This window comes from Rissa tridactyla, chromosome 1 (genome assembly GCF_028500815.1).
Source record: "Rissa tridactyla isolate bRisTri1 chromosome 1, bRisTri1.patW.cur.20221130, whole genome shotgun sequence".
NCBI lineage: Eukaryota > Metazoa > Chordata > Aves > Charadriiformes > Laridae > Rissa > Rissa tridactyla.
In genome coordinates, this window is record NC_071466.1 from 136,636,699 (window position 1) to 136,759,799 (window position 123,101).

Genomic DNA, 123,101 nt, shown 5'->3' on the forward strand with positions numbered 1-123,101 from the left:
TTTGAGACTTACTCTTTTATTCTCTTTCCATCTAATTAAGTCCATTTTTACATGTAATGCATTCAAGATGCAGAGTATTCCCTTTCTTCCTATAAAAAATACATTACAAACTTGTCTAGAAGAACTCTCCTACGGTCAAAGGTGGTATCTCTTGAAAACTGAGATGAATCTTAATTTATTTTGTTAGGCAATATATAAACCTCCAAAAATTCTTAATTAATGGAAAATAAAAATGACTGTAATTAAAGGGCAACTATTTCCTACCTCAGAAGTAACCCAGTTATAGTAATGACGTGAAATAAAGTGAAATAAATCTCCTAAGTAAAACCAGAATCAGATCCTGTATTACGAGAGAATAAATTCTGAATATTAAAGTTTAAAGCCTGAAGAATAATATCTATACTAGTATAAATTCTACTTTTGTAACTCTTCCAACAACTCTTTCCAACAGGGAAATGGCTGGAAAAGAGATGACATTGGTTTAGATGCTACTGTTCTCAGGAAATCTGAAAATTATTCTTGTTCAGAATGTGCAATTTAAAGGAAGCACTAAATGATTCAGTCTCATGCCTCCATGTCACGGAACATGCCTTTTGAACTGCTGCTGCATTATCCGTGTAACTTCTGCTTTCTGCCTTACAGTTACCCAATAATGATTTGAATTCACCAACGAGTCATTAGTGGATCATTTGTCATGGCTTGTTCAGTTAGTTCATGTTTATTTTTAAAAAGTTACTCTCAGTTTTTCATGGACAAGGCTTTGCCAGGCTTTGTGTTTGCCAGGCTTCATTTTCCTTCCTTGCTTCTTCCTGCCTTTCCCTTAGATGAAAGTAAGAGATTAGAGTACCTCGTCTTTTCTTTCTGCAGGGGCTCTTATGTACTGTATCCAAGTTCTCTGTTCATGCATTATTTTTGGATAAACTGAAATCTTTGTCATAAAAAAATTATGTAATTTTGCACAGATGTCATTTCTTCTAGTGATCTTCATCATGTTGTCTTCACATTTTAGTAAAAATATCTCCCAATTTCCACTCACAAAGAATGACATGAGTAATTTTTATCTCAGCATCCCAATGGCAGTTTTCTCAGTTCGTTCCTCCTTGTGATTTTTCAGTCCTTCTCAGAGTGACTGATTAGAAGCTTAGTGTTTCCCTGTCCATAAAGAAGGTTTACCTTCCTTGTCCAGATGCGTCATATTTGCATCTGGCTATGCACTTTACTAGGCTCTCAGGGTCAGTTTATGTTGCTTTACCTCTACCATTATACACCTTTTTTGCCAATTTTAATGTCAGCTGCAATTTTATCATCAGTGTCCATTCCCTGTCACAAATGACAGTTTTCTGCTACTTTCATTTTTGCTACTGTCAGCAGTACTTAGGTGCCACTGGGGAAGAAATTCTTATGTGCAAAAGAAATTACAGAATTGTTATATACTTCTTGATAATAACTGCCTACACATAACCGGAATGCGCCTATATATAGGATGTCCTTGGTGTGCCTCAAAGATACATTAAGTTCTTATCTTACAGACCTTTTTTGGAAGCTGAATATGTTCTAGGATGTTTTTGTATGTAGCAGCAACTCAACCATAAGTATTGAGTATGGAAATCTTTAGCTTTAAAAGGCCTTGGAACTGCAAAGTATGAAAACACCTATTAATTTTCTGACCTCAGCTAATAAATTCTCTTGGTTTTAAGATGCTATTCCAGAAAGTCTATACTCCAAAAATAAATGTGTAGTTTCTTGGAGGAAAATGATCTTTTAATTCTACCAACTTTTCTAATCAGCAGTTCTTTTGCAATTTATAAATTAAGGACCTCTGCAGCCAAACCTTTCCCCTCCAAATATACAGTTAAATCAATGTTTGCTGTTTCCAAGGGCTGATTATTTCTGCTTCTGGGATTTTCAGGTGTTTCACTCCTGTAATTTATTGCTTCATTTAGTATTAAATCGAACAAGAGACGTTTATTTGAGGCATTACCTTGTTGAGATCTTTCTTTTGTTTATCAGATTACTAATGTGTAAAATGCAGTGTCTCTCAAATAATCTCCTAGGGCCTGATGCAAATCAATAAGGTTTCTATTTACAACAGCAATGTTGTCAAACTATGATGAGTCTATTAAGTCTTATTTTACTACGGAGCAGAAATGCAGGGTTTTTTACTTACCCAGTACTCCACATTGCCCTTGAGGGCAATATTCCCTTGAGGGAGGGCCAGCCAGGTGGCAACAAAGACACAGAGAAATCAACCAAGCTCTGTTTTAGTGCAGAGGGGTGAATGTTATATATCAGATACTATGATACTCTCTATCTGTTGACAAGTTCTATGATGTCTCTGTCATGTTGCCACATTTTTAATAATAAAATCAGACTCACAATGCAAAGCATAAAGACCAGGGGCATTCTCAGTGTAGAGCAGTTGAGGCACATGACAATTAAGTGACTTGCCAAAGTCACAGAAAAAGCTAAAAGATATTAAGGAATTGGAGTTTCCAAGGCCCAATTTAGCATCTTAGTCAGACGTTCTCCTTGTATCACCCCTTTTATGATGTTTCAGGGGCCAGGACAGGGGCCAGAATTAGAACCAATCAGAAGAGAATTTAATTTCTACTGCCAAAACTTATGGCAGCAACTGAAGGAGATATTTACTTCCCAAACACAACATGGAGAAGGTATCTTGCTCATAGTAAGGGATAGTGGGAGGGAAGCAGCATGAAAACCAAGATTTGCGAGGACAGGGGGAATAGAAGCAGAAAGGAAGAAGAAAGAAGCCAAAATAAGCAAGGGGCAGGGGCTGATGAGGGAGAGGCTTCTTGTTGCAGTGGAAGAATAAGAAGCAACAACATATCCTACTGTAATTGTGAGGTACCAGGCAACCAATCTGGACTTAGAGGAACATGAGTAGGAATTTATGAGCTGGGAGCTTATGAGAGCTTTCCTGAGTTTGCCTGTGTTTGGCCATATAGCAGAATATCAGTCCCGAAAATGTGCTAGAAAAGGCTCTCTTCACTCCTTCCCTGCAACGGTTATATTTTCTGGGCTTCCCTTTTATTTTCTTTTTGCCTCAGAAAACAAAATAACCAAAAATCTCAAATGAGGAAAACAAACAACAACCAAACACCACCACCACCCCAATTCCAAATGCAGAGCAGGTGTGAAATCACCTTTGAATTCACTAGGTGGCAACACAGAGTAAGAAATCGGCCGTAGAGTCTTCAACCGGAACATCTGGTTGGACCTTCACAGCCCCCCCGCCCCTTCTTCCCCACCAAAGAAACTCAAATGACCACCTTCTAAACACTAAATAAAATACTCTCCCTGCACATGTATAAATCTTGTCTCAGTTGGCCAGTACTCACGCTGACTGACTATCACCGCATTTATCTGGTTTCACTCATAGCCACCTTTGTGTGGCTTTGATGTGGCATTGAGGCTACCAGCTTTGACGTAAGCCTTGGATCTGTAACTCTCTTTGCCTCCTGAAAGCAGAGCAATTACTTTCCAGTCAAGCAGCTTAGGAGTGGCGAGGAAAAAAATAATTCATTTTCTTGAAGTATAAATCAATTACATGTGTTGAAATGTTCCCACTTTACTGAATATGGGTTTCCAAAGGAGACATGGGCTTTCTCTTCCCTTGTTCTCCTAGAGTAATGGCAGCTTTAAGCCAGTAAACAAAGTGGCACACAATTAAAATATATAATTTTTCTTTCAGTTAACATGTATGGGTTTTCTCTTCTGCTATGTAAACCTCTAAAGTAAGCCTGCTTTTTCATTTCCTTGTAAGTGGAGGCAACTCTACTGAGGTGTCAAAGCCCCGAGGGCACCTGGGGCCAAGCGGTCTATTTAAGCCCAGCCTTATGCTATGGCCTCTGCCTGAGTGGCGTGGGTAGGAGTGCTGATCTTTAGCCTAGCTGTAGCTGTGCCCTTGTCAATTATGGACCCTGTTGATCTGGGCCTGGGGGCTGATGTTCTGGCCTGACCTTGAGCCTGTCTTTTCGTCATGGGTCTGCCTGGTGGTCACTGGGATCTGTCTGACCCTGGTTACCATCACCGGACCTGATCCTGACTTGTGGATCGATTTCCTGTCCTGGTGCTGGACCTGCTTCATCACTACAACCTTGCCCAATGGCCTGGGCCCTGGCTGCTTCCCCTGCTCCCACAGGCCTGCCATGCTCACCAGGGGCTATGAGATGGGCCCTGCCCGATGAGGACCCTGCCTTGCTGGCTGTGGCACCCCTTTGGCTTCTGACCCAAGGGAGCAGGTGGCCTGTGCTGTGCCCTGGTGTGAGGTCTGGAGTTAGAGACAGCGCAAAGTTTGCTTCTGTGAAAGCAAGTGAGAAAAGGTAGTTGGGTGTGGGAGTACCCACAGCCTCTATGCAAGTTGCAACTCATCCTGCCCCTATTGAGCAGGCAGAGATGAGGGGCAGAAGTCCCTTTGAAATCTGCTGCTGATGGCAGTCTGCTCCAAACATCAGCTCTCTCATGGACCTTACAGCCTTCTCTCCAGCTGTCTCAGTTATGCAGATTCAAACCAGGAAAGGGTGCCACCTTTCTGGTGAAGGGCTTGGGATCCTCTGGCCTCAATGCCAAACTTGGTACATGGGTGACTTTTGGATGTCACAACGTGTACATTGCAGGCCTAGAACCAGGTACCTGCGATGTCTTGAAAGAGGTACCAGTGCAAGTCAGTGGGTGCGACCTCCTGCTTCCCCTTGAGTTTCCAACTCTGCTGAAGTTACTGCCTGCTACAGAGGCAAGCTGTCATCTCTCATCCGCACAGCTTGGGAGCATCTCAGAGCCCCTCTGGGCTTCTCGCAGCATGCCAGCCACTTATCCAAGGCAGAAAGATACACTCTGGCATGTCACCCTCACCAAGCTGTCAGCCTTCTCAACGCACAACTGATGAAGGATGGAAGAGAGTCGTGTTCAGTTCCTGTGCCATCCCCCTCCTTCCTGTTCATCCCATACACCTGTCAACTTACTTTGCTCCAGCTCTACAGCTGTAAAATGGGAACAGCACTTCTCAGCCTCAGACAGCTGGGGTACAAACCCACTCCTGGCTCTGGGAATTCCAGGCAATATTGTCTGCGGACTGTGTAGCTGAGTGCATCAGCAGCTGGGTTCTTTCCATGAGTGATACTGGAAACTGTGTGCCAAAATCTCCTTTTCAGATGTGGATCTGTACGCAATGTTTATTTAGCCAACTATTCCTAACCCCACTGTAAAATGTCAGCTTCCTTTACCATGGACTCAGCAATGGCATTGCAATTTAGAAGTGCAAATACAGTACAGGTAGGCATCCCATGCTAGATTAAATCTAAGCCAGAGAAAGATGGGTTCATTCTTGGGTAGTAACAGTGCTCCTTATCTATATTTCTTCTTTATCTTCACTAGATAAATTTTTAGTCCTCCCTTTCTAGAATTGCTAGTGCCATTATTGTTACGGACATCCTGCTCACAAAGTGCTTATAATGTCAGTAAACATTTTATTGGTTGCACTCCCAGCTCTCTGACCTGGTGAGTGAGCATGTGCTGCATTTCTCACTTCCCTTCAACCATAAGTAAGTTCAATGGCTTTTTTTTTTTTTCCCTGTACGGTATCTTGAAAGATATTTACATAGGCCAAATCAATCAGCCATGGAAAAATTACACATTGACTTCAGTGGGCATAAATCATATAATACAAAATATTGCACAGATATAACAGTAGTTACAGCAGAATAATAATTAGTAAGATAGTACTATATCAGGACTTACATTTAGTTAGAGACAGAACTATAAGACATTTAAGAGCAGTGATCAGGCAATGCTGAAACATCCCTGGTTGTTAGGATCTTCTGATTTATGTTTTTTAGCACCCCACTTTCTAGCTTTTAAATAGATATTCATTATCTGAAGACAATTCCCCTTCCACGTTTTTGCTCCAGATCTCAAATGTATTATGTCTGGAACTCTGTAAGGAACACTAAGAAGCTTGAAGTGCTTTCTTTCCACAACTGCAACTTTAACAAGCAGACCATTCATTAGCTGTGACCGCATAGTCACTGTGTATGGCTTTAAGTACGCACCTGTGGACTGAAAGGACACTACTGACAGAAAAATGACAATTTAGAAACACCTGTTCTCAGAATCCTGGCACCGTAATTAATCTCCTCTGCTGCTTGTTTTTTATCTTGGCAATAACAGCAATTGCAAGTACTACCTTTTAAGCTTGATCTTTGCCATATGCAAGGTTTATTCAGAAGGACAGGAGAGATGGGTCCTCAGGAAGAGAGAGATTAATAAGGTCAGGCCTAAAATTGGAGGTTGGATCAAGAAAATAGCTTTCTTGTGCGTAAAAAGGAGATTATGAACCCTGCATGTTTCTCTCCATGCATGGTGTAAAGCCATTCTTTGCTAATCCGAGTAACTCATAAGCTTGAGCTGGAGTGAAAGCATTTCCAGGGAAAAGGAGAAAATACCTTGTCTTCCCATGGAGCATAATGCAGTTGGACTGCATGAAAGGAGAAGCATGCTGCTTGCATAGTTCTCCCACAGACACAGAACATACTACTATGGGGAAGGAGGAGCATGGGGTCAAACTGTTCAGAAATCAGTATATAACGCAAATTATAAATTTGAGGGGTCATCTGGAAAACAAATTTCATATTGTGACATCCAGGGCTTTTCTGGTAATGTCATTAATAGGACAGCGGTATTTAAAAGAATGACATTCTTGTTGGTAGCAACTACACTCTGTGCATGTCCCTCTCCTTCCTCACTTACCTGTTTATACTGCAAGATTTTCAAGGTAGAGGCTGTTCTTCTGTCTTTGCATAGAGACTTGCACAGTGAAGACAGCATCTCTCCTGGGATTTCTATGTCCATCTGAAATAGAATAGAAAGGTAAATATACACAGTGGAGAAGTGCACGCAGTTTATTTTATTCAATGTGTGGGTTTTGCCTCCACATTACTTGGGGGGTATGTGTGTTCTGTGCCATATGTCTATATCACAAACACTATTTCATTCCAGGAAGACTTTAATCCTAAAATTCAAGGCTTGTCTGACTCTCATTCAAAGTCCAAAATAGAATTCTAGTAAAGACAGGTTAAAAATTCTCTGGCTTAGATAACTAAGCCTTATATGTGAAGTGAATTATTTTACCCGTTTAAGTCACGGTGCAAACATTATAATTATATTTCATTTAAATAGTGTAAATACAGATTTAGAAGCCCAGGTTTCAATGACTTTAGGTCTCAGTCAAAGAGCTGGAAGATTGAAAGGAGCTAGACAGCCACCCAGTAGAAATCTGTTCTTGCAGGTCAGGTTGAATTATAAGAGCAAATAAGTGTGTGTACACCTGATCACACAAAAATATGCACTTAAATTAGGACTGACAGTCATTGTAACCTTGACCACTTTCACGAGCTCTGAACTAGCTTGTAAAGCAAACTGGCTTTAGTGCCCAGTTTCATCTGGATGAGAAAGTGCTCTATAAAGGTGAGAGATTGCTATCACTAAGCCCTGTGTCTTCAGGCCTCAACTATCACTTAATCTATCATCCACTATTTTGGTGCAAGGGGGGAAAAAGAACATTAAATGTTAATGGAGATGTTAACTTCACTCATAAATATTTCAGTAGATGAAAAAATGTTTAAAGAAGGGTCAGTGCAGCTAAAATGCTCTATAAAAACAAAAAATATATGCTTCCTTGGACTATTTTTTTCTTTAGATGAGGCTTTTTGTAATGCTGGTAAAATGAATTACAGTTCACCTTTTAGAGTACACTTTTTCAAATCATTATAGACTTTAATCTCTTTAAAGATGCATGACTCTTCATTTTAGCAGGCTTTGGATCAGATGTCACTACTTCAACCAAAAAAAAGACTTTTGGAAGAAAATATGTGATTTTTCCTGGGAGATGCTATCCTACTCTGCAGCTACAGTGAAACGCTTCATTAGTTTTATATCCCTTGATGCCTGTAAGACAGAAGAGTATCAAACAAGGGCCATTTCTCAGCAGACTGCGATGCGTAAGCAAAAGGTCAAATTCTGATATATACTTTCTCAAAATGTATGTTTACATTCCTGACAATGTTGAATTCACCCTTACACTGATGAAACTGTAAGTACAAACTGCCTTAAAATGATATTCTTTGGTTATCAGCTAAATAATGTCAAAGAGATTCTCTCTAAATCCTGACTTTCAGACTGCTGCTCAGATCACTGGACCCCAGAGCTCGGTACATTCATGTACAAATGTCAGCGAAGAACACCAATACAATGTCACAAAGACATATAATGCAAGACTCTTTGGGGAACTGTTAGGGAAACTAGGCAAACTAAGCTATACATAAAAACTAGACTTCAGAAGACATTCTGATGACCTGTGGATTTCTGCGGGTTCATTTCAAAAGATGATGAATTTAAGAGCTACAAACCAATACCCTATTTCAGATAACTTGTAGTTCTTAAACACATGCATCTAACCCAGCATTCCCAAACAGCTATAAAAGCAAGGGGGGTGGGGATGGCTGGAGAGGAAATAATTTTATAAAGAAATTCAAAGCCAGTTGAATTCTGTTTACAGATAATGTAATGCAACTCATTAGAGTAATATTGCTAGACGCTTTTTCTTGACATTTAAGTGATCTCTAATGTAATGAAATAATTTGTATAGCACTCATTATTCCATGAAATTATTTAGGTGTTGGAATAAAAATTTAAATTATTGCACACTGCCTAAGGATTTAATATTACTTCGAATATGTTTTATTAGCACATCTTAATGTCTCTATGCGTATTGTGTGGAATAAGGGAAGCGTTGCTTAACAGATGGACAACACAACAGAGCCCTCCATTCTTCCTTAGCTTTTGCTCAAAAAAATGTCTCCCTGAAGTCAACTGTAGTTTAGCTTGTGGTAAGATTAAGTTGGGGGGAAAAAAGGTCTGGATCTATAATAGTAACGATAAATAGCACCTACAAAGCACTTACTCGTCATTAGCAAACTATTCTATTAAGCATTGTGTGGTATCACTTCTCAACTATTAACAACATAGTTTGAATTCCCTATCGTTACATATTCATTGTAACATCGTTTGCAGCCAGCAGAAAAGACTGTTCCATTCCCTCCTGTCACCATTACAGGATGCTGCCACCATTTGTACTTAAGACAGAGATCAGTGCTTTTTTAACCCATTTTAACCCTAGATTTTTCTCTGGAAAATTGATTACTTGTTTCACAAATTACTCCACTTAAAATGAACTAAAGCCAATCTGAAAGCTGAGGACTTGGCAAGAAGCATGGGCATTGTCCTTGCCCTACCTCCAGTGCATTCCTACTGAAGCCTTTGGACACACCTGAGCTTCAGACTTGTAGTGCCAGCTGATGGGTAGATGCCGAGATGCTGTGAGGACAGGCAGATGGCTGAGGGGATAACCGTGAGGCACCTAGAAGTCATCTCTGAACTGTGTGGCAGATGGAGGGGGCAGGCAATGTCTCTGGATGACGTACAACATTTGGGAACACTGCACAGAGAATAAAATTCCCAACAACTTTTAAGATTTTTGTTTCCATTCTATTACTGATGGTGCTTTCAAGCTAAAAGTTTATGCAATTCCAAACTGTTGTCCTTGGCTACGAATGCACTTGCAACTTGCTTTGCTGTGAGATGGAATATTTTCTATAACTCGGTACTTCTGTGTGGATTACCACTCTGACTTTCTCCTGGTTTTTTTTTTTCTTTTTCAAGAAAGCCCTTTCTCCTTTACGATCTTACCAGCTTGTAAGTTTGAAATGCTTCCTACAGCAGCACTGTTTTTATTTAACACCACCCGAGATGTGTCACGTTCCCACAGCCTGGCTAAAGGCTCAGCAGTGCTCTAGCGTTACCCGCTCTCTGATCCCTGACAGTAGAAAGGGACACGGGGGAACAGGCATGTGGCTCAGGAGGTCTCTGCTGCTCTTCTGTTTTCTACTTGTTGCTTCAGGAGAAAGTCCCTGTGTTTGGGGTGTGTAAGGTACTTTGCTGAAAAATCGGTAGAGAAAAACTGTTTGACTTGGTATGTGCTGGCTTTCTTTTCATGTTGGTCATGGAGAGCTTTGTCTCTCTTTTGCTTTTAACATCATGGAGCTTTTTGCTTTGGGTCTCAGCTTTGTGTTTTCAAAATCTTTGTTCGATCCAGTTCTCTTCAGCAACTCTCCTCTCCTATTCAACAGCCCTTTTTAAAGAATTCCTGAGAGCTCAAGGAATACGTGCAGCATCTGGCATGTGCAGTTCACTCACTTTTTCACCCTTTCCCCAAGGAAAGGTTTGTGCATGCAGAGTAAAGCTTTATTTCAGGAGGCTTTGCTTGCATTTCATATATTATGATGCTATATATGCTGTGTTCTTGGATGCAAGGAGGTTCATTTTCTGACAATCGTTAGTTTTCATAGAATTCTATTATGCAGGCTGAGAAATCTGTCTCCCTCATGTGCTGTATCATGTCTTCCATCAAGCCTTTCTCCTTAGAGGAAATACAGCTTTGCCTTCCCCTTCCCTGTGTCTTTCCCTCTCATTGTTTGCAGAACACTTAAGAGAGACTACAATTAAGAGGGATTACTGCTTGGAGGAGACTACAGATATAATACTTGGTATAAATCTATGTAGCTCCATTGGGTTCAGCTCATTTTGGCTTTGTAAGTGAAATTTGCATAAATGATGTTGGATTTATGATGCTATCCTCCTGGATGATAGATGTGTATTGCTGTGTGATAGTGCAGCTGGGATGGTGGCAATGACTTGTTATAAAAATAGATAGATTATACACTTTAAAATGTATTTTTGCTGCCCTGATTAGTGAGGTACTTTACTATTTAATGTAGAAAGCCACGCATGATAACGTTAGGCCTGTGTTACAAATGTTCTCCAAATTCCGGCATGTCAGTGTCAATATCGCTAGTCAGCTTTTAGCAGAAAAATTGCTTTGACCAAGCAAGACTATGGCTGTAATGCAGCTGTAAATACCTGAGCTGCTGGGTGGTTCTCATTAAATATCTATATTGTGTCCCATACATCCATTGTATTTAGGGGAACTGATTCTAAAGAGGAGACTTTAGGCCTACGGGAGCTGTAAATGCACTTACAGAAAACTTGATGGAATAAAGATCTATAATAAGCAATCTTCCTTGGCATGTACAATTCTTTGTTAACAGAACTATTGAGATTAATGGAATGTAGAGCAAAAAATGTGTAAATAACAGCAGCCAAAATGCAGCCCTCTAGTAGGTGAGCAAATAAAAGGATTGCCATGTGAGATAAGCATCAGGACATAAATTAAGCTTTGCCTGATCGAGATCTGAGTACAAGTTTGGAGCTTTTCTTCGTTTTTTTTGTAGCTGCCTAAGTCTTGCCACTACTAGACAGGGCACTGAAATATTGATAGGAAGTTGTCAGGTTGGATGAGTGCTAAACTAAATGTAATCCTTTTTTAAGCTAGAAGAACTAGGAAATGAACTAAGTTTGCTCAAACTTTTTACTTCAGGCAACCTGTGGGATTGATGTGTGATACATATGTATAGATAGTTGCAAATGATCAAATTTCCCCATTTTAATGCTCTACTATTCATCAAATAATACACAGTATTTGGCAGTGTAATGTGCTCTTACACTGCTGCAGCTGTGTAATGAAACATGACAGGTTAAGTGGTTTAAGTTAACTCATTTTACTCCACAATTGCAAAGGCCTTGGAGATCACATACATCCAGCTAACATGGCTCAGCTGACAAGCTGGAAGCTGGTAAATCACAGAAACTTACCGGTTGGGTCTATTTCATTCCCGGTTTTAAGAATATTTGAGGCTGGAATACCACATCATTCCTTAATGTTTATAATGACCTGGGATGCTGGACGTCTAGAATTACCTCTGCTGAAATTTAGTAATTCCACCAAACAGGAATGTCCTCTTGTACCTGTGCTTTTCTCTTGAATGTTTAACAACAGACAGGGGAAAATATCTTAAAAATGTAAAACGCAGAAGACAGCAATGAACCATTCTGGCCTGTCTGGTAGAACAAGAATTACAGCTAGACTGAAAGAGGGTGAAAAGCTCTTCTGTGTTTGACAAAGTCTATTTAATACCTTTTCATTCTCTTTTTCAGGACTTTTGCACCAATTATATGCTTTAGCAGGCACTGCGTTTGCATGTTTGCTGTTAATCACAAAACCAGCATAGCAAATGAGGTGCAGAATTCATCTGCTTTTGTTTTATCACCAAAAGGATCACAAAGAATCTGCCTTCATTCTTGTCTTCGCAGGAGGGACAAAGAGGAGCAAAGATGTATTCTCAAATAAAATTGTCCATGCTCTATTGATGATTTTATGAATCAGGTAGTCTGCTTGGTCTCTGGTCTAGATTACAGCAGTTTTTGGCCCACATAGCTTCACATTGGTATTTTCTAATCAGCCTTGTTTGATTATCCTGACTGCAGTATACTTAAAAATAAATTCACATCATGCTGCATTGTAGCCTTCCTGACAAAGCATTTCTAAATCATTTGAATGACTTTTACGGAAAGCCTTTTCTTCTTAATTAGTTTATACTGCTTAATTAATTTATACTGCTAATGGGCATCCCTTTATACAGAGTCCAGTAACTCCATTTGGTCCTGTTTTTCCGTGTGCTTCTTTCTTTGGCTACCTTCTTGTTACAGGCTCCCTCCCATCAGGTATTTACATGCATTGATTAGGTCCCCTCTGAACTTTCCCTTTTCAAGGCTAAAAACCCCACTGCTTTATTATGTCAGGTGCTCCAATCCTTTATTCATCTTAGTTGCCCTTCCCTGAAGCGGTGCCAGTAGGTCCATCTCTCTCCTATACTGGGGACCCCAGAACTGAACACAGCACTCCAATTGTGGTCTCACCAGGGCTGAACAGAGGGGATGAATCACCTTCCTTGACCTGCTGGCAATGATCTTCATGCAGCCCTGTGTCCTGTTGGCTGCCTTTGCCGCAAGGGCACATTGTTGGCTCCTGGTTAACATTTTGTTCACCAGGAGCCCAACTCCTCTTCTGTAAAGCTGCTTTCCAGCCAGCTGGCCCCATTGTGTACTGGTCTGTAAGTTTATTCCTTCCTAGGTGCAGGACTTTGCATTTACCTTTGTTCAACTTCATCAGATTCTGGTTGGTCCATTCTCCACCGTGCCCAGGTCCCTCTGAATGGCAGCACAAGTCTCTGGTGTATCAGCCATGCCTCCCAGTTTTTTATCATCTGCAAAATTCCTTAGGGTGCACTCTGGTCCACCACCTAGGTCATTAACGCAGATGTTAGACAGTATTGATCCTAGTATTGGCTCCTGGGGTACCCCATTACTGACTGGCCTCCAGCTGGACTTGGTGCTGCCGATCACAAATCTCTCAGCCCAGCTATTCAGTCCACCTTGCTGTCTACTTATCTGGTCTGGTCCTCATCAGCTTGACTATGAGGATGTGCATATCCATATACACATAGCTTAAACTTTGAGTTTCAGAGTTTAAGCCCTTGGAATGTGCTGATACTGAAAACAAATTGCTCAAGAATCAAGCCCTGTCATGCAACAAAATGCTGTGTGTATGATAAAACACACAGCTGGGTCTCAGCTCCTGAGCAGGAATATCTGTTTAGACTGTGTTCATATGAAATTCACTCTTGGAAGCCAAATGTATTTAAATCATTTCAACAGCTTGTACATATGGCAAGCTCTATAGTGAGGACTTTCTTTCCAGAGGTTCTGTGCATGAATGCTTGGAAATTGAAAGTGAGTTTGAGGGTTGTATTCTATGTCTGCCCAAAATTGACCAGTGAATTGTATTACACAATTCTTCTTTTAAAGGCTAAAATAACCAATACACCTATGTAGTTAATAAAGAATAATCTTTCCCCAAACACACATAGTCTGAATAGAAAACACCAAAAGCTGAATAATTTTTATTCCTATTTTACAAGCGGGCAGCTGAAAAACAGCGATTAAATAGGTTGCTTTCAGAGGAAGCCACTAACTATGCATAATCTTTTGGATCATCGTCCGAGGTCCTAATCACAAAACAACTCTTCCTTAAGCAAGTAACTAACAACCGAGAGCAGAGCCAAGTGCACTGCAGTGGTAGGCAGGCTGGAGACAAGGATAAGATCGGAACTGAAGCTGCTTAGAAAACAGATTTCAACAAAATATCTCTCACTGAGTCCCAGTAAAAGTGTATTGAGAGGAGAAAGAGAAGGTTTAAATAGCTTTATATAAGAACAAACAAGTTTCTGCCTACCAGGTTAAGTAAAAATATCTATTCATGAAGTCCCCTGAAATAAGTTTACAATAGAGTCAGCTCAGTCCGTTAGATGCTGGACTAGGTGTCATGAGAGTTGAGATGTGGGCTTTCTTTACTACCGTAACACTCCAGTCAAGTCATTGCACTTTACCAGGCGTCAGTTTCCCCATTTAGACATTGTCACAGCAATGCTTACTTTTTTCATATGATCTTTTTATGATAAATATAATTGCATTTACTCGTTGCATTTTTATCTCCCTTTACAGGGCTGTAGGTTTAAATCTATTGACTGCAGAGAAACTTGTACCAGCATAGCTGAAATTCTAATATTACCTATTGCATCCCTCTCCCAGCAGCTATTTACACTGAATCCTGCCTGTTTATTATTAATTATTAATAATTATAGACTTATATTTGCCACTAATATCAGCTGAAAGCTTAGAACATCAGAAGCACATGAGTTAGGAGAAACATTGTCTTCCTTTTCTTCTTGTTTCTTGAGTGGTTGTTTCACTTTTCAATGTAAAAAAAATTATTCTGGGATGTAGTTTTGCAAATGCCTTCTACAGCATCAGATTGACTTTTCTTCCACCTTCAATCTGATCAAAACTATTTATTGCCAAGCATATCCACCATGCACATGATCTCAAAGAACGTGCAGAAAAACATTGAAGCATCTCAGTCTATTGTAAACTGAAACTATAAATGTCATGTTAAACTACAAACCATACAAACATAGCTGGGTCAAGTGTTTCTCTCCCTTTTCTAGAGCAATTGTGAATCAGTGGTTTACTACAGCAGGATCCTTTTTTCCCCAGTCTCTTGTTCTAGTCATATTCCAACATGAGCAGTTGCTGTATATCACGTTATCAAACCATGAGAATGAACTCCTTAAAAAAGCAATCTTTTGGTGCTGCTCATTGACTTACAGAGATAACTCCACACAGGGCTGGCAGCATTCCTGCCTGACATGTTCTCATGGCTTCCATTCAACTCAGAGTTGAACAAGAAGTCACTACTCAGAAGCACATTTTGTATAATACAGTCCTTTGAATGCTGAAGAGGAACAGAGATGAAACCGAGCTGCCTAAACTTTATCAGTAGGAACCTATATTCAAATTCTATAGAGGACTACATTGTCAAACAGCAAACAAAAATGAGTATAAGTAACTAGAAATATGGATGTTGTTTAGAACATAAATTTTGACTAGCAGCAGAGGGGCATTCAGTACCTAAGCTTATAGATTTCTCCATCTTCCTGCATAGTCTGCACTGGAATCATGGATATGGATATCCAGACCTGTGTATCTGAATTGTTTCACGAAGTCCTTTTACACCTCTTGGAAGGCAAATTAATGGGGCATTTCTGTGACATTGTCTGAAGAATGAGGATCCAGACTAAGCAACATCTGATTCATAGGCCTCTTTTTAGAGGGTAGTTCTGGTTTAGGGTTTTTTACCTGGTTGTTAACTTCAAACAGCATCTATCAGAATTCAGGGTAAAGCACTTCAGCTGCAACATAAAGACTGTAGTCAAAACCAGCGTATACTTTTTGTCCTTCTGGGAATGATGAAATAGCTAGTGGGTTACAATTCAGTGAGTAAAGGAAGTCCTAACAGAAAGCTTGTTCCATTTTTAATTACAACGTTATGGACCTAATTTATCATTTTGTTAGAAAACTTTCACCCAGGCCTGACTGCAGTGGAATTTGGCACACTGATCAGTACAGGAGCCTGGTTGTGTTGTACTTCACATTCATATAAAACCACAGCTATTGCACCAAAGTTCAGCCAAGTCTCAAGGGTATTAAACTGGCTCCATGAAGTGGTATTTCAGGACTCTGGATTTAGAGAGGTATTCCAAGCCCTAATAAAATCTTTGTGAGGAAAGAGCCTACTCTTCAGCCATTACAGAGAGATCCTTCTCAGACCTCAAATATTAATCAAGTTGCGTGCCATTAACATTCACTCCTGCTTGCAAACCCAGAAAGCTAAATTTTATTTACCTGGTAAAACTAAATTAAAAGGGCTCCAATATAGAAATAATCAAGAGCAACCCGAGGACAAAGGCGAGGGATTACATCCACTGCTTAGGGAGGCCTGGGTCCTCACATCAGCCAGGGAAAGCGTCACTGCACTGACCCATGCCATGCCAAACACAGTCAAGTTACTTTTGCAAGAAGCCAGTTAACAGAAACGGCAGCTTAGGAAATGTAGCCAGTTCACAGGCCAGGAAGATTAACTCCATCCCCTGTCATCTTTGCTTAGTTTTTCACCAAAATCCATGTTACTTTGGTCATAGATATAACACCCAACCACTCTGAAGTAACAAAGATAGTTTATCTTCTTCCTCTTTTACACCAGTGTGACTCCTCATTATAACTGATCTTTAGAACAAGCTCTTCAATCAACAGTGGATTCAGTGAAGTAGGAAAATATCATTTTCTAAGCGAAGAAATGTGGGACCATCCTACATTGACCCACCTGGCACAAGTGATCCTTCACGAGGGGCAGTTCTGAGAAGGCTGCAGCAAATGGTTCTTGCTTTCATTAGGTACATCTACACTATCACGTAAGCCCAGAACTTCCATAAAACAAAGTACTTAGTGGTTCTTAACAGTATGAGATGAATGTTCAAGTGGATAACTGTAGATAGTAAGACATTTCCTCAGCAAAGAAAACAGTAACTTCTGTGTAACAAAGTGGTCTTTCATTTTAACCCCTGGCTCCTCCAAGCTGCAGATGTTTCAGTGTTCTTCAACTGTTCGGGGTTTACTGCAGTGATAAGATCTTATACATGATTTCTGAGGGGAATGCAAGAAGGACCAGTTCTTCTGTTCATAAGAAATTTACCTCAATGAAGCCATGCTAATTTATATTACACAATGGTGTGGCCCTGATTTCTTATGTAGAAAGTTATTTTTCCCTTCCTGATGTTTCCACTGCTTGACCTTTCAGGTTTGCACAAAATTAATTGTCAACAGATGATAAAATAAGTTCCAAGTTCTCGTCTTTCTAACTGAGCCTTCATATTTTCTTATGGACACATGAAAGATTTCTAATTTAAGGAGATCAATGGCTCAGTGAGTCATGCTACTCTGATCTGTGCACAGATGGGACCCCAACTCAGCACATAAGTCTGTTCCTGTGCTAAGTGAATGTAGGATGGGGCTTATCTCTATCACACCGGTCCCTTTTTAACAAAGCAGTTTGCAGAGCTCTTCTGGAGATTCCTAATCTGTACATACAAAGGGACTTGATTAGGAAAGAAGGAAGAGGGACCCTGAAAATAAATCCTGAGTCCATGTTAATAAGTGCGTCAATTTTATGACCGGAAGCGAATGTCCATTGTGGCAGCAACAATGGACAGAAATACTTCTCCAGGAAGCCAAAGACATATCAAAGAGATTTCAGAACTGCACAACAGTACCAGGCATCCATGTGGCCTTTGTGCAGCAGGTCTTGTGAGATGTGAATCTCCTACGGCGTTGAAGTATTCTGAGAAGACTTCAAGAGAGAGAAATGTCATAAGAGGCATTTCACCTCCTACATTACTGAGGAGTTTTCTCCCTGAATAAATGGGAAATTTCTCCCTTTTATCTACAGCCTTATGATACAAATACAGTGCAGTAGTGACTGAAAGTTATTTACCTTTAGATGAAACCTGCTGCTGCCAGGATGGCTTGTATTTCCAGACACTGCCCATGACAATCTGTTACTAATACCAGCCCCCATAACAACCACTTCTGAAGTCTGTAGTAGCTGACCAGTAACCTCTTTGAATAGATTTTTTGGTTTCAATGCCACTCTCAAATGGGCAGATGTTCTTATCATACCAACAGTATGACAGCTGCTTCCCTTGCGGCTAACCTCTGCAGACCAGATGATGCATAAAATAGAGCAATAAAAGTGGTTAAAGTTCCTGCCAGATCATGTCTGATGAACAGTGACTGGACAGAAGGAAAAACTTTTCCATTGTTTCTCCTTCTAACTTGTCCTCACTTTCACAATATTTTATAGTGCTGCATCTCTGTACTTCTCCATTTTAAACAGTGTCAGCTCTCCGCCACTCTCCCAAACCTTGATCACCTGTTTTATCAACTTTTTTTTAACCATCTTTGCATTCTCTTCCAGATCTTCCATATTCATGGAATGCTTTTAAAAAATTAATTCACAAAGGCTTTACTCCTCTCCTCTTTCAGCTCATCCCTCAAGGTCTACACCCACCAGGATATCTGCAGGAAATTACAAGCTAGCAATAGCTATGCAGAAAAGTTGTGAAGATCGTCAAAGTACTTTAAAATGAATTCTATGTTTTATGTGTCTTTCTCACCCATTGGATTAGATTATCTCTTGACAGGTAGATGTCAACACCATGTTTTTTAATCTCTTTATTAAACTCCGTAATGTCTCTACACGGAGCTAGGCTTGCAAGTTGCCCATAAATTGTAGACCATGCAGTGGACCAGAGAGGTGGAGCACAGCAGAGTATGGAGAGTTTTCTCTACTACTCCCACGGCCAAGAATGTAAAGAAGGCTTGGACTTCAGATCCTGGAGGGTTCCATGCATTTCATGGCCTTTCAGGATTTCAGGTCCCATCCTCTCCAAACATGAGTTTCACAGAGCCCTGGAAAGCCAGGGCTACAGGAAAGGTTTGTTCTCACGGAGCCATCAATCCAAACTAATTCTAGGCTTCTATGAATTACTCCAGAATTGCCCACAAGGTAACATGGAGCAAGAAAATTGGCATTGTTGCTTAAACAAAGACATAGGAATTTACATTGATGTATTCTCTTGTGCTTTCTTTAGGAAATTCTGTAATTATACTGAGGTTAAGTTTGTTCACAGTAACATCCTTTAAATCCAGACCAGCTCCCCTGACTTCAGTGGAGTTAATATAGATTTACACAAGTGTAAGCAAGGATAGGATCTGGTCCTAATTTAGGGCACATCTGCCAGCACAGATGGAGCTGAAAGAGTTTATTGTCATGTTAATTTTCTACTTTTGCTTGAGATTTTTCTGAGCATGAGACAAACCCAACAATTTTAAAATCTTGTAACAGAGGCAATGTTATCCCCCCTTATTGTGTCTGGTGAATTCCACTAGAGCATAAGATGGCCTTGCACTCAACTAAATCATGATAGCTTAGAAAAATAGCCTCATTAAAAATAATGTCTAAAATTGTCATCCTGTAACCACTTTGAAAGGTGATTAACTTTCTGCGATGAACAGCTCTATGGACATACTCTTGGCTCTTGTAAAACTAATCACCCAAGCAATAGTTTGCATGGCTGTAGCCCAAGGAGCAGTTTGCCACACTCTTCATCCAGACAAGACTCCAAGAAGGTCATGCAGACTTTTGCCTGAGTACTAAGTGCTGAATTTATAGCTTGATGGCTGTGAATCTAAAAAAAAAATAATTGCTACCTTTAAATCAAAAATTTTGCTGTGATTCTGAGCCTTAATCTGTTGATTATTAAAATCAATAGTTTTTTCTGTTGTCTATTTTGATGCTTTAGAAAGCAAATGAGGGAGCAGCACTTGGAAGAGTATTTTGTAGCACATGCAATTGGCCTGCATGCGACAAAGTAGAATATTTCTTTTTCTCTGCCATCCAATGTGTCCTGGTGTCTATTTAATTTTTTTAACTGGACAAATAATGTGTCTATTTTCTGTCTTAAGAAAAAAAAAGGCACTGCTGATTGCTCTGGAGGGTTTAAGTGTCTAAAGAATTCAAGATCTGATTTTACAGGAATCACTGTTCGGAGAAAGTATTGATTTTATGATGGAGAAAGAGATCTTGTTGTTCTTAAGTTCTGCTTTTACCGTGGAGTCAGAAACCTTACAGGTTTTGTGCGTTATTATATTGCTTTAAGGGACAAAAACACTCTTGAGCAGATCAGTACCAAGGTTGTACACCTAAAAATCAGATTCCTAGGAATAAAAGACAGAAGGGTAAGATCTTTTCTGGCTTAATCTGATTTACCTGAGTATTTATGCCAGAACAAGCTTAGAGTGCATTGTAGAGTGAGAAGGAATAATACAACTCATTCTATAGCAGTGCAAATGTAGGGTAACTCCTGTATTCAATATTCTCCTTCAAAAGCAGTGTGAGAAAAAAGTCAAACCAAACACGCTGAAGATGACATACAGAGTTTGAAACAAAATGGGACACATATGGGGAGGAAATTGCATTATAATCATTTGATTACATATTTCGAACAGATTTCTGGGGCCCATGGCATATCCATAAAGGAGATGGATTTGGTAATCTAACAGTAGCGATATTAGTGTGAATCTGGAGTTGCTGCAGTGACATCATGTTAGCCCCATTAATTTTGCAAATTCTTGCTGATACATATTTTTTCCCCTTAGCCTATTTTAAGTGGGTAACTAATAATTTTGTAATCTCAGCTCTTTTGTAATAGACCATTTGTAATAGCAATTACTTATCAAGACTATTTTCAGTTGAACAGTTCGGTACAACAGGTCAGATTCAGCTTTGCCAGTAGTTTGCTCTTTGTGTAGTTGCCCTAATTCACATTAGGGTTAACGAGAAGCAGAAGGCTTATGTTTTTCAGGATGTAAGCCAGGAAACACAATTCAGAAGGCAACTGTAACCTCTGTTAAAGCTTCCCAAATTCAGAGCTCTGAATCAGAACTGTCCATGATGCAGACTGGATGCAAGGTTCAGATATTCAGTTCCAAATTTTCCCTACCTGAGAGATTCCAAAAGTTTTTAGACAGAAGAAGGTAAAGAACAAAACCACCTATCAATGACACAGATCGGGGGAAAAACTCTCTTTCCACCCCTAGCACTGCTGAGAGCTACACTAGCACCCAATATCAGGTGGAAATCAAACCTGCAACACCCTTCCTCACCTGGAAGCAGATAATAACTGGGGGCGGTGGGTGACACCTGACCAGGAGGGGCAATAAGCATACAGGGAGGTGCTGGGGGAAGGGTCAGCTCCTAACTACGGGGGCCTTGTGAAAAGGAGCAGGTGTGGTTGACTTCAGGGAAGGAGTAGATGGGGGAGCTCTTCAGTAGGGGCTGCCTCCCAGCACTGTTTTTCCCTTTGTGGCAGGTTTCTGGAGGGCTCAAGTATGTGCAGCCGTTGGGTTGTATTAGCCTTTTACTGCTTGGGACAGCTGTGTGCAGGTAAAGAGGCATCTATATGCAGCTTCTTCTCCTATTTTGTTGCTCCTCTGTTTTTATCTTTTCCCTTTCTGTTTTTCTTATGGTTTTTTTTTTTTGTTTTGTCATGGGTATCAACTCTCTGCTCTAGAACCTGTGTTGGGAGGGTTTACAGCTTCAAACATGTATTCTGCTGGAAGATTGTTAAAGTGTGTCTACAGCTAGGCTGGGAAGCAGGAGGAGCTGCTGAACCTCTCTCTTTGTTTTTAGTTAATCTTTCTCCAGAGACTGGAGATGAGCTTGTGTGGGGAGGGAGGAAGTGTCTGATATGAACTTTATTCTAATACCACTTGCTCTCTCCAGTGCCCCTCCCAGACAGTTTTCCTTTCTGTAAGGCTCTGCTAAATCTCTCACTGCATATGCTAACAAGTGTGGTCTTAAAAACCTTATTAAGACTCCTTGCTGGTAAAGGATTCGAGAACTGACTACAGCTTCTGCTGCTGCCACTGCAGGGGGAAGGCTGTACGTGGGACCCTAAAAACAGAGGTTCAAGTCTCTCCTTTAATGAGGCTTTGCATTTGTCCTTTTGAGGTGATGTGACCAGCATGTTGTAGGAGTAACACCCCTTACTGCCCTCCCCAAATCCCTGGGTTCCCCATTTTGCATTAAATCAAAACCACTAACTCTCAAACTTTCACAGGACAGGTAGGCTGTTTCCTGCTCAGCTGCAGTTCACATCCCCCTTTTATGCTAGTGTTTGTTAGCACTGCCAGGTCCTCCCTTCATGAGTCAGAGCTTGCAGAGGGAGAGGAGAAAGACTTTTTTTTTTTTTTTGGTACACTTTTTTTCCTAATTTCTCTTCTAGGTCAAAGCCTGAAACCTCAGATTGCAGCCCCTGAGCTTGCTACAAACAATCCCACTCTTACTACAGTTGCTCTAGAAAAACCTTTCTGTATGTTTGACAGCTCGCTGTATCCAAATAAATCTTATGTCATCTACTTGTACACAATGAAGGAATCGGGTGAGTATCCAGCATTACGCCTCTCTGGTAGATAACTGCACGATGTGGTCATTGCACACAATTCTTCACAGTTTGATGGGTCAGAATGGGGGAAAAGGGGAAAAGAGGAAAATCTGCAGCTGTAAGTTATGTGCAAGCTGAGCCTCTGGTCTCAGTTTTCTCTGGGGTATAATTATAAAATATAATATAAATAACCGCAGTATTTCAATAAGGCTGATTAATGACAGTGTTAGTACTGTGTTAGCTGACCCCAGTAGGTGTGGAGCAGCACTATCAGCTATAAACATTTGCCCAAATCTTGCTAATGAAACGAAGTGATCCACAGTCCGAAACCTTATCTTTGTCTAAACATGAATACCTTGTATAAAAGCCTGAATTCACCTAATTAAACCTGCTGAGAGAAACTGGGTAACTGCTGCTGTTTGCTTCATAGTTAGGGTAACCAGCCCTTGCAAGGACTACATTGTTTTTTTGTAGACATAGACAAGTCATGCTAGACTTGTGGTCAAAGATGCCTGGCCCATGGGTTCATTCATAAAATGAATTTCATAACTGCTTGGCAATGAAACATTTCTGGCAGTGATGAAGAGCTGCCTTCTCTGTTCCCTGCTGTTCTGGCAGACTGTTTTGAATGCCAGCTAGAGCTACTCCATAAACTGACAGAATTAAATTACTTCCTTATATCAAACCTCCTTCCCTGAAAGCTGTATGCAGCTTCCTTTTCTGAGTGGCACAGAGAAGAGATCTTGAGGGGGGCGGTAGAGAAATTGGGCAACAGCCAAAACAGTCTAAAATTTCCACTGCTGATTGCTGCCACTTTGGACAGGTGGAAGGAAGAGGCCTTAGACAGGTAGAAACCATAACCAGAGACGCCATCCCATATAGCTAGCATAGACAATTGTGAATGCATGGCCTCCTGAGACACGTCCCAAGACTGAAGTGCGCATCTTTGTGCATATTAAACAGACTACAAGTGCATTATAATTCTATAAAAGGCTACACTGACCTGATAGCCTAGTTACAACTGCAAATGTGCAAATCTATTTGTTGTTTTCTGTTAGAAACTACATCAGCCACCCTATCTTCTGCAGATTCTGTGGTAAAAGCTTCCTACTCAGATGGGTGAACCTCTACGAAAGAGGTCATGTACAGAGAAATCTTTGCTGCTGCTTTTAAGGCAAGCAGATGCAAACTTGTTACTTGGCAGACTGGGAGGAATTTTGTTTGGATTTGTCTCTGGTCTGCAGAGAAGCAAATTGGCTCACCCTTGGATGCCTCCTGGAGCAGGGAGAAGAGAAATTTAAGAGAATTTAATTTTCTTTACACCTTATGTTCAGCTCTGCTGGTAAGGAAATGTGTCAGCATACTACACAGCTGATGGTCTAGTAAATGTCTGAAGAAGTAATGTAACTTTTAGCTTTGTTCTTGTTAATGTTGCTATCAGACTTGATCTACCTAGTAAAGTTTAAACAAAAAAACAAAACCCAACAAAAAAACCCAACCCTTCCAAAACCCAAATGATAGTAATAATTTAAAAAACCAACACCAAATCAAACTTGCTTAGGCATTAGCTCTTACTTGCTCATCACAACTAGGCTAAGAGTTATTGACATGGAGACTGGGAGACCAGGAAGGCCTAGCTGTGAGAAATATTATAAGTTGGGAAGGCAAGCCTAAGAATAGAGCATGTCTTAGCTAGTATTTGCTTTCATGTTATTGGCTCTCATTTAAGAGAGGGGTGTCAGGGCTCAACTAAATTGAGCACTGACCCTCAAGTTGTATTTCTAACCTGTGCTAGAAACTTTTCTCTTTCAAAACAGGTATAATTTTGCATTGTATCATTGCTAAAAACTTCTCATGACCAAGCAGTTGCAAGAACTCTGCTCTGCCTAGAGCATGGCAGAACACTTCCAAACTGAAGTAGTTCCCAATGTACTGCAGCTTTGGAAAAAATGGCATTCCTTTGCTGCTGACAGCACTGAACAGCTGGAGGGGGCTCCCAAAAAAAATTTAAGCCACAATTGCAGAACTTGGTAACATCTCTTGGGGACTTGTGCCTTGGCTTTGCAGCAGGAAAGGTCTGAGAGCTGCAACTGAGCTTCTAAACTATGCTGTAGGGCTGGGTGCAGACCCACACTTTGCTTGAAGCTGTAAGGACTTTCAGACTTTCCGTGGCACACTGTCTGGAAGCACTGGCATGGCTGGCAGGCCAAAAATGTAGATACCACATCTGTTCATGCAGCCCCTACGCACTTGTCTGCATACTGTGTGGTTCTGGGAGGTCCAGCTGTTGGGTGACCAGAGGTCTGAGGGTTTGTGCTTGAGGAGATGGGAGAGTTGTGGCTCTAGAGGTACTCTGCCTTGGCTATAGTATCAAATCTGAAATGGCAGGACTTACTGGATGCTTACTGGAGCATTGTGGGGTATGGGAGAGGAGCAGGCTTTGGGGGAGTCCCCTCCCCACTGCATCAGGTTTTCCTTGGAAAAGAGGAATTTTGTGAGGGTGGCTACTAAAAAGTATTGCTCTGAGGTATGCTTTGGATCCTTTACAGTTTCTGGTGGATGAGCGTCAAGAGCTTCATCAATAAATAAGGAGGAAGGGGTAGGATCACTACACAGCCAAACTGGTAGCTGATTTTTGGTTTCTCTTTCGGGTGTTTTGGGGTAGAGTAGCAAGTTGACGAGTAAATACAAGGTGAATAGAAAGGGCTGAACTAGTTCTAACAGCCTTGTTAAAAAACATCTCTCCTGCAGCAAGTGCAATAAGCTCCCTAGTGACCACCACCAACAGCAAACCACTCAACAGCACGTTCCAGCAAACAAGCGGGGGAAAACTTGGACCTTACAAGGCTGCCATGTTCAATGTACCCAACTGTGCTTCGCCTCCCAAGTTCACTGATGTAGGAGATGTCAACAAAGTTTCTGATGTCCTGAAACAATACCTCTTCAGAGTTGGGGATGATGGGAGCTGTTTATATGACCCAAACTTCCTAGCTGTCTGTAACCCACCTCTTACACCAGATACAACATACAGGTATAACTTTCATTTCTTACAAGGCGATTACTGCTTTTAAACACAAGAAACAAAACTGAGACTGTGATGTTCCTTTATAATGGTACAGTGTGAATTGAAATGGTCTAATGCAAGGGTAGTTATGCAGATAGCTTGGCTTTGGACTAGCATCCCACAGATGGCGCTCTAGCAATGGTGAGCTCTGTTAAATTAAATTCAAGGATTAATAGGAAAATTCACGTGTGAACTCCTGGATCTATACCTGTGTTGGAGTAGGTAATCCTGTGACAACATCTGATTAGAAACTGCTGGTAGGAAAGGACTGGAAAATGATGTTGAGACTATTCACCATGTATTTTGTGTTAGATGATTCTGCCAAATTGCAGACATGGATCTGGCTCTGCTTACTTTGTTTTGATGGGAATCTGGGGAGCCAAAGTTCTCCTTGGTCTCCAGCTCCAAGAAGCTCCTAATGTGACTGCAGACTTCCCAGTGAGGGCCAGGTGGCTTGCAGACTTGTCTGACCCCTGTTGTCTGTGGAAGCTGACCATCTGGGGAATATGGGCACCCTGACAGCTGTTATTCAAAACACTTTCTTTGCTGTTGCCAGCTGTTTAAAAGCCATAGTAAAAACGGCAGTCGTGTGGACCCATATCTGCTGCAGAGACCTAATGTGCTTCTGAAATAAAATACTATGGGCTCTTAGTTTGGCAAAAAATGTCTTGCCTCCTCTGTCCCTTCAGGACATTTCTAAAAACTCAGACTATTGTGGAATGGAAACTTAATTTCTTTGCCAAATCTGATGTTGGTCTGTCTCTTCAGTGCTCTCTTCTAACAGGGAAAGTGCCAGAGATCTCTATTGTTGGACAAAACTTTTGACTTCCACATGGAAATCAAAACCACTTGCTGTCTTAAATAATGAGGCTTTTCACAACAGGGAATAGCAAGCTGGGAAAAACTGTTGTTGGAAAGCTCACAAGAACAAAGTGCAAACTGTGCATGACATAGCACAGAATGCTTTTCCATAATTAATTCTATTTGCTTTTTATACAGTCTCTGGAAATAGTCAGTTACCTTTGACTATCTCCATCTAATTCTTTGACAAAACCTGAAGTCTGAACAGCTAATCCAGTATCTTAAATGTTCTAGTAAGGAAGTTCAAATTTGAAATACCTAATTTAACACTTTTTCCCCACAGGTTTAAATATGTGTTGGTAGATAGCACTGAAGGTATCATGAAAGACCAAACTCTTTGGTCTGATCCAATCAAAACCAGAAGAGGTAAGTCTGTGGCTTTGTTCAGGTCTTTTGAGTAGCTGTGCTTGCCTTAAAACGCTACTGGTCTATGAGTAATACCTAGTCCTTTCCTAAAGTTTTAGCAATTTTATCAGCCTTTCAATATTGGAGTAGCAGACTTAAATATGGAATAATTCCCTACTTCTTTTGTATACTTCAAGTAAAGATAAATTTGTACATAGGGTTTCAGATTTTATCCATGTCATGGTATCTGGTGCTGTTGACATTTCTCAGTAATACATATATTTGTCATACTGGCTAACCTGCTGAGTAAAGCTTAAACTCTAAATGCTGACACTGAGTCTTAAACCCATTTCCCGTAAATTATCTAAGAGTTCAGGTATAGACATAACCAGTTTGCCTCTCTTAAATCATCAACTTTCTCCTATTTGGTGGGGGTGTTCATGGTCAAAAATAGATTGCAGGAGCATTCTTTCCATGTTTTTCTAGCTAAACTTCCCTTGAAAATTGATACCTGGCCTGGTCGAAGGAGTGGAGGCATGATTGTCATTACATCAATTCTCAGTGTTCTTGTGTTCCTTCTGCTTGCTGGCCTTCTTGCTTCTGTGTCCTCTGCTGTCATGTAAGTACTGCTACACTTTTGCAACTTCCAGTAAGAGTGCCTAAACCCTTAGTCATCAGCATTCTTCCCTATGGCTCCAAGCTACTGTTGCTTGTCTGAGATGACAGACCAGATTGTTACCTCCAAATTTTGAAGTTCATAACAGGAAAAGGCTATCATAATGTTCCCTAAGATCAGCAGCTCTTTTAACTATTACACAGCCTTAAGCTTACTAGCTGCCAGATTTTAGTAAGGACAACTAGAAAAAAACCAACAAACAATAGTAGAGTTGCACATACTTAAAGCCTGTATATTCTTTCTTACATTTGCAGCTTTCCATCTATTCAAGAGTTTGGAAACTGTCTTGAGGAGTGCAGGCATTTGTAGAGATTACATAATATCCTAATTAATGCCCTGATTTTTAATTTATTTTCCACCTCCCCAGGAGAAATAAGTCACCCCTTTGAATTAATAAGTGAGGCTTTGCTGGAGCTGTATAACTGAACTAGTGTATGCATGTTCCCTAGTCTTCTATGCCCCCTGCCCTGGGAAATCAACAAGGCCTGACTGATTCAAACTGAACTTCTGGAGCAAATGAACTAAATTTTAGAAATGGTGGGCATCAGGGCTGCTAACACTCACTTCTTTTGTTCACTTGAAAATGATACGAGTGCTCTGTATTCAGCCAGCTCTGCCAGGCTCTCCTGGATCGAAGACGTGGAAAGCAAAAACTTCATTGCAAATTATTATTAAAAAAAAAAATATCTATGGGCTTCTATGATGCTAAATGATATAAGTAGCAATCAGCCTTTGCAAAACATTGTGACAGTAAGCTCTACTCAGTCTCTGCTGGAGCTTAATAAGCCTTTCATTTGCCCACCAGGGGATCAGAAGCAGCTTCTGCAGAGATAAAGCACGTGTCTCAGACCATTCAACAAAGTGAACCGAGACCACAGTTAAGCTCTGAGTGAACAACCTGATTCAAGTGAAGGGTGGAAATGCAACTGAATCACTACAAGTGCAAGACTTACAGAACTGTCTGTCCTACTTAACACTAGTCCAAAACAAGCTACTGTACGTAACCAGGCAACTGAAGATGAACGTCATAGATGAAATAAGGACAACTTTTTTGAAGTCTTGCAGTATATGATATCCTGTCTTCTCCTAATGAGATTTGGTTTAGTTAATTGCCTTGTATAGCACAAATCAAATGCCTGGACTGAAGAAAGAATCTTCACAAGATCCTTCAGCTTCAGTGGTGAGATCAGAGGTTGTGTAATGTATACATCTCATCTGCAGTAAGCATTACTGCAGATCTCTGATCTGCTTCTCATGATCAGATGAACATGATGTAGCCATTTGTGTCTCAACCTTTCTGTATAGTAATCGATGAGGAATTAAAGTAAACCAGGCTGCTTTAGAAAAAGATGTTCTTTGAGAAAACTAGGGATTAAAAGGTAGACAACACAGAGCTACTGCTGCTTCCTGAGGATTTAGTCACTATTTGTGTCATAAGAATTCCCCTTTTTCCTCTCCTTCCCTAAAAGAAAGCAAGCAAGTTCCAATTGCCCTGTATGTAGCAGAGTAATTCTGATCGTGAATACTTAAATGCCCTCAAACAGCTTTGCAAGAATGAAAGCTAACAAAATTGCTTCAAGGAAGGTGTGTTCTTTCTGAGCGCTGTAGAATTTGTTGGTGGGATAGTAAAGAGGAGATACTGCTTTAATGGGAAACATGAGTATATTCATTGTTGCCAGGCTTAGCCTCACTTCTGACCTTTACCTCAGGCAGCAGCAAGCCAGCACTTTTCATGTCTTAATATCTAGGTTGGTGATGCTTTTCTGAGCTAATTCTCTTCATTTCATGAACTCAGTTGATGATGAGAAATAAATTCTGAATTCTAAATTCCAGTTGATGATTAGGAAAAAATCTTTGCTTCAGGTTTGAGTTATGTACTGCTTTTTTCCACTGATGGCAGCTTCCCTCTCTACAACATCCAGTCTCTACAAAAGACTTGAGGAAGACCCAACTTCAAAGCCCTATCTTATACCTCTTGAGTATGTATAGCAACTGTCCTATTGTCCGTATTTTTGTTCAGATATGACTTTCACAGTCAGCCTGCCACACTGAACAAAGGAATATGTATGGATAAACCAAAAAGTTCTCAAACCTTATGTGTATTTACATTAAAAGCATCAACAGAAGTGAGACAAAACTGAACAGTGATATTTGCTAGGTGTTTTCTAGGTATTGTACATCTATTCCTAGTTGCTGTTTTGGGCACTGAGTGATAGTCATCATTCCTTCAGTGACTCTGCAAAATGTATTGAAAATGATGAGTGCAAGTGCCACTATGTGGTAGAAAATAAAGATAAAAATCACATCTATGGAGAGAGTCTAGGAGCCACTATTGAGGTCCTGCTTACATCTAAGACTTCAAGGTTGTGCTTAGGTTTTATCAATGTTACGTGTGATAATTATGAACAAGTTGAAATTAAGATCTCTTTTCAAGAGAAGCTCTAAGAAGACTTTGACCCATGCCTGCTGGTCTGCGCTGAGATGAATATAACCCTAATAGTGTTAAGTTGTTAAGAGTATAGTTGTATACTCCATTTCTGGTACCTTTTACTTGGGTCCTGGTATTTCTCTAGGCAGAAAGTAATAAATGATACAAACTGTGCTGTGGAAAAACTAGTGCTAGAATGAAGTTATTGGTCATATTTTCACCTGTGGTCTAGGTTGAGATGCAAATGCCCAGCCTCCAGGACTGAAAGACAAATCATATTAAATTCTCTTTGCATCACTCATTCAGCTGGCAGAAATGCTGCTTTAGCCCTGTTTAGCAGATGGACTGACCACACTAAGATTCGCTACAGTTGAAAGCTGAAGTTGTCCACTTCCTACTATGTGACCCAACCTATCTGTGGAGCTGCCCGAGCTTGGTTGCAGAAGGAAAGCGGGAAAGAGCTAGACAAGATTTGTGTGGTTTCAAGCACTCCTTTGCTTGTGTGCTGTCTTGGGTTGGCTAAAAGAGTCCTTTCTGTGTCAATTGTAATAACCTTTGTGAAGCATTTATATGCATATTGTTAAGCTGTAGCACACCAAATAAAAACAACTTTTTAGTGGGAGATAAACGAGCACAAAGATAGTAGACATGAATATGGAGAGATGTTATGTTGCATTTCTTGGACCCAGTGTGTTCATGAAGACAATACCCTCTGCACCTTCAAACAAGTCTTTTCTGTTCTACTTTCACCAGGAGAAATGTGTAATTAATCAGAATAAATATATGGGCAGGGTGAAGGAAGAGGTAATTGCCTTCAGACCTGCTTGTCTTTGTTCAGTAAGTGATTCTGCAGTTTATTTGACTGATTGGTCATTAGTAACATCAGATACTTTTTAAAAATCCCTTCTTAGATAAAAAAGAAAGCAGCTTGTCTGATTGTAAAAGGTTATGTTTTGGGGGCAGGGTACACAAAATCTGCAGTCTCAAAGCTGCTGGTAAGAAACTCTGTATTATACTCTCAGTTGTGTGCTATTAAGCTACTATGAGAACCAGGCCAGGAACCTGGCAGAGCAATATTTAATGCTCTCTTTCAGTTAAGTTGGGGTACGTGGCATGAGGTTATTTGAGAGGCTGAAAGAACCATGACCAGTTTAATGAATTAGCTTTCCTCTTGTTTAGCTTGGGTATAAATGCAGATAACTTTCTAGGCATATTTGGAACTGGGGAATGAACCTGAGGACAAGGATGCTAGTGAGACCCATGCTGTAAAAGAGTCACAGGATTTTTGGATCAGTATTCCTGGTAATCTGCTCAGTTCTGATCAGGCAACCTACCTCAAAATCAGGACCAAATCGTGAAAGGCATTTATCAGTGCCTAATCGTACGGAGCATCAGTGCAGTGATGGATGCTTTACTAATGAACGAAGTTTACCTGGCATGTAAACCAGAAAGGGTTTCCAAGTTTGTTGAGGGAACAAAAAAACCCAAACAGAGTACAAGTTTGCCTGTGGGAGGAAAACTTGCTCTGGAAATTAGGTATTCAAAAATCAGAAGCATGATTTTTGAAGCAGACTGAACACTCAGCAGCTCATATTTCCTTAAGCTTTGTATCAGTAAAATGTAAAAACCTCTCTGGAAAAAAAATAATTGTGTACGGTACTTCCTCAGAAAAGTACCAACTCCCAAGTGTAGCTCTGCCACTCTGGTCATTACATTACCTTCATGGCTTAGACTGCTCTTTGCATATATTTTCCTGCTTCTACTGCCTTGTCCATGGCCATGTCACTACAGCCAATGTAGTAACACATAAACAGCGTTAACATCTATCATTCACTGGTGAAGTGAACTCATGTTTTGACCTGATTTACCCTCTAATGCTTCGAAACAGTACTAAGGTGGAAGACACTGGTCTCAGCAATATATACAGTTTTATTACTAAATTTCTGTTCTTGGAATTTATTTAAAGCGTTTTTATTGTTTTTTCAAATTTTGGAAATTATTTCAAAATTCTGGCTGTAACTGAATATATTGCCTATTGTTTCAGAGAGATTCTGGTGTATTTTTAGTCTACTTAGAAGCATGGGTGAACCTCTGGAAAAAAAATGTAAGTGCTTTTGCAATATAAACTATAACAGTGTGCTACTGAACTGCTGGTGCTTGATTTTCTACTTCGTTACAGTTTAGTTCAGTGTTTGTAAGGTCACAGCCAAATGAGAGATCAAAGCATCTAGCAACTACAGAGAAAGTGTAATAGTATGGCATCAACGTCCCCCCCAAACCTAAATTCTATTCAGCTATAGGAATGAGCTCTTGGCCCTAAGTAAGCAGCTGTCTTTTCACTCCCCTCCCTTCCTGCACCTTGTCCTTTCTTACATCTGCCTGGGTAAGCTTCATGTTTAGTTGTCCTGAAGAGAAAAGTATGCTGGATATTATCCAACTGAAAAATAGTAACAGCCTAGCAATTCTTTTATGTACAGATCATGTATAGCTGAAGCTGATTGTAACCAAAAATTATTATAATCATCTGGCTGCTTTTTTAGGAGACAAGTTTGAGTTTCCAGCCATTCCCATTAGAACCAGTGTGCATATACTATACATCCTCTCCTGTAATTAATATCATCTGTCACTTTCACTGGCAAAAGTCTCAGCAGAATGACCAACTTTCAAATCATTTTAAATGGCCTTTCAAGCCTTGTTTGGCTACACTTGGTAAAATGCACTGGACTCCATATACGATTTATTGACAGCTCTAGCCCTGACAAAGTCAAGTATGATAACTTTCAATCCTAATATTGACAGTGTTCCTTGAAGAAATCCTCTGACCTTTTACATAGTTGCCTGAAGGGGCTACGTGCCTGTCTGACCAAAATAATTGGACTGAAGAGTGATCATGACTCATGTATGTGGTTGTCTCTCACAGAATGATTCAGCTTTCACAGTAGGTGAGTCGATGTATAAAGAGCTTTTGCAATTGTTTGGATTAAAAAATAATAGTTTGGTGTATTCTGAATCCCAGGTAGAATTTTCCCCCCTTCATATATTATATAAATTCATGGATAGGCCTCTGGTTAAATTGACTCTGTTCTGATTCCTTGTTCTAAAGGGAAGTTTGTAGCAAGCACCTCTATACTAAGACAGTTAAGATTTAATGACAGAAAAAAAAGATGGCAGTATCAACACACTGAGATCACGATTACTGTAAATGTCCTTTGATCTGACATCATAAGTGTGATTTTAAGCCATGGTCTCATGTCTTGAAGTTAAAATGTATGAACAAACTATATTCCATATAAGGTAAAGGAAACTGAAAGAATACAACTCTGATCAGAGGGTAATGTGGTGTTCTCTGATATCTAGTTGATAAGGACCTCATTATATTAGTTATTTTGCAATAATCCTGGTTCTTTCCAGGGTAAGATTCCCAATATCTTATTTATATAAACAGTGCACAGTATTTGGAAAGAGAAAAAGAATGTTGTACTTCTAGGAAAATATTATAGTTGTTTCCTACAAATTGTACAAACGCAGCTCAAGTTTCCCCCAGTCAAAAAGTAGTAACCAGGGAACTGCAGAATCTTTTACCTCTATTTGCCTTGTCTTGTGTTTTCTTTTCCATAAATGCATTTCCTGGTGAGATTTTTGACTTGAGAATTTTGGATTGTCCTATTCTTGAAATCAGATGTGACATCTTAAAAGCAAATGCTTTCTGTCAGACAGGATTTGTTTCATTTTAAAAAGAAAAAGGATTCTGGCTTCTGCTACAACATGGATCTGTTATCTAAGTATTGTTTACTGTGAATTATTGAACAAAATTTTACTAATTTCCGATTAAGTCTTTAGCATCTATTATCAAAACTGAGGTTTTTATTAAAGGCTTGCATTTGATAAGTATTTTCTTAAAGAGTACATGCATCAGCCTTTTCTCTTTCCCTCTTTTTCTAAGTTCCTTTTCTTCTATTTACCGTATGCAAATCTGTCCCTCTCCCCTGTGATGCCAACTTAACAGCCCCAAAACTACCTCTCAATTGATGGACTAGCTGGGCTACCTCCCCCACTGTGCCTTGCAATAGGAAGGGCTGTTCAGTTTAGACAATGTCTGTACGTGTCCTTTTGTCATCTCAGCAGTAAAAAAATAACATTTGCATTTTATACAATAACATACACCAAACTACTGTTCAGGAGTTTGTTAAAGAATATGTTGTAACTGGGTAATTGAAATCTAGAGGACAAGGAAATGGCAATACTTAGTTTTATATTCTGTAGCAATACTTAGATACCTAGTTCTGTGTGTGTCTATAGTTGTATAGACAGCCGTATTAGAAACTATAATTTATTTCCATTTAAAATAATTATTTGTAAGACGTATTTCTATACATTACAGACTTCACATAAAACCAAATTCTATTAATCTGAAGTATTTCGACTGATGTCAAATTAACTAGCAAGCTGGAGAAGAAATTCTAGCATATATTTAAAAAGTAACTTGTACAATCATTTTTATGGTTTCTTCTGAAGGTATTAAAAATATTAATAATATTAATTACAGATACATCCAGTGATAAGGCGTGTTGATCTTTCATTATGCTGATTGCATAATAACAGCATACCCATTGAAGAACACAAAAGGACTGAGATGCCATCATATGTGACTAAAAGGAAATAATAAAAAAAAAATCTTGTACTTTCCTAATAACTATATTAATTTGGCCTGAATACAGGAAATTCTTTCTTAGCTTGCAAGAGTAAGATTGGGAAAAGCATGTGCTGCTGTATAACCATTTTCCCCAGTCCAAGCAGAATTCACCAGTAGAGATCTGAAGGTTTAAAAGTACTGGGAGTAGTTTTCCCATGATGAAAGAAGGCAAAAAGGAAAGTTGTTTACAATCCCTAGTTCTACATCAACAGGTTGAAGACTAAAAGTAGGTACAGAGGTATATGGGTGTAGCATGTAGATCTGCTATTTCTATTCACCTGAATTAATTTACCTGCTTAGTTTTATTTGTGATTTTAATATGAGAGACAGAGATGGTATTATATTCTAGGCATCTGATATTTTTGAGGGTAATGCTTTGTTTCCTCATTTAGACTGAAGCTAGTACTCGTAAACTGTAAAATGAATCACCAGCTGAATTCAGTTAGTCTCTCCATTGACGATTTTTTTTTTTCATAGCTCTTATATCATGACTTTGGAGAAAGATATGTGTTTTCTTCAAAACATTGTAAATTATTTCTGGATGAAAGGAGTTATTTAAATACAATGGATTGTCATTTCTTTAATGGCATGAGTAAATTTGGGATAGATTCTGTTCCACACTTGAGAGTGTAATCCAAGCCAAATCCACTGAAGCCTGTTTTCTCTGCATTTACTTAGCAGCAGAATGTATTCAGGACTGCAGCCCTTTCTCAGGAAACATCCCCACTGAGATTTGCCTAAGGTTTGAAAGATTACGCACCGTTGGAATCAGTTTATCAGTACACAATTTCTCCCACAACTCCTCCCACCCCCTGGCATCAGCACAACTGGCCAGAGCGCAGCTAGAGCACACAAGGACTAGTCCCGTACAAGAACATCACTCTGCAGTCTTTCTGAAATGGTGGATCTGCTCTTGGCAGCCGTAGGAGAACCCTAAGGTTTATCTCAAATTTGGCTCAGGGAAAGGAAATCTCAGCTTAAGTGTCAGTGAATATTCATGCATTACTGATAGCATACGAGGCAATTACAAGATAATATGATGGGACTAACTCTACGCATTTTTGTATCACTTTTAAACTCCAGTTTAATTAAGAGTTTCAGCCTGAACCTAGTTTTAAGCTTGTGAATATTGGAAAAAGACTTTTCAATACACAGAATTCTAGGAAAGATATTGTTTTCATCAGAAATGTGTTTTCAGAAGGGAAAAAAAGAACCCAAACAGTGTCAATGAACATCAAAACACTTTGTTCAAGTTTGGGTTGTTGTTTTGTTTTTTTTTTTGGGGGGGGGGGGCGCGGGGCAGAAACATTTCCTGACCAGCTGAAGTAGAGATTTATACTCATCTTTTACTAGATTTCTGCCTGTCACACATTTGTGTGGAAAAAAAAATATGCTCTAATCTTGTTTCATTTCCAATGTTGCCTTTGTGCCCACTTATGAACAAAATTATAGCAACAAGAATGGTTATTTGTTCTGTTGGTCATGTTCCCCAAAGTACTCCCTCTTCTCAGTTTATACCCAATCATCAAGGCAGCAGTAGCTGTTCTTGCAGATTCAATTGCTGTACCAAATATTTCATGTTTGCCCTGTTTATTTTTGGATTCGCAGGTGGTTTTGAACTTATTGGAGCATTACCAATTAGAAACATGGGAAAGTATTGCCACCTTACAAACATGTTTCTGATCTTCACTGAAAGTCAAGGCAATGAAAGTCTATTCCTCATCTATGACCTCTAGCAGATTGCTTCTATGTGGAAAAGGTTAGTTCCATGTTCACGTCACAGAATGGTAGGGGTTGGAAGGGACCTCTGGAGATCATCTAATCCAACCCCCTGCCAGAGCAGGGTCACCTAGAGCAGGTTGCACAGGAATGCGTCCAGGCAGGTTTTGAATGTCTCCAGAGATGGAGACTCCACTACCTCTCCGGGCAGCCTGTTCCAGTGCTCTGCCACCCTCAGGGTAGAGAAGTTCCTCCTCATGTTTAGGTGTAACTTCCTATGTTCAAGTTTGTGCCCTTTACCTCTTGTCCTGTCGCCAGGCACCACTGAAAAGAGCCTGGCCCCATCCTCCTGACACCCATGCTTTTAAGTATTTATAAGCATTGATAAGATCCCCCCTCGCTGTTCTTTTTTCCAGACTGAAGAGACCCAAATCCTTCAGCCTTTCTTCAGTGTCCATCACACCTTGCTGCTCCAAAGGATTTAAGAATTAGTTATAATTTGACAGTTTTCTTGCATACAGCTCACAGTCTTTTCGTTTTCTAAATGAAAACCATTTAGATCATTTCAGATGTCAATGTGTCCTACCTGTTTCCCAGTAGTAGTCCCAGGCAAGCTTTAATCAAGAACATGCCCACAACAGTCTACAGACACCTCCAGTGTACTACTCTGAGGTATCTACTGCTGAAATCATCACTGTGTAGGAAAACCATGGGATCATGCCAAAAGCAATGCTAATCATTTACTGGTGCAACACCAGTTGTTCTCATGTTCAATCCAGTCCTTTTTAATACATTGGTCACCAGTCACCTCACCTTGCATCCTGGGAGCAGAGTAAGTCTGTCTATTCTTTATTTTTATCAATAAAATGCACAGTTAAACTAAGTTAACACCCCGTAGTCTTTCACAAAAACAAAACCAAAACCCCAGATGGATACTGTCAGAGGAATAGTAACTGTATGTCTCAGCCTGTTGGAGATGCAAGCAGATGACTAGATCACTGATTAGTCCCTGGCCTAAGGCTAAGCTCACTCAGGATGTGAAAAACTACTGAACATGACATGAGAAATTGGATGTGACAGATAATGACATGAGAAGCTGACAAAAGTTACAGATAGTGCTGTGAGGAGTGCCTGGACTTCACATGTGGTTAATGGGGGACTTGTATGAGAAATGGACAAACTTCATGGCCTATTGGAGGGCAGTGCTGGGGACCTTTAGGGGAGCAGAACCTTGCAAGAACAATTGCACTCACTTGGCCATCTCAGTAACATCATAAGGCTAAGATAACCTAGGCAATCATATCAGAAATTACATATTTGGGCATGTGTGTAGCAAAACTAGGACCAGTAGGGAAAAGTCAGGTTATTTATTTAGGAGGGGGCTGAGCTGAAGAAAGGGATAGTTAAGAAACACAAAAAGGTCAACAAGGTATGCAGATACTGTAACTGCGGCTGTCCATAGCTCACAGGCAGCGCTATGTTTGATCATTGTAGCTTGGAGCAGGACAATAAACCAAACCTGTTCTGATGTTGCCACACTTGTCAAGCCTGCTTCTGCAGTTAGGAGTGCCGCAGTGCTTACCCTTGCCAGCAAGCAAACACCCAGAGCGGATGGATGCCTGTTATCACCAGGTAGGAGCCCTTTCCAGGCCTGACAGCATCCACACCATCCTAACAGAGTCACTGTTCGGATTATGCTTTTTGTGACAGCTATCTTTAGCTGGCTTCCCTCCTTGTGCCAGCCCTCAGCCAGCTGCTCTTTGTGTCTTGGAGCGGGGGGCGGGGCGGGGAGAAGTTTTGCAAGGGACACTGCTTCCCCTCGTACTTTGACACTCTCAATGCCTACACAAAGGATCCCTTCCTATAGCTGCCTTTTCCTGCTTCACTTTACTACAATTTATATTACATCCCAAGCTAACGTTTTCATAGTATACTATAAATGTTTTGTTGTGCTCCTCCAATTGCATAGCTAACACTTTTTTTTCCCTGCTATTCTTTGCAAGCTGTGATAGACATGCATCAGATCACATCTGTGCATAATTTCTCTACTATATAAATATACTTTGTGGTAGAATTACAGTGTCTTGTGTTATAGCAGCTAGGGATGTTTTTTTAAAATTGACACTGATGAGAACTATAAAATGATGACTGCTCTAAGCTATCAGGTAGGGCTCTTCCACAATCAAGTCCTGAAGTCAACATCACTTTAATTGTACTGCATCAGGCCAAATGAAAGAACATTGTTGTTTCATTTAACTTCTTTAGAAGCTTTTACCTCTTAAAAAAATATCCCTCACATTAGAACTGATGATAGGAAAGGTACAAGGTTTTGTGGTGGACTGGGGTTATCTATCTGCCTATAGCTCAAACATCTTTCCTGATTGCATTCAATTCTTTCGTAGAACTAGAAGTACCAGAGAACTACAGGAACAGCTAGTCCACAGTCAGGAACTTTAAAAATCTACAGCAGAACTGATAGTAACAGGGCCAGTTCATTCTTAAAATCAGAGAGATGTTTTCTTGCTCATTGGTATCTGAACACTCATTGCTCATGTATTACTATGTGCCTAGGATATGTGCTGTTTTTCATGTTGTACTGCATCAGCTTCACAAACCTGTCCCTTTTGCAAATATCACAAGTAACAGTTTCCAACTTCAAGTGCGTGAGATCTATAGCCTAATTCCAAACACACTAATGTCTTTAGGAGTCTTTCTTAAGATGTATGGCTTTAGACCAGACTCCTGAAGTGTCTTGCCAGTAGAGTGATGAAAGGACTCCTTTTAAATGGATAATGTAAAAATGGATTGTGTGAATATATCTAGGATAAACTCAGAAGCACAGGTACAGATTTAGGGTACATTTGAAAGTAAAAATAAACATTTCTTAACAGGATAAGAAATAGTGACATATCTAACACAAATTCTGTTTCCAAAACTCCTTATGAACAATGGTAAATTGAATCCTGTGGAAGGCTTTGATTTAGATTCTTCAAATGACTAATATCACATGGTCCTATCATTTTCAGTCTTCTTCTATTAAAACAATATTTATTATTGTTTCGACTGGAGTGACATAATATATGAAAAAACCCACAATGCAGAGCTAATGAATAAAACAAATAAATTATGCTCATTTCATAGGACTCTATTAAGGGGACTTGGTACCCTCTTAGGTCTTTCCAAGGGTTAATTTCTCTACTTTGGATGAAAGAGCTATAATAAGAGCTCACACCGATTGGCCAGTCTTTAAACGACAATGTAATCCCTCAGCTGCACTCAATACTCTTTAGTTGCTTTCATCTTGCACTAAACAGAGAGTACTGAAACCCTTCTCTAAACAATAATCTTGCAAAATTTCTACCACTCTATTACACTTCACTTTGCATAACTGTTTACATGTCTATTATATTGAAATGGCATGTTTATTTTGCAGAGTCAGATCCCTGGCTACACCCACACTGGTAAATGAAATGGATCACAGCCCTTTTTTTGGCTTTGGGGAGGAAGTAACACAGCACAGCTCACTTCCATGTGGCTAAAAACTTTCCTTTCAAAATAGAGAAGCCCTGTCCATGCTGCTGTTGGGAATGACACCTGGCTAGTAGTGTCCTCCAGACTCTGTCTGGACATCGACTTGAGAGTGCTAGTTGTCTTAAGCCAAAACTCTGCCAGCAACTAGCCGAACAGTAGGACAGCATGGACAACCATGGGGAAAAGCTCAGGTCCGTAACTTGATTCTGCTTATTAGTAAGGTCGTAGCTGGTGGCTATGACTGCATTGATATCCAGCATTGATTCCTGCCCACTCAAGTTAGTTTGAGCTAAACCAACATCTTATAGTCTTCATCACAGCTCCTACTCCAGCTTAGATCAAATGCAGAGGCCTCTTAGGGGTCAGCCTTCTCTCTTCTGGCTGCCTTTGTTCACAAGCAATAGTCTCTATATCTAAATTGTAAGGCCCAACTACATCCTAGCTCTGAACCTGTAAACGGTATGTCTTATTTTCCAGCTAATTCACAGCCCTAGAACCAGATACGGCTGGTGGCAGGCCAGCTCAGAGTATGCTTGCAAGTAAAAATCTTGACTACGCTTCTTCTTGCAGATGTACCCTAACATCATGCTAGTATAAGTTTCTATACTACCTACATAATAACGGAGGGCAATATACTTTATTTCAAGCAGATGGGCTGGTTTTAACCCCAGCAAAGACGAGTGAAGGCACCGTAGCATTTCTTAGGCTTCAAGAAACTCTGATGATAGTTCCAAATATTGCCTTGGAGTCTTGTTAGCTTGTTTCTCTAGTACTTTTAGGTGTTAACTACTTAGACCATTTTGAAATAAATGATATGCAAAGTCTACCGGTGTATTGTTAATTAGTACCTGATCCTGGAGAGTAAAGAATTTCTCCAGAGAAATCTAAAAGGTTCTCAATTAATAAGGAAATCTGCAGATATGACTATATCGACTCAAGGTTAAATTAAACAGGACTAAACTGTGTAGAAGAATCTGTGCCATGCATAAAAAGCCACATTAGAAGCCAGTTAATTATTTAAATTTCATATAAGTGTTTTTAATAAGAGCTAGCTGGGATTTTTAAAGGTATAATAACTGGCAAGATCTCCATTAGCTTCCATGAATTTAAGATTGCACTGTTTTTTTTACCTCCGGATTTTCTTTCCTGTTTTTGATAATTCATGGTGAATTTTATCTTTGTTGATGATTGGAAGGTTTTTCTACTATACAAAGTGAGAGAAGAGCACCTACCCTTCTTATAATTGAGAATCTTGATACAGGGTATATTTCAATAGCTTCATCACAGCAAGCTGCCAATAAATTACATGAGACCATCAGACTCTAAGTATGTATTAATAATCTGGATGATAGGATGCAGTACACTCTCAGGAAGTTTACGGATTACGCCAAATTTGAATTAGCAATCAATATACCAAGGGAAAGAAGTATTATTCAGAGGGACCTTGACAGGCTGGAAGAAGCGGCTGACAGGAATCTCATGAAGTTCAGCAGAGGCAAATGCCAGGTCTTGTGCCTGAGATGGAATAACCCCATGCAACAGTCCAGTCTAGATGATCTCCAGAGGTCCCTTCCAACCTAAATTTTATGATATTATACTGTTTACATGCTCATATATATACACCAGGAACAAAGTGTGTATTGGTTTTGGAATACAGAAATAAACTACCCACAAATGCACAATTATACAGTTAAAAATAAATACGATATGAACAGAGTACATAAGCTATACAGTACAGTTGCCACAAAAATAAACTATAATACAAAGTGCATCATCCAAACAATTATTATCACAACGCATGATAGGTTTTACTTTTCTCTGAAGACCATCTGACAGATGCCTCCACTGCTGGGCATTATGCCAAGATATGCTTAAAATGTCTTAGAAGTCATAAATCACTTTGCACAGAGTCCTTCTCTAAAGGGAATTATTTCTGCTTGAGTACACAGTTATGGTTCCTAGGAACTACTAAGATACACAAGGCATCGAGAGTTGAACTACTTGTGTATATACTGTTGCCCTTATTTGCATTGTGCAACTTTTAAGAGATCCTCCCTTGTAAAAACATGAGTTCATTGGGCTATATGTTCTGCAGAGAGCAAACCTGGCACACACTGTAGGATGTCCCAGTGCTGCTTTGTTTGGTACCACAGAATCTATTCCATGCAATAGAGAAAAGCTCCAGATCCCACACCTGAAAAAGACTGATTTTTGCAAACGGCTATACTTTTATACACCAGGTTATTAGTATGGAATTAAATAACATAAATGGAACCCAGGATTCCCCTTATATTATTCAAGATACTTCACCCTAGCATGAAAAAGATATTTGCTTGAAGGTAAACATTTATATCATACATTTTATTACTTCAAGAGCATATACTCCTCTTTTCATTCTTCCGCTGTGTTTGAAACCTGGGGTATTGCATATGTCTGGCATGTTCCCAATGTTATGCACCATTTTCTAAGAAATGGAATATTTACATCATTATTTCCAAAGACTTATCTACACTCAGAACTGAATCATCTGTAGCTGAACCAGCGTATATTGTTTCAGTTACAATGCCCCCTGGGCACTCATCCCACAAGTCCTGGATTTGCTCCTAGAGAAGCAATGGGTTCTGGGAGAATTCTAAAACCACTTTTGAGCTGTTGGAAAACAGACAACCCAGTAAAATTTTAAAATGCATTTAGTTAACAAGAAAAAACTCTGGGAGATGTTTAAAATTTTTTACTGGTAGTGTTCTAGTTTGATTTGGTAAGCTATACCCTGCATCGGCTTTGTGCATTACCTACAGCAGGCTTGCTCACGTACAGCAGAAACACACGTATTTCCAGTACATGCTATGTATTATTACTGATCATCTGCAAATACGAATCCAGTACAGTATCTCACTGTTTCTTTCTGGCAGAAGTTCCTTCAGAAGTAATCTGGAATTTCTACCCTGTCTCTATTCTGTGGCCTATCTTTTTTATAATAGCATTGATAATAACATATACGCTAACTTTTCCCACCACTTTCCATTAAAGGACCCAGTCTTTAGCGATTTTATGATCTTCCCAATCTGACCATTCTGGCTGAGGTTTTGCAATAGGCTAAAAAATACTCCAGAAATTAGGTTTAAATGCACTTTCCAAGATCAAGGCTGAGGAAAATAGTTTGTTTTGTCCCTGTTTTTTCCCCTTGAGTGCTGGTAGCACTCCAGTGTTTTCTGCCAGCAGTTTGAAATTTCACGTGAGAGAGAAAGAGAGGAGAAAAAGCATAGCATATGTGCAGAGTAGAAATAACCTCACCTTATTCTCCTCTTAAAAGCAAACCATAAGAAGCTAAAACATATTTAAATACATTTCTATGTGGGGCAGGCTAAGCAAGCCCCCAGTAAGACCTAGCAATCTCCCACCCTGCCATCCGACTGCTCTCACCTTTCAAGTGCCCCCTCTCCAAAACAGGGAAAGGAGAGCCAGCTGGAGACACCAGAGGGACAGCAACTGCTGCTGGTGGCAGGGGCAGTGTGGCTGTCACCTACAGCGCTGGGCCCGACAAATCTGGCAGCCCAGGGGCTGAAGGCGAGGTGGCTCTGCTGTGGGCCTTTGTGCTTGGCTGCTGCACAACCAGCTTCCACTTGTGGGGGAGAGCAGGGCGCGGAAGTACTCTTTTTCTGGTATTTAGGATAAAATAGAAATGCAAATACAGATATCTCTTGGAGAAGTGGGGGTGAGGCAGAGCTCGGGGACCGCAGGGGAGGCTGGCAGGGACCCTGGTTCCCAGGCATGAAGGGACGGCTGAGGCAAGATGGCGGTGCTGTGGGGGATAGATGGCTCCTCGGGACTGCCACCACCCTGGCAGCAGGCTGGGGTGTGGGTGCTGGTTCTCCAGCAGATGAGTACAGAAACAGTGAGAAACGGAAACTAATCTCATAAAATGCAGTTTTCCCCATTGAGGGGAAAAAAAAAAAAAAACAACAAAAAAACCAGTCCCACGTACTTACCGTTCTCTAGCTTGCTGAGGCGGCTGAGCCCATCCTGACAGGAGAAGGGTTGAGTTTCCCTGAGCGCAGGCAGGAGAACCAGACAGGCCAACCCAGGCCCCAACAGGCAGGTACCAGCTGTGGCTGGTAGCCACCAGACAGGGCAGGCGAGGTCCGAACAGGCAAATCTCCCAGGGCCCAGCTCTGTGACCGGGCCCTGGCAGTGCCCCAGAGGGGCTGCCTGGCTGCTGGGGAGGGGGGCAGCTCAGGGCCACCATGCCCACCCCTGCCTACAGCCGGGGGCCAATGGCCACCATAGCTGAAAACACACCACAAAACAGCTGAGCCCCACTGGGGTGAGGGGTCTCTGCCAGTCTCTGGGCCAGGATCTTAAGCCTACTGTTATTTTTCAGCTTGATCACCTAGGGAAATAGGGCGCATACCATCACGCCAGCTCCTCCAACAGCTCTTGAACCCACTGGGTACCTCCAGCCAAATTTGAGTGAAGTGTGGTGACCTCAAAGATAATTACGACTCCACTTAATTATCAGCCATGCCAGCAGCTGGGCACAGGAGGTAAGTGCCCTCCTGCAGGGAAGGCAGGCAGAAACTGTTGCCTCTCCCTTGGCAGCCGAAGCAACATGAATCTGGCCTTAAACCAGTGGCTGCACTGGTATAACTAGTCTTTGGAAAGACAGCAATGTACAGGAGAGCAGGTTTGTTAGTTCTGCTGATGAAGAAGTAATTTATCGCAGTTTATTTCCATTTGGCGACTGGAAAAGTCTCTCCCCAGTGTTTCACTGCCCTGTGAGCTGCAGTGGCAGCTGCTGTTCATTTGCCGTTGCTCCCTGTGCTATGGACCAGGATTTGCTGGTAGGTGGTTGCATAAGGGTTTGGATGGGTCATGAGATGTTTCCCACAGGGCCTGCCTGATTCCCTGGCTGAGGCCGTGGTGGTGGCAGTGGCCTTGGTGGCCCAGGTGTGGGTGCACGATGCCCTGTTAGACTGGGAGATTGTTTGCGGCTGTGAAAGCCCATCTCCTTCCTGCAGCAGGTGTCTGTGGGCCTTGTCCTGTTCCTCACCCTGGGTGGGCTGTGAGGGGAGCCAGCAGGGGTGCCTCACCTCAGGAATACAACTTGGAGGCTGCCCTTCCCTGCAATGGTTGCCCAAGGGCTGAGGTTACGCCTGGCAAGATCTCCTAGGGGTGATCTTTTCTCAGTAGCTACACGACTGCAAAGGAGGGAGGAAACCACTTGGTTTAAAAGTCTCAAGGGGAAAAGTGCATAATGGGAGAGGAAGGAAGAGATGAGGTCAATACAATCCAGTAAAAGTGGGATCGATTGGTAAAACTATGCTGAAGGGTAGGAGGGAGAGTGATTGTGAATGGGATTTGCAGAGCAAACAGACAAGAATTAAGCAACGGGAAGAATGGGAGGCTGAAACATTTCGTGTGGGGTAACTAAGATGGGAAGAAACCATGGATTGGGGTGATAGCAGGGGAAAAGAAGGAGAGGAGACAGCCAGATCTATTTGTCTGTATGTAAAACAGAAGGAGGGACTCTGGGAGTTGAGCCTGGGGAAGAAATTACATGTCTGACAGGGAGCCAAGATGCTCAAGGAAAAGAAGGTTGTTTGGCACAAAGAGCCAGAAAAGGGACAAAGTAGGCCTGCACATCATTGTGCAAAGGAAGGACAAGAACAGGGCCAGTGCTGAGGTATAAGGGAGGAAACTAAATGTGACCTGGCAAAAAAACTTTATTGAATGTACTGAGAATTAATGAATCTTTCTCAAAATGAGAGTGTGACTGGATGGATAAAGAAATCAAGATTGGAACAGGAAGAATGAGGAACATAGAAGGAACTAGGGACAAAGGATCAACTTGGGACGGAGGCAAGGCTGTCTAACAGACTGGCAGGAACAGAAGAGAGGTGGTGCTGCATGCATAAAATTGGAGATACAGAATATAAAATGCTTCCCTGCAAACCTGAACAGGAACCCAGGGTCCCTGAATCTCACCATTCCTCTGCTATTCCTGTTATCTATGAAACATGGAGGGAAAGAGCTCCACCCATCACAAGTATCTGTGTATTTAGAGCTTGTTAACTTTTCTCCTCTTATCAGTTCCTTTCTTCACTTAGGTGACAAAGGTCCTTGAATTGCTTCTAAAGTCTCTGATGCTAAAAACACATAATGGAATTTCACCTGTTTGTCTTTCACTAACCTTACACTCATAACAGTGTTAAAAGAATGCTGTGGATGCAAAGTCAAGTTAGTTAAGAGTGGAAATCTGTATTATGGATATTTCTGCAATGTTAATTTAGCATCTTACTTAAAGGTGTTATGGTACTGTCTTGAATTACACAGTCACAGATTATTTCTTCTGCATGTTCCTGTGTCTGTGAATGAATAAGGTCTGTATGACAGATAACACCACTGCTTTGCATCAAACAAGGAATGAAAAGAAAATTACAATCTCAAAGTTCAGGCAGTCCATGCCTGCTCAGGAGGTAGATTTAGTTTCTTCAGCTATCATAGAGCTCTTGTGCTAATCTGGACAAAACACCTCAACAAAATTTTTTAGTGTGATCAGTAGTACTTGGTTCTTTGTTATCTGAGTACAAAGTTTGAGGATCCAGATCTGATTTGGACAAATACTTAACACTCCCAGCTACACTGTAGTCCGTGGAAACCATGCTTTGAATATTTAAGGTACTATAAAATGCAAAGTAGTAGAACAAAACAGATTCTAGTAATCTAAAAATAGGCAACCAAATTAATAAATACAATTTTACTTTAATTTCTACATGCGTCGTTTTTTTCTCCCATCGGTCAAATAGAGATTATATTTCCTCTTCAACTCACAGGAAGTTTAAAAATAAATTACAAGACATTATATAAAGAGAATATTTCATTGCAAATAAACAAATAGCTTCATCTTCAGTGATGGTTTAGAGGATGTGCACTATATGAAGCACAAAGGTTATACATTTGACAATAATGAGAAAAAATTTTTGAAGCAAGCGCCACCTGTCCTATGTACTAAAAGACAGGTAGGACAGGGGGAAAGAACCATGCATTCCTATAAAGTAGCATCACAGTGCAAATCCACAGTGAAGCAAATGAGGGATGCACAGGCAATGCTTCCTTTTCTGTTTCCTGGATTTTTAGCATTTCAGCTTGACCCTTACTGTAATGTTCTTTTAACACAGTTTTGCAAGGGATTTATTTAAATTTGCTTGTATAAACGTACAAACCTTGCAGAGGTTTCTCCGAGTTAGTTTGCAATTCTCTTCAGTCTCTAGTTAAATCATTTATTCTGCTCACTTTCAGTCACCTTTTCTAGATTAATCATCTATGAGTATATTTACATAATGCTTTCATTCTGAAGCATTTAAGTCAGACAGTGACTGCTATGCCCACCGGTGCAACTCAGCTTCCTACTGTTTAGTAATACAGCTAAAATATAGAACTGGACTTGTAAACCCAAGGGATTATTTCTAAATTTACTCACTATGTTTCTGCATATAATCATGGAACAGTTTAAGCACATGGGCAGGAGGTATCCAATTAAAACTACTAAAGGAAGTTAAACAGAACTGAACTATTCAAATAGGGATTTGACTAAGTCATAAGTATTAATACTTACATCAATTAAGTTTTTGCGTCGTCAGAAGAATAGCACAGTTGTTTGTTGTTGCCTTCCTTGAATTTTATTTTAGTATGGGCAAAAGAAAGATCTTATTCACTTACCTACGGGCACCAAATTCTATATATACTAACTGTTGTTTTGGATCCCCTTGCCCAAATACCAATTTCTGTAGCTTCTGCTACATAACAGGAGCACAGCCCACGATAGGATGGCTGCAGACTGAATTTGATCTTTCCGTGATTATTAACAGGCTTGCATTACTACAACATAGTCTGATGCCTTTCCAGGAAATATTTCTGGCATGCCTGTCTTTGCAAATATTTTTTATAAAGGTTAACCAGACAGATATCCGTGGTGCGTACACCCTTATGCTGTCTAGTCTAGTGATAGTAGATTCTCTTTTTTGTTTCTACAGACCTTTCGTTGTAGAAAAAGAATCTAAAGACTGGCTTTTTAGTTTTCTGTGAAACTGAAGAGTGAAATATAAAAGGCAATGGCTTTTTGTACTAAAACTCTTTGAAAAGCTTTAATTATAGCTTTAATTCACTTCAAGACACCAAATCAAATCTTAGTCTTTTATGGAGGAGTAATAGAATGCTATTGCACAGGATTTTTTCTGACTGTGGCATCTCATGTGTGCAGTGCAAGTATTTGCTCTAGCTAGCAGGTGAGGAGATAGCGAGTGGAAATGAACAATGAGCCTGAACAAGACTGAAATGTTGGGAAATTCCTGTTACTCAGACCTTTTAACTATCTTACTTTAGACAAAAAATAGGACTAACATCTAGGTGAAACTATCTGGAGATATCTGGATTTTTCTCACAAGCCAGTTTTTCAGCCTGGAACACGCTGCATAAGTAAACTGGTTTTGATTTGGTTTTGTTTTTGGTTTTTTTTCCCATCTCTACTGCTAAGACTCACTTTAAGGGATGAAGTGGGAGAAGGCACTAGAAAGCTGAGTTTTAAAAAAGTTACCCACAAATTAATTAGCATTTGTTATAATCAAGATTGCATTAGTATAATAAACCTAATTTTACTTTTCTTGTTTCTTACTAAAAATGAGGAATTCTGGAGAGAGCCATATTGCAGTATGAGTCAGTATTGGAGTTGATAGCTTGCACAATAAATCCAGTAAAACTGGAGATTATGGAGCCTTTTATGTGTCATCAATTTAAAGAGACTTGGAGCCAGTTAACAAAATAACAGACTGAAAATTTCTTACAGAAATTTCTTATTGTAACATATTCTAGTAAAATATGAAAACTCAAAAATAACCTTATAGCTTTTTTCTTCTATAGAATGCAGGACCTGCCTACTATAACTTTTCAAGCATTTATGGGTTACATAGTATTTAAGTAGTTAAGGCTAAGGCCTGAACACATTGCTATGATAATCCTGCCTGAATGTCTCCTTTCTGTGATACAGTATCTATTAGTTTCTGCATGAAGGCCCAGATTTTCAAATCAAAGAATGGAAGGTCAGTGCCCAAATATCCCTGGGCCAGGCCCTGTAATCTTTATTGGAATGATAGCATGCATTATAGCAAAACACTTTGTTATAACATGTGTGGAATGAGATTTGTAAGTGAGATATCTCACATCAAAAATCATATATGATACATAATATGGTTCTCGTCTGTCGGTGATGTTAATCCAAGCAAGTGTAACATAAATGTGGTGTAACACAAATGTGGTGTAACACTTAATTTCTCTTTAGACATACTACAGGATATAAGGCACGACAGCTGGCTGGACACAAAGAACTTTGCTTCTTTAGTAAGATTTCATTTGGCTTACATCCCTGGACTTAAGTGCTACATTTGCAGCTTCCCCTGTAGACTCGGTCCTGACTTCACAGGAATTACAAATATAGATAACCTCAGCTGTACGGCAAATTAGGAGTTAGGCACAACTATTTAATCATAGGATTGTTTTGGTTGGAAGGGACCTTTAAGATCATCGAGTCCAACCATCAATCTAACACTGCCAAAACCACCACTAAACCATGTCCCTCAGCACCACGTTTACCCATCTTTTAAATACCTCCAGGGATGTTGATTCCACCACTTCCCTGGGCAGCCTGTTCCAATGCTTGATAACCCTTTCAGTGAAGAAATTTTTCCCTAATATCCAATCTAAACCTCCCCTGGCGCAACTTGAGGCCATTTCCTCTTGTCCTATCATTTCTTACTTGGGAGAAGAGACCAACCCCCACCTGGCTACAGCCTCCTTTCAGGTAGCTGTAGAGAGCGATAAGGTCTCCCCTCAGCCTCCTTTTCTCTAGGCTAAAGAACACCAATTGCCTCAGCTGTTCCTTGTAAGACTTGTGCTCCAGACCCCTCACCAGCTTCCTTGCCCTTCTCTGGACATGCTCCAGTACCTCAAAGTCCCTCCTGTAGTGAGGGGCCCAAAAATGAACACAGTACTCAAGATGTGGCCTCACCAGTGTCAAGTATACCGGGACGATCACTTCCCTAGTCCTGCTGGGCACACTATTCCTGATACAGGCCAGGATTCTGTTGGCCTTCTTGGCCACTGAGGATTCAAGAGGCAGGAGAGATCATATTATGAACCACCGCAAAGCAAAGGTTTGTTTTCTAGAAAATACATTAAATCTGGTCAGTCAATAGCATGATTATGCAAACAATTCCCCAGTGATACCTATGCTGGATCAGACAGCCAGTCTAACTGGCCACCACTGCACAGGGTCACAGGGTTCCTGTCCTCAGGGCTCCTTTTTGCTGCAGTTCAGAAGTCGTCCAAGATCTCAACCTATGCTTCTCTACTGCACTTCTGCACTGCATACTGGACCCATGTGCTTGTCACCTTTATAGCTCTCTGCTTGCTGATCTGTTGATGGTTTATTTTTAGGCTTGTTAAATATACACCTGGGTAGAAGAAGTAGCCATTGGACCACAAAAGCCCAGCCAAGTAGGAAAAAACCTCTCATTACTTCTTCAGCATCTGATATGTTCTAACAGAGCAGAGCAACACCTCTACTTTTGTCCTTATTTTATTTCTGCAGATATTTTGACAAACATTTTCACCATCTGGTATTTGACAAACGAGAAAAACCTTTATGCCAGTTCACCAGCAAGTTCTTAAAATAATATTCCCAAGGTTCATTTCTCTGACCTAGTTCTGGTTTTCACCAAGCAGCAACATAGTCTCTATAATGTTTTATTTCCTTTTACCTATTTTCTCTTTTTTTTTTTTCTGGTACTATCTTCTGTTTGGTTTTGTTTTTCTTTCTTTTTTCCACTACAGTTCTGTCTCTCCTTCTAAATTACTTTTCTCCCTTTCGCACTGCTTTACGCATTACTGTTCAGAACAGAAAGGGGCCTTGCGACAGAGCTCCTTTGTTTTTTTTATCAGAAAGGTGCAAAAGATGACCTATTTAATCAAAGGACATTCCAGTCAGTTACACTCCTTAGTTTTTCAAAGCAAACTCAAACATTCAGACTTTGTTATAAACAGTTCAAACTAAATTCAAGGTCAGAAAGACTGCAGCTAACAGAGCTCATTTCCCCCATCATTTACCCTTTTCAATATATATTTTTTCCACATATGGCTATACTGAAACGACTACACTCTCACTGATGCTAATGTTACTGAACTCTAGAAAACAGGTTTTAATTGTAGGAATTTGTTTATTATTAATTCAATAACTATTAATTTAATAATTATTAATTATTGGATTAATTTATTATTGGGGGGGGGAAAGCCATGGCACATGGATTGAACAGATTGTCTTTAATCCTAAAAGGGAGCATACTATAAAATTATATACTGGCATTTTGTCCTGTATTCAGTGTAGAGTCAAATCTGTTATTAAAGCCTTTTGCTATTAAAGCTTATACTGCTATTCAAAAGTGACCTCAAAAAAACTTCCCAAGAAGCTGTAGTTTATCATCTCTTCCCCGTCTCCTTAAAAGCATAGGCCAGCAGCAGCAAGTTGTACACGTGGAGTAATACTGACTGCGATCCAGACAGCGTGAGAGAGGTAGCTGCAAGGTAATGCAGAACTTGCACATAGTTCTGCTCTGTTAAGTAAAAGAAGTCGACTGTAGGGAGACCTTCTTGGTATCTGTCACTAAAGACATGCTTGTCACTTCTAAAAATGAGCTCAGTTACATACAGAATTCTTTTACAGATCATGTAACTCCGCAGGGCTTATACACGTACAGTGCTGGAAGTAAAATTAAAAGGTTGCCTTTGAAAATTGATCTCTATACTCAATCATAGGTAAACTCTAAGTGAACTGACACCGGCTTTTGAAAACATACTTTGAATTTCTGATACTATCTTTCTTCTTCAAAGCATTTCATACACTATTCTGCTTGCAAAGATGACAAACTAGTAAGATCCAGTCAGCTCTGAGGTAGAAAAAAGTAATCATCTATCAGGGAGTAACTAGCAGTTCCATTGTGCGTGTAGAAGGAATTTTATCTCAATCAACAGGGGCAAATTGGCTTCCTGCTACGAAAAATATTAAGACATGAATTAGTTGGTGTCTTAAAGATACTTTTCAGCAAGCTCAATAAACTTTCATTATGAGTTTTACCTGTTTTCTTCCAAACCAGCAGGTTCTGGCATAACATAAACTAAGATTTACTTTACTATAATTTATTAAACAGCAAGACGTCAAAAGTAAATCAACATTACATCTCGGTGCATAAAAACACAGCTGAATAATCGGACACATTGCCTCTTCCAGCCAAAACCAACCAGCTGCATTTCTTATCTTGCTTACCTCACCTCGAGCAACATTTCCAAAGTCTGCAAGAAAGCCCAAAATAAGCAACTGAATTACCATATTGTTTGGTACACTTGGATAAACATACGAATTTACCATAATATAAGAGATAAATCTTAGGTTGAATCAAGTGCTAAGCTTCTGTAGTTATTTTATTTAAAGTGTGTGTTTGACCTCTCAGAGTTTCTCGATTGTAGCAACAGTACTTGCCTGCCTTTGTTGCTTCTTGAAACTCCTTCTTATTTCAAAGCTTACAGATTTCAACACATTTCAGCATCCTCTTCTCACTGTGACTTTTGCTACTGAACTTTATGCCAATGTTTTTGTTAATGGTGTGTGCTTGTCTCTGTCACATACATTTTGAATAATAACAAGGAAATACAATGGAAAATAATACCTCATGTTACCTTTTGTTGTACATTTGGAAAGTATACTAAACCTCCTTTTGAATGTATTTTATATGCTTACTTTTGTACCATATTGGATTGTAAAGTATTGATATTCTTTGTCCTTAGTGAGTTTCCTAACCCCTTGCAAAAGAATCCAGAGTTTATGTAATTTATTATTGTTGTGAGGACCATTGGGGTTTTTAAATAATAGTTATTGTAGTCTAAGGATATAAAAGGAGCAAGACTTACAGGAAAAGATAATAACATTTATCAGATTAATTGATTCAGACTGAAAAATGGAAAAGCTTTCAAGGGCCTTTCTTCACAAATATTTCCTCTCATACTACTTTTCAAATTAATGTGAAACAAAGAAGAATATTAGGTATTGCAAATCTACAGGATGGGTCTGACCTTGAGTCCCAAGCTCAGGAAAATATTTAGCAAGCCTTTGTGACTCATATCTACAGCTGACAAAATATTCTAAGATATTCAGCAAATCATTTAGTAATACATTCCAACGTTATTACAAAGCAGTGTCAAATGGCATTCCAAGCTGGATTTCCCACATAGTGATTGGGGTTTAGGGAGCAGACTATCACCTGCTTCTTTTAAAACACAAGATCTTTGACCTTCAGGGTTACTGAGCCCTAAATATCAGCATGATAAAATACCTTGCTGACTGACTGGCAGGAGCAAGGGGTGAAAGGCAAAGAGCTAGAAGCACTGCAGAGCTTCTCTAACTCAACCAAACTCCAGTTTTCAGGTGAGACTGTAGTTACACTCTTTTTACAGACGACTGAGGGGGGATCTTATCAACGCTTATAAATACTTAAAGGGTGGGTGTCAGGAGGATGGGGCCAGGCTCTTTTCAGTGGTGCCCAGAGACAGGACAAGAGGTAATGAGCACAAACTTGGACATAGGAAGTTCCACCTAAACATGAGGAGGAACTTCTTTACTTTGAGGGTGGCAGAGCACTGGACGCGTTCCTGTGTAACCTGCTCTAGGTGACCCTGCTCTGGCAGGGGGGTTGGACTAGATGACCTCCAGAGGTCCCTTCCAACCCCTACCATTCTGTGATTCTCCCTTCCTCTTCTCTCTGATCCTCCATCTTCCTTATCACAACGAGCGTGATTCTCCAAATGCCTGTTAAGTCTTTCTAGGGACACTGCAATGTAGTAATATAATAAAATGACAAAGTGAGAAGTGATGTCTGGGGAATACTACATGGGCAGTTTACAAGGACACAATGTTCTTATGCAAATTGAAAGTTAGTGAAGTCAGTGCAGTCAGCACAACTACTCTTTGCCAAAAGTAACACCGGATATGGAGTAGAAACAGTGGGTTTATGTTTCATCTGCAAAACTGGCCACCCTTACCAAGAATCTTCCTAAAACTATGCCAGAATATTAATACAACATTGACATTTAGCAAACAAAAGGGAATGTTCAGAGCTGTCATATAGGTGTGCTAATCCTGTGAATTCTGACTGACTAGAGGTGATTGACTATAGAAACAAAGAAAGCCTTTTTAAGACCCATGTTTGGGAAGCTTATGCCAATAAGTACTTCAGGTCTTCAAAAGCCTGTAAAATGGTACCATGAGCGCCACTGGACTCCAGTTTTGAAAACTTCAGTTAAGAAATCTAAATCAGAGAATGACCCATTTTCCACGCAGTCGTGCAACTGGACTGTGGGGGTACAGCTGAGCAGCGAGTACCCTCGGGCACCATCAGCTGACTTTACCACCTGACTCCCTGGTTCTCACGCAGGGCCGCCTCCTCTCCTCAGGTCACCTCATTGGACTCACGGTGGCCTTCCAGAGAGAGCTGGGTGCTGCTGTTAAAGAGCGTGGTGGAACTGAGCCAAGTATTGTGCATCAAATGAGGTAAATACGCCATGGTGAAGGAACTTTGAGTTTTTAGGCTTTGGCTTTAAGAGATTGAAAACAAGAAAGAAAGGGAAAGGAAAGAAAGGGAAAGGAAAGAAAGGGAAAGGAAAGAAAGGGAAAGGAAAGAAAGGGAAAGGAAAGAAAGGGAAAGGAAAGAAAGGGAAAGGAAAGAAAGGGAAAGGAAAGAAAGGGAAAGGAAAGAAAGGGAAAGGAAAGAAAGGGAAAGGAAAGAAAGGGAAAGGAAAGAAAGGGAAAAGAGGGAAGGAGGGAAAGGGGAAAGGAAAGGCGAAGAAGAGAAAGGCAAAGAAAAGAAAGGCGAAGAAAGAAGAAAAGAAAGAAAAGCACGACAGGAAAGAAAGGAAGAAAGCGAGAAGAGAAGAGGAGAAGAAGAAAGAAGAAAGGAAAGAAAGACGAAAAGTACATCAAAGCAAAGCAGCGTGCGGGGGCGGCGGAGCGCTCTGGCTGTTGGCTTTCCCAGGCGAGCGGGGCTGCGGTGCCGTCCCTGCCGGCCCCCCGTGCCACCTGCCGTTAGCTCATCACATCAGCCTTGTGCCTAATTATGCCTCGGTCGACTCGGGCGGTCAAACCCAGCCTCCAGCAGAGCCGCGGGAGGTGACGCCGCGACCTCTCTTCGCTGTGCTCTCGTTGCTGCCGTTTTGCTTTCTCCTCACCCCGATACCGCCCGTCTTTGGTACTTCTACCGCCTGTAAGCTTTCACAGCGCCAACCCCGTGAGTCTTCAACTTCACCGCTTCCTTTTCTCCTGTGGCTGAGAATCGAGTCTTCCCATTTCTCGCAGACTGCTCATTTGTATTTTTGCCTGGAAAGAGTTTCAAGGCGCTTTCAGGGCTGCCCGAGCGCTGCCCATCTCCCCTTTAAGCAAGGCGTAGGAGCCCGCCACCGCCCGGCTGGCCGGGGGTGTGTGTGGGGGGGAGTTGCGGGTCCCTTCCCCTCAGCTGCCGCTCCGCCACCGCCCCGGGCTCTGCCTGAAGCTGCTGCCGCCTTCCGAGCGCCCACCACGGGAACCGCCGGCCCCCGGCCCACCGGGAACCGTTCTCGGGCGGAACCTTTCTCCCGCGGCGGCTGTTTCCCAGCCGGCGGGGACAGCGGGGAGGGGACGGCCCTGCCGGCGAGGGCGGCGGCTGCTGCCCGGGGAGCCGGCGCCGGCAGCGATGCCGGGGGTAAGCGGTTCCTCTTCTCTCGCAGGTCGCCGAGTAACCCCGGTTCCGTTACCGGAGGGAGACGGGGAATGCGGCTCGGCAGAAACCACTGCCCTGCCCAGCCCAGCCCAGCCCGGTTTATTCCAGAGGGAATCGGCGGGCCCGTGGGTTGGGGTAGGGGGAAGAGGCTTCGCTTTGCCCGGTGTTTCCTTTGTGTTGAACGTTTTAGGCTGTTTTCATATATTAAACTGCCAAGAGAAATAGTTTGGTTCAGTCAAGCCGTTGACTTGAAGTTTCATTCGGAGAATAGAGCTCTTATGTCATGGGTAGATCCTGGAATAAAATACTGGAATACCAGGTTGGAAGGGACCTCAGGGATTATCATCCAGACTTTCTTGGCAAAAGCTTGGTCTAGACAAGATGGCCCAGCAGCCTGTCCATCTGAATCTTAAATGTGTTGGGGAATTCAGCTCTTCCCTGGGGAGATTATTCCAATGGCTGATTGTTCTAATTGTGAAAAATTTTCCTCTTGTGTCCAATTGGAATCTCCCCAGGAGTAACTTGTACCCATTACCTGTCGCCTATTCCATGTGACTCCTTGTAAAAAGGGAGTCTCCATCTTCTTTGTAGCCACCCTCTAAGTACTGGAGTGTGGTGATAAGGTCTCACCGAAGCCGCCTTTTCTCAAGGCTGAACAAACCCAATGCTTTTAGCTCTTTCTTTCTTGAACAGGAAGAAAATATGAAATTAGATTTTCTTCTGATGAAACCTCCTTGTGTTTGGAGTAAAGACCCAGCTCCCATTCAGCGTTTTCAGGCATATCTGGATAATAGGGGGGTTCAGTTTCCAAGCTGCCATCAGGAAAGGATGTTGAAAAGCAACTGCGTGTGCCTTTGGTTATTCCAACATGTCTTTTTAAAAGTAAAACAGTGTTGAATGCAGGTGACCAGGTCCTCTGTTTTTCTAGGTATGCTCATTGAAAAAGTGTTTGTTACGTCTAATAAGAGAATATTCAAGACTAGTCACAATTACTCAGTACTGAAAGGCGCGCAGAAATTTGAACTTTCTCATTTGCGCTCATTTAGTTGTTATGGGTTGCTGATAATTGCTGCCACAATTGCACAGCTTCTACTTCCAGGAAGCAAATTTAAGGGATAAAAGGAAACAATGAGGTCTAAAATGTTGGTAGTGACAGCATCCTGTGGTGAGATGCTTATTTTTATTAATTTTGGTAAGTTACTAATGTAATTATTAAAGCTTTCTTGGGGATTCTTTCCCAAATGCTTCACTGGGTGGGGTTGTAAAATAATACAGTCTTTTTCAGAATAAATAAGTTGGACTTCCATCACGTGTTGTTTTTGCATTGTGAACTCAACTTTTCCGGATATACAGGATCTTGTTCTCTAGATTTTCGAGTTTTTTGCTCTAGATAGGTTATTGTTCTGAATTTTGAACGTGCTAACATTCGTCAAATGATAGTGTAGCATCTTTGTAGGATACTGTCAGTGAAGGAAGGGAGCGTGGAGAAAATAAATATTACAACAAGAAAAGATTTTTCTACTTGAAAAGATGTCCTGGGTGCGTTTGCAGAAGAGATCTGTGTGTTTTCCTCAGAAATGCTGATGTCCCTCCATCAGAGGGTAGGGGTTTTTTGGTTTTGTTCTTTTCATTGGGTTTTTCTGGGCTTTGTTTCTTTTTTTTTTTTTTTTTTTTTTTCAGTTAAATGATCTCCAAACTTAGGCCTTTTGTTTCCAAAATAGCTTCCAGCATGTGAACCTGAGAGCTGGCAAGTAGCCTTATGAGCCATAGGGTCTGGCAGGATGCTTATTTGAGGGATTAAGGTCTGCGGTCTGCAGTCTTCACAACCGCAAACTGAGATGTGTTTCAAAGCCAGACAAAAAATACATCCTTACAAAAGCAAAACCAAGAATTAATGTAATGAAACTTGGGGATTTCTAAGTGACGATATTGTAGCCAAGTTCTTTTGCCAAGGTGCAGCCCTTTTATGCTTTAGACATAAGACAATACAGATGATGCAGAGATAAGTTTGTTTTTTTAAAATACTTGCTGAGAAAACCAAAATCTTTTATGTTATATGGTCTGGTAGAGTAGCCAGGTGGCTAGCAGAGGGCCTCCCATGATCATTATGTGTTGCAGAAGTCTGGTTTCCACAAACTTGATTGAATCAACTGATTTTTATGAAAAAAATAACTTCAAGAAATGCATTCCTTTACTTGAAATGAATTAATGTTTTAGTGGGTATGATAAATTTTATCTTGAATTTGACACAAGTGTTTTTCAGCTGCTTGAATAGCCATATCTCCGTTAGCTTCAAAACATCAATCGACTGAGCTTAAACGGAGCTGTGGTAGGCTTACACGCTCATACTTTGTCAGCCTTGTTTATGTCAGTGCGTTGCTGAACTGGGGTGTGACATACAGTGTCTTGATTTTAAAGTACTTGGTAAGAATGAATAGAAAATGCTAATAGTGATACATCTGGTTTTAATTTTGGCCTTTTTTAAGGCAGAAGCATTAAGAATTATTTTACTTTTCATTTTACTTAGGGCTCAGAGATGGATTCATCAGAACGATCAACAATTAGAAGTGAACAGAAATCCAGGTAATTTGTGTTGCAAAGGTTATACAAAACTCTTTCCGTGAAAATCTGAAAACACAGCGGAAATCCATAACTGAAAATTGGATATGAGAACAACATCATGCTTGAAAACTTGAAATGATCCCAGAAACTAGTTTCTCCACTGACTGAGTGCTTCATACTCAGTTAAGCCGTTCGTGAGGAAAAATAATATACTTGCTGAGAGGAAACAATTTGTGCTGAATGTAGCAGGAAGGCATGGGGATTATCAGCAACATATTCTTTGTAGGCTTTAGCTAGCAACCTTATCTACACGTTTATTAATTGTTTTGTCTGTGGCTGTTTCAAGTTAAACGTTATAGTTTTAGCTAGGTAGTTTCAGAAGATTGTGAAATAAGAGGTGTTTAAACATCCGTATTACCAGGTTACCAGGAATTAAAAATCAGTAAAGGTAGGTTTGAAAGTCAAGGGAATTCTAAGGTTCTGTATTACTGAAATCCTTGTTTGCATACAGTGATTTAGCTGTGTGCTTTAAATGTGTTTTCACTTTTTTTGCAAAGTAATCACAAAAGCCAGACTTTCTCTACAGTTTCTTGTGCTGGCTCGCGCAGTGAATACTGACATAGAACCAAATACGCCTTTGAGAGTAATCTGTGGTTAGTAACATCTGAATAGTGAACTAGATGAACTCTTGATCTGAACAAGCATGACTGTTCTTTTGTTCATCTATCCTAAAGTAAGAATAAATGAGAATAAAAGATACTACTTTTTACCAGAAAAACAAAAATTTGTTTCTTTGAAATATTGTCACTTGTCCCTTTGAAATAGTTCTACTTACTTTCTGTCAGACATGTAGTAAGTAGATCATTGGACAGTCCTTTGACTGCTTTTTTTTCAAAAATTCATTTGAAATGGTGTTTGGCTAGCCCAATGGAGTGAAAATTGGTAATTGTCAATTTGGATCTCAGAGGCATTAGGCCTTAGTGATTTGAAGTTGTTGCCATTTTTTGGCTTAAATTATTTATGTATGAATTATACTTGTCTAAAATGACAAAAAGACTTAAAGTACGTTTTCGGTTTGGGGAAGGCTGTGAACTGCTGCTATTCCCTTCTTCTGCATAGAAATGGAGAACTCGGTTCTTTTTGGTTGGTTGGTATTTTCCACAAGCATTAATAGTTCGTATGGACTTCGTGAGTCACCCATGAGATCTTCAGACAAGTTAGAAAATGCACTGTAAAAACCGAAGATTTTTGTTTTCTGTTTTAAAGAAAATTCTTAAAAAGTCTAGTAAGAAAGCAGCCACAGGACCTGCTTCTTGTAATTGGAACCGGGGTAAGTGCTGCAGTAGCACCAGGAATCCCAGCGCTGTGCTCCTGGAGAAGCTGCATTGAGGCTGTAATTGAAGCAGCTGAACAGCTGGAGGTGCTTCATCCGGGAGATGTTGCTGAATTTCGCAAAAAAGTAATCAAAGATAGAGACCTGCTGGTGGTTGCACATGATCTCATCAGGAAAATGTCACCAGTGAGTATGTTTATAACTTACATTGATTTCTAAAGTTATTATATACTTTTGTTATAAACAAAAATTCTTTTCACCTTTCTAAAACTTGATTTTTTTCTGGTAAAAATTCAAATTTTGGTGGTAATCATACAGTAGACTGTACATTTTGGAGCGGCTAAAAAATCCTTGGTTTTTAGCGTAAGTAAGCATTTGTTGTAATTAATGCAAGCCAGAGTCCTGACTATTAAATATTTGCCATAATGTTTCTTGGAACTGAAAGAGGAGTTTATAGCTCTGCTGTCTAAAACTAGAGATACCTTGAAAATACAGGTAGACCTTGACCCTGCTGATAGCCTCGGATCACCCAGACTTCGTCACCCCTGCAGCTCAGGCTTCACTGAAGACAGTCCGTACGTTTCTCAGCCGTTCATCTTAGGTTCCAGAGATTTTCAGATTGTGCTAATAGGTTTGCCAAGTCTTCTAGTTGAAATAATTAGGGCAACATACGTACCGTTGAGTTGTAGGATGCATTGAGTGTTTCGCAACATGCGGTGAGCTTCTCTACAGGCAAAGTGTAATAACAACCTCTCTCTTTTAAGAGGAGTCTGCGTGTATGGTTAGGCTTTGTAGCAGATTTAATGATTAATACATTTTTCTCAACAGGGAAGAAAAAAAACCGCAACACCACCAGAAAACCCCACCACCTCTCCTAAACCCCACCCTTATTCCAGACTCTGAATCCAGGGAATGATAATTTTAGTACGCTAACTGATTTTCAAAGCAGGAAAAGCATACTGAGAAAGGTGAAGTTTCCACGTAGTTAGGCCAGTAACCATATTGGGCTTATAAACAGACATTTGTTCTGTGTGTGATACAATTTATTGAATAGGAAGCCTGTATATTTTATAGAATCGTTACGTGTTCCTGTCAGTCTCAGTAGATACTCTGGGCAAAGGCAGCCTGCGCTTTTAGGAAAGCGTTCCTTCCTGTTCGTTTAGAAGTGACGAGTGAGGATTTAACTGTAGCAAAATAGTTTTGTTTTATTGTACCTGTATTACAAGCTTCCTTGAGAAAACCAGGCTAGTATTTTGAGCTACATGAAGTGGAGGCAGGAGCGCCTGAATAATTTGGGATCGGTTTTGATGGTTTTGTACATTCAGAGCTTTATGCTTTGTATACTATGTAAGCCCTCTCTTAAAGAAATGCTGCGGCATTGAGTAGACAAATGATACGGGTTTTCTGTTGGAGGCAGTTATAATGGTGCACATCGTTCTTACGAAATGTTCATCTTTTTCTTTCTTCAGCGTACTGGGGACACGAAGCCCAACTTCTTCCAGGATTGCTTAATGGAGGTGTTTGATAATTTAGAACAGCACATTCAGAATCCTGTTGTTCTGCAGTCAATCCTGAGGCTCATGGAGAGAGGCACGATGGTTCTGACTACAAACTATGATAATTTACTTGAAATATTTGGTCAGCAACAGGGTAAACCTATGGAATCTTTAGACTTGAAAGATAAGGATAAGGTATGACAAGAGCAGTAAAATTTTTAGAGTTGTTAGAGAAGGCAGCTCATAAGCTTCATTGAAAGATGTTTTCCTGTTTAAAGAGTGTCAAGGCTAAAGCTTCTTAATTGGTAAAGCATGTCTATAAGCTAACAGCAGATGCACAGACATTTATTTTACTTGTCTCTTTATTCTGAATAATCTGCTAACAGTTACCGAACAGAATTTCAGTGACGTATTTATTAACCACTTCCCCCCTACTCTCTGGAAAAAACCCACAAACTTATTTGACTTTTGTGAAGTAATTGTTAGAATCACAAATGTGATTTCACCTAGCTGGTTGTTAATTTGCTGGTCACCGTCTTTCCTGTCAGCGTTGCTGGAACTTGCTACCTTGTTTAGACCAAAAAACCAGAGGTATCTTCAGTATCAGCAATCACCTCTGTATTATAATTTAAAGTAAGCTGTGTAATTAGTAATTAAAATTATCTCTTGCTGCAGAAAAGTGCAAAAGAAGTTATTTCTACTGTAAGTGGTTTTATAAATTAGGACAGCTGTATATTTTTGCAGAATTTCTGTTATTGTAGTATATTATAGTATAACAAAAGAATGTAACTTGCATGATTTGCTTTAGGTTCTTCAGTGGGCAAGAGGCCATATAAAATATGGAGTTCTTCATATTCACGGCTTATATACGGATCCCTGTGGAATGGTGCTAGATCCCTCGGGATATAAAGATGTTACTCAAGATCCTGAAGTCATGGTTTGTGTGATCTTTAAAATTTTTACTATGTTTTGCCAAACTATTTTATTGTAATCACTGTATACACATTACCTGGGGCCGGGGTTTTGTCAGATCATATAGATGAAATACTTGGGGCCCAGAAAAATGGCAGCATTATTCAGAAAGCCAGCTATGTCGCTAGGGCAGGGTGTGCTCTTGCATATTGCTTCTTCGTAAATCACAATCAAAACCCTCTGCTGTGTCTCATGGTTTTAGAGATCTTTGTATTTATTTCATGAAAGAACATTAGCCTCAAAATACCAGACACAAGAACGAGGATTCATCACCGTCTGATTGCTTGGATTCATCTTTTAGGGGCTTAAGCTGTTACTAGCTCTGGATCCTGGACTTAATGTCATATCTTAGGTATTTTAAGAAGTCAAATATTTAGTCAAGAATATTAACTTTCCCTATTTACAGATTGACCTAACGGGAGTCTAATATTCTGTCACCATAATCTTTCAATTTAAAGTTTCCTTACTGGAAGTATTTACACGTGTACTTCATTTTGTATGGTAACTTTGATTTTTGAATACAAAATTTTTTGTAGAAACAGTGCTTCTGAAATGTCAGTTTGTGCTGATCCTAAAACATATACTTAATTCAGTTCAATAGTGGCGTCTGCTCTGCTTCTCCTTTTAAGTCTGACGTATTTTGAAAGTCCTTACCTTGGTCTTTTGACTACTGAAGTAAACGTAGCTCTTTTGTGTTTCTGTTTCTTAACAGGAAGTTCTCCAAAATTTGTATCGAACCAAGTCTTTTTTGTTTTTGGGCTGTGGAGAGACTCTGCGAGATCAGATATTCCAAGCTCTTTTTCTTTATACTCTAAAGAATAAAGTGGATTTAGAACATTATATGTTGGTGCTTAAAGAAAACGAAGACCACTTTTTTAAGCTCCAGGCAGATATGCTGCTTCACGGAATAAAAGTCGTATCCTACGGGGACTGCTTTAAACAATTCCCAGAGTATGTAGAAGATCTGACTGCTCAAATCTGCAAGCAGAGAAGTCCAGGTAATGTATCCTCTTTTAATGTTAATGTAACGTTAATTCTCAATTTGTCTTTTTGTTAGCATTTGTTTAAGAGATTTACTTTGTGTATCTTTTGGCGTGAACTACTCCAGTATATTGAGTATTGCATTATATGAAATATGACACGTCAGCAAAAGAGACTAAAAGAACTGAAGGAACTACTTGGTGGGATAAGCTGCTTGAGCCACAGTATGTGATTAAGCATATCATGGGAAATTAAATCAGTACACCCAATAGCGCTTGGCTTAACACATTTAGGGCTAACGGGGAGAAAACCTGAGTGTGAGGATACTGTTTTGTGACAATAAAATAGAAGAGGTTGTGGAATAATACCCCATTTGTGACAGTGAATGGCATTCTGTAGAGGCATTTAATGCTAAAATGGAAAACAACTCAGTACCTTTGCTGACGGTTAACAGTTCTGCATCAACAGGGAGCTAAATTTTTGCTAACTAGGGCCATTCATCTACTTTCCCTCCCCGCTCTCTTCCAGCCTGTTGTCTCTCAACTCATAAAATTCCTTAGCTGTAACAATGAAGAGCCTTTAATACAAAACCAGGGAAAAACAACTGTATGTTGAAGGAAAGAAATTTCTTTCGTGTTTTCCAAACAAGGACAGTTCTAGTATGGCTTATCCAGAGAACTGAAACTAGAGTAAGTGACCTTGGGAAGAATACTGTTTCACAGCTCTTTTATTTACAAACTCTCTTTTAAAAGATAGCAGGAATTTGTTAAAAGGGTTGTATGAAAGAAATGAGAAAGGCAGGCCCTGATCCTGATAGGGGACTTCAGCCACCCGGACAATCTGCTGGAAAAGCAGCATAGCAAACTGCAAGCAGTCCAGGAAACTGCTGGAGTGCATTGAGGACAACTTCCTAGTACAGGTGATGGAGAGCTTGGCCAGAGAAGACGCACTGCTGGATCTGTTGCTCACTATCAGAGAGGTCAAGATTGGAGGTAGCCTGGGCTGCAGCAATCGGGCCCTGGTAGAATTTTCAATCTACGGATGAGGTTGCTGAGCCACTATCCATCATATTTGAAAAGTCGTGGCAGACTGGGGAAGTTCCCAGTGACTGGAGAAGCAGAAACGTAACCCCCATTTTTAAAAAGGGAAAAAATGAAGACTTGGGGAGCTACAGGCTGGTCAGTCTCACCTCTGTGCCCAGCAAGATCATGGCGCAGATCCCCCTGGAAACTATGCTGAGCCATGTGGAAAACAGAGGTGATGGGTGACAGCCAACATGATTTCATGAACGGCAAATTGTGTGTGACAAATTTGGTGGCCTTCTGCAATGGGGTTACAGCATTGGTGGGTAAGGGAAGGGCGACTGATGTCATCTACCTGGACTTGTGCAAAGCATTTGATACTGTGCCACACAATGTCCTTGTCTCTAAAATGGAGAGACGTGGATTTGACGGGTGGACCACTTGGTGGGTAGGGAACTGGCTGGATGGTCGCACTCAAAGAGTTGCAGTCAACAGCTCGATGTCCAGCTGGAGACCAGTAAGCAGTGTCCCTCAGGGGTCTGTATTGGGACCAGTATTATTTAACGTCTTTGATGAGGACATGGACAGTGGGCTCAAGTGCACCCTCAGCAAATTTGTGGATGACACCAAGCTGAGTGGTGCAGTTGATACTCTAGAGGGAAGGGATGCCATCCAGAGGGACCTTGATGGGCTTGAGAGGTGGGCCTGTGTGAACCTCATGAAGTTCAACCAGGCCAAGTGCAAGATCCTGCACCTGGGTCGGGGCAATCCCAAACATGGATGCATGGGCAGAGAATAGATTGAGAGCAGCCCTGCGGAGGACTTGGGTGTACTGGTGGGTGAAAACCTGAACATGAGCCAGCAATGTGCACTAGCAGCCCAGAAAGCCAGTGTATACTGGGCTGGATCAAAAGAATTGTGGCCAGCAGGTTGAGTGGGGCGATTCTCCCCCTCTACTCTGCTCTCATGAGACCCCACCTGGAGTACTGCGTCCAGCTCTGGAGTCCTTGGCACAGGAAAGATGTGGACCTAGTGGAGCAGGTCCAGAGGAGGGCCATGAAGGTGATCAGAGGGCTGGAGCACCTCTGCTATGAAGACAGACTGAGAGAGTTGGGGTTGTTCAGCCTGGAGAAGAGAAGGCTCTGGGAGACCTTACAGCGGCCTTCTAGTACCTGAAGGGGGCCTACAGGAGAGATGGGGAGGGACTCTTTATCACGAAGTGGAGCGACAGGGTGAGGGGTGATGGTTTTAAACTGAAAGAGGGGAGATTTTGATTAGATATCAGGAAGAAATTCTTTACTGTGAGGGTGGTGAGACACTGGAACAGGTTGCCCAGGGAAGTTGTGGATGCCCCATCCCTGGAAGTGTTCAAGGCCAGGCTGGATGGGGCTTTGAGCAGCCTGGTCTAGTGGGAGGTGTCCCTGCCCATGGCAGGGGGGTTGGAACTGGATGATCTTCAAGGTCCCTTCCAACCCGAACCATTCTGTGATTCTAGATACAACCTTGCTGTTTTGGGATGTTGCATAAAAGTATAAAAACTTTTCGGTTGCTAACTTGTGCTGTTGCTGTCTCTTATGCTTCTCTAGATGCTGATCGAGTGGACAGCACAACACCGTTGGGTACGTGATGTTCTTATTTTCCAAGAAAGTTCCATCATCTGTCAGAGGGATAAAAATGAGTCTCTTATTTACAAAGTAATTAAATTACTATTGTGCAGCACTCTCATTTAGATCTGAGTCTGCTTAACAGATTCTCTTTTTACCCTCTTATTTTCTTTCCACGTATTAGCAGATAACTGCTGGCTTTCAGCTGTCAATAAAATGACAGAATGGAAAAGCTCCAGAAAATGTGTATTAAAAATTATTATGTTGATCAGAGTATTCTAAGATAGTATTAACATCCATGAGGTTTTGGCTTAAATTTCCAAACATATGTTTGGCTATTTTGAATGCCTTTATTAAGAAGGTATAGAAGACTGAATCTGAAGCTGATGCGTGTAGTACTGAAGGGGAATTTTTGGCTGAGTGTTGTTCAGGTATCTTTGTGACACTTCTGTGAATAAGCAGAGCAATAATACATTCCAATTTATGGTATAAAATAGCAAACCTTCCCTTTGAAACAACACTTCAGTTTAAAAAGATTACACATCTAAAATATTTGTGCTACTGCTGCAAATGATATCAAAATTGTATAAAAGTATCACTTCATTATTGCTTATAAGGGTCTTTGGCATTGCAGGAGATTTAAAACCCCCACTTTTTCACAACTGAAAGGTACACAAGGTCCAAGATACTTCTTGGCAGGTGTAAAGGCAGAGATTACTTTTGTAATTCCAACTAGGTTTTAAACTGATCTGTCTTTCAGGTGAGTTCATAAATCCCTTTTTCAGTAAAGTACAATCAGGCATCAGTGGAGAAGAAACTAAAAACACGAGCACAAGTTATTCCAGTTCCACTTAACGTAAAGTTCCTTTACTAACTTATTAGCACCTTCCTTGCAAGTAATTTTAGCACCCATTTACTTGTATTTCGGAATACATAGCAAGTAAAGAAAAAAAAAAAGAGAATTGTTCCTTAGCACAGATTTGTATAACACCATCTAGATATTAAGTGATGGATGTCCAGATTTTGAAGGCATTTCCCTTCTATTCATTTTTACTGTGCAGCTGTGCTGTTTATACTTTCAAGAGTAGCTCACACCAAGATTTTTTTTCCTCTGAATAAGGAATCCAGACTTTTAAAAAAGCTTCTCACCTGTGAAGTCCACAGGCGTTATCACATAAAATCAAGAATTATTTTCTTCAAAAGGCAGCTGTATAATTAGCTGCTTCCTGTTTTACATGTCAGTACCAGAGCTCAGCGTTGGGAAACAGCTCAAGATCACTGAACTGGCGCAGACTTTCAGTAACGTTAGTGTTACAATTCAGAATCCAAACACAAGATCCTCAGTGGACCAGTACTGCGTTTATTTTAATATTTGGTGCTTGTAATAAAAAGTATAGAAAGCACATGTATGTAGCAACATTGAAATATTTCTTTTTTTTTTTTTTTTCTCCACTCCTCTTCCTCTGCAGGAACTTCATGTGTGGACTGTGCTAAAAGGAAGTTAGGAGAAAATGGCACTGACTCCCCTAAGAGAACCAAGCAGTCAGACAATGGTATACCCACTATTTAATGAAAAAAACCCAAAACCAATGACAAAAAAAACCAACCCAGAAGCTTCTTAACAGTAGGTGGAAGGTTTTGAGCTGAGCATTTCCAAGGTTTTAAGTGGAAGAAAAATTGTGCACCTTAGCCTTTTCTCTTCTAGAGCTGTAAATGTGTAACGTATGTAAAGCTTGAGAGTTGTACTAGTCACCTCCAAGCACTTCCACCCTACTGAAACTGTATCTGCAGGGTCATTTAGAAGCAGGCGCAACTTTTCTCTGCCTCTGCATCGAGCCACTTGGACCAAGCTCCTTACCAAGGTGAAGCCACAACAGAGGTAATGTTTGAATCTGTCAAAAATGACTCTTGGCAGACCTACGACTGTCTGGTAGTTGCCTTCGAAAGCAAGGGGTTTCTATTATTTTCTTATCAGCTGAACTGCGGTTGGGCTGCTGGAGGTTGAACTCTTCAGGGGTCTGTCAGCACAAGGCTGCTTGCAAGCTGTTAGGAACAGGAATTGTTGTTGCACGTTTATATAACCCGCATAGGATAACCTGCCTATTTTACACTTTTAGCATGAGGATTTGTTTTCATTTGTCAGCCTGTTAAGGCATGAGATCACGTGGGGAGAAAAGGATGTAACACTAATGTATCAGCAAGGATATACCATATGTACGTGGGGGCTTAGTGACTTCTTTGTAGCTTATTTCTATGGAAATGTTTTAAATATTGTTGTTTAAATCAGAGTATGCTGCCAGTTATCTCAGAAAGCAGACAATGGATACTCTTAGTGCAGCAGAATGAAAACCAGTTAGTATCTAATTATGTATCTGCAGACAATTTCTAGTGTCCGACTTCATTTGAACTACTCAAATGATTGAGCTTAAGCACTGCATTAACTGTTTTTTTTTTTCTGAGGTGCTGTTACTTCACCTACCACTGAATTGTCTCAGCACTAAAATGACGTAATTCCCGGTCCAGTCGATAACACTGGTAATCCGCAGTTTTCCTGTCAGCTGCCTCTCACTTCAGTGGCTGCAGGAGAGCACCTTCAGGACCATTCTTTGTTCTGATACTGGCACATTTGTATCTGGCAGATCCTGGAGGGTTGCTTCAGTCAGGTTTCTCTGCTTATGCTTTGATTTGTTAGGCCTTCTGAGGTCACGTCATGCTATAATGAGGTTTTACAGGGAGTGGAAGTGATGGGTCCATCAGCTGACCTTTCTGTCTGAGTTGTGGTACCTCAGCTCTTTACTCCCACGTCACAAAATCTTTCCTGACTAACAGCTGCTGAGATGGGTTGAGTTTTTGTGGTGTGGAAGTCTTTTGTCCCAGTTCTGAAGTAGGTAAAGATCTGGAGACTTTGCCTAGAAAAGCAATCTTAAACAATGCATGCGCACTAGCTCTTGTTTCTTCTCCCCTAGAAGGAAACACCCAGTCATCTTTAATGATTGACAGTCTGGAAACCATACTTGGGCTTTAGTAACTGATATAACTGCTAAGGACCTCAAATATCAGCTCTCAAGGTTTCAGCTGTGTGTTTTAAAAGATAAAAAAATCAAAACCAAACCCAGCCTGAACACAGACCATACCTACCCTCTCCCTTTCAGAGACCATATTTATGCATACGTCACTCTTGAAAATTAAGTCTTTTAACATCATGTATAGCATTATCTCTAAGACTCTAACCCCTAAAATTTGCTTCTTTAGTCAGCATGAATGGGCTGTTTTGAAAAGTGATCAGTCATGCTATTTTGGATGCTAATGAATCAGCTTAGAACACTTAAATTGTTGCCTCGAGCTGCAGCAAAATTAATCAGCTATTTCATCACCCTGATTACTGCAATTATTTAAGCCAACTCTAAAAGCATGTAACTCCTTATCTTGTGCCTGAAGTCAGACCTACATTAGGAAATTGCATCCCCTCCCTTTGGTAAGGGTCAACCGAGCATTGGCGATTCTTTCGTTTTGTAGACAGACACTGCTGAACTGCAACTTCAGCCTCCCCTGACTCAAATGCCATTTATTTCTATCCTGAAAAGCAGACGAGTTAAGTAAGGGATTATTTTAATTTCTAATGTACACAATAAGAAGGTAGAAATGCCTGGCTTTGGTTTTGCATCTGTCCCCACCCCGAAATCAAAGAATATATTTTAGCCATCTTAGGGATGGGACCGTCTTGCAGCTTCCTCAGGGTTTAAAGTACCGTCAAAAAGGACAGAACCTGAAACTTGTCTGTTCTATTTATCTGTTAAGTGAAGAAGTAACTCGTTTAAGGCCCTGTTCAAATTATTACCCGAGTACCGTGAAAGAATTAACCACACAAACTGACATGTTAAATGATGTTTGCAGATTCTACTGTAGATGGCTTTTTCTACTTAATTCATTTTTTTAAAACGGGAGTAAGATATTTACTGAAAACAAACTTGTTGACCATTTATTATCCTGTTTTGCTCAAGCTGTGTAATTAAGTTGATGGGACATCTCTGATGATGGCATGCACTCTTTTAATAAAATATTTAAAACCAAATAGACCATTCTTCTATAGTAGCTAAAATATGTAGCTTTTACCATTCTTCAGACTGTTCGATTCTTTACTGTATTTTTTTATTTCAACCAACTGTTCCTAGCAAGTGGTTGAAAAAACCAAAACAAACCAAAACAAGACCTCTGTATTTGCAATACACAGGCTGCTCTTCTGTTTATCCTTCACACTCTCTAAGTATTTCCACATCTGCCAATGGATTATGAATTAATAGACTGATGCTAATTCATGACTTACAACCAGAGTAAATAATTTTATTAAATAAAGCGGGGCAGCAACATGTTTGATAAACATCTGTCTTACAGTATAAGCGGATACAATTATGTTGTTGAAGTGTTTGTACGTCATGCCTTCTTATACAGTAACCCAACATGTCCAGGCATCATCAGTTGTGTGCAACAAGCACAGTATTAGCAACACAAGGTAGATGTGGATGAAAGGAAAGAAAATCTAAACATTATGAACAACCATAAACCAAATAAAGCTCTTCAGTATACGCCAAGGTGAAACGTAAGCCAGGTGAAGCGATTCAAGCCCTCCCAGTCTTCTGTAACCAACTCTGTTAACTTTGCTGCTTAGATGAAGCACGGCCATTAAAGTAAATGACTTTCCTGAGACAGCTACGTAACAATCTCAACTGCAAACAAAGACACTGTTTTCTACGGCTGCTACCTGTTGTGTTCTTACCACCTTTCTGTGGGGTAAAATACCTCAAAGGTGAATTTTTTTCCAGGTTACATCACACCTATAGAGATAGACCATGAGCTTTTGTAAATTTAACTAATATTTTCATAAGGTTGCAGTGTTAAGATGGAAGTCTTACTGGGTGTCACAAGAGTTACATAAGATAATGGGCAGACTCTAATCTCTTGTTTTAAAACCCAGGAAATAATCTCATCTGAAGGCAAACAGATGCAGCTGCAACACAAAAGAGAGGGACTGTAAAGGTCTTGACCAGTGGTAGCACTCATTTTAGCAGTGCACTAGCGATATGGCTAAACACATTACTTTACCTTTCCTAAGAAAAGCAAGAGGCTTATTCTTTGTAATAGTGTGCTTATGTGAACTTGTAATGCTTTATCTTAAGGCAAAAAGCTCCCAAAACATTTGAAGAGAAAGCTTTGCATACCTGAATGTACACGCTTCAGTCACAACCGCTGGTCGTCTCTTACTTGTTAACAAAGCTGTATCAACGAATAACAGTTACTTCCTTCAGTATTTTAGAAAACTGCTTTGTTTGAAAGCTAAACGTTTCTCTATCAACCTCTAACAGCCACATTCAAACTCAGAATTTGTAACAGTCAGCTTTATACCCAGTTCTTGCTGTCGTCACCTGGCCCCAAAATCATCCATGCTTTATTCTGAAGCCGAACTGCGTTTGTGCTTCTCTGTTCTTTCCTGCTCATCGATGTCTGGATACTGAGTAAGATCCAAAGTCAGAACTCGACTGAACATCATGTCATCATGCTGAGAAGAGGAAGGAGCATACAATTTCAAACATTTATGTTACTTGAAATAAGTGTTTCATAAATGACTATGAGGTACAATAATGAGCTTGAGTTACCAAACTGATCTTTTCATCAAGCTAGTACCTGCACTTATTTCTGAACACAAAAGCAATTCAAATCCAGCAACACAACTATGTACATGATTCACCCTCATAATACTTAAGGTGTAAATCAGTACCTCAACAAAACCCAGTGTGTATTATTTAACAAAATTCGGTAATTAATTGTTACCTCTGGACACACTCCAATCAATGCGTCTGCTCTGCAATAAAGCTCTTCCTTTAGAGAAATAACTATCATTTGAAACCGCTCATGTGCCTGTTCTCTAATGAAACTTGATACCTTTGGAAAGAAGCCAAATATTTCAGCGAGTTAGTTCTGGCAGACTTAAACCATGCTATAGTTAGGGAATGAGGAGGAAAGACCTGAACTACGTTAGCTGCAGAATTCAGTTATGAAATAAGCAGGACAAAATGAGAAATAAAACCCTCTTAAGACATACTTTGCATGTTCTTAAGACAACCCCCTCAGATTTGCTGCTTTTAGAAAAATGTGTAAGAAAATAATCGTTCACTCCAATGAATAATGTTTATATAAAAAGGCCAGTGCCAATGAAAAATGTTTTACTTAATGTAACTGCAAAGGAAGGTGGAAATTCCTGAGTAAGGAAAAAAAGTGTGAAAAGGTTGTTACTGGCTGTATACTAAGAGCTTAAGTACATACTAGTTCACTGCAGACAGCAACAATCTTTTCAATGATCAGCAAAATAAGGGTACAAATATTAAGTTATAAATTGGTGACTGAATAAGGCAGTATCCCACAATATAAATTAAATGCTGAATAAAAGAAAACCAGTACATTTTTAATTAGACTTTTGTCTGCACAGTTATATCTACATGATATGGAAGTAATTTTTTATTGGAAGAACTGCCTTGAGTGAGTTACATAATTCACATTCATTTTACAATATAATTACAACTACATTATTGGAGATCTGCTTTAGTAAATCCTCGAACGGAAAGAATGGAAGGAAAAAGACTTAGTTTAAGCATAAAACCTGGATAGCAGTGAGTACTAGCAACATAAATTTTTCCATAGATCATTTTTGCTCACTTGCAATATTTAATTCCCCTGTCTGAAGGTTTTGGTGCTTTCCAATAACAACTGCATCTCACAGATAAGGAAAGAGATAAGAAAGACCCCAGGAGCAGGGAAATGTGAAGGGCATTGTACTTGCAGATCACTGCAATTTTGCCTTTGCTCTTTCTGCAATTTAGAACACTTTTCACACATGCTTTAAAAACAACCTAACTCTCCTTTTAACAACACCTAGATAGACAATGAAGGCAGTTAAAGGAATTTTCTAGGAAACCACTATTTTATCACCCTCTTCCTGCATTACATAGGCAGCTGCCGTCCAAGCATGTTACGCATCCCAGCCTGTGTCACAGGTTGCCTGCTTCATGTTGCTTATGTGAGAAGAGCAGCCCTTATAGTAATCCTGCCCCAACCCCCCCACACTGCATCTCGTCTTTTTCCTGCCTGCTGCTCCTGTGACTTTAGAAGGTCAGGAAGCCCAAAGGGATTGTTCTGGATGGGGGCTATGCAGGTGGGATGCCCCAGCCTGACAGGAGACGGGCATCTCGAGCCTTGAAGGTTACAAAACGGGTAGAAACCCTATTCAACTTCAAAGCATGAAGCTCAGCATAACTTTCCAGACAGATTAGATGAGCCCCAAAGACTCGACTCAAGGCTTAACTGCCTACTAAGGCAATTTCAGGGTTAACCCTAATGTGTAATATAATTCAAGTTTAATAACTCTTGGGACACAAAATGGCATTTATGGATGCGATTTTTATAGGATACATCAGACCAGAACTTGAAATACTGAAACTTTCTGCATTAATGTTCTTTATTTTTGTGAATACGCATCTTAAAACCACACATTATTATTGCTGATGCGTCAAAACAAAATATGATACTTTCAAACTGCAAAAATACTACCAATTGAAGGTTATAAGCCTAGGAACCATTTGGCTAACAACTGTTGATATGACCATCTTTTGTCAGCTAAGAATATGATTTTCCTCTGAAGAAAAGTAAAACAGATTTGAAATTGAGAAACAGCTGCATAAAAGAAAAGTCAGCTATTTTTTTTTATAGTGTTCTGAAGAAGAATGGTGCTTAGCATATTTTTAGGTATAAAGTGGACATCTCTTCTGCCAGATATGTCAGAATGAGCCTACTCTGAAAGGCAAACTACCTCATTGCTGTGTCTCTCATCAGCCGAGTTAATGCATCATTTGTAGTCTCTACGGAAAGTTGGCAACATACTGGAAATCATGAACTTCATGGAATGTGTACGTCATTAATGACTGGTGCATCTGTAACTGCAACAGGAACTTATGTGGATAAACAAAAGTCATCCAGGAAGTGACCTGCAATTTTGTTAAGCATGAACTGGGACCCCTGCCCTGCTCCAGACAGAACCGTGGAGAAATTTTACATTTATATCCAGAAGACAACCTCAGAAGTCTGCAGAGATAGGAAGTACTAATCACCAATAGACTGCAGCTTTGATGAAAAGCAAAAATGTGAAACTTAGCATTAAATAGTGTAATAGAGGACAAGACAGTAAACCTGAAGGCAGCCTGTGTAACTCTAAGATACAACGAATCAGAGCCATTCTAACTCCAGAATTAACATCCAGAAAACACAATACTGGTATTTAGCCAGAATACCTGATCCTCAACTGTTACATCAACTCATAGTGGTCCTGAGTGAAAGACTAATAACTAGAAAAGTATCCTGTTAGGAAGTGATCACCTGACACGTAATATTGTTTCTAATCGTGTCACTGGGAGCCAAATCCTAAAGCTCGCTTAGTTATTTTCATTATAGTCCCATTACTTCTAATCTGGTGCTGCTGAAACACACTGAACTGAGTTAAAACAAACTCAGGGCGTATCATCTGCTCGGAAATATTGGATGATGGGTATATCCTTCATGGACTTGTATCCCAAGGAATACTTAAGGAACTCAGGTTCAGGAAAATACTTCTCAAAAATGTTATGCAGAGTCAGCAATCTCTGAGAAGGAATTCTATCTGGCAGTCATAAGGAGTGGAATTTCCCCAGCTCTCTATTATAGAAGTACCCTCCAAGCAAACTCTGGTGTACTTGATACATCACAGTTAACTCCATTAGGAGAGGGAAGAAAAAAAAAAAAAGAAAGAAATAGTTTGGTGTTTATAAAACTGCTTTTGTTTAAGCTCTACCAAGACTGACGTCACTATTAATGCAAGTAGAAATACAGCTTTGAAGATCTTCCTGATTCCTCTCCTACATACAATCTTGTTGTATTGAGTCTCCTCCTCCCAGAGGCTGACATCTACAGTTGGCAATCTTTACTGTTTGTATTCTATCATAAATTTTTGTTACAGTAAGTAGTTATTAGCAAAAAATGGAAAGAGAAATTGAGAGGAGGACAGGAAGCTATTTTAATCAAGCAAGAATTCATGTGACTAAAATGATGGGAGTGATAGCCTTTAATTGGTGTTAATGTAAAAATATTTAGTAGGCCAACTATATAAAATAAATACTCCAGTGACAGAATGACACTCCTTCCTGCTTCTTAGAGGTAAGGGAACTCAAAGGCATTAAAAATTCCAACCAAACAAACCCAACCAGCAATTCACAAGTGGCCTTCCTCTCAAATTGTACCATGTGTAGTCATGCGGCATACGTTCACACTCATGACCTATTTTTCTCAGCTTCACAGTTCAGGGACTGATTAAAACACACTTAGATTTATGAATTTAAACATCTCATACAACCATTATCTCAGTCATAAACCAAATGTATTTTTAAAACAGGTTAAGACAGTGTAATCAATCTCTTTATCCCAACAACCTGTAATGAAAAGTAGCCATCCTTCTACAAAAGGTATCACTGTATTGTTGATAAAAGGATAAGGTGAAAGGGACCAACTTACTTTATCAATATTTGTGTTATCCAGGGCAGCATCTATCTCATCTAAAATAAAAAAAGGTGCTGGCCGAAAACTGTAGAAAACAAGACAGTATTTGCATTTAGATGCAAAAAAATGTTAATAAACATTCTAATTATTTTAGCGATTCACTAACTCCATCACAAAATTTTTATGAAAGGTAATGACAGTTAAAGAGTAAGGACTTTAGTAATGTTTCAACACTCCATTAGCAGATTTTTTTAAACATGCTTTTACGTGCAACACCGTGTATCTTCCTGCCACTCACTCAGCTGCATACTCAGATAATCCCATATTTCTTTTACCTGTGTATAGCAAACACAAGAGCCAGAGCTGCCACAGATTTTTCACCTCCTGACAAACTGTCCATTGGCATAAAGCGTTTTCCTGGCACCACGCAGTTAAAGCCAATGCCTTCCAGATATGGCTCCTCAGGATTTTCAGGACTAAGGAATGCCTGGAAATGCACACATTTCACTATTAATAGTGACATTTATAAAATTAATAAGATGAATACTTTTTAGTTTTAAATACTGACTGACTAAGCTAGTGTTGAAACTGCTAAGTCAGCTTCATTTGTAGGAAACACCTGTTCATCTATACTATAAAATTTCCCAGTGAATACGTCTTTGTTAATTAGCCTCCTAGCTCATGGCTTGTTAACAAAACCATTTGTGAAATGGCTCCACATATTTGTTATTTACAAACTTTCAACCACTAAATAAACTTGATTTTATCACCTCTTATGTAACTGCTTTAATATTTTTTTAATCATTAAAATTTTACACTTCAAAAGCAGTTTTCTTTTTTGTTTGGAAGTAAATATACTTCCAAAATTACACTTTCTTGTGAAATGTTAGTTTTACAAAATCTAGTTCTGGGCTGAAGACAGATTTTAATATAGGTAGCCTTTTTCTGTAATTTGTATCCTGGTTCCCAGGTCCAAAAATTAAAAGTATTATTTTGAAGGAATGGCCATTTTACCAAACCATTAAAAAGTATGATGGATAAGCTAATTGCTACACGGTTTATTTTTCCCATTAAATAGAAGAGACAATAAAATAATACAGCCTCTTCCTCTCCACACAAGTGGATACAGAGAAAAGAAAAATTTCCATACTTGACACTCATTTCAAATAGCTCCTCTTGGATCACACATAAAAAAAACCCAAACAACCCAAAACACTACATGTACTTTCATTTAAAATATTTTCTGTGGTAAGTAGTTCTGGAAGTAAGATATAGCACTTGCAGTATGTTTGTTTTCTTGGAGGTATGCATATTTTCCTCTTTTTTTCTGCTGAGAGAATGCCTGTCATTGTTATTACATTGTTCCTCAGACTGTAAACAAGTCAAATAGCTTGCAATGGAACTCCCAGTTGTAGGCCACTGCTTTTATCTATGCAAGAGGAAGTTTTCAGATGTATGGACACTGTTAGCAAAAATCATCTTGTGGCTTACTAGGGTACATACATTTCTTGCTTATCAAGATATGAAAGGAACAATACTTCTCGCTCCCCAGAAGAAGGAGGGAAGAGAACTGATGGCAAACCCAGCAGTGAATGTGTATGTACAATTTCTTAGGCAGCAGTTTCTTTTGAAGTACTTCCAACACACAATGTACTGATGAAATAAATTTTTCCTGAGCAGTATATTCAGTGCACAAATGTTCCGAGTCCAGAATTTCTGGAAGTTAAACTCACTCAATCTACGAAAGCCTCTCTTTTTTGAGCTGGATAGTAAAGCATTATTAATAAATGTTATTAATATAATAATTTTAATGAATATTAATTTTAATATCAGAAATTATCATGTTAAAAATAGTTAAGGTTGCTTAAAAAGTATCGGTTCAAGTTGCAACCTAGGCTACCTTCTCTGATGGCAAAACTCAGAGCTAACCGTTTCCTTAGCTAACCAGAGCAGTCGCCACACACAGAGCAATCATTTCTCTTCCAATGCAATTAGACCAGCTTCCTTCAGCTGCTACGTTAGTATCTAGTAGGCAGTTTTCGCTTCCCAGCTAACCACAGGATAATCTTTTGACCAGGTTACCACTTTGGCTCAAATCAAAGTACAGCATCGCAGACCTCAGAAAGAAAGCACCCAACTAATTATTTTTGGCAATGCATCTGGAAAATATTGGTTGTTTCAGAGTGACACAAAGTCAAGACCTGCCTGATGTAAAGTCTAGGGGAGAAGGTATGTGCCCAGTAATCATGAATATGCTTCATTATTATCCTGTCCAACCTAGAAGCAGAAAGGACATATTTAAAGATATTTAAGGTGTTCACTGAATATCTGACTCTGAGGGAAAACACAAAATCTGAATTTTAAGACAGGCAAGAGTTCAAGCCTGAACCCTTTAAACATTCTACCATCTACAGAATTTGATGTACCCAAAGCATTTGGGAGTTTCCTCTTTGCTTAATACTGGAACACTATCAAAGATTAATACAATTGTGACACAATTTTTCTACAGGTTTCTTAAAAGCTGTGAACATATTAAGTCTATCTTCTAAAAACATTTATTTAAGTGAGGTATAAGAAGCTTCAAAACCTCATACAAAACACTAGCACTGAAATAGTGATTTATGATTTTTAGTTTTATCTATACTAATGGTTGTTTTTAATTACTTATTATTGGTATCAGTAGATCTGTAAACCAATGTTATTTTTAAATGAAGTACTCAAATATATCTCACATTTGTGTCATGATAATTTCCAAGTCTGCCGAATACAGCGTAAAACTGACCCAAACTGAGCAGCTACCAATTTCGTTAACACTTTAGATCATGTTTCCCTGTTTAATGTCAAGCACGCTTTGGCATATTACCTATTCCTCCTCTGACCCTCAATTTCTGAAGTCTTTATTACTTGTGTGATTTTTTTCTTCAGGACTGAAACTGTCTTTGGAAACTAGAAGTGTTACTAAGTTCTCTTGTTCCGAATAACAAAGCATCAAGTAGGCCTTTTAAGCCAAGCATCTAAGAACATGACACACCTGAGCACCACTGTTGCTGTAAAGTTTCTTGTAGATCTGATCAATAGCTACGGAGGTGTGCTCAAAGCACCGGCTAAAAAGCTCGTATCTCTTTTTTTTCACTTGTTCAAATTCTTGCTTGCATGTTCTGGCCTCCTTTCTGCTGCTCTCAAAAGCTATGAAAAAAATTACTGAAATTACTCCATAATAAGCTTCTAAGCAAATACACAGAACAAATATATATTGTATACCTAACAAGCATCAAGGGAAATATTTACTGCAGAACAAGGTTCTAAAGCATGTACAAGGAGCATATCGATATTATGAGTTTTCTGCCAGATTTCAAATGGAAACCCCAAAACCTGAAAAGCTGGGATGTATTCAATCCAGTCTATGCCACATTTGTCTGGAGCAATTAACAAAATTCTTCTCCTAATTCCTTCTGTAAGGTGAGTAGCCTTAAACAGCACCAGCATTTACCCGTTACAGCTTCAGAACTCCTTGGTTTTCTTTATATGTTAATGTCTGCAATGCTCTTTGAGGTTACCAATAATTTTGCAGTAATGCTCATGCCTGAGTTCTGGACAACATATGTACGTTCCTTCAATTATTTAAGAAAAAACTAAAGAATTTTATGATTGAAGTCAATAATTTTTAGGAAAGGAATAAAAATATGATGTCATTTGGCCAAAGTATCTTTCTACTTATTCAAACTGTATTGCAATAAAATACTGCAGAGTAAAGTATATGTTAATAAATTGTTTACATATAATTAAAAAAAGACAACTGAGGATAAACACTTGAGCACAAAAAATACCTTAATATCTGAAAGAAGCAAAGCCAGTAGGACTAACCCCAGAAAGAGGAATTTCAATTCAGGTGAAAACTCTCACAATCACAAAAGAGATTAATATGAAAGACTCAGCGTTACCATCTACTGATTCTTGGAACTTGTCACGAGCTATCTGTAATTTCTCTACTGCTCTCAGATTTGGAGCAGCTGTCTTCATTATAGTACGCTCTTTAGATTTTATTTCCTGCTGCATCTGGTTCAGTTGATCCTCTATATCTTTATCAGACTCTAGGTCCTAAAGAAAAAAAAAATAATACCAGAGCAATCAAATTTGCTTTTAGGCCAAGACATTTCAACATGTACGGCAAACACTCATGGCTTCTGGAAGAAATAGCCCACTCATCTAATAGCATGAACTGGAAACACAATAAAACGAAAAACTCCCCTCTGAGACTTAGTTCTCAGAACAAGTTTACTAGGTCCTAAGCATTGTTCCACAAGATCTTTAAAAACACAACAAATTCCCTTCAGCCTAGAAGTCAGGTTTAAAATACAACACAGGAGAAGAATTAGCTGGGTTCACTACTTGAAATGTAAAGAAAACCTTTGAAGACAGGTTCTCAATGAATTCTTCGAGACAAGTTCCAGTGACAACAAACTCATCCCTTGCTCTGTACCTAGCCTCTGATGCTTAATTATTTTCCTTATGATTAAAAAGGAAAAAAAAAAAAAAAAGAAATACAAAAACTGCTGAGAAAACATGACCTGATAGACTGTGACAGAGGGAAGTATGGTTAAATCTCAGCCTCTGAGAATACTACAGAGAAAAGGTGGTACAGCCCCCCTGGCAACCAGTCACTGTTTGTAGAGTTTTGAGTCATAACCTTTAGTGCTGGAACTTAAAAGGTAGAAGGTAAAGGAGGAAGGAAAAATCAGTTATATTTACTATTTCTCCATTCTATTTTCATAGTTTAGGTAAGTTTTAAATTAAATTTAATTATATGGAAAAACTGACCTATCCAGGAATCCCATACATTAGTGCTATATATGATTGCAAAAACAAAATACACACACACATACTTAAGCTTAACAGTGTTTTTAGTAAGTTTCATTCAAAGACTAGGCTGAGGAATAAATAATTTCAACAAATAAAATATTTTAAATAAAAATTTAAAAATTGATCTCTAATAATTTCACACAAAAAAGATTACCTTCAGGTCTTCTGCTAGGCTACTGTAGTCGATCTGAATTGCCTCTTCCCTTTCATAGATACTTGATGTAGTCTGAGTGTCTTCTATTTCAGTTCCTAGCTATAAACATGAAGGACATTCCAGTTCAAAAATATGACCGTTAACTTTTAAACTGTTAGAACTATAGACTAAAAGGATATAAAATGAGGAGACAATGATAAGATGGTATGAGGTAAACTTATTCCATAGCTCCTCCCCTAGCCAAAATGGAATTAACAGTCAGTTAAGATCTTATGAGTCTAAGTAAAAAAATGCACCTTTTAAATGAAAATGAAAACATCTGCTAATTTCAATTTGAAGCTAAGATGAAAGCAGCAATGCTTTATTTGTAATATATTTAGAACAATGTCATACTGTAAATCTCCTGATTGGAAAGATTTACATTCCCATAATAATTCAATCCCCTTTCAAGGAAAAGCTCTGAAGTGCACAAGTCGATGCATTTCTTCCACTCAGTTGGCTTCAGAAGAAACGAGTAGCTTCAATTCTGTATGGCAAAATCTTCTGGACACTGTAAGCTTGGAATTCAAACAGCTATTTTCCCTTGAATGAAACATGTGCTGCATGTCGTTATCAGTCCCTTACCCACCAAGATTCTTTCTCAGAACCAAATCTTACTGGTCCTCTCAGTGCCATTAATTAGGAATCTAAGTTGTTATTCCTACTGCTCACCTCCTTGGTTTTATCTCTTCCTTATTCATAAACAGTGACAGCTGAGCTTCCTACGTACTCTGATGATTAGCAGTTCATGTCCTTTCCTCTGAAGGCTGCCTACCTCATTGCCTTCACTTTGTCTTATGACCCACTCATTCATACCTATCCTCCAGCAAAAGTACTTTTCTAGAGAATGGGGTGAGCAAGACTCCTTCCAAATTCATAGACTTGTGAGAAGTCCTTCAAAATCCATAGCTCTTTTCTTTTGTAACAGTGGAGAAAGCTTAATTTCTCCTCACAAAAGGTATGCTGGAAAAAGGGGGAAGACGGAGAAAAATAACGAGGGTCAATCCTCTGATAGCAGGAGTCTTTCTATTTTAGCCTATGCCTGATTTCTGTGAATATCTACATCTACTGAAAACAAAAGGATTTTAGACAGCATTTATATTATGGATGATTAACCAAATATTATCTCAATCCATGTATTGCCTTATTTATTTACATTTCTGAATTGACTCCTGTGTGTCCTCTTACATATGTATATCTAGAATACTCCAACATACCAATTTTCTTGTACCACAGCAGTTTTACATATTTCACAGGAATACCTTTCAGGCACAAACAAAAATACCTGCAAACAGTATTTTTGTCTACAAAAATCCTCCTCTTGAATGGATGAGGCCTGATCACATGAAAACAGTGTATTTATTTTAACATTACTATCTAAGACAATCAGTCCTGTAAGAAAAAGATAAATTATTTAAATTCAAGACAGAATAATTGCTCCTCTGTAACGTCCATCTTCTGTAAACATTTTAAGTACCTCTACTTCACTGATGTCATCCAGTGATCCAGACAAGAGCTTTATTTTCAAGTCCTGCACCTTGCATTCAAGAAGTAGGTTATGTCGTCTTAGTCTTTTCTCTTCCAGAGAGGTTTCTAAAGCTGTAGCTTCTTTTTGTAATTTTGTAGCTTCCCTATATACACAAAAGGCACAAAACAATTAGAGAGCAGAAGCATCACTGCCAATAACATCCACAGCCATACAGCATGAAAAACGGTTATGAAGCACAGAGGGCTTCTTCCTCTATAACCACCATCAAACATGAAGGAGAATGGTACTTAACTTCTTCCATCCCCTTCATTCTCCCAAATTACTCAAGAGGGAGCTGGGAACCACGCACTATTCTAGCACAGAAGCTAACACTCTGCTATTCTGTGTTAACTCTAAACTCTATTGCAAAGTAAATGCCAGTAGCACGGACACAGCTTCAGTACATTGCCAAGTTCACATTATAGCATGTTCAAATATCCACCTTTCCTAACTACAACTCAACTCTCTTCCGCTCAGCTCTGCTGAACATATATGGAGATCTGATCCTTTTAAAATTTAATCAAGTATCTTTTATCATTATTCTACTTGAAATACACCTTGATTCTTTGCAACAAATTCCTTTGATAGCATTAAGTTGCTAAATAAGACAGAGACATGTGTCTTATATTTTTAAAATTGCATGCTTATAAAATGAATTACTAGGCATATAATCTATGAGTTTATATGAAATTCTACAAGTTTACATATGTGCCAACATGTTGGATTTTTTTTAACCATAAAGACGACTCCTGATTAAAGGACATTAAACACATCAATAATAAGCAAAATTAAGAAAACTGAAGTATAAACTGTCCCCAAAGCAGTTGATTTAAAAGAACAGTAAAGATAAAATAGTGACCTAAAATTAATATTAGTTTAAGGCATCCAACACTTGAAAGGGCTGGAGAAAATAGGAACACTGAAATCAGAAAAAAAAAAATGTCTCATTAACTGAACCAACTGCACAACTCAAAAATATAAAACTACCAGCACACTTAATATGCCTCCCTCAATCAAGTTGTAACTTAATACATACTTATCAGAAGTCACTATATATTTATCAGCAATCACAATGAGACCTAGCACTAGGCAGATAAGAAGATAAATGTTTTCTGTATGGTCTACGGGATAGTTCTCATGAAATAATCTCATTCACATTACTTCTGGGAACTATATAATGAATTAGAAACACTTCTTAACTAATACATACTATAAATGCAAATTACCGTGTCTCTAATGAATCTTTCACAAAAAAACAGAACAAGAGAAATTCAAACGTCTGATCACTAAAACTCTTCTAAATATTATCACATTAATCATTTTCCCAGGAGTACAATTAGTAATTACCTATTGAGAGTTAACAACGTCTTTCTGAACTCTTCAACTTCGTTTTGGGCTTTTATAACCTCAGATTTATGAGCACTTAATCTATCCTTAAGATGTTGCTGCTCCTCCGCAGTTTCATTCACTGTTTTTAGAAGCTTTTCCTCATCCTGCATAGAAATATTTACATTTTTAACTGTTCACCAAAAATCTTGCTATGGAAACTGTATTACACAGAAAGAAAGAGATAAAGTTTAAACCTGTTACAATACATTCAAATGTGTTACAGCACCAAATCTGAAAGGCACTAAGAAAACAGCCCATCTTATACACAGGCAGATCCAGTTGTTTTGTATACATAAGCACAGCCAGCTCTATATTTCTGACTCTACCAGATTAAACTATAAAAACATCAAACAAGGCAGGGATCCTAGGATGCCTATGATCCGCAGGCTACCCCCTTTTCCTCAATTAGTCCCTTAGCCCTGCAAGAAGGATCCCATCTGCTGCACACCTACAACATATTTAGCAACACCCAAGCTAAACTGAAATCCTTTAAAAAGTATCGTTCATTAAAGATAAATTGTGAGGTAATCCACAGAGAACAAAGAACCTGTGGAGGCGCTCTAGAAAAGTCTCCTCCTGTGTAACCCATACCACTGCTAAATTGGTAGAAATGAGGTGCTAGAATACAGTAAAACTAATGCTACGTGCATGGAGACATGGTCCTTAAGAGACTAATATTACAGGAGCTTGAATCAAGACTTACTGGTGTTGCAGTATCAGGACAAAGTATCTTCAGAATTTAATACACAATATCCCTCTCCAGGACAAAAATATCTGAACTTGCTCAAAGTCGTATTTCAGAAGAATTATGCACACAGGCATGAAGTCAGACATTGTTTTGCACATCACTGACTTAAGGATGTATTGTTTTTCCTCAGTATCAGAAATACATATCTTCTAACGTTAAAACACAGATTTCAAATAATGCATGTGGCATTTTTTGCCCACTGCGGGGCAGTTTTACATTTCACTTTTGTTTTTTATTCAAAGCGCTATTACACATCTTTTCTCCTTCACTTTCCAGCGCACCACAAACACAGTTTATTTAACATGCAACATTAACACAGGAAAAAAATTTACTTATGAATAAAGAACACTACGAAGGAAGAATCCGTATTACTTCAACTAAAAATCTAAATTAGTTTTCATATAATTATTTTAAGCCTATTGTTGGCTGTGGAGCACCTTAAAGATGCAAAGCACCAGAGTTGTTCACTGTTACTCATAGTATCTTCTAAAGCATCTCAGCCACATTATACTAGTTTTATCTGTAGTCATATACTGCATTTTCATATCAACTAAACACAATATATGAGTGTACATACAGTAATCACACATGTAACTTTTAGTAAGCTTATTTTTAATAATTAATAATTACCCTAATATGATAGGTTATTCCAAGGTTAAAATGACAATACGAAACTGCATTTTAACAAAGTCAACACTGAATTAAGCCCTAGAAGAATTACTCAACAGAATCAACCACGTTTTTTCAAAATTGTATTTCAGTGTATTCTTTCTTCTCAGCCCCAGACAGAGAGAGATATATATTTTACAGTTACCTTCTGCAGCCTGATAATCTCAGCTTCATCTTTATGAATGGTCTCCCTCAACTTGCTGATTACGTTTGTTAATTTTTGTAGACGATCACGATTATATTCCAGCTGCATGTTTAGTCGTGTCTTCTGACTTTCAAACTCCAGTCTAGTCAAAGTACAGTATTTCAAAAGAACACTTACAAAGCAGACTGGTAGCTGTAATTTCAAGTTGTTACAAGATGCATTTTCACTTCGACTATTTAGATAGCATTTTTATATCTTCTATGCGAACACAAAAATTTGCATGCATTTCGATCATCAATACCACTACCCCACATCATGTGGGTATACTGAAAGTACACAAAAAAAAAATTACAGTAGTAATAGTTCAAAAAATACAATATAAAAATATAGTATGGCCACATTCAATGTGGAAAATAACATTAAAAGTTCAACTATCTCAGTAGGAATGATGTACCTGTAAATGAAACAGATATGAGCTGGGCAAAAGCTACACTGATGCTGTGTATTGACGCAATGCCAGCGCTCCCTGCTCAGCCTCTGTAAGCCTCCTAGTTAGCTGGCATGTACGTTTATCTAAATATTATAAAGAATCTGTCTCCATTGGGAGATGGCAATTAAGAAGCCTGAGACCAGAGCTTTTTAAGCCATATTCAGCATTGCTGATCATCTCTCAATTGAGAGACCTGTATTTGTTTATAAGGGTACAGAAAACTTCTTCAGATGTTGCTGTGAGAAAGGACTCAAGTAAAACTAAATGACTGTTTACAGAAAGGTCTCCTCTCAACTGTTACTGTCTGCCTCTGAGCTTTGAGATTCGCAAATGATTTACTACTAGTGCTGCATCTGTTGTTTTGAGGCAGACGGGTTGGCACAACACCAGCTCCAGGCTCTGTAGACCTGGTCAAGAAGGCACCATAGCACAGGCTTACAGGACTAATGATGGCCAGGCTGGGCACAAGCAAGGCCAAGGCTGTATGTGCAGCGCAGCACAAGGCCACGCAAAAAGCTCCTCTTTTCATTGTTCTGTTACTAACTTCTTACACTTTACCAGACTTCATCACTTGCAAACATAAATAAATGACCAAATCACCTCAGCCAGCAGGTGCTTTAACTATAACTGAATGCACTGCGCTACCACCTCACTGCAGCCCTAGCCAAAAACATACGTTTGGACCAGTTTCCAAAAACCAGTCAGAGAGTCTCTTAGCAGCTGAAGAGATAGCTGAAAAGAAAATGGAGTTCAGCGCAGGCCATTACACTAGTCATGTAGAAAAGGTGTCTTTTCTATAAATAATGTCAGGAAATGCACGAACTATCATCTGCCTGAAAATGCCTATAGTACAAAGAGATAGTTCATTTTAACATTCTCAAAGATATACATTTGCTTTCCTGTGACATGTGCCTGTTTAAGGGGAATACCAGTTGAGGTTGCCCGTGAGAAAATTAAGATCCTGCTTTCCTTAATAGTATGTTCCTATACCAAATCACTGCATCTTACACGCATTTCTCCTTTAAAATTTTTGATGCGAGTGAGCCTTCATGCCATGCTTAATCTGTGATATAACCATTTCCCAAGGTGGATTTTGGAAAACTATGCTATAAACTTGAAAGGTAATATTTACTATTTTAGTAGCATTAGTGTAGAAAAACAAGGCAAAGAAAAGCGTCACTGACTCTCACTGTCCAATAAACCCAAACTACTAACTAATCTTTGCAGAGATAATATAACCTTTTACAGTCTTCTAGGTTTTTGTGGTATTTCCTGTGATGGAGTTACTCATTTACCAGTGTGCCCAATCTAATACAAACCACTTTTTAACATTTCGAGTACAAATACCACCTTTTCTTATCAATCTCCTCTTGTTGTCTCACATGTTCTTGTTCATACACACGAATATTTTCTATACCAATTTCTTCACAGAATTCCCGGAAAACAGCATCTTCAACCTTTGAATAAAGGGAAACGGAGCAGAAAACGTTTATACTATTCTGGCACTCATGGAAGTAAAACATTTAGACAACCACTTCATGCTACAGGCTAGAGTTTCAAGGTACTTAAAAACCAGACAATTGGACTACTGAGAAGTAATCTGTACTTGACATTTTCAAAATACACTTTCAGTACAAATGCCAGATACAAGGCACATGATCTGCAAAAGGTAGCTATGATCTAAGCTCTTCTTGACAGCACCTGGTCATTCCAAAGACAATTAAAGTCATCACAGTGTAACCAATTACCCCGGTTTTGCCTGCAGTTCCCACTCAAATGAAGAAGAGAAAGCTGAGTGGTATACAGGATGCTAATCAGATACACCAGGTTTCTTGGTGTAGTTCCATTCTTCATTTTAATTCATTTAATTTCAGGTGATCCATAAGTATGAATTATTATGTTCCATTTATAGCAAAGCCACAGCACAGAATCTCTCATTTCGTAATTATACAGTATATACTAACAAAAGCTTCAGCCAAAACCAGTCCTAAAATTTTAACAAACATTTAAGCAGGGAAATAGGGTATATGGCAGGACTGAAGAAAGAAATTGCAACAGCTTAAAGCCTTTAAAACAAAACTCAATGGACTGAACAAAATTTTAAGAGAATTTTACAGCTCAAAACCCAGTATCTTCTGTATTGTTTTGGTATGCAGGCTTGTTTAACCAGATATCAAATACTACATCAAATCAAGTTTACTACTCAAGTAACACTATTCTTCAGAAAATGATGACCAGCCTCCATTTGCCTTTTTTTTTTTTTTTTTTTTTCAGAACAAGCAGAAGAAAAGCTCTCTCCATGTGGAATTCTTAAGGCCCAAACATAAATGACTATCTCAATGTTTGCAGATGACGGATGTCTGCACTCCCTCATGCCTGTACCACAAGCAAGACAGAGAATTTGGCTCCTTTTTAGATGCAGAACTCCAGCCATACATTAATCCAAGAAAGACTGATGAGAAAGGTTCAGAGGCCAGGAACTAAGTTACATACGTACTATACACCTCAAGTAATTCCAGATAGTGCTGAAGAATCTCTCTTTCTCTAAGAATCTACATTTACACAAGCATCTAGGTGCAGGAATGAGGATTTTCCAGATAGAACTGCAGCACCACTTTTCTACAGTTTGTACCAGATTCCTTTGTTTGGCAAGAGTAGGAACAAGGCAGCTTCCAGAGAGAAGTAGAGTTGAGGTGTTTATTTCTCAGAGGTCAGAGTTATTGTCTACTCCAGTAGAACACAGTATTAAACCCCTCTTGTTTCCAGATTAGGCTTTACTACTATTCACTTCACTCTCCCAGGGTAATCACAGTGCACAGAAAATAAAGCAGAGATATTGGCTACTTCTCAGAAACAAAAAGTAATCTTCACACTAAGCTGCTCTTCATCTACTTTTCTAGTGTATGGTGGTGTAATAGGTCATTATCTAGACATGACACCTGTGGAGTTCAGATAAAAGCAGTCCAGCAGTGCCGAGAACTGTTCGCAGCTCTAGAAAACTGATACCCAGCTCTCTTCCCAATGGTATGGGCATTCCTGATCTATTCTGCCTGTGGGTTGCAGAAGTGATGGATCTTTTCCAGATTAAGAGACACTGATAGAGCACTTTCACGTAGATACTGAACAGGTCCTGCTGTAACTGCAATGAGAACAATTTTCAGAATAGTAGTCACCCATGCACAGACTGTCTACCTAGTGGGTACACTGATTAGTGAGAGATCTGCAAATCTTGTGGGTACATACAGAGTTTAGGTACGTACTTGCTGTCACAGATCCACGTCGTCCAGGAAGACCTCAAAAGAAAGTTACAGTCTAGGCATGCAGTCACACTGAATAACTACCTCTCCACAAAAAGGAAAGATCCTGTAACTACAGTTTCTTACAAAGAACTTAGACAATAGAGTCTGAGAAAGAGCAAGCTGAAACTTATCAAATGTTACCCTCAGGCCATGAAAGACCTAGAGAGTATTCTTCTCGGATTTGATCTATAGTGAAAGTTTGCACTGAGAGTTTTAAAGCTGCGAACTTTAATGGACTGTCCCTGCTCAAAACTAAAAAAATAGGAAATCATATTTATTAGGGGAGCAGGAAAAGGTGTGGGAAAACCAACCCATCTTCTTCAAACTCAAAAATTTTCTCCTACACCAAATGAAATTACAGTGTAAATATTAAGCAAAGCTTCATCTAATATTCAAGAAGTAGATGCATCTGGTTGGTTGGGTTGGTGTTTGGCACATAGAATTCACAGAATTTTAAGGAAATTGATTTGCGAAGCTATGATACATATATTCAAGTGCATTTCTGTTTCCCAGTTACCTTGGTAAGAAAAGTAGAGAATATGGGAAGAGTGTTGGAGTAACTTATAACCCTTGTTGACAAAGTAGTTTACAAAGTTAGAAGTGGTCCAAGTTCTAAAAATTAGCAGGAACAGAAAGAAATTTCTGTAGTACAACAGCATAACCTGTTATATATGACTACGACAGAAGGCATTACCTCATTAATTTTTTTCTGAAATTCTTCCATTTTTTCTTTTCTTTTTGCTATTCCTTCATTCAGCATATCATGCTGAGACTCAATATTTACCAGTTCACTTTCCAGTTTTGATTTTTCCTAGATAGAAAGGAAAAAGATGGCAATTTTTCTTAATAGGATGGTCAACTTTCTACAAATTGAGAGACAGTTCTGTTCCAGATTAACTGTATTTTTTCTGGTTAACATTAAGTATTTTCTTCTCAAATGCCACTTACCCGCTATTATTACTAATTTGCATGCAATGATTACAGTTTTAATAAGTAGAAAAGTAAATTACATTATAAGTATCATTTAACGTGCATTTTGACTTACAGACTTCTGAAGGTTACTAAATGATAAACCAAGCTTACCAGAAATTCAAATTTAAAAACTAAATAGGAAAAGCCTCATGTAAGTTAATTTCTATATATTTTATCAATTCATGAGTCATAACTGCTGTCTGTAAAACTTAAACTGAATTTAAAAAAACCCACTATATAAGGAATTAGTATTTACTTCACTGGTAATTACAGCTTAGGTAAAAAAATACAGTTTTCAACATAAAAATAATAAAGGCTTAGAACTATACCATGTAGAGATTAGCGAGATGTTTCTTTTTAATAAGCTCTAATTCACTCTGTGAATATTTAAGTCGTGTCTGAGTCCCATGGCACTGAGTATGCAACTGCTTCAAATCAGTCTCCTTACGTTTGATCTTCATTAAGTCCTAGAAAAATATTAGGATGGGAGAAAAAGGATTTTTTAAAAAAAAAAAAAAGGTGACTTATTTGGAAATCACTAATTTTTCAGATTCATGCACTACATAAAGCTAGCTTCACTGACACACGCCCCATTTATGGTAAATGTGGATAGCACTGGTCATATTCAATAGTCTTTTTGTAACAGATTTATAAGCACACGCTTGCAAATTCCTGAGTTCCTACTCTATCGCTCCTCCAAACTAACTGGAGGTAATGACAAAGCGTTTTACACTGACAAGCTTTGATCCGTGCACATATTTTCACGCTGACAAAACGTATCATCTTTTTCACTACAAATCTTTAGGTACTTTGAACAACAGCTCTTTTTCCTTGAAGGAACTTTTATCAACAATATTGTCCTGGCTTTCTGTCTCTGTGATGTATGAATCAACCAACCAGTTTAGGACAGAGACTCACGGTGATTATTATTAACTAGAAGAGGATAAACAGCTTTTATGTCCTATCTTCATCCTCTAGAAGTTTTAAAAAACCACCTTTTCAGAAAATCATCTCCCCATAGCTGAATTAAATTAGATACAACTTCTCCTTTATACCTTTTGCAGTTAAGTGCTTTTTAAGAGACCTACCTTTAACTCATGAATCAAGCTATCTCTCCTTTCTTTCATTTTATTAATTTCTTTGTCATCCCAACATCTAGCCTTAAATCTTAAATCACTTGATCCTCCAGAAATCACTCCAGATTTCAAAAACAAAGTTCCATCAAGAGCCACTGTCTGGAAGAAAAAAAGTAAATTAAAAACAAATAAATAAATCTGAACACAAAGCAGCCAAAATATCCCATGAACTACTACAGCAAGATACAGTAGTTAAACGAGTGACAACCATATTTGAGTTAGACTCCAGTTTGTCTTCCCCTGTTCCAAACCTGCTAAAATGAGATACACGAAGCCACAAAAAATGTCTGTTGTTTCTTGGCACTAGTCACATTTTGGTACTATTGCAAATGATCAGAAGAGGAAATGAAATTGTACAATTTCCTTGCATTTAGGAAATTACTATGAGACATTTGTGTATACACTGGCTTGGTAGGTTGCATCTGGCTCGGTAGAGCAAACCAAGCAGTGTGATAACGGAGTGAAGGAAAACAGCTTGTTTGCAAACAGAAAGAGTAAATTTTAGTAAAGGATGTGGGTGTTTTTGTGACTTAACTGGATTCCAAGTAAACACGATTTCATACTCACTTTCAAATTAAGGTTGCTTTAATCAAGATCTTAAATGGTTTACTAAGTGCATAAAAGGGCACTACAGACTGTGACAGCAACAGAGATATGGATAAGAAGAGACAGAGCAGCTTCCAGTACTCAACACAGTCTACATCTACAACTAAGAGATTCTGTCAGATATTTAAAAGATTTTTTGAAAGTAATTCTTCGTAGAAAAGCTAGCAAGGTAAAGTTTGTAATTTTACATCAGTCAGTTTTAAGAACAGGATTATCCTTCCTTTCTCCTCCTCCTCTTCATCAACAGGACCATACCAAGAAACATATTTGGACACTAACCATCCTCCAATTTGCCTCCTTTTCCTAGGAAATCACTTAAACCATACAGTGGAAAATACAACCATGTGAAACATCTGGGGGTTTATCTGTGTGGGAATAGACTAAACAGCATAGTATTCTTCTGTGTTTATCTCCAATACTTTGTAGTATGTTTATAGAAGAATTATGTAAATGGCATCGAATGCATAACTGCAAATGAAAAACATATGCAACAAAATTAATCTTCTTACTTTCAACCTCACTGGTCCATCAAATGCTATTTGTTTTGCTTCTTTAACTGTTTCACAGACCAAGCCATTCCCACTCACAAACTGAATGACTTTTTTCAGTGGAGCAAATGGAGTTTGTACAACGTCCACCAACATTTTAGCTCCTTTTATCTCTCTTAACTTTTCGTTGATTGGTTTCACCTGTAAAGCAAATAAGCGGTATTGAGAATCCATGTTGTAATAGCAAAGGATGTCCAAATCTGTCTGGGGACAGGACGTACAAATCAACGGAACAGGGGTCTCAGTCACTGCAAGACCAGAAACAGATCTCATTTTCATAGTCTGTATATACTATAGTCCTTAAATCTGTACACCTACTCACTGTGCATGAAATACAAATACACTAACGCATGGGGGAATAAACAAGATGACTTCAAGATCTGTGTGCAGTTGCAGGGCTACAATCTCCTTGGGATCATGGAGACATGGTGGGATGGTTCCCACAACTGGAGTGCTGCAGCAGAGGGACAGAGGCTCTTCAAGAAAGACAGGTTGGGAAGATGAGGAGGTGGAGTTGCCCTATGTGTGAGAGAACAGCTGGAATGCACAAAGCTCTGCCTGCAGAAGGATGATGAGGCAATTGAGAGCTCCTGGGTAAGGACTGAAGAAAGAACAGGTGAATGCAACATTGTAGCGGGAGTCCCCCACAGGCCCCCTGACCAGGAGGAACAAGTGGATGAGGCGTTCTACAGACAGCTACAAGCAGCACCACATTCACAGGCCCTGGTCCTCATGACAGACTTGAACCATCCCGATATCTGCTACAGGGGCAACGCAGTGGAGTATAAACAATCCAGGTGGTTCCTGGAAAGCATCGACGACAACTTCCTCACCCAAGTGATAGAGAAGCCAATGAGGAGAGGTGCTCTGCTAGACCTCCTACTCACCATCAAGGAGAAGCTTGCTGGGGATGGTAAGGTCAATAGCAGCCCTGGCTGCAGTGAGCATGAGATAGGAGAGTTCAGGATCCTGAGAGGAGGGAGCAGGGCAAAAGGCAGGCTTGCAACCCTGGACTTCAGGAGAACAGACTTCGGCCTCTTCAAACACCTGCTTCATAGAGTCCCATGGGATAAGGCCCCAGAACAAAGAGGGGGCCAAGAATGCTGGTTAATATTCAAGGACCACCTTCTCTGACCTTAAGAGCTATGATCCCAATGAGCAGGAAGTCAGGCAAAAATGCCAGGAGGCTTGCATGGATAAAAGAAAAGGAGCTCCTGGCAAAACTCAAACACAAAAAGGAAGTATACATATGGTGGAAGCAGGGACAGGTAACCTGGGAGTAATACAGAGGCACAGTCCAAGCACAACAATATGCAGTTAGGAAAGCCAAAGCCCAATTGGAATTGAATCTGGCAAGGGATGGCGAAGAAATGGCTTCTGTAACTATAAAGGTGATAAAAGGAAGGCTAAGGAAAACATGGGCCTGCTGCTGAATGAGCCGGGGAACCTGCTAACACTGGATACGGAAGAGACTGAGGTACCAAATTCCTTCTTCACCTCTGTCTTTACTAGCCAGACTGGCCTGCAGGAATCCCAGGTTCCAGAGACCAGGGGAAAGTCTGGAACAAGGAAGACATCCCCTTGATGGAAGGGGATCAGGTCTGGGAATGCTCCAGCAAACTGGACATATATAAATGCATGGGCCCTGATGTGATGCAACCACCAGTGCCGAAGGAGCTGGCTGATGTCATTGCAAGGCCACTCTCAATAATCTCTAAATGATCACAGCAACCAAAAGAGGTGCCTAAGGACTGGAGAAAAACAAGCGTCACTCCTGTGTTCAAAAGGGGACAATAAAGAGGATCCAGGGAACTACCGGACTGTCAGCCTCACCCTGACGTCTAGAAAAGTGATGGAGCAACTAATCCTAGAAACCATTTCCAGGTACATGAACAACAAGAAAGTCCTGGAGCATGGATTCACCAAGTTGGTCATGTTTGACCAACCTGATAGCCTTCTACAATGAAATACTGGCCTGTTAGACAAGGGGAGAGGAGTGGATACTGTCTATCTAGACTTCAGGAAGTCTTTCAACACTGTTTCTCATAAGGGTCCTCATAGAGAAGCTGATGAAATATCGGTTAGATGAACAGACAGTCAGATAGAATGAAAACTGGGTGAACAGACAGGCCCACAGGGTGGTGACTGGTGGCACAAAGCCCAGCTGGAGGCCAGTAACTAGCCATGTCAACACTGGGACCAACCCTGTTTAACATCTTCCTTAATTATCTGGATGATGGGGCAGAGTGTACCCTCAGCAAGTTTGCTGATGACACCAAACTGGGAGGAATGGCTGATATGCCAGAGAGTCAAGCTGCCATCCAGAAGGACCTGGGCAGACTGGAGAAGTGGGCTGACAGGAACCCCATGAAGTTTACCTCGTAAGTGCTTTGCCTTAACACTTACGCCTATTTTAGTTAAGCTTAAACGAGCCAAGATTTATAAGTGTATTAACTTGCTGATGACAAAAAAAAGAAAAATGTACTTACATCAAGGTAATCCAAAGCAAGAAAAGTTTCAGGTTCAGCTCTTTCTTGTTTTAGGAACTGAATGCAATCTCTTGCTGTTTTTTCAGTGGCAACAACAATAGCAGTCATGTATTTGCTGAATACCTTGGTAACAGCAAGCTGGTATTTTTTATGAATAGGATGACATAAGTCGAGCAGCCTTCCAAACTGAAGATAGAAATATAGAGAAATAGTAATATGTTATTTAGATATCAAATAATATTTCTGCATACAAGATACTGAAGGAGTAAGAGGAGAATGTGTTACCTATCTACCAGCTGCACTCTCTTACAATGTCTGCATATCAGAAAAAAAACTGTATCAGAAAACATACAAAAAAAAGACATATCAAAAAAAACTGTAGCAGTCATCAATCCAAACAGCAAAGCATGCCATCAAAATCTGAAGGGATTTAATTTTGTCCCTGAGGTTACAGTTACGTATCTCAATGTTTTACTCACATTCTCTAGCATACGCTTCTAGAAGTATGACAACAGCAATGTTAGCTAAGCATCTTTTTTGGAAAGAAAGAATCTAACCCACAATAAGATCTCTGAATGGCAATAAGGTCTTAAATAATAGAACTGTAAGCTGGAAAATGGTAGCAAGTGAGACAGTATTCCAGTTTCAACACAAAAAGGAAGTATCTGCCTACTTTAGTAGCATGAAAAGAAGGAAAACTGGTCTTCTTGTACTGCATAGTCCAAATAATCAAGCCTGTTTTGCCATATATTGAAATAACACCTCCACAGATAAAACTAATCAGTTCTTTGCTGTACATGCTCCCTAAAGATACCTTTTGTTCCATTTCTGTAATTGTAGGTAAAAATGACCTTTCCCTGAATGATTAAAGCTACTAATGCACTTTCTGAACATTAGAACCTGTACATTTATGCAAGATCAATTTTTCTGCTTGTTGACATACAGCTACTGGTCTCCTCTTGCATATCTACAGTTTTAGCCTTCTCAAATTTAAACAAATGAGAACAGGAAGACAAGTGGTAAGAGTTGTATATGACAGGTCATCAGCAGTATTATCTCATGAATGATGTAACTGAGATAATTACCAGTAGATCAAATCACAGCCTACTATGACCTACTTTCCTTCCTTTCTCTTGACAAATGTTCTCCCATTTCTGAAAAACAGCAGAAGCAAGGCTAACACCCAACACCAAGGTCTTTATTTAGTTCCCTGGTTTTCTTACACAGTGTCACCTACTTAATGTTTCTATCTGCAGCTCAGACACGTAATGTTTCAGACACGCAAAACTATACAGAGGATCTATATACATTCAGTTCAGACACACGCATTTAAGTCCAGATGGAATGCCAAATTTCAGTGAAAACAAATATTGAAAGCCCAACTGAATCTATAACAATAGTAATCTTGCCAATTAAAACTACCAGTGTAGGAATGTAATTTTGAAAATTATTGTAAAAACTGTAATCAGCTGCAAAATGTACTTTGTTGCAAATCCATGAAAATGCACGTGTCACTCATACAGCAGCAATCACATCGCTGCATGGCTATTCCAGTAACTGGAATGTTCACGAACTATTACAAGAATGTTTTAACAGAAGAACAGAAGCTTTAAAATGGATATAAGAACTGAACACTTAGAAACAGTATGCCATTTTTTGCCTATGAAATCAAGAGGACAGGCACCAAGGTTTCCTCCAGTTCAGCCTGAGTACTTTGCGGACTACCAGAAGATGAAATGCATCATGACCCTTCCATCCTGAGACTTTAACTTGGATTGCATTCAGTAATCTGGAACTAGTACACCAGAGTGTAAGGAGACGCTCAGAAGCAACTCTGATGCCTCACATGCTGGTGTTGAAGCAGATATCATTAAGACTCTCTGTGATAGGATAATCTATGTAATCAATTTGACTTATCTAGTTTTTATTTGTTAGAAGCCATCACATCTGTATGTACTCTTAAACTTGCAGCTCCTGAAGGAAAATGACAGAGAACGTTCTGAACTTCATCCCTCCCCTAAGCCAGCAAGGTATCGCCAGTCTGATTCAGTTCTTTTCAAATAGGGATACAATGCAAAGTGTGAGCAAAAAGAGATATACCAAACATGTTTTTGATTTTTTGGAACGCCTTGTTAACATGGATAAAAAAATTCTGAAAAACAGCTGAAAAACAAGTTTCTTAATCTCTTGAGAAAACAATAGGATTAGACTTCCATGATTCTGAGGAGGTTCTGCAAAACATGAAGCAGCAAAGAAAAAGAACAATTGAAAACATTTTTTTTTTTAAATGTTCTTATGGCAGCACACAGAAGCAGAGATATATCATCTTCTAACCATTTAAAAAAAAAAAAAAAAAAAAAAAAAAGAAGATTTCCAGCTTGTACATCTCAACTGACTGTATATATCAAAAAGGACTGCTTTTACTGAGACATCCTCAGGGACCAACTATTCAATTGATTAGATTTATCAAAAAGTTTTTATTTGGAATGACTTCCTAACCTTGAAGTAAACATGTTTAAGTAAATATGCCTCAGAAACCAACCAATGTCTGCTGACAATTCAGAATCAATACACAGAACACTTAATGGCATTATTGAAGAGTACTTTAAGTACTGATAAACAAAGACAGACCACTTGGTAACATAAAAAACGTCATGCATCTAAGAAAAATTGTTCTTTGGAAGAAGTATTCATTCTGGAACAAATGGTCTCACAGTTGAACTTCCCTTCACTTGTTTAAAATAAGTAAGTAAAAAATATGTTTGAGGACAGAAGAAAACAAAACCAAAAAGACAAAGTAAATAAATCAAAACACCACAAAATCAAACAAGATCAAAATTATTCTTTCATGTAAGCAGTAATCTATTTGTGAAAAAATAATGATAGCATATGCTACTATTCCTTCAGTAATACTATTTCACTAAGTACACTCAAGCAAGCATACAATTCAAAATAATATTCAAAACAGTCCAATTTACTCTAGTTGCTTACTCAGTCTAAGACAGAACTCTTAAATCTTAATTCTAAAATAAGGCATTTAAATGAGGCCATTCAATTACCACAGAATCTGGATATAGTCTTTTGAGACTTTCCAGTATCTCTGCTCTCATTTGCTGACGCCTTCCTTCATGGTAATCAATTTTGGCATTCTGAAGTTCAGCAACTATTTTGTTCAATTCTTCATTCACTTCAGCTATTCGTATTGTTGAATTTTCAATTTCCTTAGTTAGCACTTCCTCTTGCTGTTTTTTCTCTGCTAAAGACTCTCTTTGAATGGAAGCAAAAATAGGAGAGCGATTTACTATTTCATTTATACAAGCTTTTAGCTTATAAAATTAGTCATTCTGTGGTCACAGACTATGATAATCATTAAAGATTTTATGTATCTATGAGAAGATACTTATTATACATGTTGCATTCTATAGTCTAAGCTATTTTTAAGGTTTCAAAATTGAGTTCAAGTGAGAGATTTTACCTGTGCAATACGCAACCATACTGTTTTATCCTCCATCAGGAGAAGGTCTGATATTGTAAACCTAAGAAGGACTGAGAATTCTTATGTAAAATTACAACTCGCCTTATGCACTTCCAAAGTCACTAAGGCTCTACCACACTCTACTACAACTACTTAATTAAAATAACTTTGCATCACACCAATCACAGTGGGTCTGCTGCTCCCTGTCCGTGGCAGAAATTTATTCAGTACACAGACAGCATTAAGCCAAAGCACGCGTTACAGATGCGTAGAAAAGATACAGACACAGAAAACACAGGTTGAGAAAAAAAATCTGGAGATCACCAACTCCGACCTCCTGCACAAAACACCGGCAAACATCACAGTTATTTCAGGTTGCTCAATGAAAGGCTTATATACCTTATTGCACAAAGGGTAAAAATCAGGTAGAAAACAAGACTCAGGAAGCAAGAACTGAGCTGTGCTCCTAATACTCAATGTAAATATTAATTGCTTCCTAGAGCTGCACAACTACAGTACTGCCTTGCTCTCTCACCCAGAATTTGTACACTAATAGATCCATACCCTACCTGTAGTAACAATTTGCACACCTACAAGAAATCAGAAGCAATTATGACATTGGTTTCAAACAAAATGTGGATGAGTCATCATATTTCCTACTTTATTTTGACAGCTGAAGTAACTGAAATATTAATTAGAATTAGTATGAATTCTAATTCTTATTAAAGTTTGAAAAGAAAAATAATTAGAAACCTGCTACATTAATTTGAAAATACATAATACACAAGAAATATAATCAGGTTTTAATTTTTCTTAACATACGTGCATATCTTAACATATTCTTCCAACTTCTCTATCCGTTTTTTATGCTCTTCTATCCGTTCCACAGTCTGTTTTATGCTTTCCTATGCAATTGCAAATAGAACTTGTTAAAAACAAACCAGAGGAAAATGAGTTTTATAGCACGATACAAAGCTCTTAATTCAGAACAAGTACCAAGACAGATATTTTCTGCCTTGTTGATATTTCATGATGAAGTAATAGCATCTCTTTTTCAACAGTAGACACTGAATTGTACCATGAATAATAAAGGAAAATTATTTTATTAAGGCCGTTATTGGATTTTTCATGTTTGGCTACAGTTCAGAGAAAGCCTCTTCAGCATAAAGAATCATGTCACCATCAAATAAAACAACTTTAAACACAGTGTTAGTAAATTATAGGTGCTAAAAAATAACAATGTGCTTTTTTTGGCCCGAGATTAACAGAAGCTTTTTCCTAAGGACAGAGAAGTTGACGTAGAGGTTCTAACCTGACACAAAAGCACTGTACTAAAAAACAAACAGTGAAATAAGTATTTTCAATTACTCAAATTGAATAAAAATACATTAACTAAAGCAAACGAAAGACAAAATACAGTTGTTACCTACACATTTTATTAAACCTTAATTTTACTTCTGAACTGCTTGTGACCTTTTGACTAGCTCTAGGGATGGAGAGTCCGCAATCTCTTTGTACACCCACTTCAACGTTTGACAATCCTTGAGATGAAATAGCTTACCTAATAGCTATTTGGAATTTCCTGTGTCCTAAGTTGTGCCTGTTGTCTCCCATCCTATCACTCTGCACTTCTAGAAAGAGCGCGGCTCTATCTTATTCATCCCCTCCCATTAGGTAACTGCAGACAGCGATAAGGTCTCCCCTTCACCTCTCCTTCTCCACACTGAACAGATCCAGTTCTCTCAGCCTCTCTTCGTAAGCCAGGTGCTCCAGCCCCAGCCAACTCATTGGCTCTCTGCTGGACTCACTGCAGTATGCCAGTATCCTTTTTTATGTTTATCAGCCCAGAGCTAGACACAGCATGCCAGCTGCGGTCACAAACATGCTGAATTGCGAAGCGTGATCACCAAATGTCAGTAGTACAGGTAAGTAATGCCAACATTGAATGGTCAGACATGCATTTTATGAATTCCCAAGTATCCCTGTATTCCCTCTCAACAACACAACAGGACTTGCAGAGTTTTAGAAGCACAAGCAATAGAATTTATTTCACTTCTGGATACTAACTAGATTTTCCTGGTAACTAGGACTTCAAAAAGAAAAAGTAGTACTGTATCAAGAGCAAATGGATGTACCAAGTATTAACTTAGATATCATGGCAAGGATGGCTCTACATCCTCATATGCAATAGAATATAGGCTTTTCCATACACGCAAGTTTATATGTACAAGAATGAAGTGTTAGGAACTCTAGAACTGGTAGTGTCTCGTCTGATGGATTTTTCATTTTTCTCAACACAAAAAGTCCCCTCCAAACGTTGACTCCATAACTAAGCGGTGAAGAAATGCATGCTGCCTTTCTAACTTCTTAGTAGGTGACAAAACTGCAAGGTTAACATAGTTTGGGAAAAAAAACCAAACCACCTAATAGAGCAAGGTTTATAGAAAAAGACAGATCATCAGCTAAGCTTCACTCTCTTCTATCAGAAGCATAATGCCAGGCTGAACAACGAGTTGCGAAATAATTTTTCTAAAAAGAGAGCATCAGGCATGGTGACCAAGTCATAATGAAAAATGTAGGTATTTTATTATTACCTGTTTGGATCTGCAATGATAAAAGAAATCAGAAACAAAATGACAGCAATGATCCGTATTCACACCAAATACCCTGCCTATGAAGTGCAATAGAACAGCAGACACCAAGGAGATTTTTCCAACTGCAACACACTAATACACACAACTGACCTGAAAACCATCTCAGCAAAAAGGTAGCTGTGATCAAAATGAGCCCTGAAAGGGCGAGTGTCATACAGATAGACAGCAGTGGTAAGACATCTCAGAAAGAAACACTACGCTTATAAAAACAGGAACTGATTAAAGTTCAGCACACTTTCTGAGTAACCATAAAATATTAGAGCCAAAGCTTTCAAAACCAAATCTCCAGTGTGGGCCCACGCAACCACTATCTGAACAAATTTAGAAGCCATTTTGCTCAATGTGTTGCAATATGAAAACTGAACTAACGCTTGCAATGTATCTCCTTTGCTGATGATTTGTTTATGTCAAAGCACTAAACACATTTATATAGACATTTATACCAGAGGGAGGGGTAGAGAAACATTTTTCTCCTTAAAAGACAATTCTAGCTTCATACAAATACCTCAACTTCTTTTTTCTTCCTCCAATTAAGTTTCAGCCTTTCTTGATCCGCTTTTTCTTCCCAACGAAGTTTTTCTAGCTGCTGGGTTAGTGTAGCTACTTTCTTTCTTGCTATTTCCTTTAGCTCTTTATAGCGCTCCAACTGGACAAATAGCATAAAAAAAAATAATAATTACTCCATCCACTGAATGTGGGAAGACTCATATTGTTACAGCCTCAATTAGTAATTGCTACTTCATCATAATTAAGATTATGAAAATCACCCAATTTTCCAGAACCCTTCTAGCTACTAACTGCATTATCAGAAGTTATATTTTACTAGAGAAAGATTCAACTGGAAGGTTATACTTAGTAGTTCTTGCCTACAGTCTTGTTTTAGACCACTAATGACTTATTTGTCAGGGAAGTTCATAAAGTTTACAGTACTTCACAGTTAAGGTAACAGCAAGATTTTGCACGGCCCAAAATTAGTGCAAGTTTTGGTATTTAAAATTACAGCATTCTCATGTCTTTTTGGTTTTACAGCATTCTAAACAATCCTGCAAAGTTACGACTAACTGACCAAATGCTTCTGAAGTCCAGAGTAGGAAGATTCACAAACTAAAAGAAAAACCATGCAACCTCTCCATGAATTGATCAGAAACTATTTTAAGGAAGAGAGAGGAGAAAAGCAGCTAACAGTTTTAAAAGTGTTTCTGGCTATATGGTTGCAATGATAGCTTCTTCAAATGTGAATTTACTGTAGAGCGATGCAGTCCTTTTCTTCTAAAACAATTTAAAATAGCTCACAAGTGAGCTACCTCAATTTTAGATTCTGACCCACAGTAGATAGTATGTATACCAGCAAGTCTTGTTTTCATTTTTGCTGTCTTCGTCTTTTTTCCTAACTGAAGACAGTATTTCTGTACCTCAGCTGACAACGGCAGAGAGATCATTAGAAATTCCAGGTTATTGGTAAAACAATGGTTTCTCCATCATCAGCGAGGATTTTTGGACTTCACTAGTAAACAGTACTTCTTGGCTTCCCAATTCACCTGACTTTCTCTCAGCTCAATACGTGCTTCTCTCTGCAACCTCTCCTCTTCAGTTTTCTTCTCAAATGTTCTCCATGCCTTCTCAATATCATTCAGTTCTACCTCTAGTTCTTTTATGTTCTGCTTTTCCTTATCACAGGATTTCTCTTTGTCCCGTAGTGATTTTTTAGACATTTCTACTTTCTTAATTTGGTAGGAAGTGTTTTCCTTTGCTTTTATATAGAGGGGTCTCTGCTGAATCAGTGATGCTTCCAGAGTCCTAAAAAAGAAAATCCCAAAAAAACAACCGCCAATAAACCAAACCCAAAACAAACAAAAAACCCACCCAACAAGCAACCACAAAACGCATCCAAAGCAACAAAACCACACCAAAAGAAAAAGAAAAAACAAAAGGAACAACCTCCTCCCAACCACACATGCAAGCAAATAATCAGCTGTTGCCTGCAAGGTTATATATCCACAGGTGATTCCCCCCTGCCTCCCCCCACTATCCACTGAAAATAGGAACGTAAGAAGCGAAGCACAACCTTTTAAAAAATTTAATAGAAAACAGGTATTTATATAATGAAATTACTGACAACTTAGGCACGGTGGTGGAGGTGAAATCAATATCTATATATTACTTTAGTAAACTGCTACAAACTGACTTCCATAGTGTTGAGGTTATCACCCAATTGCTTTAACAGGAAATGCATGCCTGCCAAGCAATTCCCAGTGCAGGCTATGCTTTAACTCAACTATCGGAGAATCTAATTGGAAAACCTACTTCATTTCTCTTTCCATGTGCTGTTGGTCTCTGTTCAGTACACCAAGCACTTTTTTCTTGGCTCTAAATTCATCTTCTGCTGTAGAAAGAGACTCTTTCTTGATACTAGCCTCCATATTCTTTTCATCCAAACTATTTTTCAATAAATTAATGTTTTTTTCATTGTGGTAAAGCCGGAAAAGCTTCAGCTGTATCCTCTCTTCATCCAGATCCTTGAGAAGCATCTGGTAATGCTCTGCCTACCAACATTAAAATTTTATTTATGGTTTATAAAAAGGATTTTTAATCACTAGCGATCTAATTTCAAGTCCAAAGTGATGTAAGATGAGGTACCAGTAGCCATAATTCCAGTTACGTGCACTAATCATAAAACTTAAACATGTAAGTTAACAATTATAAAGGCAATTCTACTTTTGTTTATTTAGATTATATGTATTCCTCTATCTTTTCACATTATACTAAATTATTATATGTTATGCCATACTGAAATACATACTAGGTGAAAAACAACAGAAGTTGGCTTGGGTTTTTTTTAAGAAAACCTGTATTTAAGTTCATAAAATATGTGAAAGATCTTAACATGCAAAGATGGAACTTTGAGTTACCTCCTCTTTCTCTAACTTTGCTTGTTTGCGTTCTGCTGCAACACTTTTTTTCTTGTTATAATTAAACTGAGCATCCTCTTCTGCTTGCTGCATTTTTTTCTTTTTTTGTTCATATTCTTCAGCATACTCCCATGAATTACTGATCTGTTCAAAAAGTTGAGTTCTCTCCTTCGGCTTCTTCAGCGCAATTGATTCTACCGTGCCCTAACACAAATTTGCCAAAAAACAATAAATAACACAGCACTGTAGATCATTATGTTGTCTAACGATTAATTTTTTCTCTAAGAGCATGTAGTACAGATTTACCTCCCTGATACAGATATGGTTAAGAGTTGGATGAAAATACTTTTAGATTCAAACCCAATGAAAAGCTTAGTACCAAAAGAATTATCACATAGCCACCTCACCTAATTAAATCACATCACTAAAAATTCCAGAATGTCAGATAAGGGCTATGAAAAACACCTTCAAAGTAAATCAACCTGCACAAATCAGTGAGCAGTATCAGAATGACAAATCTTGTTAGCCTCTTTAAAGGAACTAAAATTCATTTTCAATGAAAAATAAACTAACACTCCCCCCCCATATTATTTCAAAAGCAAAACAGCTGAAATCAGTGCACCAGAAGATTACATAAGTCCCAAAGTTAATGGGTGCACAGTTTTTGTCCATGTGTTAGCTGCTCAAATCTTCACTGATCTGAAGGAATTACCATTTTCAGTAAAGTGTAGGAAATAAGCTTTGTGATTTTATCCTACTTGTATAGTGGGTAAATGCCCTTATCGTAGAAATTATTATCACAATAAGAATCCACATATACAGTTTCCATAAGAGGGGAAAAAACAGTTCCTACTTGGGAATTTTCCTCAGCAACTGTGAGGAAGACAATCCTGTGGATTATACTCATCGTAAGTACCTGACATTTCAGACCTGTATCATTAAATACTTGTGACCTAATAACCCAGTAGGATTTTTGATCCCTCAATTTTAACAAAAAACCCTATACATTTTTATGGATCCTGACTAATAGGAGTGTTTTAAGATGAAATTATCTTTTCAAACTTATCATACTCCTAGAATTTAATACACTAAACATTTATAAGTAGAGACTCACATTGTCTTATATACTCTGAATAACACAAGTACTCAATTTCTTCCAGATTAGCTGCTTTCTTACCAGTGCACTCACATACGCACAAACCCCATTATTTCCATTATGACCATGGCTGAGGTCAGGAAAAAACATATTGAAGTTAGCTAAGGGTGCCCTCTTTTCTGTCAAATACGTAACTGTGTATTCCCATGAAATAATCCCAGAGGCTTTTATTTTCCTTATGAAGTACCTTAAATGCTCACCTGAAAAATAAGACAGTTCCTAGCTTTGACAAGTATGCCTATTTTTTCAAGCTCAGATACATAAGCAGATCGGCTGATCAATTTATCATTGAAAAAAAATTCAGTACAACTACCTAGAGCAGGAAATAAGAAAAAAAAAATTACTATAAAATGGCTAAAACACAAAATCCATAGGCAAAGAACAAAACTAGTGGAACAATTTAACTGAACAATTTCCTCAAAGAAGAAAATAGATTTCAATTCTTCCCTTAGTCATTTCAATAATTTCATTTTTCTGTATGAAAACTCTAGTTGCATACTTATAAAAGGTATTGACAGCTGCTTAAGTGCTCGTGCCTGCAGCAAGGTGTCAGACCCCATTTTATAGAGCCTACACCACCTACACATTCCAAGTGAAAATCTACTGATCACAGTACGAAGCAAAGAACATATATTAATCACTTGTTTAATTTTCAACTTTGCCCCAGTATGTTTTTTCAACTATAACACTTGGCTGTCAAAATGCTACTGAAGTACCATAAGAAGTATTGCAATACTCATGGGCTTAATCCGCCCAAATACAAAAGAATATTAGACACCTGGAATTCAAAGTGAATATTCTTGGTCTCCATTTTTACACATAAGACAACAGAACTTACATGCAACAGAGCCTAGTACCTACCACGGATAACTCTTGAAAATGTTTTTTCTTCCCCATCTTCTTCACAATATACCATCTTCACACTAGCTGTAGAAGAAACTGGTTTTCCAACATGCGCTCCATGAATAAGTTCTCTAACACTTTTAACTCGCAAATTAGATGCCTTTTCACACAATGCAAAACTAACAGCATCCATTATGTTAGATTTTCCTTCAAAAAATAAAAATTAAAAAAATTGCTTTGACATGGCAGAAATGAAAGTAGGCCCTTGATTAACAATTAACTAAAAAACATATGCATAAATGCAACAGTCTTTATTAATTCTATATTTCATTGAGGAAAAAGTATTGCACATAATAAAGAAACACATTTCTAAGATGTAACACACTGGCAGCAGATAATAAGCCTGTTTGTAATAAAAATCATCACAGAACTAATTTGTTCTTTGTTCAGCCTTGTTGAATAATTTTTTTATATATATATATTGGTTTTTTAAACACAGGCATATCTAAAGGTCCCTACTTAAACTGAGTGAGCAACATCATAATCCTTACTTGGCAGTTTCCTTCATATAACACAGTCAGTGAGGTTTGCTGCATAACCACTCTATCATATAACTAGAACTCCAGTGTTCTAAAGAACACAAGTATTATCCGAGATCCATTCATCACAGCAAAGTTCTCTGATCATACCCCTTAGACAAAAATTCTCTTCACTGAATCCTCTTTTTGCCTTTCCCCTTTAGTCCTGAGCATTTCTGTTGACAGCTCAATTAGTTTCTGCTTTCAACCTTGCTACTTTGGCAATATTTTGACTTATTCTACAAAATATCAGAAAAGAAAGAATACTAGGGGGTAAATAGATGAACAAAAAACTCAATTCAGACATTACACAATATTAACAATTTTTCTTCCTGGATTCATCTATAAAATGTGTTCAGATTTAACTGGAAGAGTACCTGGAAAACATATGCATAATTTTGAGACTTTCCAATTTGAAACAGTGAGGACAGGATGACAAAGAATATGATAATAAAGCTAAGCAAATTATTTACATACATAGAACTCACTTTAATTAGATAAGCAAAGAAACAACGTGATCTAAAAATCTAACTCACGAACTTAATCATTAACAGACTGGGAAAACTAAGACCAAATGCTAAGCCCCTTGTGGCTCTTTGTTAGGACAGCCCTCACCTCCTATCGTATTGTTCTCTGGCATATAAAAGATAAAATCCCATTTGTTGAATGGAACTTTCAAAAGAAGTGAATCAAATTTTAAAAAGTTCCAGCACCCATAGTATAACAATGTGGAGTCCATTCTACAAGTGGAGGCTGTTGCACGCTAAATTAGAGCTATTACCATCCTGCAAAGCTACTCTTTCCCAGAGGCATTTACTCACACAGCAAATACCACAGACTCAAATCAAGAAGGAGCTTTCCATTACTACAATTTACAATCCAGAGTATTAAAGTAAAACCATCTTTATGTGACATTACTAAGCTGAACTACAAACTGGAGTAGCACAGGCAAGGTGTGCTGTTTGCAAACCACTCATTCTACAATGGCTGGAAAGAACAGAGAAGACAACTAGAAATGTAAATTCCTTCAGCCACCCTGCCTCTGTCCTTCCATGCTGGAAAAACCTATACTTTCAGTTAAAGAAGCAATGGCAGATCAGGAGCCTCCAAAACTTTGCCTGTGCTGCCGCTCCCTCGGGTGCATATGAAGAGACTTTAAACAGGCCCGTAAGTCTTTAATTCCCCTCCTCAAAGCCCTGCAACTCTACTCCTCCGTGGGCAAGCTATCACCACCTATGCAGTGCAGCCATCCTGGCCTTATTCTTGGGCCTGCACCCATGTAGCTATTACTTCCTCCTTGTCAGGCCCAGGGTGTTCACAGAAAAGACACAGCAAATACCCCAAAATGGAAACCTAAATCCTGATGAGGAAGCAGGATTACCTACCACCTGCTGACCCCTCCTCCCACCCCCCAGCCTGCTACCTGATCCATTGGGCCCGATGATGCAGTTGAACCTCATGAAGGGGCCGATAAGCTGCTGCCCCCGCCATGACTTGAAGTCCTTCACCACCAGCAGCTTCAGGTAACCCATCCCTGCACCACCGGGCGAGGCGGCACAGAGACCGGTAGCCCGTGAACTCCCCCCACCAAGATTTAAATAACCAACGAGCGTATTTTACTAATTTATTTTCTGGGGGAGGTAAAACCCCCTCCGCTTGCCCTCGACCCCCCAACCCCGCCTCTCCCCTCAGCAGGCGGCAACACCACACCCGCAATGACCGCCCGCCTCGCGCTCCTGGCCACACGGCCCGGCCACCCTCTCCGCGCGGAGGGGGCGGGGGAAGCGGGGAGGGGGCGGGGCTCCCGTTGCCACGGCGACCCGCTGTGTTTGCCCCGGCGGCGGGCGCTTCTGCCGGGCCGCGCTTCGCTCCCGGTCGCCCTTCTCGGCGCCATGAGCTGGCCGGGGCTGCAGCGGGAGCTGCGGGAGGAGGCCGCCGCCCTGGAGTGGCGGCGGCAGCGGGAGCTGCAGCGGCAGAGCCGCATCTTCAACGCGCGAGTCCGGACCATCGGGGTGAGGGCGCGGCCCAAGCCCCCGGCGCAGCGTGGGAAGGGATGGCGCCACCCCACCCCCCCTCCACCCTGCTGCGATATGTCGTCCTGAGGAGACCGGTCTAAAGCGGGGGGGACCCCTGGGGCAGACTGGGGTAGGGGGGGTGATGCAGCCGCCCCAGCGGTTGCGGGGAGCGCGCGCCCCCTCAGCGCCTTCTAAGTGCTTGCGAGCACGCGCGGTCCCGGGTAAAGGCGGGAAACCGGGAGAAAACGCCCTGGTGGGTCTTTTAGAGGGCTGATGAGGCGCTTTGAAAAAGTTGTGCTGGTGAAAGCGACTTGAGATTCTCCGGGTATTGTCAACACTTATTTTTGGCAGCTGTTGCTAGAGTTTGTTTGTGTGTGAGAGAGCACGAGGGGGACTTGTGTCTCGATGCTATAGGGTTCAAAGGCAAGATTTCATTTTTCCTTAATAGGAAGGAAAGATCAAGACCTGTGTTTCAGTGTCTGTGTAGGAGTTTAATGTAGCATGCATGTAGTGTGGCCAGCAGGACCAGGGAAGTGATTGTCCCGCTGTACTTGGCACTGGCGTGGTTGCATCTCGAGTACTGTGTTGAGTTTTGGGCCCCTCACTACAGGAGGGACTTTGAGGTACTGGAGCATCTCCAAAGAAGAATAGTTAAGCTGGTGAGGGCCCTAGAGAACAAGTCTTACGAGGAACAGCTGAGGCAATTGGGGTTCTTTAGCCTGGAGAAAAGGAGGCTGAGGGGAGACCTTATCGCTCTCTACAGCTACCTGAAAGGAGGCTGTAGCCAGGTGGGGGTTGGTCTCTTCTCCCAAGTAAGAAATGATAGGACAAGAGGAAATGGCCTCAAGTTGCACCAGGGGAGGTTTAAAGTGGATGTAAGGAAAAATTTCTTCACAGAAAGGGTTACCAAGCATTGGAACAGGCTGCCCAGGGAAGTGGTGGAATCAACATCCCTGGAGGTATTTAAAAGACATGTAGACATAGTGCTGAGCGACATTGATTATTGGTGTTTTGGCAGTGCTAGGTTAACGGTTGGACTTTGGAAGAGACAACTTCAAGATCATCAACAAAAACGATTCTGTGATTCTGTGCTTTGCTTTGGGGTAAGCCAGAATCCTTGCGGACTCAGCTCACGCAATGGGGTGTAAATAAATAAGTGGTTTTTACCTTTCTGCGGTGCAGATACTTCCCTCATCTGTTTCTCACTAGAAGCTAGAATCGGTGCTGTGAGAGATTTATTGCTGAAAGGGATCCTGCAGTTGGTTCCTAGTTTGCATCAGGCAAAATAGGACATATCCATCAGGCCATGTTTATGTATATGGAATTAATTGATGTGTCTGATTTTTCCTGACAATGTAATATAGAAATTCTCAACTAATGAAAATCGGTATTTCTCTATGTACTTTATTGAGCAATACTGAAGTACACCGTCTGAAGGTCTTTCTCAAATACTTTAGCAGAACTAACTATCAGACAGGTTTTGATAGGTCCATTTACATGAGACAAACATCTAAAATGAAGGAGAGCCCGTTGGAGAAATTTAGTAAATATTTTGATTCATGTCATTTGATGTACCTTATTGCTTGGCTGAACAATGACTGCTGACAGAAGGGGCTATTCTTTTACTTTGATCTTAGGCCAAGTCCAAAGCATGAAGAGTCACAAATTTATACAGAGATATACTACATCAGCATTTCTGATGTGGATTTAGATTCTTTGCTTTCTCACTGTCTTTCTCACCAGTTTAGCTGAGCAGCTATCTCTAACAAAATTAAAAATTCAAGGCAATATTTGATTTAGAGCACAAATCCTTTTGATTGACTTTTAAATTGAGTAGTTTAAAAACATGGAGATAATATACTGACTGGAAAGCAGAACAGGAACTGAGATTTTGGTTTTTCTCCTTGACTAGTTTTATTATTACTTTGACTTCTGTATCTGTTTCCTCATCTGAGTAATGGAAAAGTAAGATACCGCTCTCTTCACTTAGAGTTTTAAGAGTTTATCCTCAGTCAATCAGTAATTTCCCAAGAGTTCAGATGAGTAGTCCAAATGAAAAATTACTTTCCATTTATATATGAACTATTATACATAAATACAAGTAGATTAAAAATTAGCTGCTTCAAACTGTTCATAGTAAGGGATTTATTATTTTAATGCTTAAAAGTTAAATCTGTAGCTTAATGGGACTAGGAATGGTTGTTTTAGGGATCTATTCTTGTCAAGTGAAAGCTGCTCAAAAGGGGGAGAGCTGATAGTGTAGCTGAATTTACACACACAAGTCTCACAATGACTCACCTGTATTATTGCCAGAAGTTACTAATGGAGTCATATTGAATTTCTCTTAACAGGGTTTCCTATAGTACAGTGAAAGCTTGGTTTCCCAAGTGAGACCTCTAAATGAGTTGATATGTATGCCCACAACTCCATTGTTTTTGGACAATTATACCCTATAGAATTTTTTATGCTTTCACTCCTGCTTACAGATGTACCTCTTTGCCTGATTGGTATAGTCAGTAGTCCTTTACAGCATTAACATATATTTTCAGCCATGATCTGTTTAGGTCTTTCTGTCTTGAATAGTTTTTAGTCAAAGGCTATCAAAATAGTTTACCAGTTTCTTGAAGAATTTTCATTGTTTTTTGATAAATCTTTCAAAGACATTAAGTGACTTGACCAGTGAAACAAAAAAGAAGAAATAAAATCCATGTTTCTGACTATTAGTTTGCCACCTTCTGTAGACAAATACGGGACCCGATTCTTTTGCCTAAAATGTAGGTGGCTGCTATTATGCCTTGCTCAGCTACCCCTCTCCAGGGATGTGACTATTACGGATTGTATCCGTCAGCTGATTGTAGATGTCCGCACGTATCTCAAGTGGCACTGAATATTGCATTTTGTCAAACAGGTGAATCTCACACTCTATCAGATAGGACTGGAAAATTTCTTTCTGTTCCCTGTTATTTCTTCAATGTACTTATAGTGAACAATCTGTATTTTTTTCAAATCTGAACTGTTACAACTTCCTGTCATCTTGACTGTCAAAATACTTACCCACTTTATAAATGAAAGCAAAAAAAAAACTCCACCAAAACTAAGTAAAAATGCCAGATATGATGGGGAAAACATGTTCTGTATAATGCAGCTTAAAATGTTTACATTTATAGCTCTAAATATCATGTAAATGTTGTGTTTTGTTCTGATTTGGTAGAAGAATATATCTATGATTATTAAAAGAAAGCAAACAAATAAGAATTTTGCTGTTTCTGGATTTTCTTTTTATATTGCCTACATTAAATAGAGATGTATATATATTCTGTTGGTAGTGGTTTTATATCTATCTCGTACAACTGTGAATCAATTCAGCTTGACAATGCCTGTTTTTAATCATTCAAACATAGTATCTCTTAAAGAGCTGCTTTTTTTTCACTTTAATAGGTTGATAAAGATGCACTGGATACCCAGGTCAAGGACAGGAAAATTCAAGAAGCAGCTGAAAAAGCACGAAATGAAGAACTTGGTATATTCATAGATACTTTGATATTTCTGTGAAGAGTTAAATGTAATTTACCATCTGTTTCCTGCTTGCTTTTTCTCTTCAAGTACTTAAAACTGCCATATTTATTTCCAAATGGAGCCTGTCTCCTTGAGTCTTGCTATATATCTCTATCTATATAAATCTATCCGTCAAGATATATATAGATATGTATTTATGTATATATATATAAAAGTACAATCAAAGGCTTTTCTCTAAATTCAGACATACAAACCGAATACCATAATATGTAGTCTTATTTATGCTCATACATTTGCAATGGTACAGTATCTGTTTTCCTCAGTATCTGAAGATTTATATTGAGATGATTAAATTGGTATACATTTCCTAATAGTCCAGAATTTTCAGTGTTTTCTTCTAATAAGTGTTAATGAATAGCATTGTTCAGAGACCTGAAGATAAGGGAGCATTTAAAAAAAACTTAATTACTTAATGCTGTTCTTTTCAGAATAGTAGTCGCAAATTTGTTTGATTGCTTTCTTGTAGAGTAAGCCCATGTTCTGTCCGGTCATTCTTCTATAGAATATCTAGATCTATAGAATCCTCTATGGATTATTATTGCTCCAGGCATGAGTCAGGTACAACAGGGCAGTAAGTAAGAGCCACTGCCGAATCAGAACACATAGCCACACAAATATTTCAGCCGTGTCCCCCGACCTCAAAACCCTTTGTGGCCCTCTGTGTTAGGAATGCTTTCCTGTGGTATCATGTGAAAAGGTCCTACAGACTCAGCGCTCTGTGGGTTTCAAGAAGAGCTGGAATGGAGCTGCCAACTTCCATGCTGTGCTTCTGCGTCTGCTTGTGATTTCCCTGGCAGAATACCTGTCAGACTTTGACTCCCAGGAAACTGCCAGAAGCAATGTGTAGTCTGGCAGCAGAGCAAACAACGTTTTCTTGTGAATTATATTTAAATGGCAAGAATGGCGAGTTTTGGATGGTTTTTTTTGTTGTTGATTGTTTATTTCTCTTTAAAACTAAATCAATTACAGCATTTTGATTAAATGGACAAGAGCTATTAAGTTCTTCACAAACTGTTAGTGCCACTCAGTTCGTTTAGTGCTATGGTTAGAAAAATTATTGGAACTATGGAACAACTATCTATATTCATTTCATTGGGAGCCCAATATTTTTTTTCTTAATAAGCAACTTAATGTATTTCACTTGTAAACTAAAAGTAAATGGGAAGAATTAGTATACAGTACACTTCATGTGCTACTGCAAGTTTTAATCAAATGAAACCTCATAGTTTTACAAGTATTTATTATTGCTTTTGTTTCACATGCATATATTTCATTGTAATATTAATAAGATAATTGATTCCCAAAAAACTGAAAGTATTTTATAAGTAAATATTATTAACATTAGAGTGTTTCCTGGGCTGATACTCATAGATAAAATACTCTTTCCTAAATTATAAAAGTTTGAAGACTTATATGCTATTTATTCCTCTTCAAAGTTTTATTTTCCATCTTACATATGCACTTCCATGATACATGTGCACTTCTAAGAAGTGTATTTTCATTGTGTTCTTTTTTCTGTAGCTAATGAAATGAAGCAAAATGACAAGATAATGTGTATGTTAGAAGAACGACAGAAAAATGATATCAGAAACATAAATAAGGCTATCACTGAATTTCAGAAGAATTTTCAGAAGCCAGAAACAAGACGTGAATTTGACCTGTCTGATCCGCAAGCCCTAAAGAAGGATAAACCTGCTCGACTTTCGGATGATGATCCTCGATGTACTGTATCTGGCTTGCAGAAGTTTATGGGCGAAGACTTAAACTATAACCAGAGGATGAAATTTCAAAAGGAGCAGTTAAGAGAGTGGTCTCTTCAGCAACAGAGAGACTGGAAGAATGCATTAGCTGATCAAAAAGTTGCAGGTAACAAAAGAAGATAACACAATTTTAATTTGCTTTTTCTGAAATTCTGGTGTATCTGACAAAACTCTGGTGTAGCCTATTGTGTCAGAGTCTGACATAGCAGTATTTTAGTATATTCAGCATTTGGCTTTTAGTCGAAAAATCCTGCAGCAGTTTTCACTTCACAAGCTTTAATGTATTCAATATGTCACTTAAGAAATCTGTATGTAATAACATGATGATTTCATTTCTGTTTTACGCCTCAAATGAAGTATCAGAGCATTCTGAAAAACCATCCATGTTTTGCATGGTAGATGGTATGTTTTACTTCATCAGACCAAATTGTCCAATCTTTACTGTTCCAGAGCAGAAAAAATAATGCTGATTTTCCTTTAACTTGTCATGAAACATTTTTTTCTGCATAACAGGCTTTAACATACTCTTTCATTTTAACTTTAACTGTTAAGAGAAGATTGGTTACCTAATAAACTGATTTCATGAGTCACCTGAGATTCCTAGATGTAAAGCTTTGGTGGTAGGATTTGGAAATAGTTATGTAATTCAGCCTACTGTATCTGTAGCTCCTCTGTCTCTCTCTGTCTCTCTCTGTTTTATAGTGTCTTACTCACATGGCACATCATGCCCATGAATATTGACTAAATTTCATTTTAATCTACTTTAGATGATCTTTATGACAAGAATAGGATTGCACTTGACCAAAAGACTATGGAGCAACAACGGAAAGAAGAAGAAAACAGGCGTGCTGTTTGTGCAGCTACTAAAGATTTCAATAGAACCCAGGTAAATTAATGTAGGGTTTGATGATTTATTTTTAAAAAATGTGGAGTCACAGAAGGAAAACAAGATGAGCAAAAGTACAATGAGTAATGACGAATGATGTTTTCACAGAGGTTTCTTAGCAGCTAACTTCCAAAGTTGTTTCAGTAATTGGAAGATAGAATTTATTCACTTTGTCCTCTGCAAGGATCTAGCTGTTCTCTATGAGTTACCCTCTGTCAAAGATCCCCCTCCTGGTTCTCAGCTTGCTGACTAGAGGGCAGCAACAACTCTCCAGTCTCTCAAGGACTTGTAGTCTGTCGATCAGGGTACAGCAAAAGCCTCCTATGCTTCCTTCTGGTTTTATATCAGTCACTGGACAATCTTATCTGTGTCCGCCTGCTTTTCTTTTTGCTTGTGTGGACACATTACTGCCAGTAGCTTTTTGTCTTTATTGCTTATGTTAATTCCCCAGAACCACTGGTTTTGGCACTTTGACTACTTCCTTGGTATTTGTGTACCTGTCTCTTGGTTGTTTAGCAAGCGTGCTTTGGAACCTATTGAAACATGATATGAACCTTTATCTGTCTTAGTACCATTATCTGTCATGCTCCAGCCCTTTATCTTACGGTACAGATTTTTTTTTCCGTTCAGCTTGTACTTACAGCTCAAAGGACAAGATGGATGCTGTTAGTTTGGTTAAACTATATTTGGAGTGAATTAGCTTAAATTTATTAAATCACATCAAAATAAGTCACATTTAAATTACCTACATCAAGTATGGTATCTTTTGCTTTAAGTATGTAAGCATGCAGATCTTTTTGTAAGTGTTGCTTGAGCATTTCAAGGTACATTTGGTGTATAATTTTGTTTATAGATAGCCCAAGGTAATTGAAAAGGCTTTTACTTCTTGAAGTCATGGATGTTGAACCATATTTTATACAAATAGCCACAAAAGTACCCTAAATGGCTGGTGCACTTAGGGTAGTGGTAGTATCCCAAATAATTGTTGTCATACCGATTGATTCCATGTAAAAATTCCTGATTTTGTGACAGGGTTTGGGAATGGGATGGTTTTGTGGTTTTTAATGTTTGGGCATATACATTCTATTTGCCTTGCGTGCATAGTAAATATCAAAAAAAGACTTGCTCTTTGCTTTTTCTAACGTAAGGCCATGATAATGGAGATTGGGGCAACAGTCTCCTCTTATTTTCTGCTGTCCCTTGCTGTGTTGTATAGATTTGAGTTACAGCTTGCAGCTCTTTGTCTTTCTTCCTAACATAGTTAGTTAAGACCACAATACTGTTTTCAGCATTTCCTTAATTTGCTGAATGGTTGAGAAAATCTCTTCTTTTTCCCTGAAATGATGTGCTGGCACAGTTGCTGCTTTTCTGTATTAAAGATGCTACCCAGAGATTTCAGGTCGCCTGTCCTTTCAGTGTTCTTGTCTTTAAGAGAAAGCCATGTTACAGAGGCATTTTCTGTACATCTCTTTCCCAAGAGAGAAAACTAGGGCATTCAGCCTAAGGATGAACTTCACAGAAGAAATCTCTTGATCTGACCTCAGATGCATCAAACAGAAGTCTTCAGCAGTTTCAGCATTCTGAGTAGCCAGTTTGAAGACCTTAACCACTTGAGGGTGCAGTCTGACACTGCGTTTTTCTCTACCCACATCTGCTCTATCTGTCAGTGACTGCCAAAAGAGCTTTTTCTTGTTCCCTACGTTTCATTCCACTTTTTCTGCTGCGCAGAAATCTAATGATCACAAAGCTTCAGGATGTGTTAGATCACTTCTCAAATCCAAAAGAAAATGAATTCTGGTCTAGAATGAGAGACTGATAAATGTGACTGAGAGGAGTGAATGCGCAGTCTGAGGTAGCAGTAAAGGAAGGGAGAAAGCAAACCCACCCTTTCTAAGGCAACCCACAGTTACTGTAGTTTGGATAAAGTATAATATGGAAATACATCGTCAGAGAGGAAGAAATTTCCTAGAATTTAATTTTGGATCAATCATTATCTCTGTGGCCATCATCTGTAATCCTTAAGGTTGCCAGTATTTTTAGGGAATGTAAAAAAAAGATTATTCTTTTTTTAAAAAAAAAAACAACCCAAACAAAAAAACCGCAAACATAAAACCCAGTAAGTAATGTACTCCAGGAGAAATGTTTTTTGGTCAATCTGCTAGTCAATTGGTAAAGAATTCCAGCAGATGACTGAAAGTAGGATATCTCAGTTCATCACAGCCTGTCTTCATTACAGGATTTGATGTTGCCGCCCCCTGTGACAGTGGTTCAGCTTCCTCTGCTTACTAACGACTTTATTGCTGACAAGCTTATTGCTAAGGGTTCTTTTTGTTCTTATGGAATTAATTAGCAGGACAATTAACTGATTATGTGGTACCATATTTCCCAGTGGTGAAGGGTCCTGTACTGTAAGCATTTTAAGTGTGTGTAGTTTCTAGAAAATTGGTGCTTTTTTTAATTAACGCTCAGATTTTCTCTCACCTTAGTATGCGTTAACCAGGAATACCAACATTGCTTTTGTCTTTGGTATGAGAGAAGACCTTTACTACTAGCTTGAACTGTCAGTTTTTCCTTCTGAAATCATTCATACATAAGTAGCAATCACTTTAATTTGCCAGCCAGGTAACAGAAATGAAGGCTACCCAGAGTCCTGACTAGAATATACATTTTTTGCTTCTTTTGGTGTGATTGTGATTCCATAGCAGAATCTTACTGTTGCAGAAAGAGGTTCTTCAGCAAGGATAATAACACTTGGGAATGCACAGTTTAGCAGTACAGCGGTAGATAGACTGATTGTGTTCTTGAAATCAGAAAGAAAGTTTCTTCTCATTTTATATAGCACAGGACTTGAATCCTTTCCAAGATACTTTGTAGATAATGTTAAGAAAATGAGAGGCTGTGATTACAGAGGATCTCTAAGTTAATGACCTCATATTTATAGGCTTGTTAGATTTAAGAAAATCGGCAAGAAAAGTAAAGAGCTGTTCTACTTAACTTGCAAAGTGAATATTCTCAAGCCAGTGATTTTTGAACAGAGCATGAGACAATCTTGGACAAACCAGAGAGATAAGTATCCATTGATCTGTTGCAGTCAAGATATATGTGTAAAGCTACATATGCAAGGGACAGGTCTGGCAACCTGTGCTCTTTGTGCCCTAGCAAGAAGGACATTACCTATCCTCTGTCCAGATGGAAGCTGGCACTGTGCATTGTTCCAGATGGTTCAGTTTACGCATTATGGAAGAATGAGACAGGATTAGAACTGGATGATGTATAGCATTATCATTTTCTCCAAATAAGTTTACTTAGTCGAATTCTTTTTTGGAAGGTAATTACTTTAAAATAAAATCATCATATTTGCTTTTGGAAGTTTTGTAAGGGGAAAATTTCCTCTGAATAGGAGACTATGACCTTATAGTGGACATTAGGAACAGTGGTTTCCATAGGAAATGCAAATTATGATTTCTAATACTACAGATATGTTCACATAATATGATTCAAGTTTGCATTTTGTATCAGCAAAGGGAACAGATTCAAGGCTGCATCTTCAGGCTTAACGTAGGCATCTCCTATCTGTTTGTTTGTTTGCTTAACTATGCTCTCTACGTAGATTTCATATGTAATATATACCAAGGCTAGTGATTCAAGATTGTAAATTTATATCATAAATTTCTTCCATGTTGTGTCTGGCCTTCAAATATCAACTGGTATTTGCTTGTGGATAAATGTGAAATTATTTTTATTTAATTCTGGCTTTTCTTATAAAAAAAATTATTTTTCCCCAAACTACCTGCTGTATCTGATATGACAAAATTAAAGAAAGGTATTCAGTTAGATATTAAATCTTAGTCAATAGGACCATGATCACAGTATTCCTATGTCATGCTGTTGACAACTGTATGCAAGTTGGAAAGAAATCTATTGTGATGCGCTAACTTTGTTGCATCCCTTAGTTAATATTTTCTCTTGGAAAAATTATCGGTTCCCTGCTTTCACTGAATTTAGGCTGCTGAAATAGCTGAGAGAAAGAAGTTGGAAAAGTATCAAAAAATGAAGGATGACATGGATGAAATTTCCAGCCTTCTTCAAGGAGACTTACTTTCCGAAAACCCTGAACAAGCAGTCAGTTCCTTTGGTAGACATCGTGTGATCACAGATCGATGGAAGGGAATGAATCAGGATCAGCTGATGGCAATCCGTTACTCTCAACAGCAACAAGTTCTGGAGAAACTGGTATTTCAGCTTCTGTGCATATTCCGTATTCCTGGTTTTCATAATATTATAGTTTGTAGAAGAAAATATTGTTTGCCCTGCGTGTCCCATTGTGAGACTGTTTTCTGTTGACCTGAATTTTACCCAAACTTTAATTAATCAAACTGAACACAGTGTCTCTGAAGCAGCTGGGAAATGTCATGGAGCAGCAGGAGCAGGCTGGAGCCCTGGGGTTGGACTGGGAAGAAGGTTGCTGTGGAGCCCAGGGCCAAGGGGACTGGCCCAGCTGGGGAGCAAGGTCCTGCACTGCCTGAGAGCCAGGCTTCATGGTACAGTTTAGGACTTGGGACTGCATGAGCAGTTCCTGCAAGGGATGAGCAGGAGTGGGCTGCTCCACAGGGGAAGAAGAGCCAGGAGCTGAGGGTGAGAGCAGGGCAGGCCAGAGTATTGTTCTTATGCTCAAGGGTACTCGAGCAAGACAAACAGAGCAGGTCCAGTGATGCTACTTATGCATATTTTGTAGTCTTAAGAGTTCATGAATGCAACGGAATTTCCTTTCTATCATACCACACAAATATGAGCCATGCTCTGGGATGAAATGACAATAGAAAAACTAAATGTCAATAACGGTTAAAAGGTGTATGGAAGCAGGCAGTCAAAATGAAGAAATCTACCCTTCCTATGCAGTCACAAGTGTGCAGGCCTAGGTATTGTGAAGTAGGAAGCTACTTACCTCGTTCAGCGTAGAGGCTGGATTCATAACAGCTAATGAATAGCTATTAAATTTTATTTTTTATTCTCTACAATACCTTTTGCTACACCATGTCTTACCTACTGCTGTTATTAAAGCTGAAGGTAGAACTGTCATTTTCCCGGCTCTCTTATGACCCTGAAGTGAACACATTCAAGTAGTTAAGCTAGCAGAAAATGAACCCCATCGAGAAAAGTGAGGGTTTTTTCAGGCTTGGTTTCTTGAATCAGTTAAATGTGATGTCAGGGAAGTGAGGTACAATATAATGGAGTAGAGGAAAAAACGGTTTGGATTTACTTATCTGGTCTTGATGGCTCAGTTATTACACTCAGTTACCTGTATTATAAGTCATAATGATGACTACTAACTTCTGACCTCAAGAAGTTACAACCCTTCCTAACAAGAACTTTAAAAAAAATAAAATTAAAAAATCTGTCTTGCTGCTCTGTGTTTTTAGAGAGCTAGTATGTCAGAAAGAAATAGTAATCTACTGCTTAACTTCTGCCAGGCAGCAGATCCTAATTTTCATACCTCGTGCAGAGTTAGGACTGTCTTGCTACCTGGAAAAGGATAGCCGTGCAGAGTTAGGACTGTCTTGCTACCTGGAAAAGGATAGCTTTCTCATCTGCAGTATCTTACCTCTACCTAATGCGTGGGCTTCTACCTGGTTTGGAAGTGGTTACTTTTTCTCCCTATTTCAAATGCTTCCCCTAGTGTTCAATAAAGGCGAGCAAGTTTGTTTGGATGAATTTACCAATGGGACTTTATATAGACTGTTTCATCTTTGAATGAAGAGAAAATGAAGCATTTTTTCATTCTCATAGAGACTAAAAGAGGAAGAACGCCAAAGAGATGCTGAATGGGACAGGCAAAGTATACAGGTTGCAAGAGCACAGTTGGTTTTAGAGAGGCATCAACGACGACAGAATCGGGAACGCCGCCAGGCTTTAGATAACATAAACGCAGAGCTATCTCAGGAGCAGAAATCAAAGTAAGTACCAAAAGAGTTTTCTTCTTTTCAAATAAAACACTTCACCATTAACACAATACCTTGGCTGTCAAAGAGCTTTTTTACTTGTATTGTTTATTACTTTTTTAATACACTTGTTACAAGTTTATACTTTTAAAAAAATCAACAATTCAGCTTAAGTATGTTTTTCAGTGCTATTTAAACATCTTCAAAGAGTAGGTTATGATTGTTACTGACTTACATGTACGAATTAGTAGCTGGAATTCTTAAAAGTTTTACACTGACAACAGATAGTTTATATAGATAGCAAAACGGAGAATAAATATAATTAACTATTTTATTTTATTATCAGGTGTAAAACAGTACATGTTTCTTTAATTTACCTTAGTTTTCTGAAACAAAAAAGGATGGATACCAGTAGAACTGTCAGTTTCTGATAGCTCAGGGTTAAGCTAATGGCACAAATGGAGCTTTTTCATTATGTATGACAAAAGTAGGTGATACTTTAGCTAATTAGCGGATGTGTCTTGGTGGACAGGTCTTTTGTCTGCTCTAATGGGAAAGGACAAAGATAATATGTGAAGGGAAAAAAATAATCAAACTAAGTCATTCAGTGTTCTATTCTTCCAGTCTTTTTTTTTCTTTTTTTTCATCATGCATGCATGCATACATACATTTTGCAAAAGAATTTCAAGTGCCTGATGCTTTCCTATTAGGAAAGCAAAAATTCAGAATTGTGTTGATCTAGTTTTTCACTGTGAGATTTTTGAAAGTTTATTTTACGATGAAAAAAAATTTGCTATTTTGGGACATGGCATACATTTTGGAGAAAAAATATCTAATTAAATGAAATTCCATTTCTAATAATTCTGAATTTTATGAGCATTTATGAGTGTTTATGCATTACATCTTCCGGTGTCTCAGGTTACTTCTATATTATAATGAGAAAACACTTACTAACTGCATTTTTTTAATTTATTGCTAGGAACATTTATCTTAAAGAAGAAGCATATTCAAATTTTCCAACAAGCCAGTATTACGCACAGTTTAATACAACCAGCCGATGACATTCTGGATAATCAACCTGAAATATACAGAAGTATGTAGACATATTAAAATTTTTAATTGAGTAATCCCATGTTTTATTATTTTTATCTGTTCCCTATCCTGTTCAAACAGTGCACTCAAACTAAAGGACAGTCTGCTAGGCCACATCTGTTCGAAGAAGAGAAAAACATTGTAATAATTTCTAAACTTGGTTGTTTTTCTAAAAAGTACTAATTCAGTAGTAGGTTGTTTGACTACTGTGTCTCAGGCTTAACTGTAATATTTACATTATCCATGGCTTTAGAAATCGATTTCTGGGAAGGAATCACAATTTAAAATACAATGCTACTTTATGCAACTTGGTCAGAGGGGAATGCTGCCTGATCACAAGTGATGCACACTTAGCAGATTCTATGTGAGGGAATAAAAATGGCCTAGGTAGAAAGTTTTGGTTTTGTTTGTTTGTGTTTTTGTTTTGTTTGGTTTTGGTTTTTAAAAGCAAAAAAAGCAGCCAGACACAAAATGGACAAGTTGGTCAGAAATACTGCCTTTATTTCTTGAATATTAGGAATAAGATGATTTCGATATTTACCAAGGTGATTTTAGCATCAAGGTATGACACAAAAATGGAATGTGTGTTATTTTAAGTGGACAAAAAGTATGAGGGGAAAGTATTCCTACATACACCATCACTTGTTAGAAATAACAGAGAAAATTTAAGGGTAGTGTGCCTCTGAAGAAGAGGGAGAGAAGAGGAAGAGTTTACAGATGTGATGGAAGAGGGGGGAAAAAGCAGGCATGTACCAAACAAAATCAAGGAGAAAAATCTCAGCTTGTGCAGGGTAATTCAGGGAAACAGTTTGCTTCCTGTCTTTATAGTTACAGATTTGACTTAGCAATGGAAGAGACAGTCAATGATATTTGAAAAATAGGCAAGTGAAACCCACGGAAAGAAAATATGAAGAAGCAATGTAAGAAACTAAAAGCACAAGAGAAATGGGTGGTGGAGATAACCATAAAAGTAAATCTAGAAGGGAAAGAGACAACATACTGAGGACTGGAAAAAGGGTTAGAAGACTTAATGATTTAAAACAGAAGAAAGAATGAGAGATTCAGCTAAACATCCAAGACCTCTAAGATTGTGAACCCTTAGTAAAAATAGAGAGGCCATTTATGATGATAGATCTTGAAATAAGTATGTGTAGCTTGCCAGAATCTAGTATGCGAACTGGGCGTAAAAAACATCCTCGTGATATTGGCATGGAGTCTGCTAATTGTTCTTTGTATCAGGATAGTGACAACTTTGAATTCTGGTGAAACAGGTTGAAGAAGACTACACCAGGCTAAGTAGGAAAGATATTTAAAGAAACTGAGGCTGAGATAAACTTTAATGACTTATTCTCATCATTGTGAAAGTAATCAATAATGCATGGTTCTCAATATAGATACTATTAGGAGGATTTTGAAATGTTTGAAGGAAGCATTCCTTGAAAGGGGACTGTTCAAACAGATCCGTTTGCATTCCTTGAAAGGGGATTCTTCAAATAGGTCTGTTTGCTCAGCTGAAATAGTGGCCCTGTGGGATCAGGCTGATTAGACTAATTACCATTTTGAACCAGATAATAACAACAAGAGTTTAGAAAAGACCGTTGTGTTAATCCCTCTAGATGGAGAGGAGGAAGAGAATCAAGTAAGGAGAATATAAAAATAGGTAAAGAAGTGTCTTGGGACAGGATAACCCATAGCAAAAAGGTATGTCCCTATTTTAGTATATTAATACAACTGGAACTAATTGCAGTATAGACAGAAACTAGGTAGTAAAGCAGTGTGTCTGGAATACAGGAACTGAGGAATGTGCTATTCAGAAAAGTTGGAAGATAGAGCTGAGAGAGGATCTCACTTGCACCGTTAATGATGAACCAGATTACAGAGAAGTAAAAAGGGATGGTATTCAAGAGATTCTAATGTGATAGGTACTTGGAAATCCATTTATTTGTCAGGCCGGGATTCACACATGGCTGGATGTCTTTGTAATACTACCAAATACTGTATTAAATTG

At 39.1% G+C, this 123,101-nt stretch overlaps 4 protein-coding genes across 5 annotated transcripts; 3 read left to right on the forward strand and 1 right to left on the reverse strand.

The window, feature by feature from the left end:
- Nucleotides 1–21,360: 21,360 nt before the first annotated feature.
- On the forward strand, nt 21,361–28,284 carry UPK3A (uroplakin 3A). The gene is made up of 6 exons (XM_054185960.1): nt 21,361–21,430; nt 22,272–22,427; nt 25,182–25,461; nt 26,639–26,721; nt 27,187–27,319; nt 28,182–28,284. Exons 1-6 carry the CDS (start codon nt 21,376–21,378, stop codon nt 28,267–28,269), a joined length of 795 nt encoding a protein of 264 aa, XP_054041935.1. The 5' UTR covers nt 21,361–21,375; the 3' UTR covers nt 28,270–28,284.
- Nucleotides 28,285–54,978: 26,694 nt separating this feature from the next.
- FAM118A (family with sequence similarity 118 member A) lies at nt 54,979–69,637 on the forward strand. 2 transcript variants are annotated; one of them, XM_054188408.1, is made up of 8 exons: nt 54,979–55,127; nt 58,123–58,178; nt 59,424–59,676; nt 60,960–61,181; nt 61,795–61,923; nt 62,671–62,956; nt 65,548–65,580; nt 67,035–69,637. In XM_054188408.1, the coding sequence occupies exons 2-8, from the start codon at nt 58,132–58,134 to the stop codon at nt 67,133–67,135; spliced, it is 1,071 nt and encodes a 356-aa protein (XP_054044383.1). In that variant the 5' UTR covers nt 54,979–55,127; nt 58,123–58,131; the 3' UTR covers nt 67,136–69,637. The 2 variants fall into 2 exon arrangements, with proteins under 2 accessions (XP_054044383.1, XP_054044382.1); XM_054188407.1 differs by lacking the exon at nt 54,979–55,127 and adding an exon at nt 55,279–55,577.
- Nucleotides 69,638–70,796: 1,159 nt separating this feature from the next.
- On the reverse strand, nt 70,797–107,357 carry SMC1B (structural maintenance of chromosomes 1B). The gene is made up of 25 exons (XM_054214695.1): nt 107,249–107,357; nt 105,266–105,454; nt 104,605–104,717; nt 103,249–103,452; nt 102,644–102,882; nt 101,878–102,136; nt 100,845–100,985; nt 98,508–98,590; nt 97,270–97,477; nt 94,211–94,396; nt 91,683–91,862; nt 90,520–90,666; nt 89,761–89,898; nt 89,154–89,270; nt 86,511–86,617; nt 84,671–84,812; nt 83,067–83,212; nt 81,669–81,822; nt 80,153–80,251; nt 79,080–79,236; nt 78,170–78,324; nt 75,474–75,625; nt 75,154–75,223; nt 71,392–71,502; nt 70,797–71,119 (listed from the first exon to the last, which is right to left on the reverse strand). The coding sequence occupies exons 1-25, from the start codon at nt 107,355–107,357 to the stop codon at nt 71,009–71,011; spliced, it is 3,717 nt and encodes a 1,238-aa protein (XP_054070670.1). The 3' UTR covers nt 70,797–71,008.
- A 360-nt stretch (nt 107,358–107,717) lies between these two features.
- RIBC2 (RIB43A domain with coiled-coils 2) lies at nt 107,718–121,096 on the forward strand. The gene is made up of 7 exons (XM_054214708.1): nt 107,718–107,837; nt 111,279–111,360; nt 112,938–113,282; nt 113,944–114,062; nt 118,068–118,295; nt 119,850–120,016; nt 120,981–121,096. Exons 1-7 carry the CDS (start codon nt 107,718–107,720, stop codon nt 121,060–121,062), a joined length of 1,143 nt encoding a protein of 380 aa, XP_054070683.1. The 3' UTR covers nt 121,063–121,096.
- The last annotated feature ends 2,005 nt before the right edge of the window (nt 121,097–123,101 follow it).

Excerpts from the sequence above, each read along its gene's own strand:
- UPK3A (XM_054185960.1), top strand. The coding sequence starts at position 21,376 with ATGTGCAGCCGTTGGGTTGTATTAGCCTTTTACTGCTTGGGACAGCTG. Across the intron at positions 21,431-22,271 it reads CTTGGGACAGCTGTGTGCAG|GTCAAAGCCTGAAACCTCAG; the intron begins GTAAAGAGGCAT and ends TTTCTCTTCTAG. Across the intron at positions 25,462-26,638 it reads ACACCAGATACAACATACAG|GTTTAAATATGTGTTGGTAG; the intron begins GTATAACTTTCA and ends TTTTCCCCACAG.
- FAM118A (XM_054188407.1), top strand. Across the intron at positions 59,677-60,959 it reads TCATCAGGAAAATGTCACCA|CGTACTGGGGACACGAAGCC; the intron begins GTGAGTATGTTT and ends TTCTTTCTTCAG. Across the intron at positions 61,182-61,794 it reads ACTTGAAAGATAAGGATAAG|GTTCTTCAGTGGGCAAGAGG; the intron begins GTATGACAAGAG and ends GATTTGCTTTAG.
- SMC1B (XM_054214695.1), bottom strand. The coding sequence starts at position 107,357 with ATGGGTTACCTGAAGCTGCTGGTGGTGAAGGACTTCAAGTCATGGCGG. Across the intron at positions 91,863-94,210 it reads TTGCTTTGGATTACCTTGAT|GTGAAACCAATCAACGAAAA; the intron begins GTAAGTACATTT and ends TTTGCTTTACAG. Across the intron at positions 89,271-89,760 it reads ATCTCGCTAATCTCTACATG|GAAAAATCAAAACTGGAAAG; the intron begins GTATAGTTCTAA and ends CTTTCTATCTAG.
- RIBC2 (XM_054214708.1), top strand. The coding sequence starts at position 107,718 with ATGAGCTGGCCGGGGCTGCAGCGGGAGCTGCGGGAGGAGGCCGCCGCC. Across the intron at positions 111,361-112,937 it reads AGCACGAAATGAAGAACTTG|CTAATGAAATGAAGCAAAAT; the intron begins GTATATTCATAG and ends TTTTTTCTGTAG. Across the intron at positions 118,296-119,849 it reads AACAAGTTCTGGAGAAACTG|AGACTAAAAGAGGAAGAACG; the intron begins GTATTTCAGCTT and ends TCATTCTCATAG.